At 44.1% G+C, this 144,179-nt stretch overlaps 1 protein-coding gene across 2 annotated transcripts; it reads left to right on the forward strand.

Annotated features, from left to right (window-relative positions):
• Positions 1 to 30,601: 30,601 nt before the first annotated feature.
• On the forward strand, positions 30,602 to 79,411 carry LOC147631715 (protein DETOXIFICATION 16-like). Of its 2 annotated transcripts, none has more exons than XM_086808226.1 (8): positions 30,602 to 31,018; positions 31,621 to 32,165; positions 76,610 to 76,696; positions 76,815 to 76,871; positions 76,999 to 77,237; positions 77,355 to 77,473; positions 77,809 to 77,895; positions 77,999 to 79,411. In XM_086808226.1, the coding sequence occupies exons 1-8, from the start codon at positions 30,779 to 30,781 to the stop codon at positions 78,050 to 78,052; spliced, it is 1,428 nt and encodes a 475-aa protein (XP_086664352.1). In that variant the 5' UTR covers positions 30,602 to 30,778; the 3' UTR covers positions 78,053 to 79,411. The 2 variants fall into 2 exon arrangements, with proteins under 2 accessions (XP_086664352.1, XP_086664353.1); XM_086808227.1 differs by lacking the exon at positions 30,602 to 31,018 and adding an exon at positions 31,026 to 31,518.
• Positions 79,412 to 144,179: the final 64,768 nt, after the last annotated feature.

Genomic DNA, 144,179 nt, shown 5'->3' on the forward strand with positions numbered 1-144,179 from the left:
TTTCATTTGCCCATTTCAGCAATGTCCTCTTCTTCATAGATTAGTAATACACAATATTAAAGGAGAGGATACCACTAAAGGAGCATATAGTAGTCTTCATGATCCCTTACCAGCATATAGAAGCTCCATGCTCCAAAATCAACATTAAAAAAGCTATACAAGAATCACATATTCAAAGCTCTATTGATTGATAGAGAAGTTTAAATGGCTAAGATGCTTTCTAGGTACATGGAAACTCCATAATCTTAAATCTCCTCAACCACGTCATTCGTGTAAGTGTAGTCAAGGATGGCGTCAATGTTGCACATAGCAAGGTACACCATTGTATGAGAAAGTTAACATTGAAGACAACCCATGACTTTCCAAGTAGACATTCCAAGTAGACACTACATTGAGAGAATGAGAATTCACATACTAGCCCATGGCAATTCTTGTTCTTCCTCCTCACCCACATGAGAGGATTTACCACCAAAAGGGATAGTGCATCCTTTTGGTGATCTTGGATCTATCACCACACAAACGGGCTGCCAAGCTCCATGCCTTTTTTAATTAAACCTTGCACCAAGCTGCTTTACAAAAATCATCATAAAAACTTTATAAAAATCATTTCATACAAAAAAATACAAAATCTACCAACAGAAAAACATAGTTTTTTTTAATAGCTTGAGAAAAATAACCGTGTCTAAAATCAATTTCAAGCCTGAAGGAAGAACTAGAGCAGAATAAGTTTAGCAGAATAGACGTGTTTGAAATAAGTTTCGAACCTTTGAGAAGCACTATAGACCGTTTTATTACAATAAAACCCTATGATGCGAACTCGATCCAGACTAGTTATCGGAGACAAGAATACAATCATTTGTATTGCATCAAACCACATCTCCTCAAACCCACCCAACCTTCTGTGTCCCAATAAACATGTATTCCACCTCCATGTGATGTTTCCTTTTGAAAACCACATCGAGCTTGCCAATGAGATTATTCCATGCGTTGAGCAGACCATATGGGCTAAGCTGCCCTCTTTGGCAAAGTAAGGTCCCTGAGCCTTCAAAATGTGCTGCAAAGTAAAGTCCATATCATAAGTACTTTAAAACTTAGAAAAAATAAAGGCACTTTTAGATATAGTTTTATACAAATTTGGAAAAACTCTTACCATGTAGTGGGTGATACTATTATGAACCCAAGCTTCTACCATTGATTTGTAAAAGTTTTTAACAGTGTTCGTGAAATTTAGTGCAACATCTATTGTAATTGTTATCTTTTGCAAAAGAATTATCAAGGTATCTTTTGAATAGGATCCCACTTTGGATCCAAGTAGGCCGTTTTTTCCTTGCGTATTATAAGTTGGTAAACGAGTTAGGGCACCTTCCTTTCCTGTCTTTGCAATCCAATTTTTCTTTCCATCCTTTGACTTTTTTCTAGATTTTATGTAATATAGGCATGGAAATTCTTCCTTGGATCCACATAACACACCAAACATGCACTTTAAAGTTTTCAAATCTCCTGTGAGATGCCATTGTACATTGTATTCACTAAATTGATTTTTTTAAGACTTCTCCCCTTGTCTGATATTCAACCACATTTGGTATACTTGTCAAGTTATATATTTCATGTTCTTCTTTTGGAACTTCAAAAGTAGCAAGCCACCATATGTCATTTTCTGATTGAACACTGAAATAATCTGAATGCTCTTTTGTGATGTGCAGACTACTCTAGGCTCTACTTATTATTAGGGTCAAGATTACCCTCTCTAACTTTTGTGATATCCGAACTCAAGGCTCTATTCATTAGGGTGTAGCCTACCCTCTCTAATTTTTATCCTTTGACAATATCACATTCGTCGAGTTTTAATACAAACTTTAATATACCACCACATTGTCGAACTGTCATGTTGTAGAACTTGACCATTGCACTTTACACCTTACATACTTCTCTAACTTACATTTATGTGTATGGCATAGATGCATAGGCTCACCAAGGAGCTCCAGAACTTTACCATTCAGTAATTTTCGTGCTTCTCCTAAATGATATGGTTTTGGAAGAGGCAAAATCCTTTTTCTTCTTCATAACTCTCTTAAATCCTTTGTTTAATTACTTGTAGATGGTATTATCTGCTCTTGAGGCAATCCAAGCTTTATCACATATGCCTTGAGCATTGTTGGCTGTGAATGTCTTGGTCACCTTATGCATCTCATCTCTTGTTATATTTTCTGACATTGCTTTACACTTCTTGTCTTGGAGTGCAGCTATTACCATGTCCTTTGAGAGCACTCTAGCAATAACTAAGCTATCCATCTCATCATTTTCTATTGTAAGCAGATGTTGGATATCCATGCAAGCCCTGATTTCTCACTTCCAGTGACCACCTCCAGAATGACCAACTTATTCATTGGTTTTAGCTTCTTCAGGAATGCTCTTGGCCTGAATATAGTGTTATTCTCCAACATTATTTGCATCTTCTTATTCGCTTTCTCAAGAACATGCACTCTCTCAATTATTTCGGTATTCTGTACTTCCACAATATGCATTGCACACTATAAATTTTCACATTCTTTCTCTTTCTCAATTAGTGATTTTGAGAGTTGGGTTATCATCACTTCCTTTAAACATAACATGCTTAGTTGGAAAGTCTTCGTAAATAACCTAAGACACCTGCATGACCATCACATACATACTTGATAAAGGAGGTCAATTTTGAAAATATAGGGGGCTGTTTTGATAGAGTATCAATAGAATATAACGACCCCTTTACGCATAAATCCACATGCTTTTTCCTTGCATCTCTATTCTCTTGCATTATTAATTGTTGCACCGAGGTAACCTTAGTTCTCTCAGTGCAAATTTAGCATCAAATTGAAGGTGAATGTCTCTTTTCTTACTTTGTGTATCCTGTAACTCAAATCATCTACATACATAAATAATTCATAACAACATTAACTCAAAATTAGGTATAATTATCAAAACCATTAAACTTTAAGAATATAATGTTTATCTCAAAACATTAATAAAAGCATTAATATTACATATCGTTAAACAAAATATTTTATTAAGTCCTTCAAATAAACAGCATATAAGATTTTAAAAAAAACATTGACCATAGCTTTGATCTTCTCTGAACTTGTAGTGTGACATGAAAGATCAATGAAGAGTAAGATGGTTTTTTTGGTTCCAACTCTGTGGCACTAGAAAACCAACACACACTTCATCTTTATTCCTTTTTTCTCACCCTAATCTCTATCGCAAATGGGATCATCTATCACCATTAATGTGAGAATGGAGAGAGAGAGAGAGAGAGAGAGAGAGAGAGAGAGAGAGAGAGAGAGAGAGAGAGAGAGAGAGAGAGAGAGAGAGAGAGAGAGAGAGAGAGAGAGACCTAAAAAAGAAGAAGGGAAACTAGAAATTCATCCTACAAAGTAGTATTTCAAAACACCAAACAGAAACATCTGATTATTGGAAATAAACCTTACAAAGAATACACATAGATTTCTCAAACTAACAAAAATTCAAAATACTAAGCTAGATTACAAAAGATGTTTAAATCGAGCACATTTAAGATAGTTAGAATGCTAGTAGCATCAAAAGGTAGAATTCACCCTAGACTTGGTCAGAGTACACAATAATAATAAAATATTTGATGAATCCATTAAAAAGTGGTCCCAGAGAGTACAAAAGAGGGAGAGATTCAATATCTTAATATTATATATTGTCTCTCTCTTATCTACATGGAAGAGAGAGAAAGCTCTTAGATGGCCCCATTTTGATGCAAATTTGGCCTAATGCTTAAGAATGTGTATGGGTTAAAAAAAGGCTTATGGAAGTTAAGCAGAGAAAGATTAATGCAACTACTCTTATATGTCAAATACATGAGACCTTAGTAAAAAGAGGGGACTAAAGCAACCCTAGAATTTTGACTAAGCATAGATCTTAAAGATCAGAAATCTGCTAGAACTTCTTGTGGAGAAGATTGAGATCCAGGTATCTAAGTTCAAAAATTGTACTACACCTAATCTAAAACAAGAGAGTATTATTTGAAAGAAGTTGAATTTACTTAACCTTATTAAATTATGAGTTCTATGATTAAAGTTCTCAACCTAAGGTAGGACTATGTGATCTTTAGGTACTCTAGTCTCTTATGTTTTAAGGGAATAAGGGAATAAGACAACAAGGGTTTAGTAATTCTTGACAAATGTTATGGACCTAAACTTGGTTCATGTTATTAATATTGTTTTAATTTTACCTAAATGGGTTGAAAATTGATGAGAGAAGGACATATGACTTTGGTAAAATCTTAAGTGCTCTTTCATATTCTTTGACAAATCATTGGAGTGTTTTTGAACAATTCATGGGATATAAGCCTAAAGAAACTAGAAAGAATATATGCAACGTAATCTCTTGTTGTCTGATTGGGAATAACCTAGTTAACCTTGAAAGATCCTTGAAGAAATTAAGATAATTATAATTAAATTAAATCATGTGGGTCATGGTAGAGACTCACCAACAAGAAGGGATACTGGCAGGGTAGACCCAAGCTTGCAGGTACTTTTCAAATGAAACCAAAATTGTTTAAAAAAAGGGATAAACTAGAACTAGATTTTTAGAACATAGGAAAGTTAGTAGGAATGTGTCGAGGCTGTCATCTTCATAATCGAGGGGAGTAAGACGTTGGTTGAGCCCAGGGGCCACCAAATCACCTTTTACTTGTGAAAATTATGAAGGAGACATGCATCTGGTGGAATCATATGCATTTCCTAGTGTAAGGATTTTCTAGTGCAACTACCAAAAACATGTTGCTAGATAACCAAACGCTACACCATTGTTATATGAGGCCCTTAGGTGAGAACCTCTACCCTCAAGTGAGTCTTTTGCTGTAGTTGTATCTAATAGATATAGAGGGTGGGGTCCTCACATGCCTGTAAGGCACTTGGCCAAACACCATCTTGTCGCCCACTGGCACATTCAAAGCATTGCCTCTGAATCGAGCAAAGCTGTAAGCCCCCTTGATAAGAAGCTAGAGACACTAACACAACTTCACAACCATAAGAAACCAGCCAGTACACTAACACCAACACTGGCAACAAGGTAAGTTGGTAAGAAGGCGAGAGAAGACCATATCTAGTAAGAAGCAACTATGGGGCAAGAGAAGACAAGATCTTCCTTCTTGCTTTGCCTCTAAATTAATCATGAACACACCTCGCCTTGGCTGATGTTTTGGCCACAAAGAAGCCTCATCTCTCAGCATCACGTTGTGAGATTGAGCCCTACTCTCAAGTTATGCCATGGCGATTCGGGGACCACCACCTCCCCATGGCAAATCATTCCATGGTAGTCCTGGTGCTCATTCCACTAATCACAAGGTATGGCTTGCTTCATTCACCAGCAAATCATTCTGTAGTAGTCGTGGTGCTCATTCCACTAATCATAGGGTGTGGCTTGCTTCTACCAACCACCTCATGTTGATAGGTTCACACCACTTCCACAACCAATGAAGGCTTGGCATAAAGAACCTCTACATCTTGCCTTTCACTTTCCATGCCACCTCGATAAGTTGCTTACCACAAAGTTTTTCACTTTGTCCTGCATTTGGCTATAGATTGATCATCCTGAACTGTACCACTTAACCTCGGTTGCCAAATTCATGGCATATCCTCGACCATCCACACTTTCCACCTCAGAAAACAGCTTCACCCACAGACGAGTGATGCAAGGAAACAGTAGGTCAACATGGTTTCACCTCGTCGACCTACTGTAAGGCGCTTTGCCATATTATCTATGCAAAACATATACTTATCCTTTGTAAAATGACACTCAAACATATAAAGCAATAGGGAAAGTCTATGGACTTAGTATACATAGTTTCTTATTAAGACTACTAATAGAGGCCAGACCATTTTTAGGTTTGGCCAACCTAGTGGGAAAACTAGTCATTTGTATAGATAAGTCATTTTTGACCAATCAGCAAATGGAGAATCATTCCCTTGCAATAGCTTACTTGTGAGCTTCCCTCTTCCCTCTTCTTTCTTGCTTATATACCCATTGAATATTTCTTGTTTGATGGATGCATGCTAGATAGGTTTGATTGTAGGTTTTTAGCTTCTTCTTCTTTCCCTGCCTTTTGTGAGAAAGAATCACCATGAAGACGGATCTCTTTTGCCTTCATTTAGGTAGGGTATATTTTTTTGGCGAGCATTTTTGGGTGAATGCTTTTTGGTGTTTAGGCGAGCGGTTTCTCTCTGCACTTCCTTCCCTCTACTGTCTCGCACATTGCGACTCATGGGTGGTGAAAGTAGAGGAGAGGAGTATGAGGAATTGTTGCTTCAAATAATCCCAATCTAGAAAGCAGTGGTAGGGGACTAACTATACCACTTATTTTCCCTTTCTTCCAAGGTGTTGGGAAAAAGAATGAGATAAGAATCGTCTCTATTCAAGCCCCCTTGGGGCACACATAGTGAGAAATGACTAAACATGGTCTTTGCATTTTCAATGGTTGTACCCTTACAAGTCATCAACATTTACTTGGCCAAGAATGGTAGCCAATGGCACTGGCTCATTACCTACCATCACAACACTTGGGGAAGTGGGATTTGACAAGAGAAAGGAAGTGTGGATGAACCCTAGGCTCATAATTGAATTATAGTGGAGAGAGAAGAATGAACCCTAGGCTCGTAATTGAGTTATAGTGGAGAGAGAAGAGGAGATTTTTCTTTTGTTGATCTAGTATGAGGCATGCACTAAATTAGACTCACAAACACATGACTAAGACCAATATTCTAATTGCTCCTTGAAAATGGTGAGTTTCCCATCATGATCACCAAAGGTTTATGTTAGCTATGGGTGATTGACTTGGACCCTTACAAGAACCACCACGCTAAGTGGGGAAATGGATTACACTTTAGGAAGTATAGCCATCAAGGATTTCACCCTCATCCTCATAGACACTAACTACAAGCCTCATTGCTCTGGCCAACTTCGTGCCATTGAGCTACAAGTGGAAAACATACCAGTCTCACCAGAATCAATCCTCTCTCCAGCTCTCTCTTAGGATGTTGTACAAGACCGTAGCTCTCACACCCAATGTACACAAGATCAAATACATAGAGACACTTAGATAGAGTTGGTTGGGGACCAAGATCAAGACTCTCTTCAATTTCCAAGAAGCTACCTACAACATTCCCCTTGACCACCTTATGTTTGGTAGGTCTCAGACTAGGGTGCCACACATCCAAGAAGAGAACTCACTCCCTAGACTTGGAGGGCCGTTACCATAGGTCAAGTCCAAGTTTACAAGCAGAGGCACAATCATCATACAAGAAAGAGAATTAAGATGGACACTTAGTTATGTATAGAAAGGTTCCAAGCAATGTGAGGTGGTCATGCACAAAGTGCAAGGTGGCCATGCATGACACAATCTTTGGTAGAGTGGGGCTTGGTGGATACATAGAAAGGTTCCAAGCAATGTGAGGTGGTCATGCACAAAGTGCAAGGTGGCCATGCATGACACAATCCTCGATGAAACGAGGCTTGGCCATGCATGCCACAATCTTTGGTAGAGTGGCGCTTGGTGGATACATATTAATTTGATGGAGACGGAGTAGCGAAGGGTGTCAATGAGACATCTATAGGTTGCCTAGCACTACTCTATTCACCATCCCAATGAAGCCATTTACAGGTTGCCCACACAGCTACTCTATTCATCATCCCAGTGAACGCTACAAGAAGGGACTCAAAGTTGAGGAAGAGAGGAAACCCTCTCGGCAATGCGATGCTAGGCATGTGATCATTTGTCACATGATCATATGAGCATCCTCATCCTAGGAAAATAAGTAATACATCATAGCCATGATAACTATGCTAGGCATGTGATCATTTGTCACATGATTGTCTGAGCATCCTCATCCTAGGAAAAGAAGTAGTACATCGTAGCTATGATAACTACGACCTAAATCAAAACCACTATAGACATCAATGGCAAATTGATGAAAAACATAACATACTAAACATCTTACCTTGAAGTAGGTGTACATCTTAATACATCATAACATGCTAGGCATGTGATCATTTTCCACATGATCATCTATACATCCTCATCCTAGGAAAAGAAGCAGTACATCACCCTATTGGTTGTAATTAGTGGGAGTCCTCTATGCATGACACATGGCATAAAGGATAGCCTCTCATTTTTATATACTGAGAGCATGGGAGAGGAGAACTCATTTCCCTCTAGCCCTTGTTGTGGAATCCACTCATGTGCTCGTGTGAGTCTTGAGTGTGTATAGTTTAAGATAGCCACAGGTACAAACATAATCAGGGCCTAGATAGATCAAGTGTCAAGGTAGCACCAAAATTGGTTTGGAGGAAGAAAACCAATCAACCAAGTAAACAAGAGAGTGCAAAACCTCCAATGTCACCCCAAAAAAAGATCAAGCATAGCCAAGTTTTGGACAAGGGTAACACAAAAGTAGACCTACATGCACAAGATAAACAATAGGTTCACGAGGATTCGGTAGATGTTCTCTTCCACTGGATGGAAGGAAAACTAAGGCATTCTCACTCAAGAATAAAGCATCTACAACAACACATACCCACTGAAAACGGAATCGTTCTCTAGGATAGCTTGTGGAACACTTGAGAAATTCAACACATAAATTCAACCATGCAAACACATGCTTTGCAGGTTTCAACAAAATCAAATAAATTGAACAAAAACATAGCAAATATAATACTTAGCTCCAAGACAAACATGCTGGGTGCAATCTTTCCCCCCCTTGTGCGTGGCCTTCTCCCCACACAAGAGTATTTTTATTAGCTTTCCACCAAAAATAGGCCATAGCCCCCAAAAATATACAAAGTGTGCTTTTAGAGAGCACGACACTCTTCTTCCACAACAAAAATAGAGTGTCCCAAAAATTGGGGCTAGGGTAAAGCCTTTAGGCTTTAATAAATTCAACATTATAAATGTATTTTTCCCAATGTATCAAAATGGAAAAATCAACTACTAAGGTTACAAGCTACGCTTGTAAAAATAAATATGATGCACATAAGAAACATTCTCCTCGACATTATTTATCAATCCTCGTAATCTTCTTCACCTAAAAATATAAGCCCAATTAATAATTAAATTAATCCCACAGATATTAAACAGGCACAAACCATTACCAACTCATGACTACCAGGCGTAAGTACCCCAGGAATCACCCTGCCATACAAACCTAACTGAAATAATCATAGACGGCCCCAAGCATACGTCATATACCGCACGTATTAATATTTATAGTGGTGTCACCCGCGATATTAACCTAGCCGGCATGACGCAAGAGTAACTTGGGCATCCCCAAATTACTCGAGGGAAAAATAATATTCTTAAAGAGGACTTAAAATATATTCTCATGACATCCCTCTTGCTTGAGTTTGCAATTGCCCTCAATTGCAGGTTTGCTGGGTTTGAAAAGAACGAAGGATCTCAGGATAAGCTCGGAAACATTTCTCGAGCATCCATTTTGCATCTTCTTATTGAGGATGGTTTTTGAATGTCAAAAGATATTTGATGTATTGGTTCCCAGTTCTTGTTGTTGTCGTCTCTTGATCAATAATAGCATCAGGAACTAAGACTTCTTCCTCAGGCTTCAACAAGAGGTGGTTCCTCATAAATTGGGTGAGAAGGAAGTGTTCCTCGAAAGGGTTTCAAGAGATGAATATGGAAAGAGTTGTGGATATTCCAATTAGATGGCAACTCTAGTCTATAGGCCACATCGTTAATCTTTTCAATAATTTTAAATGGTCCATAGTATCTAGGTGCAAGTTTAACTGCAGGGAATTTTTCCACACTCTTCAATCGTCTCTTCTCAATTCTCAAAAGTACATAATCACCTTCTTGGAATGAGAAATCTTTACGCTTCTTATTTGCTTGAAATGTATACTTCTCTTGAGCTCTTGCAATACAATCACGCACTTCAAATAAAATGCGATCAAAGTCTCGAGTATATTGGTCAGCAGCTTCAATCTTATGGGAGAGTCTAGTAGCCGGAATAGGCAAAGCTCTACCATAGATAATCTCAAATGGTGCTCGACCAGTAGCAAAATGAGGAGTATTATTATAAGCAAATTGGAGTAGATGTATATACTTATCCCACGAACTAGGTTGCTGGGAAACATAGGCTCTAAGCATATCCAAGATAGTGCTATTGGTGACTTCGGTCTGTCCATTTGATTCTGGATGAAAAGCCGTAGAAAAATCTAACTTAGTGCCTAAGTTTGAGAAAAGAGCAATCCAAAAGTGACTACAAAATTTGAAATCTCTATCAGAAACTATCACTTTGGGTAGACCATGATGAACAAAGATTTGCTTGACAAATATGGTCGCAGCTTGCTGAGAAGTCAGTGTCTTTTTATATGGAATGAAATAGGCTTGCTTACTAAACCTGTCCACTATTGTCCAAATCATGTCATGATGACTGGGCATGATGTTGCAGCTTGTAGATATTTATCTAGGCAAATTCAAGTTTCAAATTCCATGAGAAGTTGGAGGATTGAAGGATGGTTTATATTCTTCACAGATCTTAGAAGTTTTTTTTGTTTTGTTCCCATGGTCATATGCTAGAGGAACATCAGGAAAGCCTATGTCAGAGAGAGGTATGATATTCCCTAGGTATGAGGATTACTAGATCTTGAAAAGGATGGGCATGATGTTGCAGCTTGTAGATATTTATCTAGGCGAATTCAAGTTTCAAAAAGGATGGGCATGATGTTGCAGCTTGTAGATATTTATCTAGGCGAATTCAAGTTTCAAATTCCATGAGAAGTTGGAGGATTGAAGGATGGTTTATATTCTTCACAGATCTTAGAAGGTTTTTTTTGTTTTGTTCCCATGGTCATATGCTAGAGGAACATCAGTTTTAGTTGAGCTAGTTCTATCATGTGCAAGACATGCGCACTGGCTTAGCTTAGAGCTAATCCTAAGGAGAGCAACCAGATAAAGATAGATCAAGACCAGAGATTAGGAGCATGTGTTGCCTCATGGATGCTGTCGCCTCGCGGTGTCGGCTGAAGCACATGAAGGGGATTATTGTCCTGGACTTGGCCGACTAGCAGCCTGCGGGCAACCAGTCCATGGGGACCTTTCCAGCCTATAAAAGGCAGATTTTCTCATCAATGTGGACCATTTAGTCCAGCAATGCACTGGATCTAGACTTAGGCTTAGAATCAGGGTTTTATACCTTTTCACGGAAGGCGGCCAAGGGCTGCAAGACTGATGTACTTTTTGTATTGTACTTTATGATATATTGAATACTTAGCTATCTCTCTGGCTAGGGTTGATTGGCATGGTGGATCTCAGGCATTCTTGCCAAGGGTCCTTGTGGCCAGCATCATTGGTGATATGGGACGCGGGTTGCCGTGGACATAGTGGATCATAGGTAGTCTTGTCAAGGGTCCTTGGGGCCAAGCAGCACTGGTGGTATGGGATACTAGGGTTGACTGGCATGGACTCCTAGGAGTGGTACCTTGGCTTGGGGGAGGTTTGGGACATGAATGGTGGTGAGCTTGCTTGCATCTCTTTTATTTGGTTTCTCTAATCTTGTTTATGCATGTGTATTTGGTGATTCGCCTTCACAGCATGTTTATAGGAAACTCTTGTTTACCTAAAGCAGCATCAAGCAATGAGATATAGAGTGTAGACATGTTAGAGTATGTAACATATTTGGTATGTGGAATTCCTTTCTTTGGAGCATCTACTTCTTTTATAGTAGGGGAAATAAAGGTTACAAGTGCTCGTGCATTGAATTTTCTCAATGCACACTCAATTAACTCAATTAGGCTTAAAGGCTTGTGAATGTTGAATGAGAACTCAATCAAGATGTTGGACTTTTTTACAAGGTTGAGAAGATGTTGTAGGACTGCCTTGCAAATTATGGTTTCTTTTAAACAAGTCTTCTGGGAAAGAGATTTCTTAACTGAAGTAGGCTCTTGATACAAGACATCAATGCATAGTTTACCTCTAAATGCTTCTTTGATTGACTTTTGTCACATGAACTCTATGTGATCTTCGAGGTCCATCCTCCGTGGTCCACTCGAAGGGATGTAATATCACACTAGACCCTTGAATCATATCCAACAACCACTTTGGTACCAAAATAGAACGCGGAGCCACCTACCTCTGCTTTGTGGCAAATCTCCAATCTCAGGATCAACCTCTCCTACTCAATCACTGAGGCTTACTTATTGCAACAATGGTCCAAGACTCATCCTCATACTCATCTGGCTCTCTAAGAAGTGGTGGCTTATTAAGAGTGGAAGCTGGAACATGCTCATCACTCCGCTTTGGGTCATATCACGTGCAACCTTTGGAAAGAGAGTTATATCCCATAAAAACAAGCTTTTGGGACTTGGAGTCAAGCTTCCCCCTCTGCTTCTTTGGAATGTTAACATAGGCATCACTCCCAAAAACACAAAAACCTCTGCCTTGTGGAGGCTTTAAAAATCACTCCTCCTCCTTGTCCAAGACCATCGGCACAAGCTCCTCCCAAGTACTGGTGTTGAGCCTCTCACTGATGAACAAAGATGAATAAAAAGCTAAGTATTGAGAGGAAAGATGATACAGTAGGGTGATGGCCATGTCCTCTAATGATATCTCCTTCCCAGTTTGAAGAACCTCCTGCTGAAGAGCATGGCATTTGTTGATGTGCTCCCGCATCATTTTCTCAGTCACATCTGCACTTCCAAGGAAACTCTCTTCATGGGTGATACCCGATTGCACTACAAAGAGACTGAGTGCTATACCAAATCCCTTAAGCCAGTGTCATCTATTTGATATGATTGATCACGTGGGGTGTGTAGTTGAAGAAGAGGTCAGCCGCACCACCTTGTAAGATGTCATCAGCAAAACTCTAACAAGATGTTAGCCGCATTGTCCTCTATCGAACAAAACTCTAGCAAGATGTTATTAGTGAAAAACTTCTCACAAACAAGTGACTCTGGATGACCGTGGCATCCTCCTATGGAAACCCAATCTTGCCAAGAACCTCTACAACTGCACCACCTTGCAAGCAGTACCACAAGAAGCTCGGTACTCTGCCTCTATAGATGATAAGGCAATAGTTGGCTACCTCTTGCTGCTCCATGAAACACTGAGATAAGGGTAAAACAATAGCCTCCTGATGTAAATCTCCTCGTATCTAGATCTCCTCCCCAATCTGAGTCACTCCAACCTTGGAGTTAGACTCCATTTGTCATTCCCCCTCTAGCATCATAGAAGAGTCCAAGATCCTTTGTACTCTGCAGATACCACAAGATCTGCAATCCTACATCCCAATGAGTCTTCAAAGGCATCTGCATAAATGAGCTCAACAACCCCATCGGGAAGCTCAAGTCCAATCTAGTGTTTAGCAGCCAAATTAATGAACCAAATCACTTCCAATAGAAGGAGGCATCAACCTGCTCATCACTAGGATCATCAACTGTAACTTTGGTATGCCAAGTCCTGGGAGCCTGCTGAAGACCATTCAAGGCTTTTCGAAACCTGTAAACCATCCCCTCTCAACTTGGAACCTCAAAGCCTAGAGGCTGCTCAACATTCACCTCCACCTGCAAGTCAACATCTGCCACCTGCTTGGCTATCCTACAAGTCCCCTGGGAAAGAGCTTCCTCAATTGTAGGAGGCTCTTTGTCCGGAATGATACAAGACATCAAAGCTTAGTTTACTTGTAAAGGCTCCTCTGACTAAAAAATGCAAAGAACTGGAATGTTCCTGCTTGCTGCTATCATCTAGCAAGCCATCCACCATCTGGTCCTGGAAAGCCTCCCGCCCTGTAGCATATCCACATTCAAGTGGTCATGACAAAACTATCACACATCACCTAATTGTGCTCCACTTAGGACATTTTCTCCAATAATGGCCTTTCTCGCGACAATTGTTACAGGTCCTCTTTGCCTTCAAGGTGTCACAATCCAAGTCGGGCTCCTGGTTAGAATACTTCTCTTGTGAAGACTTCCCTTTGCTCTTACTACAGCCTTGCGACCGCCGCAAGCCAGCTAAGGCCTCAGAACCTTCGCCCCGTGGAGGGTTCGTAAAATAATCTTTCTGGTCCAAGACCATAGGCACAAGCTTCTCTCATGTGATGGTGCTAAGCCTACACTGGTTATCAAAGAGGACTTTATCATCACTTTCCAAATGCCATAGTTGTTCCCATCCAACTGTCGGTGGTATGGGAACGTCGAGAGGGTGGGGATCTTCACAGGTTATCTGCCATCTCCAAAAAATCTACCATCTCTCGAGGGCTCACATGGTCTTGTGAAGGGAGCGTGGGTGGGAAAAAAATGAAGAAGAGGCTGCACTTTCTTGCAAGGTGGCTGTCCAGCAGGGTGCCCACCTTCTGTGAGGGCAAAAGGATGAAAGAACCAGATGTACTAGAGATCAGAGCAAAACAACATAGTAAGAAATATGTGAGTGAGTCTATATATAATCGTGAGTGAACATATGTACAAGACCCCTCTGATGTGAGGTGACTCTGAGTACAAAGACGAGTGTAGAAGCAGAGATGAAGTTGGAACTAAAGCACGGTCGATGACAAAGGCTCATCGTCGATGTGAGGAAAAGCACTCCGAGAGGTGGTCGATGTCGAAGGCTCGTGTAGGTGGATGCAAAGGCACTCCAAGGTGGTAGTGGCAACAAAATATAAGGTGATGGAGGCTCTGGCGACAAGGGTGCTACTATAACTAAGGTGGTAGATGAAGATCAGAGAGGGCTACCGTCCCAAGTGGTGGTGGTGGTGTAAGATCTATTGACAAGGTGCTGCAAAACCTGAAGTGTGCAAGCTCTAGTGACAAGGGTGTTGCGTCCTTGAAGGGTGCAAGCTCTGGTGACAAGGGTGCTGCATACTTGAAGGGTGCAAGCTCTGGAGGAGTGTTCTATGTATAGCAAAGCGGGTTGCTATCCCATGAGCTAGGGAGAAACCGTTGATGATATGCTGATGTAAGCACTGATGTAAGCGTTGATGATACGTTGATGTAAGACCTAATGTAAGCGATGATGATAGGCTGATGTAAACCTTGATGTTAGGGCTAAAGATAGGCTGATGTAAACCCTGATGTAACCGCTGAAGATAGGCTGATGTAAACCCTGATGTAAGCGCTGAAGATAGGGTGATATGTAAGCGCTGAAGATGGGGTGATATGTAAGCCCTGATGTAAGCGATGATGATGTAATGATGAAGTTCTAATGTACGCACTGATGTAAAATGATAATGTAAGCACTGAATGTAGCAGAGAGGGCTACTGTCCCACGGTGTGGTGTGTAGCAGACAGTGGGCTGTTGTCCCGTGATGTGGCCATAAGAGAAAATGCTGATGTGTTGAATGCCAGGTGAGGATGATGAATCAATGTTGTGTAGAGCCTGACAGAAGTAGCAATGAATCAATTTTGTGTAGAGCCCGACAGAAGTAGCAAAGCATCACCAACATATGGTACCGGATATGTGCAATGAAGTGGTACCCTCAAGTGAATGATGAGGCAATGCTATATATACTAAGAGGGAGTGCTGCTCGGCCAGCCTGAAGACTATCGACCAGCAACAAAGATAAAAATCCCTAAATAAAATCGAAAATACCCAAAAACATTCTCTTTTTAGGACTTGAAAAAATATTGTTTTCACACACCTTCTACCCACTTCTCCACATCTCATTCGGCCTGATCACTCTCCAATCAGCACCAAATATAGCAGCCCCACAAGCTCTCACCGTCTCTAAAGCTTCAAGCAACCTTGAGCTCTGATACCATGTTAGAATGTGCAGTAGAAATGAGACAAAAAACTGAGAGCAGAAAACGCAGGAACGTTGGAGAAGAGACGCGTGTGCTGAAAACTCTGGTATGTACACACTATATCTAGTAAAATCTGCCCCCCTATACATATAGGCTGGGGTAGCCAGTCAGCCTAAGCAAGTCAGCCTGTATAAACAAGGCTGACTACCCCAACATGGGTCCCTATAATACTTTTTCTCACTGTGTGCATCACATCTTGTTCATTCAAATGTTAAATGTTATTGTTATTGTCTCTTGTTTGAACATCATACAATATGGTTAGATGTGCTTTCTACATCATGGATGATAGTATCTTTCTTTTTTCAAGTAGGATCATTTATCTTATAGCTTTTCTAGATTACCATGTTGCCTAAGGGGAAGAGAATTTCTTCTTTGAAATGCAAGAAATCCCTCTTCAACTTTTTTTCAGTAGAGGATGCTAGTTGTGTTGCTCATTGTTGAGATATCGAGCTCATCTAGTGAGGCGGTGGACACTGATGACGCCTGGGGGATAGGCCCCACATTTCTACCACTGGCATGGTTGGTGAGATCTTGGGTGGGTGATATGCAGTGGGATGACAGGCTGTATGACAGCCATTCTAGAGACTGGCATAGTTATAGTGCCAACTCATTTAGAGACTGGCATAGTTATAGCGCCAGCTCATTTAGTTGGGTTCACACTATAGAGAACCCTTATATGTATTTGGTTGAGTACCTTTCATATTGTATGTACTCTTATCTTTGTATATGGTGTGTTGAGTGAAGAAGAAGAAGATTTTTAGCCTCTCATCTTGTGTGTTCTCTATTAGGGTTTTGTGAGTGTGTGTGTGTGCTTGCAAGAGCTCAAGCTCTCTTCCCCCCTACATCTTTTCATGGTATCAGAGCCTCGTTCATGCTAAGGGCTGAGCTGTAAACAAGAGAACCACAGGAAGCGGTACGAGGGTAAGAGCTTCAACTACTCTTCCCTATTTGTGTTGGTGACTACACCTTTGTCGGGAGCTCTACGGGAGGCACCGGCAAACGATCTCTGATTGAGGAGCTTTCTTCAGGGGAGTAAAGCTATAGGGCAACTATATTGTCCTATCAGATGGAATTTTCTAGGCCGAAAACACGTTTCGGGCGCGTCTGGACCTCCGTTTTTCAGAAAGCAGGCGATTTCGAGCACTGCGGGTAAGTCATCGATTCTCTGCAGAACTTTGTTTTAAGAACTGCAGGAAGACAGATTGGCTGTGCAAACACTGTGGGTGCTGCAAAGAGGTCAACAGTTGCCATTAGGTGTATGTATGCATATTAAAGTCACTGGTTATGACATTTGAGAGTACTACAGTACCGCTGCAAAGAGGTTAACAGTTGCCATTGGGTGTATGTATGCATATTGAAGTCACTGGTTATGACATTTGAGAGTACTACAATACCGCTGCAGAAAATACAGCAGTTTGTGCAGGACAAACTAGAGTGCTATTTCTGGTAAATTTGTCTGTTTGGCAAGATGTCAAATAACCCAGATTGTGGCTGAGAAGCTTGATAAGAACAACTTCCATGCTTAGAGGTTCAGGTTGACGAATTTCCTGATGGGAAAGGGCTATTAGGACTACATAGAAGGTGAGCATGAAGAGGCACCAGAGATACCAGACATAAATTCGACTGCTACATATGTGAAAGAGTTTAAAGACTGGAACCAAGGAGCCAGGAAAGTTATGTATTGGCTCTCCATTAGTATACAGGACACCATGATTGGGCACATTCAGGATGCCAAGTCCCCCAAGGAGGCGTGGGACACCTTGGTAAAACTCTATGAAACAAATACCAACAGTATGAAGAATGAACTTCATACTGTGGAGAAAAAGAGCATGTCTGTGAATGACTATGCATTGAAGATAAAGGGTATTGTGGAATCTATTGGTGTGTCAGTATAGATGATGAATGATAAGGTGGAAGTCTGTTTACGTGGTCTCGGGCCACAAAAGAAGGCGTTCAAGACGTCTATTCAGACTCGGGAAAACATTCCCAACTTTACATATTTGGTGTCTATGCTGATTATAGAAGAGAAGAGCTTGGGTGAAGACCAACAGTCTTCACAAAACAAAAATAGTTCAGAGCAACAGGCCTTCTATATTGGTTACTTAGATTATGATTGGGTAGGGTGTATTGATACTAGGCGTTCCATGTCAGGCTATTGTTTTATGCTTGGTAAAGGACTTGTTTCTTGGAAATGTCAAAAGCAGCAAATTACTTCTTCTTCATCGACAGAAGCAGAGAACAAGTCATATCTTGATGCCACTTCCGAAGAAGCACTTTGGCTTCAGCAAATTCTGAATCACCTTGGATGTTCATCTACTCCGACACTCATCTACTCAGATTCACAATGTGCTATTGCTTTAGCCAAAAATCCAGTTATTCGAGGACGATCCAAACACATTGATGTTCATTTTCATTTTGTTCGTGATTGGATTTCTGAAGGTCGCATTCAACTTGAGTATTGTCCTACCAAAGATAATGTCGCTGATTTGTTTACTAAGCCTCTTCCTCGACCTACCTTGGATTATCTTCTTCAGCTCGTTGGCATTGGTCCTCCCATCTGGACGTGAAAAGGATGTGTTGGATAGGTGTCATCTCCAGATGGTGTCACGCTAGTGGCACACTCTTTAGCCTCTAGGCATTTTTAGGATTTATTATTGACACATGTACACACCAACACATTACAATCGCACATGAGATATTAATAAAAGTCACTTCCATATATGAGACATTGAATATAGAGTCCATGGAAAATATTAATGTCTTTTTGGCAACCAATGACATGGCCATCTCCATGACTCGTGTTCCATGTGGGGAACCAACACTAGTTAAAGTTACATGATCTTGTTGATTAGGGTTGGGCTATGGAGGTCCCGCCAATTCGTTCTGTTGTGCACTCCGTAGAGGATGGTTATCTGTCCCCCTAAAATGAGTGGCACACTTCTCTTTTAGGTGAAGTGTCTCACTCAAAAGTCAGTGAAGTGTGAAAACCTAGAGTCTATAGCTAACACATCATTTCCATTCACTCTCATATATGTTGGAGGTCGGATGCTTGGCGAGTTCAAAAAAAAACACCCCAATAATCAACATTATTACTTGGTGGAGGTCAGATGCTTGGTGGGTGCTAAACAAACACCCCCAATAATCAACATTATTACCTTCATGAATGCTCATAACATGTTGTTTTAAAACATGCATGCTAACTCCCAAAAAAAAAAACATCGCTTGTAAAGTCTTACTTGATACATATAACATCATGAAAAATGTTCAATTTTTAGTTTTGAATAATAATTTCAAAATTATCCCTTTTTTAGGGTACTTTTAAGGATTTTTTAAAATAAAACCATTTTAATTACCCATTCAGTTTGTAATAGCATTTGCTACATTTGCCCTCCATCTCACCAAACTCCTAACAATTAAAGTAATATTTCCATTCTTTTAGCCTTGCTTTGGTTTCATCATCTACTTTACATATTCTATCAAATTTAAATTTTTTAAATTTGATAGATGTACCCTTAATAATTATTTTTTAAATAAATTTGAAAATAATTATTAAGGCTACATCTATTGGATTTCCTTTTTCCTTGCTTCTCCTCCTTCCACCAAGATTGCTTGGTGGAGGTATTTTTGGCAAAATAATTTTCCAACAAGTCAAAGTAAGGAGATGTCTTGGTCTTGGCCTTTATAAAATATACACGTCATTGAACTTTATGAATTTAAAAATCAAAATAAGCTACAAATTATTATTCATTTGCAATGGCATTGTGTCACTTTTATCATTCATTGACATAATTGTTACACTTGCATGATTTTTGCAAGCACTCTTTTCCACCTCATTGACGATACTTTCTTTTTTAAAAACAAAAAATGGGGGATACCATGGGCCCTAAATATAATGATCAAGGGATTTACTATAATAATGATCATTTTAGAAATGATGAAATATGATACAAATCTTATCTTTTGGGTTCTTTAGAATTCACCAATGAGGTGGCCTTCTTCTTGCACAAAGCTCTTTAGGGTTCTTGAACCATGAATAGCATGCCATGCCATCTTGGTAGCTCGTTGCTCGTGTGGAGCGCATGTTGATCCCGTGGTGGTGTGATCTGTTGTGGTTTCTCTTGGCACTTGCAATGATTCCTGCAATGATTCCTGCATGGGTCTCTTTTTATCTCCCTAGCTTATCCTAGAGACAGAGAGAGACGATTAGTTTGGCACGTGCGGGCTGCTATGCATGCTTTGACGGCTACCTGCTGCGTGCTTTGTGCATAGCCGAGAGAGAGAGAGTGAGAGAGAGAGAGAAAAGCCTCCTCTTGTTCACGGTGAGCTCCGGTGTGGGCGCGTCTCAAGTTTGCGATAGCCTCTTTGACCACTCGTGACCGAGCTTGCGCTTCTGGTCGATGGAGAGCCGGTCAACCTCTGGACGTCCGAGGCCGGGGTCTGGCGCCTAGCGTTGCATGGGTCTGGTGCGCCCACCCAACGCTTGTAGTGCCCAGCGCTTCTGCGGGTGTGTGAACATAAGAAAGACACTTCTGTCGCCTCTTACTTCTGTATGCGCCAGCTGTTGTCCAATGCAATAGTGTAGAGAAGAGAAGCGCTTCTTGCTTCCAATACCCAGAGAAAACAAAACAACCCCCATCTTGGTAGCTCGTTGCTCGTGTGGAGCGCATGTTGATGATCATGCTCTGATGTGTCCATGCTCAACTCTTTGGCATACGAGATGATGCTGACGTGGTAGTTAACTGCCACGCCATATTACCAAGCATCGGCACTATGACGTGGCAGTTAACTGTGTCCATGCTCAACTCTTTGGCGTACGAGACGATGCTGAGGTGGCTGTTAACTGCCATGCCATATTACCAAGCATCGGCAATATGATGTGGCAATTAATGGCGTACGAGATGATGCTGATGTGCCAGTTAACTGCCACATCACCTCTGCCACTTGGCATACATAATTGCCACATCACCTGCCAAACATGTGCAACAAACACACACACCTCAGCTCTCTCTCTCTCTCTCTCTTTCTATCAATCTCTCTCTCACATACACCCCTCACCTCTCTCTCTCTCTCTCTTTCTCTCAAACATGTCCTGGAGTTGGAGCTGATGAGGTGATTGTTGCCTAGGCCTCTTCCTACTTGAGCTTTATAGACACATGGACACCTTCTTGAGAGATCTTTGGCCCCAGTCACCCCCCCTCCCTCTCCAGCCAACCATCACGAGTTTCTTCCAGACCTAGGCAGACCTAGGAGGTAATATAGTGAATCTTGTGGACCCTCCAAGAGCTGCTCCGGACCTACCTCACTCAAGTGGAGTTACCTCGGACCAAGCCTCCGCACTCTAGCGTGCCCAATGCCCCCGGCTCCCCAGTCGTCGGCCACGATCACCTCATCAGCTCCAGGTCCACTTAATATATCGTTCTTTTCCTTCTTTCTTTCTCACACACAAACAATGTGATGAGAGAGAGAGAGAGAGAGAGAGAGAGAGAGAGAGAGAGAGAGAGAGAGAGAGGGGGGGGGGGGGAGGAGATACACGTATATATAAATGCTACAAGGTAATGTATTGGTGAAATGCATTATGTTGGTGAAATGCATTGTGTAATTGTTCATGAAATTAGTGCAAGATTGTTTTCCGATGCCATACTTTTATTCTGCTTTTGATTGAAAAGAATAATGAACATACTCTTAACACACACACACACACACACACACACACAGTGGAGGGGAGAGAGATGCCTAGAGAGAGTGACAGATAGGGATCCTAGTAAAAGCATAAAGAAAGAGAGGTAGTCACACACATGCAGCTGAAAAAAATCCCCCCATTATTTTAAAATTGTTCGCTAAAAATTGCTCACCAAAAAAAATCCCCCATGCTTAATAAGCAGCCTACTTCTCACATAGCCATGCTTAGAGCTAAATCTTGAGCTAATCTCACAGAACTCCACTGAAATTGAGTAAATAAGAGCTTAAATTAAATCTAAGACTAAATAATTGCAATGGAATTCACAAATCATTGAGGGCAAAGCAAAGCATGAAGGATGAGAAGTTAGTTCATAGTTTCATATAATGCAATGTGTGTTCATCAAAGAAATAGACTTACATATGAAATGAAGGATAAGAAGTTAGTTCATAGTTTCATATAATGCAATGCATGTCCATCGGAGAAATAGACTTATATACTGTGTATAAGAAATTAGTTTAAAAATAAAATACCCATAATAAGATAAATTATCAGGGACTCGCAACTCATGGAAACATGGGCATAAGTCTAAGATGGAGTTTAATGAAGTCTTACTTGATATAATATCCCAATTATGGGGGCAAATTCAAGTTCCATAAGAAATGACGCTCTAAATTTTCTAGATTTAATCTGGAATTTGCAACAAGTGGACACCAAGGAGATGAAATAAGGGCAAGATAATAGATGGGGGAAAAAACAATGCTTGGAAACAAAAAAATGGGCAAGGTCCATAAATTCCCTACTACAGCACTAGGGTATGCCTGATAAAGTGTTGTAGGCGTATTTTAAATCTTGTAGAGCTTAGAGTAGAGAATTAGATTAAGGTATAAGCGAGTTGTAGGCACTTTGGACAAGTATGAATTTATCTTTTCCACATGTATATAAGTCAATTTCTCTTTCTAATAGCCCACACATTGATGTCTTTACTACTTCCTTTTGATTTAGTTGGATCACCTGAGGCACCCACTTTTTTTTTGAACTACTACATCATTGATTTCTTTACTACTTCCTTTTTATTTAGTTGGAATCACCCGAAGCACCCACATTTTTTTTGAACTACAAGATCATTGATTAATATTGTACTTTTTGATCTACCTACTTGATTGGGTTATTTAATACCAACATTTGGCCCCAATATATTGAATTGAGGGTGGTCCTTGGCAAGCTTTCCTCATAGGCATCACCTAACATTAGAAAGGTTTTGACTCTATCATTAGACCATTTGAGTGAGTATATGCCAAGTGAGTGCGAATATCACACGAGGAACATAGTAAGTCTTTGAGCGAGTATGAGCTAAGTGAGTGTGAATATCACAACGAGGGACATAGCAAGCCTCTGAGTGAGTATGAGGTAAGTGAGTGTGAATATCACACGAGGGACATAGCAAGACTCACAACCTTCTTATCCTTGAAAGTCCAAGTCTTGATAAGTTCTCTTTTACAAGGAAATTCTCAATTTTGGAGAGATGAGACTTATCCGACTGAATCTAAGAGTCTACAAACTTGAAACAGACAAGGAGAAGGATGAGCCATGCCACATTGAGTGCTCTTCTTTCATAGCCAAAACAAATGGATAGCCAAAAGCTCCCATGAATAAGCTTAGACACTACTTCAAAAACCATGAAATGAATGCCTTGTTACTTGTTATATAAAATGAATGCCTTATTACTTGTTACTTATTGGTTATAAAGGCATGACGATCTACCTACTCATACTACTCCTACTTCTACTACCCCAATGCTAGGTTATGGATTGGTGATAACACCATGATCTTATACCTACTCTTACTACTAATTCACACTTGGATGGTGACCTGTTCTTCCTCCTCCTCCTAATGACTCGTTCCTCCCTTTGCTCTAGTAGTTGTCATCTAGAAGAGCTAGTGCCAAGTTATGGATTGGTGATAACACCACGATGCTAGTGCTAGAGGTTACAACTTGGTGATAACACATGATGCTACCCACTCCTACTACTACTAATTCACACCATCTTCTCTTCCCATAATGATGCATGTGTTTTCACCCTAGGAGAATTATGGGACAGCTGCTCACTTTAATATGTTCAAGGGGTGGATTAACTCAAAGTTTACAGTCTAGTGTGAGCATCATGTGTCATTGTCTCGTGCAAGCGCTACATGGCATTGGCTCATGTGAGTGTCATTAGAACCTCACAAACTAGTAAATCACCCCCAATAAGTTATGTAGCAGTAGTTCTTGTATCGTATTGGGATTGGAGTAATTCTATCATTGGCATTAGCTTTAAGCTCAACGTCTAACTCTATTTCAATACTTTATTTTAACCATCTTTATCATATCAATTTTTCTAAATGCATATTACAATGCTACTTCACCCCATTAATTAGATAATGCTCGTGTACCCAAGGCCTCACTTTTAAGAAACTCTTTAGAAAACCTCCAAATCAATTCCTATATTCAAAGGAGGGTACTAAAAAATAGGTTTGTATACATGGTTTTTAGGAAAGTGCATATTGTTTCTTGTATACGTTTTTTTCATATGAATATTTCACATACTACTTACCATATATAATGGTTGGGTTGTTAAACATGGTATGCAAAGCTAGGTTTGTTTTGGATAATTTTGAGTTCTTCTTATCTCTCACGTTTTTGCATGAAGCTAGCTTTTCAAAGAGCTAGGTTGCCTTGCATGGAGGCCCGACAGCTCAAAGGGGGAATGTAATTAAGGTATTATGAATCCCTCATGTAACTAATACACATGCATGCATGAGTTACATGCAAATGCATATTGTTAGTCACTAAACCAGTAATTGTATGTAAGTAAACCACCAGTAATTAAGGTATTATGAATCCCTCATGCAACTAATGCACATGCATGCATGAGTTACATGCAAATGCATATTGTTAGTCACTAAACTAGTAATTGTATGTAACTTGTCCCCATGATGATAGATGCCTGGTGTATCACTGCCAATTGTTGATGCATCTAATTGATGTGCTCATCTCTATGGATGTCTTCATTACTACTTCAGGAGCTTTCTTTGGTCCTTTTTATGGTGTATGAAGCTGCATCAAAATCTCCAAGAGCCACTCCCTTGTGTGCGGACCACTTTTGATTTCCCACTCTTTATTTTCCAATCCTACCAAGTTTCTACCCCAATCATGTATCGCCATTGTTGTTTTGAGCCATGGTCTTCCCACCAACATTGCACCAAAAAAACAGAGGAAAATTGAGACTTAAGAAAAACTACAAACATGATTGTTAGCAACTCAAGATATATTTGGTTATTGCAAGAAGATAACGGGTGGAATGGGTGCCTATTGTGGGTTTGTAAACATGCCCCTTAAATAAGCTCCATTAGCACTAGACAATGGTTTTTGAAATTGTACCTAAGGATGTTGTGTCCTATGCTGGTGTCCTTCTTGCCCCATACATGCACTTTTGAATTTTGTGGTTTTACACTCTATCACAGATTCTTCTTGATCTAGAGCGAGGACACTCATTGGTGGTATGGTTTCCACTGCTTATTAAAACACCACAATGAATCATGCTTGGTAGCTTTGGTGTATTAAAAGCACTTTCCTATAAAAGCAATATTAAATACCACAATGAATCATGCTGAGGCTATAGCTGTGGTGTATTAAAAGCACTTTTCTTTAAAAGCAATATTAAATACCACAATGAATCATGATGGTGTATTAAAAGTATTTTCCTTTAACTGCTCCTACAAAAATGTCCCTATGTCTTTAAGTGCCTTTTCCACTACATCTTCTTTTGTATCCTCCTTGTGTAAAGTTTTAGACGAGCCTTTGGTGTCTTTATCATCATAGTCAAGCCTATCCTTAACTGTCGTGGCTCTTTGGAAATACTCATCAAGAGAGGCTAAGACTTCGACCTCCTCCATTCTTTGTACTTCCCTCCTAATTCTTTGATTTAGGCCAACTATGAATTGCTTCCTTGGTATTAGCTTTAATCTCAACGTTAATCTCAACAATCAACCTTATTTTAATACCTTGCTTTAATAGAGTTTATTACATCATTAAAAAAAAAGCATGTGCGAGCATGTGATATGAAACATTTTTTTAAGTGAGAACCCAAGTCGTGTGCTCCTTGTGGTGTATTAAAAGCACTTTTCTTTAAAAGCAATATTAAATACCACAATGAATCATGATGGTGTATTAAAAGTATTTTCCTTTAACTGCTCCTACAAAAATGTCCCTATGTCTTTAAGTGCCTTTTCCACTACATCTTCTTTTGTATCCTCCTTGTGTAAAGTTTTAGATGAGCCTTTGGTGTCTCTATCATCATAGTCAAGCCTATCCTTAACTGTCGTGGCTCTTTGGAAATACTCATCAAGAGAGGCTAAGACTTCGACCTCCTCCATTCTTTGTACTTCCCTCCTGATTCTTTGATTTAGGCCAACTATGAATTGCTTCCTTGGTATTAGCTTTAATCTCAACGTTAATCTCAACAATCAACCCTATTTTAATACCTTGCTTTAATAGAGTTTATTACATCATTAAAAAAAAAGCATGTGCGAGCATGCGATATCAAACATTTTTTTAAGTGAGAACCCAAGTCGTGTGCTCCCTATGTGCTCATCATTCCTTTTGGTAAAGCTTTGAATCTTGCATAGATCAATCTCATAGCTAGTGGTGTGCTCCCTGTGTGCTCATCATTCCTTTTCTCTTCCTTTTGCTAAAGCTTTGAATCTTGCATAAATCAATCTCATAGCTAGTCGTGTGCTCCTTGTGTGCTCATCATTCCTTTTTGTAAAGCTTTGAATCTTGCATAATGTTGAAAATACAAGTGAATAGGGTGTGTGTGGGAACAAGCTCTTGGATAGAGGTTGTAAAAGAGAAGATGTAATTGTGAAAGAACCTGTGAAAAGGTGAGAAGAATCTACTGGGAGAGAATAATGGGTAGCATGAGAGAATTTAGGAGTGTGGAGATATTCTGGGAGATATTCAGGGAAAAGAGAAGAGGTGGAGAGTATCAGGCAAGAGGTGGAGATATTCTGGGAGTGAATCATGGAGAAATCAATGGGATTTGATGCTTGATGTAAACTCTATAAATTGAGGCATAGCCCTAATGAGAATTTGCTAGTTTTTGAGTATCCATGCCTACATTAATCTATTTGCTAATTATTCACTAATTACGTCTTAATCATTTGCTAATCACTTTGTTAATGATGTTGATTCTAGTGTTTGATCCACCATAGCTCATCATTATGCTCAAATTTCAACATGGTATCAGAGCCATGCCTAGAATCAATTAGGTTTATGAGCCTATTAGTTAATTAATTAGGATTAGTAGATAATTAGCAAAAAATCAAATTTTTAGTGAGTTTTCACTTCTCCCCTTCACCCCCAGCCAGTGGAGGATCTGTAGCACCTTGCACACATAGAATTAGGGCATAAGCTTCTAGAGTATGGTAGCTAACATCCTTGGCTTCATGCTCAGCAAGAAGGCACAGCAAACCGCGTAGAAACGAAGGAGAAATCGACGATGAAGTTAGCGCATTTTTTTTTGAGTAAAATGCAGATTTCTCCTTTCTCAAATCAATTTGCTTCAATTCCTCCTAGCCCAAGGGGTAATCAAGCATGCTCTACAAGCTGGTGAAGACAGAATTCAATTTCATAAAGTCTACATTGAGATTAAAGCTCTTCATCAAATCTGCAGGTGACTTTGGTAAAACAGAGATTAAGCTTTCATTATTTGGTCAAATCTTATGTTTCTTGGCTTAATCCTCTACTAGACTCATTGCTATTGATGCCTTTGAAAGCATTTGAGTTCATTTGAAGTGGAAGGCACCAGATCTGGGCTCCCCGCATACTCTGTTTTCTGCACACAAACCAGAGCATTAATTTGCTAATCAGTGATTAATCAGTGCTAATCACTGTATTTTGGTACAATTGAGGGTTCAAATTAAGCATTAGGTATCTGATACAGATCCCTAAAGCTTCAGATTACAAATCGGAGTTGGTTTGATACTCCAACCATCCCGTACAAATTGGTTACTCGTAATTTAATGTAATTTTTGGTGATTTTATGCTGATAAAATTGTTGTAATCATCTATAAAACACCAGATTGAGTTGTAAAAGGGTAGACACTGCCCTTGAATCTTGAAATTGGATCAAGAGGTAAGACCCCCTTCACATCACCATGAGTTCAGCACAGGAAATAGCCAAATTTAATGGGGAACAGTTTTATACATGGCAGACAAAAACCATGTATTTGCTGATGAGGAAAAATCTGTGGGGATTAGTTGAAGGGAGAGATGAATGCCCAGAGAGAGGAGAAAATGAGTGGAAGAGTAGGAATGAAAAAGCATTGGGACTTATTGCACTTAGTTTAAATGATGAAATCATTCATCATATCAAAGGGATACAGTGGGCAAAAGATGCATGGGATGAACTCAATAAGTTATTTGGTACACAAGCAAAAAATTCAAAGATAAATTTGTTAATGCAATTCTACAAATTGGACATGAAGGAAAGTGAACCTTTAATCACACACTTGAACAAATATAAAAGCATTAAGCAACAGCTGGCAGCTATTGGCAAAAAGGTAGAAGATGATGAAGCATTAGCTGTACTTCTGAAGAGTGTGGACAAAGGAGATTATGAAAACATTGTAGCAACACTAAAGAATGTACTTGAATTGAAGATACATGAGATAGAAGCAGCTCTACTGGAGCAAGAGAGCAGAGGCAAAGAGAAGAAAGGGCTCGACTCAACAGCAGGAGAGGAAAAAGCATTCTTCACCCGAGGAGGATTCTCTCGAGGACGAGGACGAGGAAGAGGCAGAGTAGGAGGGAGAACCTTCACTTGCCACAAATGTGGAAAGCCAGGACACATGGCGAGAGACTGCTACAGCAAACCCAGTGAAGAAGGAATGATATCGGCAAACTTCATGGAGGCTCCAAGGGAAGTGGAGTCAGATCATCTTTTCTGAGAGAGAGAGAGAGAGAGAGAGAGAGAGAGAGAGAGAGAGAGAGAGAGAGAGAGAGACCCCACAACCCAATGTAACCTGCCCCAATAAAGTAAAACCACCTCTGAGCCACCGATGATGTAGGCCAAGTGGTAGATGTATGTGTGAGCACTTTAGTCAAGGTCGTGGGCACTTACAGTACCCTTGGACACATAGAGAGAGAGAGAGAGTGTCAAGGACTATGGAGTTTAGGGACTTGAGGCACTGGTCGCGGGCTATCAAGTAAGAGGGAAACTTGATACAGGGTCCAGGTGTGCTAGGATTATTCACTTGAGGGGAGGTGTTGAAAATACAAGTGAATAGGGTGTGTGTGGGAACAAGCTCTTGGATAGAGGCTGTAAAAGAGAAGATGTAATTGTGAAAGAACCTGTGAAAAGGTGAGAAGAATCTATTGGGAGAGAATAATGGGTAGCATGAGAGAATTTAGGAGTGTGGAGATAAACTGGGAGATATTCAAGGAAAAGAGAAGAGGTGGAGAGAATCAGGCAAGAGGTGGAGATATTCTGGGAGTGAATCATGGAGAAATCAATGGGATTTGATGCTTGATGTAAACTCTATAAATTGAGGCATAGCCCTAATGAGAATTTGCTGGTTTTTGAGTATCCATGCCTACATTAATCTATTTGCTAATTATTCACTAATTACGTCTTAATCATTTACTAATCACTTTGTTAATGATGTTGATTCTAGTGTTTGATCCACCATAGCTCATCATTATGCTCAAATTTCAACACATAAATCAATCTCATAGCTAGTCCTTGTATCCTTGGCATCACCATCATCCACTTTCCTTTTTGATCTTTGATTATTTGACTCCCATTGACTCGATCAAAGTGTTAAGTGGGCTAACACCGATCCATTCTCAACACCCCCTTCGTAACCCAAACTTATGCATTGTGTAGCCACTTGTGCCACTTCACTTCCCTTATCGCCATTGTCCTTAAATGCATGGTTTCTTGCCTCCACAAGAAGACTTGAAATTTAATAGTCAACTGACTTTCCCATAGTAGCTTCCATCTTTTTTTCCAACAACTAGAGCTCTAGCTTACCCTCCAGATCCTATTACAACACTCCACATTGTTTTCCCCTTTTCTTAGCTCAATGTACAGGTTTCTAGTTTTTCCCTTTGCCAGTTTAGCTCCATTGAACTAGGCCCAATCCTCAATCCAGCAAGATTCATCAAATGTAGTGGAAAACCACCCAAGTTGGATATGAAGCACCTGAGCCATTATGTACCTCTCCATAGTAGACAATTGGAATTCCAATGTCGGCTGATCCAACTCCTTCCACCCCAGAGAGCTGTCCAATCCCAACAATCATGCAGCCTCTTTACCCTTTATTATTCAGCTTCCTTGCCGAGTAAGTATCAAGAAGACATATGGGGGGGTTAAATTTATGAGACCACCAGAGCCCCAAGCTGAGCATAGAGTTGCCAGAAGCTCTGTATCCCCCATCCCAAGCCATAAGACTCAAGCCTTCCTTCCACCTATTAGTCAGCATCCTGCATACAAAAGAGCCTGTCATCTTCAAAGGGGCATAGGAAAACAATTTGTCCTTCCAACCCAACCCCTGCCAATTACCTTTAGCTTGAACCATTGATATCTCCACCAACTCTCCACCATCACTACCATGTTTCTTCTTGATGAAGACACTTGGGAAGAAGCAAAGCACCCCTTGCTAGCTAGGGTTTGGGTTGGTAAATGCAAAATTCCAATACCCCCTTCCCCCTTGAGAACAGACAACTTGTCCCCAACAAGCCAGGCTGGAACTCTTCTGGTAGATCTGCCATTTCTCTAGTGTTTAGTTGCAACCCCCAATTTCTCTAGTGTGTTTAGTTGCACTCGGGTGGAACACTTTACATGTAGAACGAGACATATTTAGGTAAGCTTTAGTTGAATATTGACCAATATGCAACTTGTGAAAGGAGTGGCTGTGCTTTGAGGTTAAAAATAATCAACTCCAAGCCTAGGCTGTGCTTCGTGACCAAATCCTTTAGTTGTAGATGGTTGTGCGTTTTTAAGTAAGTGGGCCGGGCTCGTAAAGTTTGCTCGGCCGAGGCCTGCCGTCCATGCAGATATGGATGTGGATTGGTCTGCGGCCCATCACCGCTGAAAATCAATGCATGAGCGCGAAAGGAGTGACTACTGTGACTTCGCAGTACCTCCCATGGCACCGTGCGAAGTTGGCAACAAGCTACGTACTTCCTTAGGCTACCTGGCTTGTGTTTCGACGGATTCATGTCCATACTAATAATTGGGCGGCATCAACATGGCGGAGAATGGCGGCGGCGAGCGGCCAATAGAATGCGACGCGGCGGCGGCGGTCCATGGTTGGCGTAGGGAGCTGAAGCAGCTGGTGCGTGTGGCAGGGCCCATGATATTCGTCAACCTCTCCGTCTCCGCCATCCAGCTCATCTCCATCATGTTTGTGGGCCACCTCGGCGAGCTGGCGCTGTCCAGGTCCACAATTGCAACCTCCTTCTCCAACGTCGTCGGCATCAGCGTTGTGGTAAGCCATCTAGGGTTTCCATTGTTCTGGTGAAGGATAGTGTGACTACTTATAGGGTTTACTTTATTGTCTGTTATATGTATCTCCTTGGGTCTCCTGCAAGTGCCTGTTCAGGGTCTGTTTGGGGTTTCCTGGTATAATCCAGGGTCTCAGTGGGTCTTCTGGTATAGGTTTAGGGCATCTTGTAATATAGGCTCATTGTTTCTTGTGACTGATATGTTATTTGCATAGCTCACGGTTCTCCAGTGCTCGGATTTACTTTGGTACAGGTTAAGGGTTTGTTTTATAGGTTAAGGGTCTACTGGCATAGGTTTATTTATAGTCTACTGCATAGATTTAGGGTTTTTGGTAAAAGTTAGTGGTACAGGTTTAGGTCACACATCTATGGTACAGTTTTGGGGTTCCTTTCAAGGTTGTCTAGTGACTAAGTTAGTAGCACAGGTGAAGGTTGTTTTACGTCTACGCCTTATGCTTGGATATGTAGACTCATGTCTGAATAGGTCAGTCCCCATCAAGTCTTTATGCTAGGCACTAGGGGTTTCGATTGGCTAAAGCATCTCATTCGGAGAAAACCTAACAAGGTTGTGCATTCCTGTGTGCAGGTAGGTATGTCCACTGCCTTGGATACACTCTGTGGCCAAGCTTACGGAGCAAAGAAGTATCGGCTGGTAGGGCTCTACCTGCAACGGAGCCTCATTGTGCTGAATCTATCTGCCATCCCTTTTGTCTTCATCTTTGCCTATGTGGGCAACATATTGCAATGGTTAAGGCAAGACCCCGAAATAGCCATTGGAGCAGGGGACTACACACGTTGTCTCATTCCAGCCCTCTTTGGCCTTGCCACCTCACAGTCTTACATTAGATTCTTGCTTGCCCAAAGCCTTGTTGTTCCAACTTTTTTTTGTACATTTGCTACTCTCGCCTGCCACATACCTCTCTGTTGGGTGTTGGTTTACAGAACTAGCCTTGGATTTCTAGGAGCTGCAGTTGCCACTAGTATCTCTAATTGGATCAATGCTCTTTTACTGACATCCTATGTCAGATTCTCAAAGGCCTGTGAAAAAACTCGAACTTCTTGGACATGGGAAGCTTTCCATGACCTTAAATACTTCTTTCAACTTGCCATACCATCGGCTGGAATGATTTGGTATTCTTCAATCACGAACTTGATTCTATCCTAATATGAGATATTGTTGGTCATTCCTACTTGCACCGAGAGAGAGAGAGAGAGAGAGAGAGAGAGAGAGAGAGAGAGATGCCAACAATGACCTATACTACCACTTTTAGAAGTCTAGGCCTTGAAATATACCTTTTTGAAATATGAGACCAAAAGTTTTACAATGTGTCCATGAAGTGACAAAATCATGGGAAAAACATGATTAAAAAAACTGAGAGAGAGAGAGAGAGAGAGAGAGAGAGAGAGAGAGAGCAAACAAGAAATGCCAATTATGACCTATACTACCACTTCTAGAAGTGTAAGCCTTGAGATATACCTTTTTGAAACATGAGAGTGTAAGATGTGGAAGCTTACAGATAGGATCATACGTTAGATATCCAATATTCAGCACCTTTGTTCTTGGCGATTGCACAGTGTAGCGGAAGTAAGAGTGCAAGAGAGAGGGGGAGAGAGAGAGAGAGAGAAGAATCACAATAAAGACACGATACATGCGATTGGGTCCCAAATACCGGTGCATTTGTTGTTGGCATTATCATCTCCAGATTGGGCATATATGTGCATATTTCATGCTGTATCTAGCCAGATTTATGAGGCCATGTATTCATCTTATTTTAGATATTTTTTTTGCTATTTTTGTCTATTTTTTAGACATTATTCTAGTATTTTTTGCATAGTTGGCTAGCCCACTATTTTTATGCTGGCCGACCAGCTCTTGTCCAACCTATAAATAGGTGGCTTGGGTTAGCATCATTAGCACTTCATTATTCAACCATTGTTGTTGGTTGTATGCACCTACGGGCAGCCCTCGTGCTCTACTTCAGCAGATAACAAGTTTTCTACTTTAGTTCTTTTGTACGTGTGTTTCTTTGCAAGATCTATTTGTTGTTTTTCTGATTTACAGCCATTCTTTCATGGTATCTGAGCCCAGTGTTGTAAAGGGACCTGCATTTTCTACATCTATTTCTGTAGGCAAAGATCCACCACATCTGCATCTACAAAGGAGCTGCGTTTTCTGCTGTGGAGCTGCGTTTTCCAATTGTGGACTTGCGTTTTCCACAGATGTGCTGTGTTTTTCCACAAAGGTGCTGCGTTTTCCACAAAGGTGTTTCGTTTTTCCACACAGGTGCTGCGTTTTCCACACAGGTGCTGCGTTTTCAACCTGAGATCTGCGTTTTCAGATCTTATCCCCATATTTTGGTGCTACAACAGGGTTTTAACGCAGGGGAGTCATTTCTTACCTCTCCTTTTGGTTTCCCACCCTCCCATCCCTTCTTCTCCTTCCTTTCTCTTGGCTGCACTCAGCTTTCGAGGAGGAGTTTGCTGATTTTCTGATCAGTTTTGTTGAAGAGGAGGATTTTGTTGCGTTATCGGAGATATGGCTTGAAGCTTCTGGCCATAGTCATTCTTCTCACTCGGGGATTCTCTTTTCTTCTCCCCGATCCCAAGCCCCAAATTCACTGGGATCTTCTTCCCAGCTTCCTGTTTCTCTACCTTATTCTCAGATTCTTGCTTCTTTTCCTTCGATATTCCCCACCACCACCACTTCTCTTGTTTCTCCCCTCCCTCAATCCCTCATCCCAACCCCTTCCCATGTGCCATCCTATTCACCCCCTCAAGTGATTCCGTAAAGCTGACTGCAACCAACTACCATACTTGGTCGTTTTATACGCAATTGCTTCTTGAAGGAGCAAGTGTGTGGCCCTCTGTCACCACTCCTTACTTGGTGGATCCCGCATTTCGTGGAGTTCTGGATGCACGGGCCCGTCTCATCATCATCCATTGTATGACACCATCTATCCAGGCACAATTCATATCTTCCCGGAGTGATGCCAGCCAGATGTGGAATGAGATTCAGAGAAGGTTCGGGAGAGTATCTTCCGTGAAGATTGCTAAGTTGTAGGCGGATCTTGAGAAGATTACCATCAGTGACTCAGATAATATCATTGATAAGATTGGGGAATTCACAAGGATCAAGAGGCAGCTTGAGGAGTATGGAAGCTTGATCAACAACCCGATCCATAAACTGCTTGGTAAGCTGCCATCATCCTTTGACTCTTTCAAAGATCACATCTACTGCCGTGAGCCTCTACCCTCTTTTGAGGAATTTGTGACTTACTTACATGACAAATGTTTATTGAGAGGCAAAGGGAAGACAGATTCTGCTTTTGTTGCCCAAAGTAAGGGCAAGTTCAAAGGAGGTAGCAACAACAAAAGCGAGAAGGGCAAAAGCAAGGGTTCTAAGGAATCCAAAGGCTCCAAAGAAGAGGAGTGTGTCTATTGTGGCAGGCCTGGCCATTCGGAGGCTCGGTGTTTTACAAAGCGTAATGATTCCAAAGCCGCCAAAGCCAAGTACAAAGCCAAGGACACCTCCAAAAATGCTGACAAAGATTCCAAGGACAAAGGCAAGGATAAGGTTCCAGAGGAGGGCAATGCTAAAGTGGCATACATGGTAGTTTCAGATTCTCCCGTTTCTTCACAAGATTCCTTCCTTGTGGTCACAGAGATCACTTCTGATGCAGAGGTGAGTGCCACACATGAAGAAATTGAGTGGATTGGTGATAGCGGTGCTTCGGCACATATGACCAAATATTCTCACATTATGGAGGATTACAAGCCACTTTCTTCTTCTGTTCGCATTGGAGATGAATCTTCCTTACCTGTCCATGGAGTTGGTAACATTTCTTTTGGTTCCTCTGCTACGTTACATGATGTTTTACATGTGCCACGTATTTCGAAGAATTTGTTTTCAATGAACATGGCTGCTCTGAAGGGACTTGGCATTTATTTCGATGATGAGGTGATTGAGGTGATTGATCGAAGGACTCTTACGGTTGTGGCTAATGGTGTTCATGATGAAGGCCTCTACAAGATCACCAACTTCTCTTCTCAGATTTCTTCCTCGGAATCTCATCTTCATCTGCTTTTCTCTTCCTCCCACGCCTTAGTTTCTATTGTAGATACTTCTTTGTGGCATTCACGTTTTGGTCATGTGCCTATTGCCGCTCTGCAAAAGCTTCATTCCAAGCAACTTGTTAGTGGACTTCCAGAGTTGAGAGCTCTCCCACACATTTGTTCCTTTTGCATGATGGGGAAACATCACCGGGAGTCCTTTCCAGAAGAGGCTACACATACAGCTACTCAGAGACTTGAGTTGATCCATGCAGACTTGGCTGGACCTATGGAGGTTGAGTCCCTTGGTGGGGCCCGTTATTATATGCTCTTGGTGGATGACTTCACACGGAAGGTATGGGTGTGTTTCTTGGCACGCAAATCTAATGCATTTGCCAATTTCAGGTCTTGGCTTCCAATGGTTGAGAACCAATCTCAAAGCAAAGTTTCATTCTTACGAACTGACAATGGTGGTGAGTTTGAACCCGTTGATGAGTTTTTTTACTTCTAAAGGCATTCAGCGGCAGACGACTGTTCCTTATACTCCTCTCCAAAATGGAGTAGTGGAGCGGAAGAACCGAACAATGAAGGAGATGGCTTGATCCCTCTTGCATCATGCGAGTTTTCCTCCCTCTTTCTGGGGTGAAGCTGTGGTTACCTCAGTTTATCTCATCAATCGCTCTCTCACAAAGGCGGTCGATGGGAAGACACCAGAGGAGACGTTTTTTGGACATAAGCCCTCCGTCTCACACTTACGAGTTTTCGGTTGTGTTGCGTTTGTACATGTGCCAGGTCAAAAGAGGACTACACTTTCCTCGAAGTCAAAGAGGATGATCTTTACGGGATATAGTTCGAAGTCGAAAGGATACCGCTTTTGGGATCCTGCGTTGGAGGACATCATCATATCTCGTGATGCTTGCTTTGATGAGACCCTCTTTGGATTTGATTCCTCTTCACCCATGCAGTTTTTTGAGGATATTGATCCATTTCCGCCCGATATCGGTGAATTTTATTTGCTCCCATCAGGCACTTCATCACCCCCTGTGCCTCCGGTGACTTCGGCAGCTATTCAGCCCGCTGTTGCTATTGTTTCAGCCCCTGTTTCTGCTGATTCCAGCCCCATACAAAGTGCTGGACCGTCTTCCGGAACTTCTCAGCTAGTCTGGACAGCCTCTACATCATCTCCCACACGCTCGGACGTCCCTTCTTCATCCCCGGCTGCCCCGGGTGCGTCCATTACAGCTGCGGATACTTCCTCTTCCACATTTGTGAGGAAGGCTGGTCCACCCCGTTGGGTCTAGCAATTACTTCGAGATTTTGGCCTTTCTGACAGTCAGTTGCATGACCAAGTCTCTACTTCTTCATCTGGTCTGAGGAGATCTTCTCGGGTTCCCACTCCCACAGTGAATTATGCTCTTATGAGTACTTTGCAGACAATGGTTGACCCCGAATCTCCAGAGGAGGCCCTTGCCCAACCACAGTGGCGACAGGCGATGGAAGCCGAGTTTTCCTCTATTGAGAGGAATCATACATGGGATTTAGTACCACGGCCTTTACATCGACAAGTCATCGGTGTCAAATGGATCTTCAAAGTCAAGTTTCATGCAGATGGTACTTTGGATAAGTACAAGGCCCGTCTTGTTGCTCGTGGATATGCTCAAAAGGCCGGCGAGGACTTTGATGAGACATTTGCTGCTACTGCCAGGTTTACTTCCATTCGTATTGTTTTGGCTCTGGTTGCTCGTTTCAGATGGTGTGTGTTCCAGATGGATGTTAAATCTGCCTTTCTGAACGGTGATTTAGAGGAGGAAGTTTATGTGGAGTAGCCTCCTGGTTTTGTGATTCAAGGACATGAGGACCATATTTACTTGTTGAAGAAAGCTCTTTATGGTCTCAAACAAGCGCCTCGTGCTTGGTATCAAAAGATTGATGCTTTCTTGTTATCTCTTAGTTTTGAGAGGTCATATGCAGATCCAAACCTCTATGTGCTTCTTTCTGATGGGGATATATGCATCATTGTGCTTTATGTTGATGACCTCATTCTTGTAGGCTCACAGATTGAGTTGGTCACTCAGGTTCAGTCTCAACTTTCCCTCACGTTTGAGATGACGGACCTTGGCTTACTTCATTATTTTCTTGGTCTGGAGGTTTGGCAGAGAAATGATTGCATCTTCATTTCCTAGGAGAAGTATGTGAAGAAGTTAATTGCAACTTATGGTTTGACAGATTGCTCTCCTCTCTCTTGTCCTATGGATCCCAATGCGAAATTGTCTGAGGAGGATGATACACCTTTGGTGGATTCCACAGAATACCGGCAGTTAGTTGGCTCCTTGCTTTATCTTGTCAACACTCGACCGGATCTCTGTTATGCTATGAGCGTACTCAGCCAGTTCTCTTCAGCAGTTCTCTTCAGCAGCTCGGAGATCTCATTGGCAGGCAGCTTGGAGAGTGCTTCGGTATCTTCGTGGCACATCAGATTATGGCATCACTTATTCTGGTGGTTCTTCTTTGGTGGGCTTTACGGATGCTGATTGGGCTGGTTGCATTGATACTCGGAGATCTACTACGGGATATTGTTTCATGCTTGGTACAGGATTGGTCTCTTGGAAATTTCAGAAGCAGAGGACAGTTGCTGCTTCTTCTACCGAGGCTGAGTACAAATCCTATCTTCTCTCCGCAGCTGAGGCATTATGGATACATCAAATTTTGGAGCATTTATGTTGTGCGGATGATTCCCTTGTTATCATCTTCTCGGATTCTCAGAGTGCCATTGCTTTAGCTCAGAATCTTGTGATACGTGGCCGCTCCAAACACATTGAGGTTCACTATCATTTTGTTCGGGAGTGGATTGAGCTTGGTCTTCTTCGACTTGAGTATTGTTCCACTCATGACAATCTTGCTGACCTCTTTACCAAACCGCCCCTCGAGCTTCTTTGGAGATCTTTCTTCAGCGTGTTAGAGTTGGTCCGCCCATCTGGCGCTGAAGAGGAGGTGTTGGCATTATCATCTCCAGATTGGGCATATATGTGCATATTTCATGCTGTATCTGGCCAGATTTATGAGGCCATGCATTCATCTTACTTTAGATATTTTTTTTGCTATTTTTGTCTATTTTTTAGACATTATTCTAGTATTTTTTGCATAGTCGGCCAGCCCACTGTTTTTATGCTGGCCGACCAGCTCTTGTCCCAACCTATAAATAGGTGGCTTGGGTTAGCATCATTAGCACTTCATTATTCAGCCATTGCTGTTGGTTGTATGCACGTACGGGCAGCCCTCGTGCTCTACTTCAGCAGATAACAAGTTTTCTACTTCAGTTCTTTTGCACGTGTGTTTCTTTGCAAGATCTATTTGCTGTTTTTTTGATTTACAACCATTGTTTCATTTGCTTTATATAATGATGAGAAAAAGACTGAATTCTGGAGATCTTCCCTTGGATGTAAACCTTTAGCGTGAAGATGACCTAGTTCTTGACCTTCAAGTTCACCGTTGCGGTAGGCTCCCTTTGGCTGCCCTGGCCCTTGGACTTTGGAGTTCTTCAACACTTTGTGAATTATGAGATGATTAAAGACTTTGCCAAGCCTTGGCTTTTATAGGCAAGTAGGGTTGTTCGTCGGTTTGCTTAGAGGGGTCGGCCTGCTTTAATATGCTCCACAACTTGTTTATCATGCTCATTAAATAGGTGCCTTACTTCCATTATGTGGGCCTCCTTTGATCCTGCTGTCTAGGCTGCCTAGCTATGCTCGATTGCCCTCCGTGTAAAAAACAAAAGGAATTGTGTAGATAAAAGGATCTTGTCACACAAAGTCTCACACCACGTTCTATATCCTGAGTTTCATGAGCCTTTAGCAATCCACTTTATCACCTCAAACTTTAAGAGAAGTAGAGAGAGCGATAGAGATCTGTACACAGTATTGGGTCCCAATCATCCACTGAATGGTACCCTCTTATTGCTAGGAGTATTTGCTTTATTTCTTTGAAGAGAATGACTACAAGACTAACTTTGAGACTATCGATGGCCCAAACGCACGACCTTCAGAAGACCAAGAGTAGGGCTGATTGCACACTACTATAGAAGCACCAATGATGACCAATCTCGATGCCAATGCACTCTTCCGAGGGACTGTAGGAGGACTGCAATCTGTGGTTGAGAGAAGGGCTGAATTGGGGACTGTTTCTATGGTTGTGAGGGATTGTAGATGCATGCAATTGATGGCTGAATATGCAAGCTGATGATGATGCGTTTTCTGCAAGAGAAGGGATGAGGGTAGAAGCTGTGCTTTCTGCAAGAGATAAGCAGAGAATAGATGCGCTTTAGCCTTGATGATGATCGCTGGATGGATTGATTGCTTGAATGCATGAATGAATAAGCGATAGGTATTTATATGCATGAGAGGAGGCTGGTTGCTTTGCTTAAGCAAGTCGGCTGGCTTCCTAATGCTACAAACTTGATAATGGATTCCTAAGAGCACGTTACACCCCAAAAGAGGTGAGACAATGAAATCTCGCTAGAATGAGGCCTTTTGAACTTGGAAAGGAAATTGTTGTGCCTTTTGAGATATGTGGGTGGTGCAGAGACTAGGTGTAAATCTGTCCACATCCAAATGATAGGGCACTAAGGTACAACTCATTATGGTAGCCAACTAGGGAGAGAGGAACTAAAGCTTGAACTCCTGTCCTTCTTAGTGTCTTTAGACGACGGAGTACCCTTCCCTGGTTGTGAAGAAGACTGTTGTTGCTGGGGTTTGGTACTAGATTGCGGTTGTTTTGACTTGCCTTTGGTCATCTTCATTTCTTCATGTTGAGCGAGAGTCAAAGTCCTATCATAGGTGCTGGTTTCAAAGTTACGAACTGTGATCCGATTGTTATCCATCTTGGTCCGCTCAGATAACCCTAACTGTTGTGCTGAAGTGATTACCTTATTAGAAAATTGAAGCACGGGCGATCGGTTCTGTTTGAGTCCATAAACTGATCAGCCATGTTCGTCAAATACTGGGAAGGGAGAAATCTAGTCTTCAGGTCATGGACAAAGGTATCCCAATGAAAAGCTATGACACCTGTGGTCAGGTTTGTATGTAAACTAGACCAATGCTGCCACCAAGTGATTGCCTCGCCTGTAAGATGGGGAGCCACTACGTGGACTTTTTCTTGCAGATCTATGAGCTTAGCCAATGGAAAATAGGCATTAAACTGATGAATAAATTGATTGACAGCTGAATGATCACACTTACTACCATACTAAAGTTTGGCTAAGTTCGGATGACAGTCATTGATGTTGCGGGAGGTTGGCCGGTGGCACCAATGGGCAGAGAGAATGAAGAGAGGGTATGTTGGAACTACAGATGCATGGCCTCTCTTTCCCGCTTGTGTTTGAGTAACATTTGCTCATGATTGAGCTCTCATTGGGGCTCCTGAGCTGTGAGGTCAGCCTGATGTCAGCCTTCTTCAAGCCTGCATTGGGCTTCCTCATAATCCTGTCGGTCTGCTTTTTCTTGTTTTCTTGCTTCTGCTTCAGCTTTCTCATCCTGCCGTTTGGCCTCATCTTCTCATCTTTGTTGTTCCATCTGAAAGGAAAGAGAGATGAAGTCGGGGGTACCTGGTGTAGTTGGTTTTGCTGCGGTGGCCTCCAAGAATTGGAGACACTCCATGAGAAGTTGGTTCTGAGCCTTAGTAGAGCTACTTCGAAGGAGACGTTTGTACTCTCCTGTGTAGACATGTTGCTGAAGTCGGTGGTCGTGCCGGAGTGAAGTTGAACCATCCAAGGATGCTCTCACGCTAGGATGCTTAGTGCTATGTGTGGAGACAAGCTGAATCGGATACCAATTTAACATGCAACGGAATTATGCATAGATGAAAGGATCGTGTCACACAAAGTCTCACACCACCTTTTGTATCCTGAGTTTCGTGAGTCTCTAGTAATCCACTTTATCACTTCAAACTTTAAAGAGAGAGAGAGAGAGAGAGAGAGAGAGAGAGAGATCTGTACATAGTATTGGGTCCCAATTACCCACTAAAGGCCCCCCTCCTATTGCTAGGAGTATTTGCTTTATTTCTTTGAAGATAACGACTACAAGACTAACTTTGAGATTGTAGATGACCCAAACGCAAGACCTTCAGGAGACCAAGAGTAGGGCTGATTGCACACTGCTGTAGAAGCACCAATGATGACCAATCTTGATGCCAATGCACTAGGGGCTGTAGGAGGACTGCAATCTGTGGCTGAGAGAAGGGCTGAATTGGGGACTGTTTCTATGGTTGTGAGGGACTGTAGATGCATGCGATTGATGGCTGAATATGCAGCCTGATGATGATGCGTTTCTGCAAGAGAAGGGATGAGGGTAGAAGCTGCGTTTTTTGCAAGAGATGAGCAGAGAATGGATGCGCTTCAGCCTTGATGATGATCATTTGATGGATTGATTGCTTGAATGCATGAATGAATAAGCGATAGGTATTTATATGCATGAGAGGAGGCTGGTCGGTTTGCTAAAGAAAGTCGTCTGGCTTCCTAATCCTACATGACTTGATAAATATGCTATACATGCTGATTCTAATGCTTTAATGCTGCCAATTGGTCATAAAGTTGCCGACTGGGCCTTGATGGTCCAAGGTGGCTACATGACTAGACTAGCAATGGTTATAATGCTAAGCAAAGGGTAGAAAGGCTAATGAAAGGTTCACATGCACATGAAATGAATGCAATGCAGACCATGACCTAATGCAAACCCTATGGATTCTACAGACTGCTACATGCATGAATGATTCTCTTCAAGTTGGTAAGAGGACTTTGACTGACTCACTCACTTGAATGACACTCCATGGTTGAGGAAAGACCTACGTAGCTCGTGCATGCAATGTCCTAGATTGGGGCTTACAATGGGGCCATGACACACTCACAATGGGATTCTACAGACTGCTACATGCATGAATGATTCTCTTCAAGTTGGTAAGAGGACTTTGACTGACTCACTAACTTGAATGACACTCCATGGTTGAGGAAAGACCTATGTAGCTCGTGCATGCAATGTCCTAGATTGGGGCTTACAATGGGGCCATGACACATGACAAAATCATATCCTAAAGGGTCCTACTAATGTACAATGATGCATTGATGAGCCAGCTTGTCACCGTGCACTACAGTGCAGAGTGCATGTGACACTCCATGGCTGGCCGACTTGGTCCCTAGCCCATCTAGGCCTGGTTGCCTTGCTACCAAGACCTTCCAAGCCTGGCCGATAGCATGCCCAGCCATACCAATGCTTTTGGGCTTGGCCATGGGCCTCCTTGGACCCTAGGGTGGCCCACAAGGGCTACCCCCTTTGTAGGCAAGGGCCTTAAATCCTTTTGGGGTGGCCCACAGGGCTGCCCCTTCTACCTACATGCCCACATACCCTAAACCAAGTATGCTACAAGACCTAAAACTATGACTAGTGTCCTAGGCAGTGCCTGGTATACCTCTAAATCATTCCAGAGGAGGGTGACTCACAATACGAATTGGCATTGCCTCATGTGTGGGACTTGCACACCTGATCAAGACCATGTAGGGGACTCGTACAATGATGCACCAATGATGAGCTAGCTTGTAAGTTGTCACCATGCACTACAATGCAGAGTGCATGTGACACTCCATGGCTGGCCGGCTTGGCCCCTAGCCCATCTAGGCTTGGTTGCCTTGCTGCCTAGACATTCCAAGCCTAGCCGACAGCATGCCTAGCCATACCACGGCTGTTGGGCTTGGCCATGGGCCTCTTTGGCCCCTAGGGTGGCCCACAAAGGCTACCCCCTTTGTAGGCAAGGGCCTTAAATCCTTTTGGGGTGGCCCATAGGGCTTCCCCTTCTACCTACTGTCGTGCACTTTAGCCAACCTGTCTTTTTATAGACTCCAAAATCTCATGGTAAGACTCCGTCAATCTGTTAGCTTTAGGCACTGAGGACGACATCCTGGTCAAAAAAGACTAGAATGGTATTCCAAATGATGCCTCATATGGACTCTTGCCAATAGCTGAAGAAAAAGAGTCATTCAACATAGCTTGAACTAAAGGCAAAAATTGTTCCCACTTACCTTGCCTGGTCGTGAACATAATACTTCAGCACATCGAACACCAACTGATTGTAAATCTCCATCTGGTCATCCGTCTGTGGGTGGAATGTATTGGAAAAATTCATCTTATTTTCAAAGTTATCAAATAATGCCCTCCAAAAATGACTGGCAAACTTGGGATCTCAATCTGACACAAGGTCCTAGGTATGCCACCTATGGGGTACTAATGCGTGATAAACAACCTAGCAACATCTTCAGCAGGCACGTTAGCCCTACAAGCAATAAGCATAACAAATTTGCTAAAACGATCAACGAATTATCAAACATTGCGTATTACGCTTACTTGGATTGGGAGGTAGGTCTGGCACAAAAGGTTTATCCTCTTCGTTTGAAGAGTGATACTTTCTCAGTGTTTGAGAAGTTTGTTGCTCTTGTGAGAATCAAACTGGCAAAACACTGAAGGCTTTGCGTTCCGACAATGGTGGAGAGTATATGTCCAAACAGTTTCAGGACTTTTGTGATGCTAAAGGCATCAAGAGGGAGCTCTCTACTCCTTATGATCCTCCACAAAACGGGATAGCAGAGAGGATGAACAGGACCATTTAGGAGAAGGTCCGTTCTATGTTGTCACATGCTGCATTACCTCATGGTTTTTGGGCTGAAGCTGTTATGACAGCCGTTCATCTTATAAACAGGTCACCTAACACGAGGCTTGGTGGGAAAGTGCCAGAGGAAGTATGGACAGGGAAGCCTCCGTCATACAAGCACTGGAGAGTGTTTGGTTGCGTTGCGTACGTGCACATACGCAGGGAAATGCGCACCAAACTTGATCCTAAGTCTCACAAATGCATATTCCTAGGATATGGTGACAGAGGTGAAATGGGGTATAGACTTTGGGATCTAGTGAATAGAAAGATTATACGCAGCAATGATGTCATTTTTGATGAACATGCATGTATAAGGAGCCTGCAAGGCAACAGGAGCCTGGCAGAGTCATCTTTGATGATGATGGACATCATGGACAACAACAAAGGGCTGTAAATCAGCCATTACAGCAGTAAAACCAGCCCTTAAATGGTGCTGAAAATGGTCCAAATGGATAGCCAGATATGGCAGAAGATATCCCTATGGATATACCACAGTTAGAGGAGATACCGGGCATGATTTTTCAGCCTTATGGCATGGAACAGGAGCCACCAATAGGTGATATGCAGGCTGGACAGCAACCTGCAAATGGTCATTGGGTACGGAGGTCCACTAGACCCTCCAGAGCCCCAGACCCTCCAAAGCCCCTGACAGGTTTGTTCCAGGGATTGACTACTTGATGCTCACTGACTGTGGGGAGCCCTCATGTTATAAGGAGGCTTTACAGAGGGTAGACAAAGCTCTATGGGAGCGTGCTATGAAGTCAGAGATGGATTCTCTGCACAAAAATGGAACATGGAAGTTGGTGCATTTGCCTACAGGCAAGAAGGTTTTGCCTTGCAAGTGGGTTTACAGGCTCAAAGTTGCACCAGATGCAAAGCCAAGATACAAAGCCAGGTTAGTGGCTAAGGGCTTCAAGCAGGAATATGGTGTGGACTTTGATGAGATCTTCTCTTCAGTGGTCAAAATGACCACACTTAAAGCTGTATTACCTTTGGTTGCTCATGATGATCTGGACTTGATTCAGATGGATGTGAAGACTGCTTTTCTTCACGGTGATCTCCATGAGGAGATATATATGCAGCAGCCAGAGGGTTATGCAGTGAGTGGAAAGGAGAAGCTTGTATGCAAGCTGAAAAAGAGTCTTTATGGGCTCAAACAGGCACCAAGGGAATGGTATCATAAATTTGATACATTCATGAAATCCCAGAATTTCAGGAGAAGTGACATAGATCATTGCTTATACACCAAGAAAGCTTTGGATGGCAGTCTATTGATCCTCATCTGTATGTTGATGACATGTTGATTGCCGGGAAATCTCGTAAAGAGATGGATGCCTTGAAGAAGAGGCTGCATCAAACCTTTGATATGAAGGATTTGGGTGATGCAAATCACATTTTGGGTATGCGGATACTTCGGGACAGAAATCAGCATGTGTTGTATTTGTCTCAGAAGGAATACATTGGCAAAGTTTTGCAGAGGTTCAATATGGACGGGGGGAAGAAGACTAGTACTCCTTTGCCTCCATATGTGAAACTCAGTGCTATGGACAGCCCACAGTCAGATAGTGGCAGGGCTGATATGGCCAAGATTCCGTATGCTTCAGCTTGTGGCAGTCTCATGTATGCCATGGTTGCTACTAGGCCGGACATTGCATTTGCAGTGGGAGTGGTTTCTAGATACGTGGCCAACCCTGGCAAGAAGCATTGGGAAGCAGTGAAAGGTGTCATGAGATACCTGAAGGGCACACAGGATATGTGCATTTGCTTTGGCAAACAGGATGCATTAGTGCATGGTTACACGGATTCGGATTATGCCGGTCATCCAGATAACCGGAAGTCTACTACCGGTTATGTGTTTACATTCACAGGAGGTGCTGTGTCATGGATATCCAGGATGCAGAAGTGCACTGCCTTATCTACTACAGAGGCCGAGTATATTGCAGCCCACAGAGGCTTGCAAGGAGGCATTATGGCTATTTTGGTTAGTGGTTGATTTGGGTTATAGAGGGGATATTCCATTGTTGCATTGTGACAGTCAAAGTGCCATCCAGTTGGCAAAGAATCCTGTCTTTCATGCAAAGACGAAGCATGTGGATGTGAAGTATCACTTCATCAGAGAGGTGATAGAGAACAAGCAAATTCAGCTTGTTAAGATTCATACGGATGACAACCCGACTGATCTGTTGACAAAGAGTTTGCCTTCGGAGCGGTTTGCTCATTGCAGACACTTGATGGGCATTGGATGAGGCCAGTTTCAGCCTTGATATGGCCTTGTATATTATCATGCACATGTTGATTTTTCTTTTCCTTCATTTAAGGGCACTTTGCCTTTAAGTGGGAGGTTGTTGGGGACCGGGGTAAAGGCATTATGCCCACCCTTATAGTGTGTACAAGCCCATAAGTTATAGTACATAGTACACTTAGTACTTTTAATGTACTAAGTGCACTATGTGTACTAGTGCAATATACATGTGTGATAGGGGAGTCACACACTCATCACTTGGTGAGTTGACTTATCCCCACAACTCTCTCTCTCTCTCTCTCTCCCTTGTTTCTCTGTGTATGTCTCCCACATGAAACCTAACCCTAATTAACTCTCCCATTCAGCCAAGGCCCAAGGCCCAAGGCCCAAGCCTCAGAGGCTCAAGGACTCCCCAAACGGCCAAACCAAACAGCTAGAAATTGCCAAAATACGCAGCGGAGATGATAACCAATTCTGAGACCACAAGAGCAAGTATAGTGCAGAAAATAGACAGCACAAGAGAAGGGGAGAGATAGGCGTGTAACTCTTCTCTATACACAAGACCCCGAATACTAAACAAAGATACAATGATGTGGGGGCCATGGTGTAGGCATATGCTCACTTATGGTAGTGCTATGTGTGAAGAGGGCTTAACCAAGGGCACTTTTTCCCATGTGGTTTTTTCCCTTGGACATCAAGTGTGAAAGGACATATAATATTTTGTACTTCTATATTATATGGATGTGGCACACATGCAAGGGTTGACTTGCATTTTGTGGATACCACACTTTTGGCTCTCTCTCTCTCTCTCTCTCTCTCTCTCATTTCTGTGTGTGAGCTTCTCTACCCTGCACCTAACCCTAATGTGCAGGTTTGTGTGTGTGAGTGTGTGAGTCCAACACCCAACATTTGGTATCAGAGCTGGGAGTTGGCCTTGGAAAACTGCAGCTGAAAAAAAACCCCTACGAAATTCCGTCGAAAATAGGCGTTCCGTCCGTTGCCTGTGTTTTTCCGTCGACGTTGTGCTTTTTCCGTCGACGTCCGTCCGACAGGTCCGTCGCTGCTCCACCGTCTGGCCGCCAGAAACGGGTGGCACTAGTGGGGAGCCCACCACCACCGCCCAGCTCGCCGGCAGCTCTTCCGTCTCCAGCCGGCACCTGGTCCTGCCGCCGCCCAGGCCCGCCTGCCCTCCGTCACAGCAGCTGTCGACGGCTCCCGTCGCTCCTGCCGGCGCGGCGTCTCCGTTTAGGCCATCTCGACCCGCCGACCCCGTTGCGCGTTGCCCCTCCGTTCCGTTCGGGTGGCCGTCGACGATGCTGCCCGCCCGCCGGCCATCTCTGCTCCGTCTCGACCTGTACCCGTTGACTCCACGCCGCGCTGGTCCAAGCCCGCCGGCGCACCCTGCCCGACTCCAGGCGCCCTCTGTTCGCTCCCAGCGCTAGCCCACGACTGCCTCATGGCCTTTGTTCGCCGCCTTCGCCTACCTCATCGCTAGCGACTCTAGCTCGCCTAGCCGGCTCTAGCACGCCTGCTCACCTAGCCAGCGCCCGTCTGCTATTCTCCCGCCTACGACTGGCCCGTCGGCTGCCCACAGCCATCTGCTCGCCCGACACTAGTGAACAGCGCCCGTTTCTGCTGGTGCGCCTCTGTTGGTCCGCCACCGCCCAGAGCACGCATCCGTCCTCTGCAACGACTCCCTGCTACACCCAACACTGCAACGACTCCCTCCAACATTTGTTCTGCAACGACTTGGCCAGCCTGCCGGCTCCCTCTATTCGACTGTCTGCTCCAACCCTGCTGCCCTTGCAGGAAGGTATTTCTCTGTACACATTTTGGGTCAAATACAAATACAAGATTCTGGAGCTATTGCAGTGCAGGTCATATGCAAATTTTGCAGGCACTTCAATGCAAGTCAGATTGAAAGAAAAATTGCAGGTCCAATTTGGGGGATTTATAAATTTCAGGACAAATTGAAAAAATTGGGCATTTTGCTTTGCCTGCAATTTGGGGGTTTCTGAAATTGAGGTCAAAATCAGCAAATTGGACCTCTCTTATTTGCAGAAATTTGGGGGTTTTCAAAATTGAGGTCAAAATCAGCAAATTGAGCCTCTTTCACTTGCAGAAATTTGGGGCTTTTGTGAAAATTGGCCTATTAGATGCACATTGAAGCGATTGGAGTGCATAAAAATTGGGGATTTTCTGATTGGAGCATGTAATTGGGCATTACAGCTGCGATTTGTCGCGTATGTATACACATTGAGTGTAATTGGACAATTTGGTGCAGGTTTACACTTGCTTTGGTTTGCAGGCATACATTTGCACAGGACATTTGGTTGCCTGGCAGTGCACATTGGTGCTTGGTTTGCTTGCAGTTATACTTTGTTGACATGGCACAGAATGCTACAGATGTATTTGGTGTGCTCACCCAGGAGGACAAGCTGGATGGATCTAACTACTCCCTCTGGAGTTTTATGATCCGTAATTTGCTGGTAGCCAAAGGGCTTTGGGGCATCGTGTGTGGTGATGACACACGCCCTCATACCATTCAGCCAGCCACGCCTCAAAGGGGAGGTGCTCAAAGAGCTCCTGATGTAGATCCTGCTCCCACACAAGAGCAGAAGAGATGGGACTCTAGAGATGCACAGGCCATGTCATTGATAGCCCTTTCAGTGAAAAGGACTATTATTCCGCACATTCGTTCGTGCAAGACATCGAAGCTTGCATGGGACACATTGGAAGCAATGTATCAGGTACGCAACGAGGCAAGAGTTGCCTACTTGAAGAGGCAATTGGATCTTCTTTCTATGGATGAGGGTGACTCCATGGCAGATCATCTCACCAAAGTGAAAGATTTGCAGGAACAATTGCTCAACATTGATGAGGTTATCCCAGACAGACAGATGGTTACCAACACTCTTCATTCTTTACCGCCTTCCTACTTGGGCTTTCACACCTCTCTCAACCTCTCAATGAGAGGAGGTGGTGATCCCGTCACCTTTGAAGAGCTCGTGGGTTTACTCTTGCAGGAAGAGCAAACAAGAGCAAACTTATCGAGCAACCGTGGTGGAGAAAAGGCATTTACAGCCAAGGATAAGGGTAAAGCAAAGAGCTTTAGGCATGGGGGACAACAGTCTAGCAAGGCTGGTCATGGACAGCCCTCTTCTAGTGGTGAAAAGTCTGACAAAGGGGATGCAAACAAGCTCAAAAAGAAGGGAAAATGTCACTACTGCCATAAGCCTGGACACTACATCAGTGAATGTAGGAAAAGGATTGCAAAAGAGAAAAAGAAAGAAGCAGGCAATGTAGTAGCAGACTCTTCGGATGACAAAGCACAGCAATCAGCTAATGTAATCCAGGAAGAGTACACTTTTTTAGTCACATGCACTAGTGACAAACCAAGTGCTTCAGACACGGATATGTCTTGCATTGCATCTGACAGAGAGAATGCATCATGGTATTTTGATAGTGGTGCTTCGAGCCACATCACTTCATGCAAAGATATTTCAGCACTTGGTTTATGCTTCAAATGGCCGCAGTGTATCATGTGCAGATCATACCACATATCCAGTAAAGGGAATTGGTAATGTCATACTTATTGCAGCCAATGGTGCCAATATATGTATGAAAAATATATTGTGTGTTCCAGGGATAAAGAAAAATCTGCTCTCCGTCTTAGCCATAAAGGACCAAGGTTTAAAGGTTGAATTTGAAGATGGGAAGTGTTTGGTAAAAGACCCATCAAAGGGTTATGAAATAGTCACTTCTGGAACACGATACAAAGGCTTGTATAAGCTGGATAGCTATGACAAGCGCGTGTAAATACAGTGGTTGCCCACACTCCTGCTATGCATGATGCAGAGCTATGGCATGCTCGTTTTGAGCATGTAAATTTTCAGAGTTTGATGCTTTTGCAGAAGCATCATATGGTTGATAATATGCCGCCTCTTGAATCTCCGCCAAGACATGTATGTGAGGGGTGTATTTTGGGAAAGATGCAACGGAAACCATTCCCCAAAGATGGAGCTGTTAGAGCTGAAAGTAAATTACAGCTCATACATAGTGATGTATGTGGTCCAATGCGGACACCATCCATAGGGGGGCATCTTTACTTCGTCACATTCATTGATGACTACTCCAGGTTTGCTTGGGCTTACCCTTTGAAAGCGAAAGCAGATGTGTTTACATGCTTTCGACACTTTGTAGCAATGGCTGAAAATATGTGTGGATGTAAAGTCCAAACACTCCGCTCAGATAGAGGTGGAGAATACATGCCAAATGCATTCAAGGATTATATGCTTCAAAAAGGCATCAAACACCAATGTACTGTGCCTTATACACGCAGCAGAATGGTGTAGCTGAAAGGAAAAATAGATCTCTCATGGAGATAGCAAGATGCATGGTGAAAGCACAAAAGTTGCCTCACAAATTTTGGATGGAAGCTATAATGTGTGCATCTCATGTGTTGAACAGGTGTCCAACAAAAGCTTTGAAAACCATAACACCATTTGAGGCTTGGTATAGCCGAAAGCCAACAGTGGATTATATGCGTATATTTGGGTGTTTGGCATATGCACATGTGCTAGAACAACTCCGAACAAAGCTAGATGACAAAGCAATTAAATGCATTTTTGTGGGCTACAGCAATGAAAGCAAAGGATACCGTCTTTATAATCCAACTACACGAAGGATTTTTGTGAGTAGAGATGTGGTATTTGCTGAAAATTCCGAACAGCCCATGGTCAGCTTGTATAAAAGCAATGATACAGGCATACAGGAGATGTTTGATGGACTTTTACCCATTGCAATTAGGGGGGATTCAGATCAGCCAGCCCCTACACAAGAAAATCCACATGTAGAACATGTGGACCAGCCAGCCATTCAGCCCCCTTCTATGGAAGAAGTGGAAGATCTTGTCAGGGAAGAGCAAACAGCCATAGACATAGCCAAGTCAATGCCAAGATGGTTGCTGAAAACTTTGCAAGAAAGCAAACTTGCAGCTCCTCTCGCAGGTGGAACAAGGGCTAGTTCCAGCCATGCTTTGAATGTACATCGTGGGAAGTCTGCATTCGCAATGGGTGGTCTCTTTGATTCAGAAGAGCCTTCTTCTTATGAAGAAGCACATGAGAATGAGCATTGGTTGCAAGCTATGCAAGCTGAAATTTCTTCTATCATGAAGAACAATACATGGGATCTTGTGGAATTGCCTAAAGGCAAGCATGTAATTGGAACAAAGTGGGTGTACAAAGTCAAAAGAAAGTCTGATGGTACTATTGACAGGTACAAAGCAAGACTTGTGGCTAAAGGCTACTCCCAGAAAAAGGGAATAGATTATGAAGAGACTTTTGCTCCTACTTCGAGAATGACCACAATAAGATCTGTGATTGCATTGGCTGCTCATAAAGGATGGAAAGTGCATCAATTGGACATCAAAACTGCATTCTTAAATGGGGATTTACAGGAGGAAGTATATGTAAATCAGCCCATTGGTTTTGTAGTTCCTGGTGAGGAACATAAAGTATGCAGGTTGCACAAAGCATTGTATGGGTTAAAGCAAGCTCCAAGAGCTTGGTATGATAAGATACATGCTCATCTAACCAGCCAAGGTTATGAGAATAGTCCAGCTGAAAGCACATTATATGTGAAGAAAACCAATGCCGATATTCTCATAGTCATCTTGTATGTAGATGACATGCTCATTACAGGTACAAGCAAAGCACAAATTTCAGATTTCAAAGCTGATTTGAAAGCTGAATTTGATATGTCAGATTTGGGGCCTTTACACTACTATCTCGGCATACAGTTTATGCATACGATGATGGCATTGTTATGCAGCAAACTAGTACATAAAAAGTTTGCTAAAAAGGTTTCACATGGATGAATGTAAGCCCATTTCTACTCCTGTAGAACCAGGTGTACGGCTTACTATGCATGATATTGGAGAGCCTTTTGAGGCTGGCATTTACAGCCAGGCAGTGGGATGTCTCATTTACTTGTGTAATACGAGGCCAGACATATCTTTTGGGGTGTCTTTGTTGAGCAAATTCATGCACAGCCCAGGCACAAAGCATTGGCAAGCAGTCAAACGCATTTTTCGTTATCTTAAGGGTACCCTGGATCTTGGTTTATTCTATCCTAGGGGGGGCAGCTTGCAGCTTTATGCATACAGTGATTCAGATTGGGCTGGTGATTATGATACCAGGCAATCCACCAGTGGGAATTGTTTTTTTCTTGGCAGTTCATGTATATCTTGGTTGAGTAAAAAGCAACCCACTGTTGCTACATCTACTTGTGAGGCTGAGTTGTACAGGGCAGTCTTTACAGCTACAGTAGATTGTGTATGGTTGAGGAGACTATTGGCTGATCTTTGTGAGTGTCAGCAGACACCCACCACCATTCTCACTGATAGCCAGAGTGCTATGGCCGTGGCACGAAATCCAGTATTTCATGCACATACCAAGCACATAGAGATTCATTATCACTATGTCAGAGAGAGGCTACATGCAGGGGAGATCAGTTTATCTTATTGCCCTACACAGGATAATGTTGCAGATCTATTCACAAAGGCTTTACCTCTAGAAAAGTTAAAGCTTTCCGCAAAGCTTTGGGCTTACTCTCATACAGAGAGTGATCTGCTACCCTTGTACAGGTTCACACTTCCACTACAGGGGGATTTGTAGGCATATGCTCACTTATGGTAGTGCTATGTGTGAACAGGGCTTAACCAAGGGCACTTTTTCCCATGTGGTTTTTCCCCTTGGACATCAAGTGTGAAAGGACACTCTAACATATAATATTTTGTACTTCTATATTATATGGATGTGGCACACATCCAAGGGTTGACTTGCATTTTGTGGATACCACACTTTTGGCTCTCTCTCTCTCTCTCTCATTTCTGTGTGTGAGCTTCTCTACCCTGCACCTAACCCTAATGTGCAGGTTTGTGTGTGTGAGTGTGTGAGTCCAGGGCTTAACCAAGGGTACTCATGTGGTTTTTCCCCTTGGACATCAAGTGTGAAAGGACACTCTAACATATAATATTTTGTACTTCTATATTATATGGATGTGGCACACATGCAAGGGTTGACTTGCATTTTGTGGATACCACACTTTTGGCTCTCTCTCTCTCTCTCTCTCTCTCTCTCTCTCTCTCTCTCTCTCTCTCTCATTTCTGTGTGTGAGCTTCTCTACCCTGCACCTAACCCTAATGTGCAGGTTTGTGTGTGTGAGTGTGTGAGTCCAACACCCAACACATGGGGCCATTTTATATGGCCCCATACATGCAGTCGGCCTGTGCAAAAGCAGCCGACTGGGCCTACATGTCCACGACCAGCCCACTCCAGCAGTCGGCCAGCAGGAGAGGTCGGGGACCACACAGGGAAGTCGGCCAGTATCTAGATCATTTGACCAGTAGTCGGTCAACATCTGGATCAGTTGGGGTGCAGAAAACTGCCTCCCACACCATGGGAAAAATAGGGAGAAATGGGGAACAAAATACGGGGAGTGAGGAAAAATGAGAAAACACCTATACAGGGCGGGCACACCCACAACAGAGGCCCTGGTGTCTGATAAAGACAGGAGATGACTTCCAACACTCCCTCTCAGCTCCTGGCTGTTGTGAGATCAACCCAAGGGAGCTGGAGTGCCGCCTGAGCGTAGCCTGAGGTAGAGACTTCGTGAAGAGGTCCGCCGCATTGTCCTCCGTCGAACAATAAAGTAGCAAGATGTCACCAGCCAAGATCTTCTCACGTACAAAGTGATTTTGTATCTCTATGTGCTTGGTCCGGGCATGGAAGACCGGGTTCCGAGCAATAGCTATACAACTCTGGTTATCACAGTGGATGACTGTGGGCTCCTTCTGTGGAAACCTAATCTCACCTAGCAGCCTCCACAACCACACAACCTCGCAAGCAGCACCACAAGCAGCTCGGTACTCTGCCTCTGTCGAAGATAGGGCAATAGTTGGCTGCCTCTTACTGCTCCAAGAAACTGCTCCTGAGCCGAAGGTAAAACTGTAACCTGAAGTAGATCTCCTCGTGTCTGGATCTCCTCCCCAATCTGAGTCACTCCAACCTTGGAGTTTGACTCCATCCCCTCCTGTGTAAAAGAGTCCTAGATCCTTCGTACTCTGCAGATACCGCAAGATCCGCAATCCTGTGTCCCAATGAGACTTCAATGGCGTCTGCATAAAAAAGCTCAATAGCCCTACGGAGAAGCTCAAGTCCAATCTAGTGTTCAGCAACCAGATTAATGAACCAACCAACTTCCAATATTGCGAGGCATCAATTGGTTCACAAGGATCATTAACAGTTAACTTTGTATTTGGGTCCATTGGTGAAGTAATAGGCTTGTAGTTCTCCATCCCAAAGGCCTCAAGCAACTCATGAACATACCGCTGCTGAGAGACAAAAAACCCCCTCTGGGTCTGCCAGATCTCCAATCCCAAAAAGAAGTGGAGTAAGCCTAGGTTGGTCATCTCAAACTCCTTTGACAAGGCAGCCTTCGTCACGTCAATGTGCTCCACATGACCGCCGGTGAGAATGAGATCATCCACATAAAGGATGATAATCGTAACCATGCCGCGTTCCCGAAAGAGATACAGGTTGGGATTTGCAACCGATCTCTAAAAACCAGTTCGAACAAAGAAGTAATCAATCTTCTGATTCCAAGCCCTGGGAGCCTGCTTAAGACCATACAAGGCCTTACGTAACCTGTAAACCATCCCTTCTGATCCTGGAACAACAAAGCCTGGAGGCTGCTCAAAATACACCTCCTCCTGCAGGTCACCATTAAGGAACGCAGATTTTACATCCATTTGATACACTGGCCACCTCTGAGAAGAAGCAAGGGCAAGAACGGTCCGAATCGTGATCATCCGTGGTGTCGGTGCAAAGGTATCCTTGTAGTCGATGCCTGGCCGCTGAGCATAACCTTTAGCCACAAGTCTGGCTTTGTGTTTGTCCACCGACCCATCAGACGCATATTTGGTCTTAAAGACCCATTTGACACCAATGACTGACCGTTTCGACGGCCTTGGTACCAACTCCCATGTTTTGTTCTTCTCGATGGCATCAAGTTCCACCTGCATGGCTTTCTTCCAAGTATCCTGTGAAAGGGCTTTCTTAACGGAAGTGGGCTCCTTGTCCCGCATAATACGAGACATCAAAGCATAGTTTACCTGAAGAAGCTCCGCTGTATTGCTTTTGTCGCCGACTCTGTGCAATCTATGAGGGCCGTCCTCTGTGGTCCACTCGGAGGGTAGCTCCATGACACCTGACTCCCAAAGGGTGTGTCCAACAACCACCTGGGTACTCGAACAGATCGTGGAGCCTCCTGCCGTTGCAGGGGCTCTACTCCAGCTGTGGGCTCAACCTCCTGTACTGATTGAGGTTGATCAACTGGAACAGTAGTCTGGGAATCATCATCAGACTCTTCTGGATCTCCAAGAAGTGGCGGCTCCTCGACAGTGGATACTGGAACATGCTCATCAAAGACTACATCCTGGTTGACAACAATCTCATTCCTCTCTGGATCATACAATCTCAGGTTTCCTACCAAAGTATGCCTCAAACGGAGTCATATTAGGTACTGAAGTCGTTGGAGATCGGTTGAGGGTATGGACAGCCGTTGCCATAGCCTCTCCCCAAAGTGGGCGAGGAAGATCACGATGCTCCAGCATGGTCCTCGCCATCTCCACCACAGTGCTGTTTTTGCGTTCTACAACTCCATTTTCTGAAGGCGATCTTGTATTGCCCAGTTCCCTCTTGATGCCATGATCTGCACAAAATCTGAGAAATACATTCGAGGAGAATTCACCCCCTTTGTCAGCCCTGAGAGTCTTTACCTGCAATCCAGACTCTTTTTCCACCATCACGTACCCATCCTTGAACCGTGCAAAAGCTTGGTTCTTCTGTGAAAGTAAGTAGACCCACATGAATCTGGTACAATCATCAACAAGCAACATAAAATAGAGAGATCCTCCTAATGATGGTGTCTGCTGAGGTCCACACAAGTCAGTGCGAATCAACTCCAATGGTTTTGAAGCCCACCTGGAAGCCTGCTTCGGAAAGGATTCCCTGTGCTGCTTACCACGTATGCAAGAACTGCAACGTCCTTGCCTGCTGCCAACATCTGGCAAGCCAACCACCAGCTGGTCCCGGAAAGCTCGCTGCAGTGCATCCACATTTAAGTGGCCAAAACGAAAGTGCCATAGATCTCCGACCTGAGAACCTGTCAATGAGGAGAGTGCAGAGAGCTTGTAGATACCATTCTCCACACTGCCTTCCCAAACAACCTGGCCAGTCTCACGGTCTCCATGGTCCCGTAGAGCAATTGAATGCTCCTCAAATTCCACCCGAAAGCCAGTCTTGCATACTTCATGCACTAACAGAAGATGAAAATCAAGAGTAGGGACGTAACGAACACGGGACTTGCCCCCCTTGCTGTCGGGAATAATCTCCATCCGGCCCTCACTGTGTATCGGAATGGAGGAGTTGTCGCCAATGAAAATGCGACTTGACTGCTGTTTAGATCCGAAAAGAAGTCACAGGACGGAGTCATGTGCCTGGAAGCACCACTGTCAAGAATTGTCATGTGCATCACAGATGCCATGGACATTCTCAGGGCTAGATCCAGAAGAGGCATCTAGATAAAGAGTAGAACCAGGATGATAGAGCACAGATCACCTTTGGCAGTGAAGACTGGAGACAGACGTGGAGAGCAAACTGAAGACCAGATGGCTGTCGGCTGCAGGAAAAGGTTGCTGGCTGCACACTGGAGTGGTCGGCTGTACCAGAAGACAAGGCGACTGGAAAGCGCATGCATTAACTCCAGTCGGGCTGCGTTAAAAAGGACAATAATAAAGTTATGACTGGCCGACTAGCGGCCAGTTCCCCATGGATTTCAAGGGGCTATAAATAGCCCAAGTGCTCATCATTGTACTCATTCACTCCCTTATGGAGTGGGTCATCTAGTTAGGACTGTTTTGGTGTATTCCACCTTTTCAAGAAGGCAACCTAGGGCTGCAGACAAGTACCCTTTTTGTACCATAGAATATACTGAATTTCCAGCACTTCTCTCTCTCTCTACTCTCTCTCTATATCTGCGTTTTGCATTAGATGGTTTCCCAGAGTGTTTAGGGCTGAAAGAAGACTCCCAGAGCTTCCGCGTGTTACACTGGTATCAGAGCATCAGGCTCAGCCAGGCTAAATGTTGATTCAGTCCCATATGATGGTGTACAGGTCCAAGGTACAGGAAAGTACACGGATTCAAAGCCCAAGGCAAGGAACACAGATCGGGAAGAACTCCCAGGAGGTTTGTTGGTGGTGTTCCACAGTGCCAGATGGGGATGGCAGTTCCGTGAGCCAGATAGGTTCTTAGGCAACGGTCCCAAGGGAGGTTTGTCCTCCAAGGGTGATGTGAGAGTGCTAGACTCAGTTCCAGGAATGAAGACCAAGACGGTGTCCCGAGTCAAGGCAGGAATGGATTGTGGACTAGAGGGAAAACAGATGCATAGATCTTCATCAGAGACAGAGTGGTTTGGAGAACAGGCCGGATGTTCAGAGAAAAGGGGTTGCCAGGGATGGATGATGACAGGGATGGATGATGACAAAGGGACTTCGGGACAGGATTGGGATGATGACAGTCATCCAAGAGTAGGTTGGAATCCCGTCATCAAGTTTAGCAGAGGGGGATGTCATGTGTATCACAGATGCCATGGACATTCTCAGGGCTAGATCCAAAAGAGGCAGCCAGATAAAGAGTAGAACCAGGATGATAGAGCACAGATCACCTTTGGCAGTGAAGACTAGAGACAGACGTGGAGAGCAAACTGAAGACCAGATGGCTGTCGGTGCTGCAGGAAAAGGTTGCTGGCTGCACACAAGGTGGTCGGCTGCACACTGGAGTGGTCGGTTGTACCAGAAGACAAGGCGACTGTAAAGCGCATGCATTAACTCGAGTCAGGCTGCGTTAAAAAGGACAATAATAAAGTTATGACTGGCCGACCAGCACTCGGCCAGTTCCCCATGGATTTCAAGGGGCTATAATAGCCTAAGTGCTCATCATTGTACTCATTCACTCCCTTATATGGAGTGGGTTATCTAGTTAGGACTGTTTTGGTGTATTCCACCTTTTCAAGAAGGCAACCTAGGGCTGCAAACAAGTACCCTTTTTGTACCATAGAATATACTGAATTTCCAGCACTTCTCTCTCTCTCTACTCTCTCTCTATATCTGCGTTTTGCATCAGATGGTTTCCCAGAGTGTTTAGGGCTGAAAGAAGACTCCCAGAGCTCCCACGTGTTACAAGAATCCATTCCCGGGTATCCTATGCGGTGAAGCCAACTGCCTCCTCGCTTGAAGACGATGAAGCATCGGAGTCCATCATCTCTAAGTGCACAAATGCAGGAGTCTTTGCAGCTGAGGCTGAAGAATCAGCACTCTTCCCATTCCGCTTAGGACACTTCCTCCAATAGTGGCCTTTCTCACCACAATCATTGCAGGACCGCTCGGCCTTCAGTTTCTCTCGTTTTGTGTTAGGCTTCTTCTCAGAAGACTTCTCCGGTGAAGCCTTCCCTTTGCCCTTGTTGTTATTCTGGCCTTTCGACCGTTGGCCAGTTAAGGCCTCCGAACCTCCGCTGTGAGGAGGGTTCGTGAATCGTTCCTCTTGGCCCAAGACCATGGGCACAAGCTCCTCCCAGGTAATGATGCTGAGCCTGCCCACTAGTAATCAAAGAGGAGTAGAAAGCGGAATATTGAGCAGGCAAATGGGACAGCAAAGTAATGGTGGCCATATCTTCTGATGATATCTCCTTCCCAGCCTGGAGGACTGTTAATGTGCTCTCGCATCGTCGACGACTTTGCAGGGTTCATAACCCGCATCTGCACTTCCAAGGAAATCCTCTTCATGGGCGATACCCTGTTATAAAGAGAAGCCAAGTGCTGCCAAATGCCTCTGGCCAGCATCATATGCTTTACGTGATTGATTACTTGTGGTGTGCAGTTGAGGAAGATAAATGACCGGACCTTGGCGTTGACACGATTCTACATCTGTGCCTGTGCCTCGCGGTCCTTCTTCGTTGACAGTAACTCTCCTTCCTCTGTTTCCGGCCGTGGAACCCCGATAACGATGAAATCAGCAAGGTCATATGACTCTAGCATAGACTCCATTATAACCTTCCAGATGCCGTAATTGTTCCCGTCCAACTGACGGTCCACTGGGAACGTGGGGAGAGTTGGGATCTTCACATGCTTCTCAGCCAGCTCTAACAAATCTGCCATCGCGGGGATGTAACTGAAAAGGGTGGGTGGGTGCATAGTTGCCACACGTTTTTTGAAACGCGTTTTTGAAACGTGTTTGAAACGTTTCAAAAACGTTTCAAACAAATTTCCAAAAGTTTTTTAAAAGTTTTTTTCAAATTTTTTTTCAGGTGTTTTTTCCAGGTTTTTTTTAGGGGGGTGTCCATAAATTTATGTTTGGTACAGTTTAATGCTAAAATCTACATTCAACTTTCATATACATGAATCATGATACATCATGAATGATGAATCCATGATTCAAATTTCATACTGAATCCTGATTCTTAATACATCATACATGATTACAATTTACATCATACTAAAGAGGTCGGCAATCCACCCAATTTTGGCCACATCCTCTATCAAGAGGTCCAAGCTGTGTGATGCACATGGAGTCCACACTATCTTTGGAAACTCATCCTCTAACATCCTGCCCATAGATACACAATTTGACCCATTATCTGTAACTACCTGCACTATGTTCTCTGGGCCAATCTCTAGCACTGCCTCACGCAAATGTCTCCATATGAATGCTCCAGTAACAACTGTACCTGGAACCGAGGCATCAATGGCACGCAAAAACATTGTGCCCTTACAACAGGACACCAAAATGTTATATACATTTCTCTTTCTCATGTCTGTCCAGCCATCACAAAGCAATGTGCATCCATATTTCTGCCAGGTTGCCTTCAAAGGCTCCATCTCAAGCTCCACTGCCTTCTTCTCCTTCCTTAAGTGGGTTTTGCGAAGGGACTCATAAGATGGACCCTCCCACTCATACCCAATGCGGCTGATAGCTTTAATGGCCTTCTTCCAACGAGGAGTACGCACGACGTGAAATGACAAAGCGCATTGTATAAACAACTTTGTCAATTCACGTGTGGCCTCCTTGACAGCTTGCTTTTGTATGCCTGCTTTAATGCCTGCCCTCTTTAGAGAAGGCACGGTGGGCAATGAAGATCTGTGGGCTACAGGAATGGAGCTAGACCCACCTGCTTGACTCTGCAAATCATCCTCTGTCCTAGCTCTTTTGGACACATCACCTACAGAATCTGTATCCTGTACATCATCATCAATAGGCTGAATTCCCTTTGCTGCTTCATGTTCTCTCTTCCATTGCTGAAGAGACGCTACAACCTCTCTTGGTACTTGACTGCAAGGGCCAATGCCTTCCCCTCTTACTCCTGTAAAATGGGCCTTTACCCTAATAATAGACCCACCTGACACTTTGGCACAAAAATTGCATTTCCACCTTTCTGTGCCTGAACCCCCATATCTGCTCACAGGAGTTACGTGGTTCCACATGGCATCCTTAGCCCGAGGCATGATGAATGAATGAAGAAATTTGGGCAACCTGGCAAGAAATGCCCAAATTTCAAATCTGAAATTTGGTCCAAAATCAGAAAAAATCAGCATTTAGGGTTATTAAAAACCTGAGAAGCAGGGTGCGTAGGGGCCGGAGGAGTAGGCTTGGTGCGTAGGCAAGGTGTGCATGCACCAATGTAGGCAACCTGGCAAAAAATGCCCAAATTTCAAATCTGAAATTTGGTCCAAAATCAGAAAAAATCAGGATTTAGGGTTAGTACAAACCTGTTACCTACGGTGCGTAGGGGCCGGGGGAGAAGGACTGGTGCGTAGGTAGGGGTGCAAGCAAACCTGGAAGACTTCAAAGGCTGGAAACGTCTCTTTCAAGCGTCACTTTCAAAACTGAAATGCCAGGAGATACTGCATCGTACGTTTTCTATCATAAAAAAAAACTGGCCCAGCAAAAAAACGCGTTTCAAACGTTTGAAACGTTTGCACGTTTCAAACGAGTAGCCTAAAGTTTGAAACGCGTTTTTTTGCAACTATGGGTGGGTGGGGAAAAAAAACTTTAAACCTACAAGTGGCTGTCGAGCAACTTAGCCCGCCTTCCTCTTGCTACTTCTCTTCCCGAACAGTCCCTAACAGTCCACCAATCAGCAACGCAACAATCCCCCTCTTGCGAAACTCCCAAGATCTTTCAAGAGCCTAGGGCTCTGATACCATGTCAAAATACGCAGCGGAGATGATAACCAAATCTGAGACCACAACAGCAAGTATAGTGCAGAAAATAGACAGCACAAGAGAAGGAGAGAGATAGGTGTGTAACTCTTCTCTATACACAAGATCCCGAACACTAAACAAAGATACAATGATGTGGGGGCCATGGGGCCATTTTATATGGCCCCATACATGCAGTCGGCCTGTGCAAAAGCAACCGACTGGGCCTACATGTCCACGACCAGCCCACTCCAGCAGTCGGCCAGCATGCAGGAGAGGTCGGGGACCACATAGGGAAGTCGGCCAGCATCCAGATCATCTGACCAACAGTCGGCCAACATCTGGATCAGCCGGGGTGCAGAAAACTGCCTCCCACACCATGGGAAAAATAGGGAGAAAGCTACTCACAATATTGTTTCGAAAAAATTGGGCATCTTTAGGCTAACACACTCACTCCTAGAGAAATGAATAGATAAGTTTAAATGATGAAAGAGGAATTTCCACCATATTGGAATTCAAATATTTAATGAGAAAAGTGGAATTTTTAGCTTCATGGAATTAATGGATATTTTTATGTAATTTTTAAGAAGAATTTTAAATAGATTGAATTTATGGTAAAAGAGGAATTCCCATGATAATCGGGAGTGAGGAAAAATGAGAAAACACCTATACAGGGCGGGCACACCCACAACAGAGGCCCTGGTGTTTGATAAAGACAGGAGATGAGCCAAGCCAAACGGCTAGAAACGGGCGAAAGAAACCAGTCTGACTGTCCCTCAAACAACATTCCATGACTTAATACCGAGGATTCGGTTCGGTGAAGCTTCCGCTCCCCCCCCCCCCCGCTCGCGCTGCTGCCTGCACGCCCTCTTTCCTTCCCGCCCTCGAGTCTGTTCCCCCCCCGCCTGCCCTGTGTTGCTGCCGCCCTCGCATTTGCTCCCCCCCCCCGCCTGGTTCTCTTGCGCCCCCTGCCCCAGCGCGCTGTTGCGCCCGTCGCCCCCTGATCCTCTCCTTCGCGCCCCCCTCCCTTCTTCAGCGCCTCGCCCTCCCTCTGCCAGCCTCCGCCCTCTCTTCCCCCCCACCCCGCTTCCGCCCCCCCTGGTTTTTTTTCTTCGCCGCCGCCTTACCCCCCCCCCCCCCCCCCCCTTTCTGCTTTTTTCCGTCCCTTGTTTTTTTTTTTTGCCTTCCGCCTTCCCCTTTCGCCCTTTGTGTGCAGCTTGGTTCTTGCAGGACTCTCCGCATTCGCTCCGCCTTCGACTTAGCTTCAGACTCTGATGGAGGCTCCTCCCGCCCCACCTCAGAGGGACTCTTCCGCAGCCCCCTCGCCCGCCCATGAGGATACCCCCATCAGGCTTTCTCTTTCGCCAGAAGAGGAAACGAGCCTCGCGGCCCGCAGAGGTGGAACGCCTCCAGGCACATTCCACCATCTGCCGTATAGTCGGCACTCGGCCCAGCAGAGGGGAGATCCGGGATCTTCTCCAGGCCTGCCTTCTTGCAGATGTGGGCAAGATCTTGGACGTTCAGTTACTGGGCCGTGGACACTACTGGATTGAGTTCGAGACAGCCCAGAGCGTGGCCTAGGTCCTAGCCATGAGTCCCCTTGACATAAGGGGCGCTCGGGCATTCTTCAGACCTTGGCAGCATGGCTTTGACCCAGCAGCGGCCGAGTAGGGAGAGCGCCTATTTCATGCTACAGTTTGCTTCCCTGGACTCCGCCGTGAGTACCTTTCGCTCCTTTCTAGGCTAGGAGCATTGGTGGGCTCGGTGCTTGAGACTGGCCCCACAGCAGCTTCAGTGGTGGCTAGAGCAGCTGTGGGTTACCTTCGGTCAGAGTTTTGGTTCCTGACATCTCCCTTCTGAAGGTCATTCAGCTACCTAGGATAGGGGGGGGATGGATTGATCAGAGAGTGGAGTTTTCGGGGCTCCTGAACCATTGTTTTATCTGCAGACAGGTCGGCCACATGGCCAAGGCGCCCTCGCTGGAGACCCCGACCTTCACCGCAGCAGCAGGCCCCCGATGGCCCACCCACAGATGTGGCTCGGTAGGCTGCCTCTGGGACACCTGCTCAACCCACCGAGACCTCGGAGTGGTAGCCTGGACAGGGGCGCCGACGAGGGAGACAGCCACAGCAGCACGCCTAGAGACCGATGCAGCAGCAGCCACAGTCTCAGCATCATTGGGTTCCCGTGAGGAACAGCTTTGCTCCCCTCCAGGAGGAGATCCCAGCGTCGACTGAGGACCAGGAAGTGCCAGCATCCCCTCCTTTGCCCCCACCCCCCCCCTCCCCCTCCCCCCTCCCCCGTTCCCCCCTCCCGCCTTGCTTCCACCTTCGCCTCCTCCCGTTCCTGCTCCGGTTTTGGCAACGGCTCCTTCTCCCCCCCCTCCTCTCCCCCCGCTCGCCTCAGCTCCCCGGGGCCCTGGAAGTTCCCTGGCGCTCACCTGCAGTCCGGCAGACACTGAGCACCGACCTTGCTCGAGCACCGCAGAGGAGACTTACCATGCCGATTCGGGCTTCACGGATATCCTCTATCCGCAGTCGGCTGAGTCGTCTCGACACTAGACAGCGCTCGGAGGCTTTTGATTACTCCTTCACACGGCTTTTTGGAGCGGAGGGCCCCCATGAGCTAGCACCCATCAGAGTTCATGTAGTGATACCTCCGGCCCGAGGAGAGGAGGCACTTGATTCAACGGTGGTCTTCTCATTCCCTCTCTGTAGCCCTAGCGACCGGGAGTGGACTATGGATCTCGCTCTTAGCATTTTTAAGACTCAGGCAGTTGAGTTTTCTCACCATGTGAGCGATCTGGAGGTGACAGACGTGATAGGCCGACTATGGGAGTTGGCCCATTTTTTCTTTGATACCGGGAGTGTGGATGCCTTCGGGATTCGACATTTGGTGGTTCGCATAGTGGCAGACCTAGCACACGACCCTGGATATGTATGCATACACGAGGTTGCTCTGTCTGAGCGGGAGGCAGTTGCCATGGGGCACAGCCGTTGGCTCCTGATCCGAGATTCTTGCAACACACCGGGTGGGCAGTTTCGTAGCCGCTCGGATGGGGACTATTCTCCATCCAAGCCGCTTGCGAAGGCCCGCCGTACGGCTGAGACAGCCTCCACCTCAGCAGGTCATCCATGAGGATCATCTCATGGAATGTACAGGGCCTTGGCGGCGCACACTATATACGTTATCGTGGTTGCCTGAGGCAGGAGCTTCAGAGATGCCTGGTTGGGGGCAGTATTGATATTCTGATGATGCAGGAGCACCATTTGGGTGAGTAGGATCTGGAGATACGGTTCGGTGATGCCTGATAGATGGGACACATTTTGGTCTGCAGGGTTTGGCCCCTTGGGTGGGCAGGGAGGAGTGTGCATGGTCATTGCGGATGTATGGAGGCAAGCCATTGTGGATCGCGGGATCATTGTGCCTGGTAGAGCACAGTATGTCATTGTGAGGATGCATGATGAGCTCTTTGGCGTGCTCAATGTCTATGCGCCCAACCATGCTAGTGCCAGAGTAGAGTTCTGGACCCAGGTTACGGATGCATTGCCAGAGGCCGCACATTGGTGTGTCGGGGGAGACTTCAACATACTTGAGGACCCGGCCGATAGGGTGGGAGGCAGTCATGTTACAGTGCACGGCACGGAGCTTGCAGCTTGGGAGCGATTTTGCATGACACTGAGGATCACTGATGCATGGCAGCATGAGGCTTTCTCCCGCTCTCAGGACAGTCTTAGTTTCTCTCGGTCCGGATCGCCGGCAGGGAGGGACTAATCTATCACGGATTGATCGCTTCTATGTGGGCGACAGGTCAGGGGAGCGTGGGGGCTCCGTTGGCATTCTCGCTGGCACCTCTTTTTCAGACCATGCGCCAGTTATTTTGACACTTGAGGAGAGGACACGGGAGACCAGATTGCAGTTGAGGATTCCAGAGAGGGTACTTACAGATCCTAGTCTCGCTGAGGACATTGAGAGGATATGGCATGATAGCCAGAGCTCTGACCAGGATGCAGCAGGCCAGTGTGCCCAGGGACTCATTGAGCTCAGCTCTTTTTTGCACGCTGCAGCCTTGACATGGCTGGGAGAGACTCGCGAGCGGGAGCGTCGGTTGAGACGTAGCCTTGCTTCGCTTCAGCGCCTTCAGGAGCAGTAGCCTACATGTGAGTGGGTGGCGTCCCAGCTGAGCCAGGCATGCCAGGAGGTTAGAGAGGCAGAGGAGCAGAGACATGAGTTCTACTATCGTCGCCAGGCCTCTCAGTGGACGCAGCTTGGTGTAGAGTGACTGGGGAGTTTTTTGAGATTACTGGACCCCGCCATGCTCAAGCAGGAGTTCGCCAGCTCAGGAGGCAGGATGGATCGGTAGCCACTGAGCCCGGGGAGATCAGAGCCATTGCCACTGAGTTCTATAGAGACCTGCTTTCAGCGATGCCAGCCACTGAGGCTCGAGATGCTTGCAGGCAGACTGTGTGGGCCCATGTGCAGAGGAGGGTCACAGATCGTATGCGCACAGTTCTGGGTGAGCCTCTTTCAGAGGTTGAGCTTGCTGAGGCCTTGAGGATCCTTCCGCGCCATAGTTGCCCCGGGGGAGGACGGATTGACGCCTGCCTTTTTTATGGGCTATTGGGACCTTTTGGGGCCAGGCCTCCGCAGGGGCTTTCAGTATGTTTTGGACACTGGGGTGATGCCACAGAGCTTTTCAGAGGGCTTGATCTTTCTTATCCCCAAGGGGGAGGGAGTATCAGATGATATTCGGCATTGGAGACCTATTACGATCCTCAATACTGTCTACAAGGTCTTAGCAAAGGCCTTGAGTTTGAGGATCCAGCCCTTCCTGGGGGAGTTGATTCATGATACCCAGACAGGATTCGTCAAGGAGCGTAGTATCCTTGACAACATTTTCACCTTCTGGGAGGCGATGGCCCGAGCTAGATTTCTCGGTGAGGACCTGGTCGTGATGCTTCTCGATTTTGAGAAGGCATACGATAGAGTCGATTGGGGTTTCTTAGAGGGCACTATGCTTCGGCTGGGCTTTGAGCTAGTTTGGATTCAAGGAGTGGCGGCTCTATATTCCACAGCTCGTAGCCAGGTGCTGATGGCAGGAGGATGGGGGACCGAGTTTTGAGTTGACCAGATCAGTCCGTCAAGGGTGTCCTCTCGTCCCTTTTTTTTTTCTCTTCTTTGCTGAGGCTATGAGCATGTATCTGACGACAGAGGAGGTGGGTTTGAGAGGACTCCAGCGCCCAGTCCGGGGGGAGGACCTGCTCGATGCTGAGTTTGCTGATGACACGGGCTTATTTTTGCATGGCCAGGAGGCCAATCTTCAGCGGGCAGAGCAGTCGCTTCATGTTCTTAGTGCAGCTTCGGGAGCATTGATCAATTGGCGCAAGACAGTGGCCTTTTGGATGAGTAGCGCTTCCACTCCGGCATGGAGCCCAGACCCGGGTTTTAGATGGATTCCTCCTGGCACAACAGTGCGGTATTTGGGATGCCAGATTGGACTTGATTTGTCACCTGAGTAGCAGATTGCCCCGCTTCTTCTGAGCATTCGGAAGAAGCTTTTGTATTGGAGTACAGCTCGACTATCCTTGGCTGGGAGGGTGGTGGTGGCAAATCAGGTGCTTTTAGCAACCATGTGGTACATCACGTCTTGCTAGATCTTCTCGAGTTCTTGCATCAGCCAAGTACAGAGGCTGATCAAGAACTTTCTTTGGTTTGGGCGGGATGGTCAGCCAACCCGGGTCAAGGTTGCTTGGGCAGTTATTACAATCCGCTGGCCCAGGGGGGCTTGGGCATTATAGATCCAGTTGATCAGAGTAGAGCCTTATTGGGGAAGCTTATTGTTCGGGGGGCGTTGCTTCCAGGTTCAGCGGCTGTAGGCTAGGGCTCCCCCAGCAGGGGGCACTTGGGCACCAGAGATACGATGGATCTTCATAGAGATGAGGAGGATAGGCCTCAGTAGAGGATGGGAGGACAGATTTGCCTTGAGCATCTGCGAGCTTGGGAGTTGCTGAGACCGGGACTCTCTTAGAGACCTCCTTCTTGTGATGAGGAGCGGGCCAGACAGCCGCTCATCTGGAGCCCAATGGTATGCACAGAGTAGGGTCAATATGGTGGGTTCTCGGCCTCGTCTAGCCTGGGGACCATTGGCGGCAGGCCCAGCACGTAGTTTTGGAGACTGGCAGGCCTTCTGTAGTCTCCCAGAGGAGATCTAGGTGGAGAGGCTGAGTCACTTCAGAGGGGGCTGATTATGAGGGATGACATTCAGGAGGCACTCACAGAGGAGTGGTTCACGCCTCTCGAGCCAGTGGCCCCACGGTGGATGGGAGCCTTTACACAATTGGAGATCCTGATTGTTGTCAGAGCTTGCACTGAGGATCGTAGATGCCTCTACTATGAGCTCCAGGATGAGGGCAGACTTCAGAGAGTGGAGGCGGAGTCGCCTTTGGTTGGAGAGTGCATCTTTCAGAGGATACGGGTAGTGGCCGCCGCTTCCCGGAAGTGGCATATTGATCCAGACCCTGCAGATGTGGACTCTGATTGGCGCATATGGGCATATGCAGCGCGCCCCTTGGCCCGGCTCCGGACCCTGGCGAGTACGAGTGGCATGATCCTTATGCATCCCCCGAGGCCACAGAGATCACCTTTTTCCAGTACACTGTTCGGTTGGGGAGACATATTTTGACGGCGAGGAGGATGGTCTCTCCAGCTGCATCGGAGCATTGGCGGCTACAGGGACTCTCACAGGAGTTCCTGGAGGATTTTTGGACCAGACTCTGGGCTAGTCGACAGGCACGCAGGATCTCGACTTCCAGTGGTGGCTGGTCGCCCATAGGGGCTCTGTAGTTGGCACCTGGCTTGTCTACAGTGGTCTTTCGGCAGCCTGCGTCCGATGCGGCCACCCGTTGGAGACACAGAGACATTGCCTATGGGACTGTCTTCAGGCGCAACAGATTTGGCTGCGGATGTTGCGCATTCTGGCCCCCCTCTCTCTAGAGGGCATGTATATGTGGGGTGCTGCTGCTTGGTCGACTTCGTCAGGGCTTGCTATGGGCTATGAGACGGAGCAAGACAGCCAGGCCATCAGATTCATTAGGGGCCAGCCTCGCCTTGTTCCTTCACCGGATTTCTCGTCCGCCGGCTAGACACAGGAGAGGGATCTACGATGGGAGCTCCTCAGCCTCACCATCTGGTTCACCTGGAGAGCCCGGTTTTTCAGGGCCTTTGAGGGGAGACTGGAGCCACCAACAGAGACTGTTTGGGGGATTTGGCAGGAGTTGATACACACCCTGCGAGGACAGTATGACCACATCTGGGGCGACTCGGATGAGGCGATCTTGCGGCGCCAGGCCTTTCACACTACTTGGCACAGCAGCCCCTTCTATACCCTACACGCGGGTTCCCCCCGCTGGCACTACAGGCCACCTGTTTGGCTTTTCCTCCCTCCTATTGTATATATAGCCCCTCATTTCTTTGTATTGATATTTATACTTTTTTGCACCTAGGGAGAGTCTCCCTAACTGCCTTGCTTGGATCTCTGCTCTGTTTTCTTATGAGCAGGAGAGGGTCTTTTGTGTTGGGGTAAAGGCGTTATGCCCACCCTTATAGTGTGTACAAGCCCATAAGTTATAGTACATAGTACACTTAGTACTTTTAATGTACTAAGTGCACTATGTGTACTAGTGCAATATACATGTGTGATAGGGGAGTCACACACTCATGCCTCATGAGTTGACTTATCCCCACAACTCTCTCTCTCTCTCTCTCTCTCTCTCTCTCTCTCTCTCCCTTGTGCTTCTCTGTGTATGTCTCCCACATGACCTAACCCTAATTCTCCCACACAACTGGTATCAGAGCCAGTCACTCCTGGAGCTACCCATACGGCACTGGCAGTCTGAACGGAAGTGCAGCCAGCAGCTTGAAGGCGCCCTGTAGGCAGAACCACCTCTGTGCTGGTCTTCGCTAGAAGCTTGCTTTCACGATTGCTGGCTCGACTGTGTGCTACAGTAGAAGGCTGCGTACAACAACGTGTAGCGAAGCGCCGTCATCAGTAGCGGCGCCCTCAAGTGACCACGTTATTAACCAGGCGGACATAATAGGCGTAGAGCGTGAGTCGGCGGCAGCTAGGCGATTCGGCTGGCGAAAACGCGTCAACAAAACCCGCCTGCAAATCAGAGAAAAATCAGAAAATTACAAGGTATTTTCCTCAATTTTTTTTGGGAATTTGCAATTGAGCAAGTACAATCAACAATTGAGCAGATACAGGTGTCGAATTGCTCAATTTTGAGCAAAATTGGCAAAATTGGGTGACATTGGTCACAATCAGGATCAATTTGCAGGACATTGGTCACAATCAGGATCAATTTGCAAGAAATTGGATGTCAAAATTTGGGGATTTTGATGTAATTGTGCAATTAAGCACTCATACATGCTGTATGATGTGAAAAATCGCACATTTGGGCAAAATTGCAGCAAATTGCAGTGCAAATCAAGGGGCTTTTGTGCCGATTTGGTTGATTTGCATGCTGGCGATCGCATTTGATGCTGTGGATAATGTGCTGATGCCTTACAAGCACTCAATGTGCCTGTAAATCAAGGGGGTTTCATGTATTTGATGTATATGTGGCCAGGGGGAAGCATCGTGAACACTCTGGATGCCTTCATGTGCGTCAATGTACCATGTATGATCAGAAATTGATCTTAAATCAAAGGGCTTTTCAAGTTCGTATGCTTGCTGAGCTTGGCAAAGCAGCAAGCAAGACATTTATGCCTTGAATCCTCAAAAATCAGCTTGCAGTCAAGGGGCTTTTGCCCAATTTCTGTTCGGAACTGTTGTATGCAGTGTACAGGACTGTAAAAGTCTGATTTTCACTCATTTGGACAGCCAGGAGAGCATTTATTGCTATTGTACCTGCTGGTACAGATTTGGCACAGCTTTGTGCAAGTTTTGGCATGGCTGTACACTGTTTTGAGTGACCAAAAGGTTCAATTTCAGCTGCTGTACTTGCCGGTACAGGTTTGGTACATCATTGGTGAGCACTTGGTACTGCTGTACAGTACTTTGGAAGGGCAATAGAGCACATTTAAGGTGCTGTCCAAAATCTGCAGCAACCAGATTTTGGTGATTTCATCACATAAAGTGGGAGAAAAGTTGCATTTGTGCTTCCGCAGTGGGAGATAAAGCTTGGGAGAAAAACTGTGAGCACTTTGTGTGCTTTTGGTGCAGTGTTTGCACATTTTGCAGGGAGTCAGGCATTGACAGGTTGCATATTGCTATGGCAACCACAGGTGAGAGCTCTTCATTGCTTCACATCAAGAAGCTTGAAGGCTCGCATAATTATGATATTTGGCAAACCCAGTGCTACAATGTGTTGCTTCAGAAAAAGCAGCACAAGCCTATCAAAGAAAGGGGTGTAATGCCCGCTTCTCTTACTGCTGAAGAGTGGGAAGATATGGATGAGCTGGCAAGATCTACTATCATGTTGTCTGTGTCAGACTCATTACTTTTCAGCATACATGAAGAGAAGACAGCTTGGGGAATGTGGCAGAGATTGCAGGACTTGTATGCCCAACAAAGTGCCTCAAGCAAAGTGTATTGGTTGAAGAAACTCATAGGTCTTCAGATGAAGGAAGGGGCGTCTATGACAGCCCATTTAAATGAGTTTAATGGTATTGTCAGCCAGGTCATTAATCAAAAGTTGGCAATGGACGATGAGTTCAAAGCCACTTTTCTGTTATGCACTTTGCCAGAGAGTTGGGACACATTCAGGACAGCCACTAGCAATTCGCATGCTATGCTGTCATATGCAGACGTTGAGGGTGCTCTTCTTCAAGAAGAGATGAACAGGAAAAACAACTCTGTTGGAAAGTCCAATGCAATGAATGCACGTGGGAGATCCCAGCAAAGGGGGAAAAGCCAAGAAAGGGGAAGGAGCAAGTCTCGCTCCAAAAAGGATTTGGAATGCCATTATTGTGGCAAGAAGGGACACATTAAAAAGCAATGCTACAAATGGAAAAATGATCAAAAAGAAAAGGGAAAAGGCAAAGACAAAGACAAGGATGAAGCCAAAGATGTAAAGCCAAAGGGCAAAAGTGGAGTCAAGATTGAAGAAATCAATGTGTCACATGCAGGTGGCAGTGAGGATGAGGTCCTATTTACTTCTTCACTTGATGCCCATTCACTTCTTACAGGTGGTCATGGTATGCACTCATGGATCATTGATTCGGGTGCCTCCTTTCATGTCACAGGTTGCAGAGACTTGTTTGTCAGGTATACTGCTGGCAATGAAGGAGTGGTTTATTTGGGTGATAACCATGCATGCAAGATTCTTGGCAGAGGTGATGTGAGGCTTGTGTTTTCAGATGCCTCACAGCTTATGCTCCATGATGTCAGGCATGTGCCTGAGATCAAGAAGAACCTGCTTTCTACTGGACAGCTTGATGATGCTGATTATGTTACCACATTTGGTAGTGGAAAGTGGAAAATTAGTAAGGGCTCACTGGTTGTTGCCAGAGGCTCTAAGGTGGACACTCTTTACTTCATGCATGCAGGTGTTTGTCACCATGCTAATGTAAATGCAACCGAGCTGCCGGAAATTTCTATGTGGCATAGCTGGTTGGGACACATGAGTGTCAAGGGAATGGAGCAATTGTCTCGTTTGGGTTACTTGCCTTCTCTAAAGTTTTCAAGTTTTCAGTTTTGTGAGCATTGTATATATGGTAGGCAACTACAGTGCCCCCACAAGAAAGCTCTTGGACAGAAAGATGCTCAGTTAGAGCTTGTGCATACAGATGTATGTGAGATGCCTCAGCTTTCTTTGGGAGGGGCAAAATACTTTGTGTCTTTTATTGATGATGCCACACGCAAGGTGTGGGTCTATCCTCTTCGTTTGAAGAGTGATACATTCTCAGTGTTTGAGAAGTTTGTTGCTCTTGTTGAGAATCAAATTGGCAAAACACTGAAAGCTTTGCGTTCCGACAATGGTGGAGAGTACATGTCCAAACAGTTTCAGGACTTTTGTGATGCTAAAGGCATCAAGAGGGAGCTCTCTACTCCTTATGATCCTCCACAAAACGGGACAGCAGAGAGGATGAACAGGACCATTCAGGAGAAGGTCCGTTCTATGTTGTCACATGCTGCATTACCTCATGGTTTTTGGGCTGAAGCTGTTATGACAGCCGTTCACCTTATAAATAGGTCACCTAACACGAGGCTTGGTGGGAAAGTGCCAGAGGAAGTATGGACAGGGAAGCCTCCGTCATACAAGCACTTGAGAGTGTTTGGTTGCGTTGCGTACGTGCACATACGCAGGGAAATGCGCACCAAACTTGATCCTAAGTCTCACAAATGCATATTCCTAGGATATGGTGACAGAGGTGAAATGGGGTATAGACTTTGGGATCCCATGAATAGAAAGATCATACGCAGCAATGATGTCATTTTTGATGAAACATGCATGTATAAGGAGCCTGCAAGGCAACAGGAGCCTGGCAGAGTCATCTTTGATGATGATGGACATCATGGACAACAACAAAGGGCTGTAAATCAGCCATTACAGCAGGAAAACCAGCCCTTAAATGGTGCTAAAAATGGTCCAAATGGACAGCGAGACATGGCAGAAGATATCCCTATGGATATACCACAGTTGGAGGAGATACCGGGCATGATTTTTCAGCCTTATGGCATGGAACAGGAGCCACCAATGGGTGATATGCAGGCTGGACAGCAACCTGCAAATGATGGTCATTGGGTACGGAGGTCCACTAGACCCTCCAGAGCCCCTGACAGGTTTGTTCCAGGGGTTGACTACTTGATGCTCACTGACTGTGGGGAGCCCTCATGTTATAAGGAGGCTTTACAGAGGGCAGACAAGGCTCTTTGGGAGCTTGCCATGAAGTCAGAGATGGATTCTCTGCACAAAAATGGAACATGGAAGTTGGTGCATTTGCCTGCAGGAAAGAAGGTTTTGCCATGCAAGTGGGTTTACAGGCTCAAAGTTGCACCAGATGCAAAGCCAAGATACAAAGCCAGGTTAGTGGCTAAGGGCTTCAAGCAGGAATATGGTGTGGACTTTGATGAGATCTTCTCTCCAGTGGTCAAAATGACCACACTTAGAGCTGTGTTAGCTTTGGTTGCACATGATGATCTGGACTTGATTCAGATGGATGTGAAGACTGCTTTTCTTCACGATGATCTCCATGAGGAGATATATATGCAGCAGCCAGAGGGTTATGCAGTGAGTGGAAAGGAGAAGCTTGTATGCAAGCTGAAAAAGAGTCTTTATGGGCTCAAACTGGCACCAAGAGAATGGTATCATAAATTTGATACATTCATGAAATCATAGAAATTCAGGAGAAGTGACATAGATCACTGCTTGTACACCAAGAAAGCTTTGGATGGCAGTCTATTGATCCTCATCTTGTATGTTGATGATATGTTGATTGCCGGGAAATCTCGTAAGGAGATGAATACCTTGAAGCAAAGACTGCATCAGACCTTTGATATGAAGGATTTGGGTGATGCAAATCACATTTTGGGTATGCGGATACTTCGGGACAGAAATCAGCATGTGTTGTATTTGTCTTAGAAGGAATATATTGGCAAAGTTTTGCAGAGGTTCAATATGGACGGGGGGAAGAAAGCTAGTACTCCTCTGCCTCCATATGTGAAACTCAGTGCTATGGACAGCCCACAGTCAGATAGAGACAGGGCTGATATGGCCAAGATTCCGTATGCTTCAGCTTGTGGCAGTCTCATGTATGCCATGGTTGCTACTAGGCCGGACATTGCATTTGCAGTGGGAGTGGTTTCTAGATACATGGCCAACCTTGGCAAGAAGCATTGGGAAGTAGTGAAAAGTGTCATGAGATACCTGAAGGGCACACAGGATTTGTGCATTTGCTTTGGCAAACAGGATGCATTAGTGCATGGTTACATGGATTCGGATTATGCCGGTCATCCAGATAACCGGAAGTCTACTACCGGTTATGTGTTTACATTCACAGGAGGTGCTGTGTCATGGATATCCAGGATGCAGAAGTGCACTGCCTTATCTACTACAGAGGCCGAGTATATTGCAGCCACAGAGGCTTGCAAGGAGGCATTATGGCTATCTCGGTTAGTGGTTGATTTGGGTTATACAGGGGATATTCCATTGTTGCATTGTGACAGTCAGAGTGCCATTCAGTTGGCAAAGAACCCTGTTTTTCATGCAAAGCCGAAGCATGTGGATGTGAAGCATCACTTCATCAGAGAGGTGATAGAGAACAAGCAAATTCAGCTTGTTAAGATTCATACGGATGACAACCCGGCTGATCTGTTGACAAAAAGTTTGCCTCCGGAGCGGTTTGCTCATTGCAGACACTTGATGGGCATTGGATGAGGCCAGTTTCAGCCTTGATATGGCCTTGTATATTATCATGTACATGCTGATTTTTTCTTTTCCTTTACTTAAGGGCACTTTGCCTTTAAGTGGGAGGTTGTTGGGGTAAAGGCGTTATGCCCACCCTTATAGTGTGTACAAGCCCATAAGTTATAGTACATAGTACACTTAGTACTTTTAATGTACTAAGTGCACTATGTGTACTAGTGCAATATACATGTGTGATAGAGGAGTCACACACTCATGCCTCATGAGTTGACTTATCCCCACAACTCTCTCTCTCTCTCTCCCTTGTGCTTCTCTGTGTTTGTCTCCCACATGACCTAACCCTAATTCTCCCACACATTTTGTAGCCCTACTGGCGTTTTTTATATAACTAATGAAAGGATCTTTTCTCGGGGAAAAGAAAAGAAACCAGTCTGACTGCGCAGAATGGCTCCCTACCGTCCCCCCACAGCCGTCCCCATTCCTACTGCCGTCCCCTTCACTGTCCCTTGTGAGGGACGCCTCACTGTCCCTTGTGAGGGACGCTTCTAGGGGGACGTCCGACCGTCCCCTGCCATCCCCGTTCCTGAACCGTCCCGACTCGGCGTCCCTCTGTTCCAACAGTCCGTCCCTTTCGTCCCCTGTGACTATGGGAAAAACTAGCCTTTTCAACAAGGCATAACATCATTTTTCATTTTAAAGAAAACAAAAATTAGAAAACCATTAAATGGAATAAAGAAAAAGTAGGATTTCTAGCTTACATGAATTTTTGTGAGCTTTCCTTTGGCTTGATGGTTTAAGGGATCTACTCTTGTTTGCAACAAGAGTGGCCACCAATTCTTTTGAAGAGGAAATGGTCAAAAACAAATGAATTATCAATAAATTCACTGTTTTTGGCTCTGGGGAGGAGTAGAGTAACAGTGCATAAAACACTATTAAGGTTTTACAAAGGGGTAGGCTTCTATTTATAGGAAAAAGTGAGCCTCTAACCAAGCAAACTGATTCTAGAATTTTCTAGATCAGTTTGGTCACTTTTTGACCATTTTTAGGTCAGTTTAGCTTACTTTTTGGTTCTAGTTGAAACAGGAGAGAGGAGAGATGAAATATCTTATTATTTGAGAGTTTAAAACTCCACCACACATGTGAAATAGGCGCCTCCTTCATGAGGGGATTTCCCCCACACTGAGGTGTCAAAAATGCATCATTTTCTCTAAATATCTCTTCTTTTTTAACTAATAACCTTGTCCTTAGTTAACTCTTCATCTTATGTGAGTATTTACTCTGAGCAAAGCTCCTAGGCGGGCACACCCACAACAAAGGCCCTCTGTGAGCACTATGGTATAGAAAGGAGATGACTGCTAACACTTCTGGCATCCAATGCTGAAGTCCATGGAATCTGTGTACTTGTGATTAATTTCATCTAGTAGCAAATTCCATGCGTGTGGATTGGTGGATGTGGGACATGGTTACTTTCCTGCTCAAAGCGTTGGCCACTGGGTTGGCCTTGCCTGGAAGATACTTGATCATGCCACCAAATTGCTGGAAAATCTGTCTCAATGGTGTTGACGGTTACTCCAATTCGTGCTTGGCATCGTCTGAAGCCAAGGCAAAGCTTGGTGATGTGTGTGAATCTCAAAGTCGCGCCCATAAAGAAATGTTTCCAATGCTTTATCACCGCAAGGCCTGGTCATAAACTGAGTAGTTCTTCTCTACAGGGATCAGCTTATGGGACAAGTAAGCTACTGGATGCCCATTCTTGCAAGACCACTTCGATAGCGATGTTACTGGCACCGGTGAACCTCTGTATAGAAAAGACATGCTAGCTTGTTTGGAGAGAGAGAGAGAGAGAGAGAGAGAGAGAGAGCTTACTTCCTTCTCTATGCTAGTGTGTTTGATTGAATATTTTCAATGGTGCAGTCTAGAATGGTGGTGCTATGAACTTCTTGTTCTTATCGCTGGTTTACTGCCAAATCCAGTGCTTCAAGCCTCCACGTTGTCAATATGGTAGGTCATATGTAAAGTTAAACCTGTGTGATCTCCTGTACTACATGCGGTTTGTCTTCATGCATGTTGGTGAGAGAATGAGAAAGGCTTACATCCCAATTCTTTCTTACTCACACAGCATGAACACGGCAGCAACACACTTTCAAATACCTTTTGGCATTGGGGCAGGAGTCAGGTCAGTACAAGCATACAGAAGACATGGGGTTTCAAACTTGCATCTAAGGTTGCTTCAATGGTAGGAAGTAGTAAAAATTCAAACTTTGGGTATTAACTGGAGTCCTTGTGACAATGTCCATAATCAGTACGAGAGTATCAAATGAGCTTGGAGCTGGACGTGCTCAAACAGCCCGAACTGCTGTCAAAGTGGCCCTTTTTGTGGCATTATCAGAAGCCATAATGATCTCGACCATCCTGATTAGCATACACAATCTGGTCGGGCGCATTTACAGCAATGACGAAGATGTCATTTCTTATGTATCTAGGATCATTCCGATGCTCTCAATCTCTGTCTTCTTTGACAGCACTCAGGCAACTCTATCAGGTAAGATCCTTGATGGTTTGACCAACTGTTTCCATTTTCTTATGGTCATTGCAGATTGTCATGCACATGGTCTTTTCTACCTTTGGTCTTATCATTCCTATTTCTTGTATTTTGAAGGAGCTGCTCGAGGATGTGGGTTTCAGAAGTTTGGGGCTTGCATCAATTTGGGAGCATATTATTTTGTGGGTTTGCCTATAGGATGTGTATTGGCATTTAAGACCTCTCTCGAGGGTCAGGTATGCTGTTGGATGCTATGGAAATCTCAATATCATTGTGTGTGAAGGGTAATAAGACATAGGTTGGATATATATATCAAATCATAGAACGATACATAGTATATAGATGGATATTTAACGGTAATTAAAACATATTAGAAGCTAATAAACATATTATATAGATGGATATTTAACGGTAATTAAAACATATTAGAAGCTAATAAACAACTCTTATAAATCTAAAGACTGTAGGTAGACCTAATGAAAAGACCACCTCCTGGGCAGAGGTGATATCATACATTTTGTTCAGTGATCCTCCCAAGAACTACAATTGAAAATCATATCGTTTTTTACAGGGATTATGGGTAGCAGTACTCTGTGCTCCTTTTGTTCAATCAACTTGTCTTGCGATCTTAGTAGGCACTATCAACTGGGATAAACAAGTATGTTTACACGAAAAGCTGATTGTTTATATGTACCTTCTGCTATGCCATTTCTCATTGGGTTGCATCATATGATTGACTTAACAGAATTATTATTTAACAGGTGCTTGAAGCTGCAGCTCGAATTGATGCTTCAACAGAACCTTTACTTGCCTGATTTCCATAAGCATTTGATCTAGGACAATGCAGCATATTTTACCATGGAAGTGAAAATGCTGCTGAGAGATTAGCGTACCTTTTTGTGCTAACAAATAACTCTTTATCTTCATCGTCCTTTTAACGAAGCGCCTTCATCTCATTAAGTTATTTATTTACTCGTTTGAATGCTCAATTTTTGTGTTTGTGTATATATGTAGGTACCTATGAATGACCATCTGTTTTTTTGAGAATAGGTCCTATTAGCCAACACCACTCATTGATTTTTTGGGTCTTATCCTTCCTGCTTTCACGCTAGTGATTGGATCTTGGCTGCACTCTCCACAGAGCTTGCCTCACTTTATTGATGCCTGCTTGCTTGGAAGGGGCTTCTTCCAAAAGCAGATTTCGATTCATCAGAGGCAACCTCAGACTCTTGAGAGCAGCCGGTTTCCTCTTCGCCTGAGGAAATAATTCTTCTTCCGATACCGCTGAAACTTCGATCCGGTGCTAGAGGACCGTAATGTTCGTCTGCTCTTCCTCAGGATCCCCACTGCCCAGGCAGGCTCCTACGGATCTATTGCACGTTTTTGGCTTCCATAGGGTCAACCTTTGGACAGGTTCTGGAAGTCCCTTCTAGAGACATTTTCCATGGCTGCAACAGCTGCACGACCAATGTTGACAGGGTACTACGAGTCATGACACTCGTAAGATGATCATGTGATGCTGCCTGGACCAGATGGCTCTCTATTCAAACAACAGATGGAGACTGCCGGTAGACATGTGCCGCATGTCTGCTGACAACACGACCACATTGCCTTACACTGTCCTAGAGCCAGGGGTTGCGCTACGAGACGACACAAACCTGCCCCGCCCTCCCCACCCCCCCTGCGCATTGCCCCCAAAACCTTGGCTTGTTTGCGTTTATAGATGGACAGACATGCACCCACTCATGATCCACTTGATCATCACGTGAGATCCCATTGTAGTGGGACAACTACGGATGTTGACGCGTCACCTTCGCAGCATGATGTATAGCATGGGGATTTCTTGTATTGCATCACCTTTGCAGCAGTATGTATAACATCGGGATTTATTACATGAGGATGTGTTGCATGGTGATGTACTGCACAGAGATGAGCTAGGCGTACACTCCTTGCAACATCTTGGTGATGATGTCCATGCTGATGATGTTTTATGCTCCTTGATTACCATAGACCTAGGAGAGACATCAAACTAGATTTGGCTTGTTCTTAGCCTCTTTACCATGAGAGTGTTGGCATTATCATCTCCAGATTGGGCATATATGTGCATATTTCATGCTGTATTTGGCCAGATTTATGAGGCCATGCATTCATCTTATTTTAGATATTTTTTTGCTATTTTTGTCTTTTTTAGACATTATTTTAGTATTTTTTGCATAGTCGGCCAGCCCACTGTTTTTATACTGGCCGACTAGCTCTTGTCCAACCTATAAATAGGTGGCTTGGGTTAGCATCATTAGCACATCATTATTCAGCTATTGCAGTTGGTTGTATGCACCTAGGGGCAGCCCTTGTGCTCTACTTCAGGAGATAACAAGTTTTCTACTTCATTTCTTTTGCACGTGTGTTTCTTTGCAAGATCTATTTCCTGTTTTTCTGATTTACAGCCATTCTTTCATGGTATCTGAGCCCAGTGTTACAAAGGGACCTGCGTTTTCTACATCTACTGCTGCATGCAAAGATCCACCGCATCTACATCTACAAAGGAGCTGCGTTTTCTGTTGTGGACCTGCGTTTTCCATTGAGGAGCTGCGTTTTCCACTGAGGAGCTGCATTTTCTGTTGAGGACCTGCGTTTCCACAGAGGTGCTGCGTTTTCACCCTGAGATCTGCGTTTTCAGATCTCAGCCCCGTATTTTGGTGCTACAACAGGGTTTTAACCCAGGGGAGTCATTTCTTACCTCTCCTTTTGGTTTCCCACCCTCCCATCCCTTCTTCTCCTTCCTTTCTCTTGGCTGCACTCAGCTTTCGAGGAGGAGTTTGCTGATTTTCTGATCAGTTTTGTTGAAGAGGAGGATTTTGTTGCGTTATCGGAGATATGGCTTCTGGTCATAGTCATTCTTCTCACTCGGGGATTCTCTTTTCTTCTCCCCGATCCCAAGCCCCAAATTCACTGGGATCTTCTTCCCAGCTTCCTGTTTCTCTACCTTATTCCCAGATTCTTGCTTCTTTTCCTTCCATATTCCCCACCACCACCACTTCTCTTGTTTCTCCCCTCCCTCAAACCCTCATCCCAACCCCTTCCCATGTGCCATCCTATTCACCCCCTCAAGTGAGTGATTCCATGAAGCTGACTACTACCAACTACCATACTTGGTCATTTTATACGCAATTGCTTCTTGAAGGAGCAGGTGTGTGGCCCTCTGTCACCACTCCTCACTTGGTGGATCCCGCGTTTCGTGGAGTTCTAGATGCACGGGCCCGTCTCATCATCATCCATTGTATGACACCATCTATCTAGGCACAATTTATATCTTCCTGGAGTGATGCCAGTCAGATGTGGAATGAGATTCAGAGGAGGTTCGGGAGAGTATCTTCCATGAAGATTGCTAAGTTGGAGGCGGATCTTGAGAAGATTACCATCAGTGACTCAGATAATATCATTGATAAGATTGGGGAATTCACGAGGATCAAGAGGCAGCTTGAGGAGTATGGGAGCTCAATCAACAACCCGATCCATAAACTGCTTGGTAAGCTGCCATCATCCTTTGACTCTTTCAAAGATCACATCTACTTCCGTGAGCCTCTCCCCTTGTTTGAGGAAGTCGTGAGTTATCTCCACGACAAGTGCATGCTTCGCGGAAAAGGCAAGTCAGTGTCTGCTTTTGTTGTCTCTAACAAGGGCAAGGACAAAGGCAAGGGTGGAAAAGGGAACTCCAACAACAACAAACAGAAAGTCACCACAAAGTCATCTTCTGACGACGATGATTCTGACAGCAACAAGGGTTCCAGGATGAAGGAATCTTGTGAGTTTTGTGGCCGACTTGGTCTTTCTGAGGCCAAATGTTTTGCCAGACAGGCTGCTTCCGGCAAAGCTAAAGCCAAAGCTAAAGCAAAACAAGAGTCCCCATCCGATGGCTCAGACACTTCACCCACGACAGATGGTTCAGATACTTCGCCAACGACAGAGGAGGGTACGAAGTCTCATGCTAAGATGGCTTTTCTTGTTGTCTATGATCCCCCTATTCTTTCATCTTCACAAGAGCAGGATGAGTCCATCCTGGTGGTCACAGAGTATAATATGCGGAAGCTTCGGAGAAGGATCAGGAGCTTCAATACTCAGAATTTAGCACTCTTTTCGTGACGGAAATTAACGCACAAATTGAAAGGAGATGTGTAGAAAATAGAAAGAGAGGGAGATGTGGAGAGGACACAGTATTGGGTCCCAATTACTCTCTGTAGGGCCCCCACCACGGATGGTGTATTTGCTTTATTAGAATGATGAGAAATCTGAAAGAAAATACAGCAATCTTGGACCTTTTCTTGGCTGGGAATACCCTGTCCTTGACCTGAATCCTTCACCCCTTTGCTTAGCACCCTCTTGGCTTTGTCTAGCCTCTTATGCTTGAGCTCTTGGTGGAGAATTAGATGAATGATTGGGATTATGGGCAATTCTATTTATACTACCCCATCAGGAGCAGTTGACCAGCATAGAACCAGGCGGCCAGCATTTAATGTCCCACGACTGAATATTCAGCAATAAATGCTGAATAAAATCCCATAAAATGCTGCGTTTTTTTTCCTAAAAGGCTGGGCATGATGTGCCTGCTTCCAGAGGGCTGGGCACAGCTTTTGCCCACAATCCAAGGGTTGGGTAGCCTGTATGGGCTGCCCCATACATGCCCTACAGCCATATAAAGGCTGTAAACTCCTGAAAATTGCCTTATATTTGCCCTAGGGCTGTCCTACAGCCCCTCCATGGCTGGTGGGTTCAGCTTGGGCCTTCCTGGCCCTCATGGGGGTGATTCATACATGCCCTACAGCCATATAAAGGCTGTAAACTCCTGGAAATTGCCTTATCTTTGTCCTAGGGCTGTCCTACAGCCCCTCCATGGCTGGTGGGTTCAGCTTGGGCCTTCCTGGCCCTCATGGGGGTGATTCCACGCCATTCCCATGCCCACACTAAGATCCGGGGTAGCCCTATGGGCTGGCCCCTTGTCCTAACCACTATCTACTTAGTGATCTGGCATCCGGTACCATACCAGATACACAGAGCCACTGACATCATTCTAGAGGGACACTCACAGCGCAGACTGGCACTGTTTCATGTGTAGGACAGTGCACACCTGACCTTAGACTCCTGTGCAGGACAATGCACACCTGACCTTGGACATCTGAGATAAATCCCTGGCTGACTCGTCCCGGACTGGGCTCACATGGGACCAGTTCACCATCCCAAGTCCTGCATATTAAGAGACTAAGGTTTTGTAAAAGGGGAGGAGAAGGGTGTGTGTGTGAGTGGACTTATGGTCACTAGCTCACCTATTTAAAGGTGGAGCTAGAAGGCATTTTTGTATGGAGCAAGAAGCCTAGTTGTATTTTGAGCAACTTAATAAGCAAGATATTTTCTTGTATTTTGTGAGTCTCTCTCCTCCACATAATGATCTAGCATGAGCACCACGAAATTCTGACATAGTATCTAGAGCCTTGGTTGCTTAGGTCACTTTTGTGGTGTAGAATAGGTCAACACTATTATTTTTTTCTCTGTGGCCTCCTGCTAGTGGAGCAGCTCCAGCAACTCGTAACAACTCGGGGAGCTCTCAACTAAGAACTTGAAGAGGATGTCTGGGCGCTCAGGGTCGTATTGCTCATTAGACGAATTAACTCTCTGTCGCGGCATTGCCGTCTGAGCAGGCCGACGCCATTTTCTGCATTGCTGGATGTCGTACAGTAATATGCCGTGTGTAGGCGATTGTAGGCTGTGTGGGCTTAGGGCTTTTGAAGCCCATAGCCTCAAGAGTCTACAGTTCAAATCTTAGCCCTAATGGCTGCTCCAAGCGCTCGCAATAAGAGAAAAACCAGGCTGCTCTTCTATCAAGCCATTGAAGCTTCCATTAAAGCTTCAAAATCAAGCTTCTTTTTGCTCTAATCCTCTCCTCTTTGCTCTAATCACTTAAGTGCTCTTGTGAGGGCTTGTTGCAGATCCCATTTTTGAGTTTGAAGTGGTTGGCATACACCATGAGGTATTCATGAGCCTCATTCTCATCAAGCTCCATCAACAATATCTTCAAGTGCACAAAGCTCTTTCAAAGTGTGCTTATAAGCACTAATAGTGTTGATTAACACTAATGAGGCTTCTAATCCAGCAAAGAGGAGTCATTCCAAAGTGTTGCCAAATACTAAGAGTGTTCTTAAACACTAATGGTGAATCTAATCACCAATGCGAGTGTCATTAGATGCTAGAGATGTGCTCTTAAGCACTAATCGTGTTTTTAAACACTAATGGTGATCTTAATCACCAAACAAAGTGTTCTTTGACACTAATGAAGCTAATCTCCATCAGAATTAGTGGTTGGGCACAAACCCTAAGTGCTAAACCATAAAATTTACTATCTTAATCTCCTTTTTATGCAACATCCTTGGCTTGATTAAGGGTTGTTGCACTCTCATAAGCCTTTCTCTTTCTACTTAAGCCAAAATATAAAAAATTTCTGGTTTTTTCTTCTTCATAAATCAGTCCATTACTCTCTAGTAATCTCCTTCAATACCCAATGTCAAAGGACAACACTCAAATTAAGTAGTTCTCAGGAGAGGGCTTCCACACTTGGCAAGTCTTTGTCAAGTACAAGATGATGTCCAAAGGTTTTTGGCCATTCATCCCCGGCACTAAGGTTATCGATCGAACTAAGGCTGAAGATATTGAAGATGATGAGAGGGAACAAGCCATCATCATGCTCCATCTTGATGAGGCTCTCATTCACCATGTGGACCAGCTTCCGACTGCAAAGGAGAAATGGGATGAGCTTGATAAGCTCTATGGAGCTCGTGGTAAGAATTCCAAGATCTCACTTAAAATTGAATTTTTCAGCTTGGAACTCAAAGAGGGAGACGGCATTGGAGCCTTCATCTCTCACTTGAAGGGCCTTATGGCTCAACTTGCATCAGTGAATGCGAGAATGGACGAAGATGATGCAGTGGGACTGTTTTGCTAAAAGCAGTCAAGAAGGTGTACCCCACCTTAGTCACCACCTTGAAGAACATACCTAATCCCACCCTTGAAGGAGTCATTCAATCTTGTCTTGATGAAGAAAAGAGGCCAAAGGGATAGAAATCGGGCTCGCTAAAGCTCCCGCCGTCACCCCCCTGCTCGCGTTGCTCGCCCCTCGCCTCACCTTACTCGTGCCCTGTCCCCTGCCTACCAGCGCATTTGCGCCCCCCCCCTCTTCTCGCCATCGCGCCCCCCCCTTCTCCTCGCTTTCTCTCCCTCGCTCGCGCTGAAGCGCCCCCCTCCCCCCCCCTTCAGTTCGCCTTCGCTCCCCCCCTTCTGTTCGCCTTCGCTCCCCCCACTTCATTTCGCCTGCGCTCCCCCCCCCCCCACTTCATTTCGCCTACGCTCCCCCTCCCCCCCCCTTCAGTTCGCCTTCGCTCCCCCCCACTTCATTGCACCTACGCTCCCCCCCCTTCAGTTCGCCTTCACGCCCCCTCCCCTCGTCAGCGCCCCGTCCCCCCCCCCCTCCGCCAGCCCTCTCTCCCCCCCACCACCTCTCCTTTCGCGTTGCTCCTGCCCCCCCTGTTTCTTCGTCGCCTTATCCCCCCCCCCGCTCTTTTTTTTTTCTTTTTTTTTTCTTTTTTTTTCTTTTTTTTCTTTTTTTCTTTCTTTCTTCTTTTTTTTTCTTTTTTTTTTTCTTCTTCTTAAAAAAAAAATCCTCCCGCCTTCCCTCTCCGCCCTTCGCGTGCAGCTCGGTTCTTGCAGGTTTCGTATTCGCTCCGCCTTCGCCACAGCTTCAGACTCTGATGGAGGCTCCTCCCGCCCCACCTCAGAGGGACTCTTCTGCAGCCCCCTCGACCGCCCCTGAGGATACCCCCATCAGGCTTTCTCTTTTGTCAGAAGAGGAAGCGAGCCTCGCCGCAGAGGTGGAACGCCTCCAGGCACATTCCACCATCTTCCGTATAGTCGGCACTCGCCCCAGCAGATGGGAGATCCGGGATCTTCTTCAGGCCCGCCTTCTTGCAGATGTGGGCAAGATCCTGGATGTACAGCTATTGGGCCGTGGACATTATCAGATCGAGTTCGAGGCCGCCCAAAGTGTTGCCAAGGTCCTTGCCATGAGTCCCCTTGACATCAGGGGTGCTCGGGCTTTCTTCAGACCTTGGCAGCATGGATTTGACCCAGCAGCGGGGCGGAACAGGGAGAGCGGCTTTTTCATGTTACAGTTTGCTTCTCTGGACTCCGCCGGGAGTATCTTCCACTCCTCCCCAGGCTCGGAGCATTGGTGGGCTCGGTACTAGAGACTGGCCCCTCAGTTGCTTCAGTGGTGGCCAGAGCAGCTGGGCTACCTTCGGTCAGAGTGTTGGTATCTGACATCTCCTCCCTTCCTAAGGTCATTCAGCTACCTAGGATAGGGGGGGGATGGATAGATCAGAGAGTGGAGTTCTCGGGGCTCCCGAATCAGTGCTTCATTTGCAGACAGGTCGGCCATCTGGCCAAGGCCTGCCCTCGCAGGAGACCCCGACCCTCACCACAGCAAGCTACTGATGGCCCGCCCACAGATTCGGCTCGGCAGGCTGCCTCCGGGACACCTGCTCAGGCCACAGAGGCCTCGGAGTGGCAGCCTGGACAGGGACGCCGCCGAGGGAGACAGCCACAGCAGCACGTCCAGAGACCGCTGCAGCAGCAGCCATAGTCTCAACCTCACTGGGTTCCCGTGAGGAACAGCTTTTCTCCCCTCCAGGAGGAGACCCCCGCGGCGACGACTGAGGACCAGGAGATGCGAGCACCCCCTCCTTCACCCCCCCCACCCCCGTCCCCCCCCACCGCCTCGCTTCCACCATCGCCTCCTCCCGCCTCCGCTCCCCCTCCTCCCCCTCTGCCCGCCTCACCTTCCCGGGAGGCCCTGGCAGTTCCCTGGCGTTCACCTGCAGTCCGGAGAGCGCTGAGCACTGACCTCGCTTGAGCATCACAGAGGAGACCTATGCCGATTAGGGCTTCACGGATTTCATCTATCCGCAGTCGGCTGAGTCGCCTTGGCATTAGACAGCGCTCGGAGGCTTTTGATTATACCTTCACACGTCTTTTTGGAGCAGAGGGCCCCCATGAGCCAGCACCCATCTGAGTTCATGTAGTGATACCTCCGGCCCGTGGGGAGGAGGCACTAGACTCAGCGGTGGCCTTCTCGTTCCCTCTATGTGGCCTTTGCGACCGGGAGTGGACTCTAGAGCTCGCTCTCAGCACTTTGAAGACTCAGGCAGTTGAGTTTTCTCATCACATGAGCGATCTGGAGGTGACAGATGTGATAGGCCGACTTTGGGAGTTGGCTCATTTTTTCTTGGATCCCGGGAGTGTGGATACCTCAGGGATTCGGCATTTGGTCATTCGCATAGTGGCAGACTTAGCACGCGACCCTGGATGTGTGTGTATACACGAGGTTGCTTTGTCAGAGCGGGAGGCAGTCGCCATGGGCCACAGCCACTGGCGCCTGATCCGGGATTCTTGCAGCACACCGGGTGGGCAGATTCGCAGCCGCTCGGATGGGGACTACTCTCCATCCAAGCCGCTTGCGAAGGCCCGCCATACGGCTGAGACAGCATCCACCTCAGCAGGGCATCCATGAGGATCATCTCATGGAATGTACAGGGCCTCGGCGGAGCACATTTTATACGCTATCGTGGTTGCTTGAGGCAGAAGCTTCAGAGATGCGTGGTTGGTGGCAGCATTGATATTTTGATGATGCAGGAGCACCACTTGGGTGAGAGCAGGATCCGGAGATATGGTTCGGTGATGCCTGGTAGATGGGACACTTTTTGGTCTGCAGGGTTTGGTCCTTTGGGTGGACAGGGAGGAGTATGCATGGTCATTGCAGATGTATGGCGGCAGGCCATTGTGGATCGAGGGATCATTGTGCCTGGTAGAGCACAGTATGTCATTCTGAGGATGCATGATGGGCTATTGGGCGTGCTCAACGTCTATGCGCCCAATCATGCTAGTGCCAGAGCATAGTTCTGGACCCAGGTTACGGATGCATTGCCAGAGGCCGCACATTGGTGTGTCGGGGGAGACTTCAACATGCTTGAGGACCCGGCAGATAGGGTGGGAGGCAGTCATGTTACAGTGCATGGCACGGAGCTTGCAGCTTGGGACCGGTTGTGCATGTCACTGAGGATCACTGATGCATGGCAGCATGGGGCTTTCTCCCGGTCTCAGGACAGTCTTAGTTTCTCCCGGTCGGATCGCCGGCAGGGAGGGACTAATCTATCACGGATTGATCGCTTTTATGTGGGCGACTGGTTAGGGGAGCGAGGGGGCTCCGTCGGCATTCTCGCTGGCACCTCATTTTCAGATCATGCGCCAGTTATCTTGACATTGGAGGAGAGGACACGGGAGCCCAGCTTGCAGTTGAGGATCCCAGAGAGGGTACTTACAGATCCCAGTCTCGCTGAGGACATTGAGAGGATCTAGCATGATAGTCAGTGCTCTGACCAGGATGCAGCGGGCCAGTGTGCCCAGGACTCATCGATCTTAGCTCTTTTTTGCATGCTGCAGCTTTGACACGGTTGGGAGAGATTCGCGAGCGGGAGCATCGGCTGAGACGCAGCCTTGCTTCGCTACAACGCCTTCAGGAGCAGTAGCCTGCATGTGAGTGGGTGGCGTCCCAGCTGAGCCAGGCACGCCAGGAGGTTCGAGAGATAGAGGAGCAGAGACATGAGTTTTACTATCGTCGTCAGGCCTCTCAGTGGACGCAGCTTGGCGATAGAGTGACTGGAGAGTTTTTTGAGATCACTGGGCCCCGTCATGCGCGAGCAAGAGTCCGCCAGCTTAGTAGACCGGATGGATCGGTAGCTACTGAGCTCGGGGAGATCAGAGCCATTGCCACTGCATTCTATAGAGACCTGCTTTCAGCGGAACCTGCCACTGAGGATCGAGATGTTTGCAGACAGACTGTGTGGGCCCATGTGCAGAGGAGGGTCACAGACCGTATGCGTACAGTTCTAGGTGCGCCTCTGTCAGAGATTGAGCTTGCCGAGGCCTTGAGGGTCCTGCCGCGACATAGTTGCCCAGGGGAGGACGGACTGACGCCGGCCTTTTTTATGCGCTATTGGGACCTTTTGGAGCCAGGCCTCCGCAGGGGCTTTCAGCATGTTTTGGACACTGGGGTGATGCCGCAGAGCTTTTCAGAGGGCTTGATCTATCTTATCCCCAAGGGGGAGGGAGTATCAGATGATATTAGGCATTGGAGGCCTATTACGATCCTCAATACTGTCTACAAGGTCTTAGCAAAGGCCTTGAGTTTGAGGATCCAGCCGTTCCTGGGAGAGTTGATTCACGCTACTCAGACAGGATTTGTCAAGGAGCGCAGTATCCTTGACAACATCTTTACTTTCTGGGAGGCGACGGCCCGAGCTAGATTTCTTGGCGAGGACTTGGTCGTGATGCTTCTCGATTTTGAGAAGGCATACGATAGAGTTGATTGGGGCTCTTAGAGGGCACTATGCTTCGCCTGGGCTTTGAGCCAGGATGGATCAGAGGGGTGGCGGCTCTGTATTCCACAGCTCGCAGCCAGGTGTTGATTGCAGGAGGACGGGGGCCGAGTTTTGAGCTGACCAGATCAGTCCGTCAGGGGTGTCCCCTCACGCCTTTTCTTTTTCTCTTCTTTGCGGAGGCTATGAGCATGTATTTGACAGCAGAGGAGGTCCGTTTGAGAGGACTTCAGCTCCCAGTCCGGGGGGAGGACCTGCTTGATGCTGAGTTTGCAGACGACACGGGCTTATTTTTGCATGGCCAAGAGGCCAATCTTCTTCGGGCAGAGCAGTCGCTCTAGGTTTTTAGTGCAGCTTCGGGAGCATTGATCAATTGGCGCAAGACAGCGGCCTTTTAAATCATTAGTGCTCCCACTCCGGCATGGAGCCCGGACCCCGATTTTAGATGGATTCCTCTAGGCACAGCAGTGCGGTATTTGGGATGCCTGATTGGCCTAGATTTGTCACCTGAGCAGCAGATTGCCCCGCTTCTTTTGAGCATTCGGAAGAAGCTTTTGTATTGGAGTACAGCTCGACTATCCTTGGCTGGGAGGGTGGTGGTGGCAAATCAGGTGCTGTTAGCGACCATGTGGTACATTACGTCTTGCTGGATCTTCTCAAGCTCTTGCATCAGCCAGGTACAGAGGCTGATCAGAAACTTTTTGTGGTCTGGGCGGGACGGTCAGCCAGCTCGGGCAAAGGTTGCATGGGCAGTTATTACACTTCCGCTGGCTCAGGGAGGTTTGGGCATTATAGATCCAGTCGATCAGAGTAGAGCTTTATTGGGGAAGCTCATCGTTGGGGGGTTGCTTCCAGGCGCTGGGCCTTGGAAAGAGCTCCTCTTGCAGCGGCTGCAGGCTCGGGCGCCCCCAGCAGGGGGCACTTGGGCACCAGAGATTCGCTGGATCTTTATAGAGATGAGGAGGACAGGCCTCAGTAGAGGATGGGAGGACAGATTTGCTTTGAGTATCCTGAGAGCTTGGGAGCTGCTGAGACCGGGGCTCTCTCAGCGACCTCCTTCTTGTGTTGAGGAGCGGGCCAGACATCTGCTCATCTGGAGCCCAGCGGTTCGCACAGAGCAGGGTCATATGCTGGGTTCTCGGCCTCGGCTAGCCTGGGGGCCTTTAGCGGCAGGCCCAGCTCGTAGTTTTGGAGACTGGCAGGCCTTCTGTAGTCTACCAGAGGAGACCCAGGTGGAGAGGCTGAGTCACTTCAGAGGAGGGTTGATTATGAGGGATGATATTCAGGAGGCACTCACAGAGGAGTGGTTCACGCCTCTCGAGTCAGTGGCCCCACGGTGGATGGGAGCCTTTACACAGTTGGAGATCCTGATTGCTGTCAGAGCTTGCACTGAGGATGGCAGTTGCCTCTACTATGAGATTCAGGATGAGGGTAGACTCCAGAGAGTGGAGGTGGAGTCGCCTTTGGTTGCAGAGTGCACCTTGCAGAGGATTCGAGTAGTGGCCGCCGCTTCTCGGAAGTGGCATATTGATCCCGACCCTGCTGATGTGCTCCCGGATTGGCGCATATGGGCATATGCAGCGCGCCCCTTGGCCCGGCTACAGTGGGACCCCGGGGAGTACGAGTGGCATGATCCTTATGCATCCCTTGAGGCCACAGAGATCACCTTTTTCCAGTATACTTTTCGGCTGGGGCGACATATTTTGACGGCGAGGAGGACGGTCTCTCCAGCGGCAGCGGGGTATTGGCGACTACAGGGACTCTCACAGGAGTTCCTGGAGGATTTTTGGGCTCGGCTCTGGGCTAGTCGACAGGCCCGCAGGATCTCGACTTTTCAGTGGCTGGTCGCCCACCACAGGGGCTCAGCAGTTGGTACTTGGCTTGTTTACAGCGGTCTTCCGGCGGCCTGCGTCCGATGCGGCCACCCTATGGAGACACAGAGACATTGCCTTTGGGATTGCCCTCAGGCGCAGCAGATTTGGTTGCGGATGCTGCGTATTCTGGCCCCCCTCTCTCTAGAGGATATGTTTACGTGGGGTGCCGCTGCTTGGTCGACTTTGTCAGGGCCTCCTATGGGCTATCAGATGGAGCAGGGCAGTCAGGCCATCAGATTTATTAGGGGCCAGTCTCGCCTGGTTCCGGCACCGGATTTCTCGTCCGCCAGCTGGACACAGGAGAGGGATTTACGATGGGAGCTTCTCAGCAGTCTCACCATCTGGTTCACCTGGAGGGCCCGGTGCTTTACGGCCTTTGAGGGGAGATTGGAGCCACCGGCAGAGACTGTACGGGGGATTTGGCAGGAGTTGATCCACACCCTGCGAGGACAGTACGACCGCATCCGGGGAGACTCGGATGAGGCGATCTTACGGCGCCAGGCCTTTCACACCACTTGGCGCTGTGGCCCTTTCTACACCTTACACACGGGATCCCCCCGTTGGCACTACAGGCCACCTGTTTGGCTCTTTCCCCCCCCTATTGTATGATTTAGCCTCTCAGTTCTTTGTACTGATGCTTATATTTTGCAGCACCTAGGGAGAGTCTCCCGGGCTGCCATGCTGTATTCACTGCTCTGTCTCTCTTATGAGCAGGCGAGATCTTTTGTAGCCCTACGCGCGTTTTTTATATAACTAATGAAAGGATCTTTTCTCTAAAAGAAAAGAAAAGAGGCCAAAGGGAGGAGCTGAATCTTCAAATGCAACAACTTCATCGAATATCGAACAAGCTTTGTCACATCAAGTGATCAAAGTAAGATGTGTCCATTGCAAAAAGGTGGGTCATTTGGCAAATAATTGTTGGATCAAATATCCCAACAAAATGAAATGTAACAAGTGTAAACAAATGGGACATATCACTTCTAAATGTTCTAACAAAGAGTCAGAGGCTAACTTTGTATCAACCTCTAACTCCACAGAGAAATTGTTTTAAATCTTAATGTAACCACACCTATATTCCTAACCTTGTACGCCTAATGTTATAAAGGTAACCTATGTCCAATACCACCTATTCCAATTTTCTTTCATAGTTGGTATTGAGGGGGAGTATTAAGAGACTAAGGTTTTGTAAAAGGGGAGGAGAAAGGTGTGTGTGTGAATGGACTTATGGTCCACTAGCTCACCTATTTAAAGGTGGAGCTAGAAGGCATTTTTGTATGGAGCAAGAAGCCTAGTTGTATTTTGAGCAACTTAATAAGAAAGATATTTTCTTGTATTTTGTGAGTCTCTCTCCTCCACATAATGATCTAGCATGAGCACCACGAAATTCTAACACTGCACCTTCTGTACAGAAATGTGTACGTGGCATCCAAGTGCGGGATGCACGTGACATCCCCTTCTGCTTAACTTGACGGAAGCTGCATAGCCTTCAAATAATCCGTCAATAATGCCGGATAGTCTTCAAAAATTTCTTTGTCGAGCCATACCGCTTCATGAGTTCCTCGGTCCTGAAACTTCGTGAGGAACTGTCCTAGTCTTCGGCCTGAGCCATGCTTGAAATGGTGTAGAAGGATCTGTTCTAGAACCATAACTTCTGCTTCATCCACAATGTTTGGTTCCGCTTCGTCTTTGATCTCTGAAGGGGGTGGACTTGCATATGGCTTTAACCAACTGACATGAAATACATCGTGCATAGTCCAACTTGGAGGTAGCTTTAACTGCATAGACACCTCATTAATCTTTTTCCGGATGGGAAAAGGTCCGAAGCTCCTGAAAGACAACTTTGCGCCCACTTGCTTCAATCTTTGCTTCATAATCCGAAGATAAACCCAATCCCCTTCCGAAAACTTCATATCCCTTCGGTCTTTATTGGCCTGTCGAGTGTAGGCCTCTTGCGCTTTAGCCAATCTGTCCTTTACTGACTCTAAAATCTCCTGGTAAGACTCCGTCACTCTGTTCGCCTCCGGTACTAAAGACGAAGTCCTGGTTAACGACTGGAAAGGTCTTCCAAACGTTGCCTCATATAGAGTCCTGCTAATAGCCAAAGAAAAAGAGTCATTCAAAACAGCTTGAACTAAAGGCAAATACGATTCCCACTTACCTTGCTGATCGTGGACATAACACTTCAGCACATCAAAGGCCAACTGGCTGAATATCTCTGTCTGGCCGTCTGTCTGTGGGTGGAATGCACTGGAAAAATTCAACTTAGTATCAAAATTATCAAACAATGCCCTCCAAAAATGACTGGTAAACTTGGCATCTCGGTCTGACACTATGGTTCTAGGAATCCCGCCAATCGGGTACCAATGCCGAATGAATAACTGGGCAACATCCTCGCCCTGCAAGGAATAAGCATAACAAATTTGCTAAACCTATCAACAATAGTTAAGCACTGCGTATTACGCTTACTCGGACTGGGAGACAGATTCGTGAACAAAGTCCATGGAAATGTCTTGGAAAGGACCCTCAGGAATTGGCAAGGGCTGTAACAACTCTATCTTCTTTCCACGAGGAGCTTTCACCTTTTGACAAATGTCGCAGCGGTGTACATATGTAAACACATCACGCCTCATCTTTGGCCAATAGTATTGTCGTTCTAGTTTCTCCAGAGTCGAATTCATGCCCCTATGACCACCGGTAATGGCGTCATGGGCATCATGGGGAAGAGCTGCTCTGAATGACTTCATGACACGTAGTCGGCCTTTGTATAAAAGCCAACCATCGCGTATCAGAAAATGGCATGGTCCTGTGGCTTCCAATGCCTGTTCCCACTGTGTACCGAATTAATTCCTCGGAATCCGCGTACGTGTGCTTCATGTCCTCTAGTCCTGTACCAACAAGGTCAAGTCTAGTCGTCTGAATTGTAGACACTTGTCCCTTCTTGCTCAAAGCGTCGGCCACTGGATTGGCCTTTCCTGGAAGGTACTCAATCATACCACCGAACTGCTGGAATATCTGACTCCAGTGGTGTTGTCGATCACTCCACTGTGCACTTGGCATCGTCTGAATCCAGTGTAATGCCTGATGGTCAGTGTGAACCTCGAAGTCACGGCCATACAGGAAATGTTTCCAATGTTTCAAGGCCTGTATCACTGCTAGGAGTTCACGATCATAAACTGAGTAGTTCTTCTCGGCGGGCAGTAACTTACGAGACATGTAAGCTACTGGATGACCATTCCGTTGCAATACACCTCCAATTGCGATGTTACTTGCATCGGTGATCACTTGAAATGGTTCGTCCCACGAGGCAAGTGCCAAACAAGGCGCTTCTGATAAAGCCACCTTGATGTTCTGGAATGCCTCCAACGCTCATGGAGTCATTCGAATCTTTTGCCTTCTTGTTTTCACTCCCTTTAGCAAATCGGTGAGATTTGCCGAGAGGTCAGAAAACTTGTCGATGTGGGTGGAATATGCCTGGCATATACCCACAAATGATCTGATGTCATAGGCTATCTGAGGTACTTCCTAGTTGACAATCTCGGCCACTTTAGCCGGATCAAGTCGAATGCCTTTAGCACTAATTATATATCCCAAGTAATGCACGTGGAACAGATACAATTTTGACTTCTTTTCATTGACGTAGAGTTCGTTGCTTTCCAGCAACTTAAGGACTTTCTCCACATCAATGTCATGCTGCTCCACTGTAGGTGAAAATATGAGTATGTCGTCTAGAAATATGAACACACACTTTCCAATCAAATCCCTAAAAACACGCATCATCATGCGGTTAAATGTAGCTGGGGCATTCGTCAAGCCAAATGGCATGACCACAAATTCATAGTGGGCCTGTTCTGTACATAAGGATGTCTTGGGGATGTCCCCCTCCACAATCCGCACCTGGTGGTACCCACTCTTTAAATCCAGTTTTGAGAACACCTTTGCTCCATTCAACCTCTCGAGAATATAGTCAATTCGAGGCATCGAGAATCTGCTCCTGATAGTCAGCTTGTTGAGTGCACGATAGTCAACACACAAACGGGAAGACCCATCTTTCTTCTTGACAAACAAGATCGGTGCTGCAAATGGTGACACGTTGGGGCGGATGAAGCCAGCTTGCAACAATTCTTGGAGTTGGCGGTCCAACTCCGATTCCATTGCCTTAGAAAGGCGATATGGAAACTTGCTCTGGGGTTTCGAGCGTGGGAGGAGGTCAATCTTGTGGTCCTCCGGTTTGGCCGGGGTAGATGGGGAGGGAGACTGTCCCGAAGAAAAATCTTCTGGAACTTTTCATGGGGGGAAGAACCGAGTACTTCTCAAAAGCATTGGCCACCGTCTGGGCTGTTTGGATGTAAATCATCGCACACTGTGTGCCTTTCCGGACTGTTTGCTTAGCCTGCAAGTGGCTTATGAGAGGAAAGTTCGGAATTCTTGGCTTACACTTAATGGTCACCGGGGCGTTTCACACATTCTGATTGATCTGGACCATGTGCTTGTCCCACTTGACATCAGGAAGAAACTTGTGAAACCACTGAATACCCAAAATTATGTCTGCTCCTACAAGAGGGGCAACCATAAAATTACGCACAAACTCTATGCCCTGAATCACTAACTTAGCACCTAGAGCTTCATACTTGATGCTCGTTGTCATGCCTGTGCTAAAACCCTCAACCTGTTTGTCCACCGAAGTCAGCTCGAAACGGGCACGCCTAGCGGCCTGTTCCGTGACCACATCCTCCGTGCTGCCGTTGTCAAACAAGACAACGACTCTTTGGCCACCTATGTAGCCAAAGGACTTGAGCAATTCGTTGCGCTCATACTCCTGGTCATGGGCGCCCTTCTGCTTATCTTCGAGCTCCCGGCTAATAATTTCTCCAACTGAAGCACCGGGGTTTGAAGAACTAGGGGTAGCCGCTAGGGTCTGTGTGGGAGCTGAGCTCACCACGGAAGCTATGGAGGTGGCGGAGGGCTTTGGAGGCTTCTTAGGACAATCCCGAGAAGTATGTCCTTTTGTATGACAAAAGAAACATCTACCCTCCTTGTACTGAGAAAGTTTCTCAGCACTTAACTTGCCACCTGTCTTGCCTGCCTTCGCTTTCTGGTCTGGAGTAAGCTTAGACGCATTGTTCTAGTTCTTGAAGCCAGAGGCTCCCAGGCTCTGTCCTAGGGAAGACCCCGTCTGGTTCTGGCTTTTGCTCCCCGAGGCGGTAGCCTTGGGAGAAGCCGGCTGGGAAGTCTTGGGCTTGCCACCATTGTGTTTCATTTCTTCACTCTGCGCAAGCGAGAGTGCGTCTTCAAAGGTGGCTGGCCTAAACATACGCACCTCCCATTGGATTTGCGTGTCCAGGCCATACAAAAACTGCCCTTTCTTGTCCGTATCAGATAAGCCTAATTGTAGACATAAGGTCGAAATTTTATTGGCAAACTGAAGGACTGGTTGCGCGTTCTGACGCGCTCCCCTGAGCTTGTCTTCGAGTCGCTCAAGGTAGTGGGGCGGTTGAAACCGCTGCTTAAGGTCGCGGACAAACTCGTCCCACACATAAGCTGCCATACCTTCTCTGGTGTGGGCATGAGCCCACTGAGTCCATCAAGGAATGGCCTCACCTTCCAAGTACCAACCGACTAAGATCACTCTGTCAGTATTTGTTTTTCTAACTGCGGCAAAGTAAGCTTCAAATTGATGTAACCATGCATAAAGAGTTGTGGGATCGAGTTTACCACTATACTTACTGAAGTTCATTTTCTCGGGAAAATGATTCGAGGGCGCCGCCGGTGTCAATCTGGCGTCCAATGCTCTGAGGTAACGCTTCTGTTCCACACGTCGCATGGCGTCGTCCACTGTAATATGCAGAAGCTTCGGAGAAGGATCGGTAGCTTCAATACGTAGAATTCAGCACTCTTTTCGCGACGGAAATTAACGCACAAACTGAAAGGAGATGTGCAGAAAATAGAGAGAGAGGGAGAGGTGGAGAGGACACAGTATTGGGTCCCAATTACACTCTGTAGGACCCCCACCACGGATGGTGTATTTGCTTTATTAGAATGATGAGAACTCTGAAAGAAAATACAGCAATCTTGGACCTTTTCTTGGCTGGGAATACCCTGCCCTTGACCTGAATCCTTCACCCCTTTGCTTAGCACCCTCTTGTGTCTAGCCTCTTATGCTTGAGCTCTTGGTGGAGAATTAGATGAATGATTGGGATTGTGGGCAATTCTATTTATACTACCCCATCAGGAGCAGTCGGCCAGCATTTAATGTCCCATGACTGTGAATATTCAGCTATAAATGCTGAATAAAATCCCATAAAATGCTGAATAAAATCCCATAAAATGCTGCGTTTTTTTCCTAAAAGGTTGGGCATGATGTGCCTGCTTCCAGAGGGCTGGGCATGATGTGCCTGCTTCTAGAGGGCTGGGCACAGCTTTTGCCCACAATCCAAGGGCTGGACAGCCTGTATGGGCTGCCCCATACATGCCCTACAGCCATATAAAGGCTGTAAACTCTTGGAAATTGCCTTATCTTTGCCCTAGGGCTGTCCTACAGCCCCTCCATGGCTGGTGGGTTCAGCTTGGGCCTTCCTGGCCCTCATGGGGGTGATTTCCCATGCCCACACCAAGATCCGGGGTAGCCCTATGGGCTGGCCCCTTGTCCTAACCACTATCTACTCAGTGATCTGGCATCCGGTACCATACCAGATACACAAAACCACTGACATCATTCTAGAGGGAGACTCACAGCGCGGACTGGCATTGTTTCATGTGCAGGACAGTGCACACCTGACCTTAGACTCATGTGCAGGACAATGCACACCTGACCTTGGACATCTGAGATGGATCCCTGGCTGACTCGTCTCGGACTGGGCTCACATCTGAGATGGATCCCTGGCTGACTCGTCGTCCCAGACTGGGCTCACATGGGACCAGTTCACCATCCCAGGTCTTGCACCTTCTGTACAGAAATGTCTACGTGGCATCCAAGTGCAGGATGCACGTGACACATAGGAGACTTTTGATTCAGAAGTCAGTGCCCTATCCGCAACAGAGGATTATTTACAGGAGTTTCTGATAGAGACCTTATCAGTTCCTCTAATTCCTTTGGATGAGTATCTCCCTTCCCTTGTGCTGTTTCATGCTGATGCTATTATTGAAGATTTTCTCTCGTCTCTTTCAAAGAAGGATAGTGGTTCTTCTACTGGGCAAGTGGATGATTTTGCCGAGATATCCTCACATATTCTCGAGCTTCCTACTTTGGTAGTTGCTTCTCCTTATGTTTCAGAGGAGGCATCTTCCACTATCTTGGAGCCTGTCCCTACTTTGAACCTGACAACTTCTACTATCACTGATGATCCGTTTGTTCCAATGGTTGTTTCATTTCCTTCTTCTTTACAGAAGTCTACTTCGCTCCCGATACTTGTTGCAGATGCAGAGGAGGTACCGTCTATGGTTCCATCTCCTGAGGACTTCTCTCTTCAGATTGATCCTATTGTTTCGTCTTCGATATCTTCTCGATCTTCTCGTGGCTTCTTTCGAAGACCTTCTCGGTATTCAAATGTACCATATCTTCGCAAGCTTGTGCCTTTTATGAGGAGGTTGTTCCTTCAGACTCTTTGGAGGTCTTTCTTCAGCGTGCTGGAGTTGGTCCGCCGAGGTGTTGGCATTATCATCTCCAGATTGGGCATATATGTGCATATTTCATGCTGTATCTGGCCAGATTTATGAGGCCATGCATTCATCTTATTTTAGATATTTTTTTTGCTATTTTTGCCTATTTTTTAGACATTATTTTAGTATTTTTTGCATAGTCAGCCAGCCCACTGTTTTTATACTGGCCGACCAGCTCTTGTCCAACCTATAAATAGGTGGCTTGGGTTAGCATCATTAACACATCAGTATTCAGCTATTGCTGTTGGTTGTATGCACCTACGGGTAGCCCTCGTGCTCTACTTCAACAGATTACAAGTTTTCTACTTCAGTTCTTTTGCACGTGTGTTTCTTTGCAAGATCTATTTGCTGTTTTTTTTTGATTTACAGCCATTCTTTCAGAGAGTTGTTCGATGGAATGTGCAGGGTCTTGGTGGCGTCTTTCCTCGTCACCAGTAGCAGGTCATCTGTAGTTACGGATGGTCCCATGGATATTCTGCTCATGCAGGAGCATAAGCTTGATACCAGCCAATGCAATAGATCTGGTAAGCTTTTATCCAGGTACACCTTTTGGTCCACTACTGTAGATGGAACTTTAGGTGGAGTATGTATTTTAGTGACAGCTGCATTTGTGCCTTATATATGATCGATCATGGAGTTATTATCCCTGTCAAAAACAAAGCACAATGGATTAAGGTTAAGTAGGGTGGATTGAAAAATAGTGTGCTGAATGTGTATGCTGTTAATCTCAGAGGAGAAAGAATTCTTCCTGAGGCAGATCATTGGATCATTGGATCATTGGAGGTGACTTCAACATGGTTGAGAAACCGCGGATGGGGGGGCATGAAGGCATCGCATTTTCCTTTCATGGTAGGGACTGTTAGTTAGAAAATGACTTCCATAGGAAGTCATCCTCTAACCATATGAGCCATAGGAGGATGACTTCCATAGGAAATCAGATTGTGATTCAAGCTCTACCACATGGTAAGTGTCCTAGGGATGATGGCGTCTTGCGCATTTTTCATGAGTTTTTAGGATGACATGGGGGATGAGATCACTGTGGCATTATAGGGTATGTGGAACATGGATTCTATGCCTCCTTTTCTTACCAAGGGTCTTATCCACCTCATCCATAAGGGTGGTGATAAGACTAACATTGTGATTGCATACAAAATTCTTGCTATGGCAGTGAGCATGAGATTGCAGCCAGTGTTACAGATGGTCACATTCATTACACACAGAATGGATTCCTCTAAGGAAGAAGCATTTTTGATAACATCTTTTTCTTTTGGGAGGTAGTAGAGTGGGCCAAGGCAAGTAATGAGTCCTTGGCCATATTGCTACTTGATTTTTAGAAAGCCTATGACATAGTGGATTTGGACTTCTTGAGGGTACTCTTGCTTGGCTCTCATTTGGATTAGAGATGTCTCTTGCCGAGGATGAACACACTCCGAGCGACCAAAACCGAACAAAAACCATCTCTGAGTGAGTGCAAAAAGTCCCGTTATCGGATTTTCCAATGATAATATTAGAACGTACATTTTCTGTGTTAAAATCAAGAAAAGCCAACGGAGCACAACTTTCTCATCAAGCTAGCATAAAAAAATCATCTTTTTGGCTTCATTGTCACCCTTGACCTATGCAAGCTACAAATATATCTCAGGCACAAGAAAGAGAGGTGAAGTAGGTCAGCAAACAGAACACTAAACCATCAAACAAACAAACCTAGATCCAACACTATTGTACAACTCTTATTTGTCTTCATATGCCTCCCAAATCCCCATAGAAGCAATTTTTAAAAGCTCCAAAATAGCTAAAGAGTCATTGCAAAAATCATAAATTCACTTTTGTGGATCATCACAAAACAAGGCACCTTTGTCCTTGGTACACTCTTCGCATAAGTAGTCTATGATAGTTTCAAATGACCACAAGCAACGGACAAACAGCCCAAACCTAAAACTTACTTCCATCCAACACCACAAAACAAGACTCATTTGTTCTAATTATCCTTTTCTATAGGGGATTATGATGTCCAATCTAGCATCATGACATATTATCAAGGCGTAGTGTGAGATTTGCGTCGTGATAGGCCCAGAATAGTTCCACCTTAGATAGAGCAGCTTGATGCATGAATGAATGAGTATGTATCCAAGTTGAGCACTTACAGGAACACACAGTACATGTGTTTACAAGGCACATAAGTAAGGTGTTTGCTCTCCCGCTTTTGAAAGTCCTCACATGTGTAATGAGGGAGCTTCGAAATTGTGGCCGAATAGTTCACACCCTTGGGCGTGATCCCTTCGTGCCGACATAAAATAAGTGCGGTTCATTGCGTAAGATGATTGCTTCCCGAACCACTTTAGTTGGGAGTTTTTTTCCCTTCTCAAATTTTTCATTGAAATCTTTGGTCAACCTCTGCCTCCATCAAACTACCTTGCCGTCTCTATATTTAGGGCGTACACCGTTGATTGTCCTTGCAGTGATGTGGTGATCTCTTTGGTTATTGGAGGTTAAGGTACCTCTTTCCAAAACAAAACCACTTGCTCGAAGATCTTCAATCTCAATGTTGGTGAGACTTGTCCCAATGGCACTTGACCACAAGTCGGGAGCGGGACCTGGTGGCCCAAGACTTGGGACGTATCACAGCCCATGAGTGTGTATTGGTAGAGTTGTAGAACCATATAAAACTCTCCACTGTATGACCGAGGGGATAAGGATGACGGCCCCAAGAACTAGGTGCAAGAACACCCTTATCTGTCAACTTCCCTAAAGGGTTGATCAATTTCCCACACCTCATCTTGCTCTCCGGCAATTATTCAAAACACATGACCATGCTATACGGTTCCGTTCTCCGAATAGGCCACAAGGTCTTGTTGACATCTGCCTCCACAACTTCCATACTGAATTGTCTTTGTGGCACACATGGGCCCACTTGTTGATTCACTATTACGGTCACGTACTCCGGCCTGTGACTATCATTCTCAAGAACAACACCGGGAGTGTTCAACATTGGGCGCTTACGTCACACGTTACATTGTTTCCTGTGAACATGACACATCTCAGAGAAGAGTTTATGCATGCCTCTTTCATTGTGAATAACTCAAATCAGCAAGCTTTTTAGTAGAGGTTGCGACAACTTTCCCACTGCAGAACTTGTCTCATTTGGCCTCAAGTTGCAGACCAGTTTCCAAGTGCTTTCATGTAAGGAATGCATTGTAGTTTGAGCTTTGCAAAACTGCCAAGAACACGTCTGCACCATCAACCTCATATAAGGAAATGTGATTTTTAAATCCCACACTTGCTCTCATGCTGCTTGAAGAAGATACTGCTTGAAGTTGAAGTGCTGATTCAAACTAGTTGGGGTTATTGAAGGGTTGATTCAAACTATGCAGATACCACACAACAACAATCTCAAGCTAGCCAAAGCAAAGAATGGTTGGGTTAACTCATGCTCTTCCTACTTGTAATGCATGCTTAAATATATTTTGGATGTGCTCAATCAATGTCTTTTTGGCTATCGAGGATATGGTGGCCAAGCACTTGTTTTGATGGCATTTTGATTTTTTCTTCCTAGCCCCCTGACATTGAGATTTTCCATTTTCACAAAAGATATGATTTTTTTGTTCTAAAAATCATAACAAAATAATAAATATTCAGATTGATCATTAATTAATGAGCATAAATGGAATATTAATTATTGCACTTTGTGGGATTTAAAAAGCCCATGTATTGGAGTAAAGCTGATTTCTGCTAGGATTTAATTGTCTTGACAATTAGAACAAAAAAATCAAATATTCAGTATGACCGTTAATGGATAAGCATAAATGAAATATCAATTATTGCCTTTAAAGTCCATGAACTGAAGTAAAGTGGAAGCATTATCTTTACTATTAATAATTAACATAGTTTATTATGGTGATTGAAAATTAACAAAAGATCTCTTGAGTTTTAATATTATATTTTGCAAGTGATTTCTTGTTGTTCTTACTACATACTAAAGGATTTTGAATGACTAGGCATATAACTATTTACAACTATGTGCCTAGAAAAAAGCTTGTAGTTATGAATGAGGCAAGATATTGTCATCTAAAGTTTGCTAATATTCTTTTGCACTTTGAGTTGGTGGGATGATATGTCACACTTTGGCCATTGTCTTTGGGTAGTGAGAAGATGAAGATTGAAATTACTACACTTGCAAATGGAGAAGATGGTTTCATTCTTGATGTAGATATTCATTCTGAAAAGTGTTTGTTGACTAGGGCACAAGGATAGCTACAACTATTCTTGATGATGGTTGTGTTTTTGTAGAACATGCACAAAATACTATTGTTCAAAGTGCCTTAGTTTTGATAGGACTGTTGAATAGTAGCTTGCATGTTGCATTGTGTAGTGTAAAAAAATCTTGCAACAAGCGGAAGAGTTTCCCATTGCATATGATGGATATATTGCCTCGGTGTGGAGCAAGTTCTATAATGATTGGTATGGATCAAAAGCATGATGGGCATGTTTGGACATAATACATTACTTGCACATCTGATTGTTTTGTTGGTACCATTAGGATTAGCAAGTGTGGTGGTCGTTGTTGTGATACTTGAATCTTGATTGTCCATACTTACTAAGATTGACGACGCTAACGTGAAACAATGGAAAGGAAGACTTAAAAGAACATGCTCAATAGGAATTGTTCATACTAAACATGGAAGTCTTGCGTGGAAACATTGTGGTTAAATGCCAGAGTGGGACTTGTCCAGCTGTTATCTCTACTACTGCATACTTAGTGACTACAAGATGTGCTATCCATTTAGGTTTTCATGAACACCCTTGTGGAAGAGGGTTCATCTAGGGAAAAAAAAGCGTGGAGGAGAAGATTGCAATGTATGCACAATTTAATCCTTTCGCTACTCCAAAACAATTAGGGGTTATTGTGGCCTAGGATATTGTTATGCAAATGCTGTTAGGTGATGGGGTTACAAGTAATGTAGAGTTTGGGACAGAGACCTTAAAGATCTCCTAGATGTAATGACTCCACTTTTTGATAAAAGGAGGATTCAAAAGTGTGTAGAGGATGCAAAGACGGAAAGTTCGGTTTGTGCAAAGGGATTGGATGCAATGTTGGATCTAAAACATAGATGTAGATATCCATTTATTCACAAAATTTTATTTCCTAATCAACTAGACACCACACACCAATCACATGTATTTAAAATCTCCATTATTAGACTAGGGAGTGACTTGGACCTTGTCAATAGAATGCACCCTAGTGGCAATCTACAAGAGATGTGGATTCACGTTGTCGTGACGTGTGCGGTATAGCCAGGAAAGTACGAGACTTCTAGCTGTGAGAGAAGGTACCAAATCTAACAAGGAAACTCACAAACAAATTTTCCAAGGAGTATAGGACATCTCCATTTTTTAATGACATATACATGTGTCAATTCACCTCAATACATCCTTGAACTCATCCTGATGATTGCACAAAATTGTGTACCAAGTGCTTGTCCATTTTCAAGCATAGATTCACTGGCTCCTTTTTCCAAATCCCTCGAACCAATCACATGTAGGCATAACATAACCTTCAATTTTTTCCAACATACATGTGTCCATTTACATTCTATACATCCAGTGCCATCAAATCCATCATTTCAAGATGTCCTTTATCACCTGAAAGCCTGCTTTTAAATTCTAACATCTCACGAACAAAAGATAGCATACGGCATAACTATAACATGCTCATGAATTCCAAAATTGGATCGAGTAGAAGTGAAACCAACTTCCCACGGCTTGAAAGTATTTTTGATACCTTTTTCCCACAATTCTCCAAGTTCCAAAACCTTTAATTTTTTCTCCAAAGCATTTTACTCATTTCCAAAACCCTTTAGGATATAAGAGATATACGATTTTTCTAAATCGTATAAAGTGATAGTATATTTAAAAAAATTAAAAAAAACAAACCACTTATCTGAAGCGAAGGCGGATTCCACATTTTTTTTGTAAGATTCCAAACAGCGCTTCGCTGTAGCCCGTGAGAAGCAGAAAATATGTATTTATTAAAAATCTTATCACTAGGTAGCACACGATTTACTCATCATTTCTAGCTCCTACAAGCGCTGAACAGTTGCCGCCATTTAGGAATTTTTGCCTCTGGTCAAGCACGAACTGGTTATCACCATTTCTCTGCAGACTTTTTTCTGATAAGCGCACCTCTCCCTTTCTCTGGTTTTTCTACACTTTCCCGCAAGGGAATCGGCGCCCCCACGCCTTTTGCAGCTATCTTCACGCATTTTCCTTCTTCCAAAATATTCATGCGCCACCTTTCCATTTCCAATACTTTCGATTATTTTTCTTTTTAATGCCACGCAAGCTGCCCCCTTAATATCCCTTATTATAGTCTTCATTCAATAAGGTGTGTGATGCTCCTAGCCTTGGCATTAAGGCAAGCTTCCCAATACAAAGTAGATCATCCAATTGTATCTCCCGCATTCAATAAAGACTTCGGCACTCTAATGCCCCATTAAATCTCCATTGCTCTTGATGCCTCCATAGTTTATAATGTCATCATATCGACCATGTGATTTATAGAATCCCCCAATTGTTCACTCAAATATATCTCCATGTCTTCATAAATGCATTCCTTTGTGCATTGGCATGCCCTCATGTTTACATTCCATAAGAGGTTTTCACTAATTTGACCCATCGATACCATAAAGAAGCTACTACACATTATGCACATGGGAAGCCATTAACATCATTAACTTAATCCTTTTGCGAGCCACTCATACCATCATATATAACTGGATGTTTCTATCTTACCCATGAGCTCTGAGTAACAGCAGAACCATCACCCACCACACTCATATACAAAAACTCCTAGATCTGGTTCAGCCTCAGCTCGTCTTATTGAACCTCATTTACAATATGAACATATGTACACGGCATCATATAATGACTCGTCATGGCACTTAACCCATGCATCTGGATTTGCATTTGATGGCCTCACAAGCATGGTTTCACACCATAGACGTGCCATGGCACGACAGCTGTCGTGACGTGGGCGGTGTCGCTGGGGAAGTGCGAGACTTCTGGCTGTGAGAGTAGCTTTCAAATCCAGCAAGGAAACCAAACAGATAGCTCTTCAAGGAGCACCACCAAAACAGAAGCTGGTACCATCAAAGATCAAGTACCCAACTATACATGTGCATCCTCAAAGCCAATATTGGACACATGATACATATAAAAACTGACATTAACATGGCTTGTCTCATCTCATATGGCTTTGCACTCCAGAAAATCACCTCATGGTATTCACATGAAAGATACACATGGCTATCATGGAGCATCAGAGGCTCAACATCCAACAAAACTATAAAATCAAAGCCAACATAGACACCTCATATACATGACCAAACCAACCTTCTTATGGTTCCAAAACCCAAGAAAAACCATAACATTGTGACCTCATGATCAGCAGCAGCTACATAATCATTCCAGATAGCACACATCTTGAAGACGTGAAAAGCATCCACGAGCAATATTCCAAGATGGGCTTGAAGAGATTCCAAACCAAGAAATCTCCAATTTGCTTCTGTCACACCGAGACAGGCCACTCTATATGCATTTTCATAGTCTCCATTGTCAACGTAATGCTTCATACTCCAAGAGAGTGGAAGATCTAGTGTCTGCATAGAGTACTCATGGAGGAAAAACAATCTAGACCCTTGGAACCCAACCACATATCCATGAAAGTTTGGTGATGCACGGGAAAACCGGCAATTCTGATATTTAGTGTGCCACTTCCTTCATATCATAAACAATCACATTTCCACCTTCATCCATTGCAGCCAATTTAGACTGTTCTGTTGATAGATCTAGGCACCGTATGGCACTTAACCTGAGAGACATAATCAGAGTATGCTACAAAATGGAATAGTAAGAGCATGATACCACTTTGTTTTCCATGGACAGAAAAACATAGAATAGAATCCGTCTGATGTAATCAGAAGCACCGTAGTCCTGCGAGTGCGCTAGAGAGCCTTCCCTTATGCTGCGCTTTTGTGCGCCTTATGCCCAGCAGCAAAGTGATCAGCTTCTCTCCCCGACTGTCACAAGGTTCCAGCCAGCTCTACACCTCCACCAGTATTACCAGCCCTGCCTTCTTCTTCAGACTGGTTATCTGCAGCGCCCCCAGGCTTCTCACCTAGGCTTCTCACCTACGAGGCGGATTTCTGTCCAAGGTTATGCACGTCCAAGCTGCTCTTTTTCAGGCGGCTTCCTTTTTCTATCTCTTCCTCTGCAGCTAGCGCCCGGCTTCACAGCGTCCAAGAGCCCCCGCCTTTTCACGACCGCCACCGCCTGCAGAACCACCCTTTTCTTTTGTAGTTGCAGCTGTACACACCTTCTCACCACTCCTCACAATTGACCAGTGCTTCCCTTCACTCCTGGCTGCTCTTCACCAAAGAGGCCCTACTACCACTTGCGCTCCCCGCTTCTACGTCAGCTGCGCCGCTTCACGTGCATCGCCAGCTTCCAGAGGATTCGCTGGCAGCAGCATGAACTTCCACGTATCTCTGCCTTCTCATGGCCACGTTTATCTTATATTTTTATTTTACTTCTAAGGCCTAAGAGATGGCCACCCCCAAGGCTTTCACACTCATGTAAAGGCTACCTTGGCCACATCAATGATTGCTTCCCACGCTTTCCATACACATTCCAAATACAGCCTTTAATTGCCCAATTACACATACTTTTCAATTGCAACTTTCCAATGCCACTCATACTTGGACGCGCACACAAATTCAGGCTACCAAGCAGCTGATCTCACCTCTAGCGAACCTTACTCCAGACAGGCTTGTAACAAGATCAACACCAAACCATTTCACCTGTACACCTAGCGACGCCCTCAAAAGCAAAACCCTCCACACGTCATACATCCCATATGTACACAGGCACTTAATCCCATGCATCTGGATTTGCATTTAATGGCCTCACATGCATGGTTTCACACCATAGACGTGCTGTGGCACGACATCCACCCCCTCTAAACCTGCACATCTTCTGGTATGTGCCACACAGGTCCTGGAATTCAGTGTCTATGCATTATTTGCACACCAACATTGGTATATGTACAAGCATTCAACTAGGCATCTTAAACCCTGTCAAACCTGACCCAGTTGGTATCACCCTAGTAAACATGAAGCAGTAGAAGAATATACATAGTGCCACTCACAAGGGGTTATCCTTTGTTGAAACAGAGCATGACATCTTAACCTACCCCCCTAGCCTGCAAGATATTTATATCTTAGCAATCACATCTGAATGGTTCTGCTTTCCCACCTGGATCAAATACCAATCGCTTTTGGCATATGTGCCATATCCTTTGCTCATATGAAGCCCTATCCTCACTTAGATTCCCTGCATATGCATAATTACCCTCATCATTCAAAGTGGGATGCTCTTCAAAATGATTTGCTTCAAAATTTTCCTCAGGCCATGTTTGAAGCCTTTGCACCACATATTGTATGGCCACACCAAGTAACAACTGCATTAACAGCATGGAATAGACACTTGGTAACATCCCATCCAAATCTACCGTGCCCGGATCCAGCTCACCCACTGACAAACATTCATTCTTCTCATCCAAAGACGGAAAAGCATGGTCTTCATTGGCTTCCTCTATGCTATTATATACCTCTTCTTTAGACCGTTGCAAAGTATGCAAAGCATCCACACCATCAACACGTACAAAGTCTAACAAGGCATCATCGAGAATAGCCTTCAGATCTGAATCAATCTTATCACAATCATTTGGCTTACATAACACCTGCACATCCTCACTTGCAACCGACAGTTGACTAGCATCAAGCATAGAAGAACCCAAAGCTGATGGGGATCTATTATATATCATGAAATCATCCAATGCATCATCTAGGATAGCATCCAATTCAAGATCAATCGCATTGAAGCCATTATCATCTTGCAATCCCACATGTTGATTATCATAAACATTCATACCCCCATAGCTATATCCATTTGGTTGCTCATATGCAGCCTCATGAGGTTCTCTCACCACACTTTGCATATCCTGCATGTTATCTCCCAGTATTTCTTGATACCTGTCTGCAGATGGGCTTAGAATTATGGGTCCCTCACCTGAGTACCCTTGAATCTGTATGTCATTGAACCCTGTATGATCCAAAAAGACAGATTCAATTTCCCTCTCCAAATCATCATCATAAACAGGCTTCCAAGCTCGAGATTGTTGCTCACAAATGTGGTTGCAAGGTAACCCTGACACTGATGACATAGCATCACCCTGTTTATTGTTGGAACACCCAGTTAGCATTCCAGGATAACCCAAATCCAAAGAACCTTGGCAACCAGCTTCAGAAGCAACATCATTGTTGGAATCACCCATATCACTCACCCCCTCTAAATCAATCACACATACTTGTGGCCCATCTTGTAATATTTTATTTTCCTCGCATGCATATTCATGTACATCATCCTGCTTATAAGCATCATAACCAAATAAGAATGCAGTAATGATAGCATCTTCTTCTTGTCTTAGATCTTCAAACTCTGCAATCATGCTTTCAGCAAGAAGCATTGGTTCCTGTTGTTCTTCACACATATGATACGACACCTGAGGAATACCCTTCGAAGGAGCACTTTCATCATGAGAATCCTCAAGTTTACACAGCTTACATGCTTCACAGCCCAAGAGGAAACTATTAGCAATGTCCTCTTCCTCGTGTACTGGGTCTTGAGCACCTGTCCTGAAGCTCTCTGAGTCAAGTGTCTCCTCAAGCATAGGCATACACACATCATGTGGTATGATTATAGGACCCTGTATGTCTGCACCCTCAAACAAGGAAGATAGATTATACTTGCACAGTTCACCCATTGCATCTTTATGAGGCTGTAGCAAAGCATCGCTTCTGGCACTGTGAAGGCCTTGTTGCTCACTAATGGCTTTTTGTAGTCCCAATTTAGCATAAACAGCCTCCACAATCTTTGTATCAGCCTTAAATAGCAATTGATTGTCCTCCATAAGACATGCATCGACAACCGCTTCTAAATTGGCTCGGATCGTTGCTGGAACACTATCACAGCTCACATTATACCTGGAACTCGCATAAATAAGTGCATCTGCAAAATCACTCCATCGTTTGGAGTGATACTCTGCTAGTTCCAGCACTTCATCTTTTAAATCAGGACTTATAAGGTATGCAAAAGATGCAATCATCATATTTTCTGGAACCCCTTGATTCTTCATCTCTGTCTCGTAACACCTTAGATAGCTTTCTAGATCGAAACCATCAAATATATTGACCCTGTTATATACCAATTGCACCGCAATTTCCACCGCTTCCTGAATTCGCTTTTCTTCTTCAATCTTCCTGAACCGCTCTTCAAGCTCTTTCATCTCTGCATATAAATGCTCCATTTTGCTAGCCATCTCTACGTACTCTCACCCCAGCGGTTTCACGCCGGGTTCACCAAAGCTGTCGTGACGTGAGCGGTGTCGCTGGGGAAGTGCGAGACTTCTGGCTGTGAGAGTAGCTTTCAAATCCAGCAAGGAAACCAAACAGATAGCTCTTCAAGGAGCACCACCAACAGAAGCTGGTACCATCAAAGATCAAGTACCCAACTATACATGTGCATCCTCAAAGCCAATATTGGACACATGATACATATAAAAACTGACATTAACATGGCTTGTCTCATCTCATATGGCTTTGCACTCCAGAAAATCACCTCATGGTATTCACATGAAAGATACACATGGCTATCATGGAGCATCAGAGGCTCAACATCCAACAAAACTATAAAATCAAAGCCAACATAGACACCTCATATACATGACCAAACCAACCTTCTTATGGTTCCAAAACCCAAGAAAAACCATAACATTGTGACCTCATGATCAGCAGCAGCTGCATAATCATTCCAGATAGCACACATCTTGAAGACGTGAAAAGCATCCATGAGCAATATTCCAAGATTGGGCTTGAAGAGATTCCAAACCAAGAAATCTCCAATTTGCTTCTGTCACACCGAGACAGGCCACTCTATATGCATTTTCATAGTCTCCATTGTCAACGTAATGCTTCATACTCCAAGAGAGTGGAAGATCTAGTGTCTGCATAGAGTACTCATGGAGGAAAAACAATCTAGACCCTTGGAACCCAACCACATATCCATGAAAGTTTGGTGATGCACGGGAAAACCGGCAATTCTGATATTTAGTGTGCCACTTCCTTCATATCATAAACAATCACATTTCCACCTTCATCCATTGCAGCCAATTTAGACTGTTCTGTTGATAGATCTAGGCACCGTATGGCACTTAACCTGAGAGACATAATCAGAGTATGCTACAAAATGGAATAGTAAGAGCATGATACCACTTTGTTTTCCATGGACAGAAAAACATAGAATAGAATCCGTCTGATGTAATCAGAAGCACCGTAGTCCTGCGAGTGCGCTAGAGAGCCTTCCCTTATGCTGCACTTCTGTGTGCCTTATGCCCAGCAGCAAAGTGATCAGCTTCTCTCCCCGACTGTCACAAGGTTCCAGCCAGCTCTACACCTCCACCAGTATTACCAGTCCTGCCTTCTTCTTCAGACTGGTTATCTGCAGCGCCCCCAGGCTTCTCACCTACGAGGCGGCTTTCTGTCCAAGGTTATGCACGTCCAAGCTGCTCTTTATCAGGCGGCTTCCTTTTTCTATCTCTTCCTCTGCAGCTAGCGCCCGGCTTCACAGCGTCCAAGAGCCCCCGCCTTTTCACGACCGCCATCGCCTGCAGAACCACCCTTTTCTTTTGTAGTTGAAGCTGTACACACCTTCTCACCACTCCTCACAATTGACCAGTGCTTCCCTTCACTCCTGGCTGCTCTTCACCAAAGAGGCCCTACTACCACTTGCGCTCCCCGCTTCTACGTCAGCTGCGCCGCTTCACGTGCATCGCCAGCTTCCAGAGGATTCGCTGGCAGTAGCATGAACTTCCACGTATCTCTGCCTTCTCATGGCCACATTTATCTTATATTTTTATTTTACTTCTAAGGCCTAAGAGATGGCCACCCCCAAGGCTTTCACACTCATGTAAAGGCTACCTTGGCCACATCAATGGTTGCTTCCCACGCTTTCCATACACATTCCAAATACAGCCTTTAATTGCCCAATTACACATACTTTTCAATTGCAACTTTCCAATGCCACTCATACTTGGACGCGCACACAAATTCAGGCTACCAAGCAGCTGATCTCACCTCCAGCGAACCTTACTCCAAACAGGCTTGTAACAAGCTCAACACCAAACCATTTCACCTGTACACCTGGCGACGCCCTCAAAAGCAAAAGCCTCCACACGCCATACATCCCATATGTACACAGGCACTTAATCCCATGCATCTGGATTTGCATTTAATGGCCTCACATGCATGGTTTCACACCATAGACGTGCTGTGGCACGACAACGTTGACCATGTGCATCGAGTTCAAGGCTAGTATACAATGGGTGCCCATGTGTATGACCCTTTCAAGGGCTATTAACAATAGCCACATGTGAGTTATTAACAATAGCCACATGTGAGTTCAAGGTCGAGGATAGGTAAATTTTTCCAGCATATTTACCCCATAGCCACCTTCTGATACCTAGAAAGACATGTTTCTTTTCCTTTCCTTGGGAAGTTTAGAGGAAACTATAGAGCCCTTAGCAATAAGAAAAGTGGGAGGTGTTTGGAGAGTATAGCCTGACACTAGTTTCACCACTATAATTAGATGTGCATTCATTATGGCACACCTGAAAATGAAATGCATGTGCTTAACACATGCATGCACTTAAAATTCCATGCACATGTAGCATACACAGACATACATCACATGTACAAGGAGCATACACACATGAAAATCCTCAGTAAAAGCAGTAGTTTTAACGTGTATCCAAGGGTTGTACAGAAAGGTATACCCGTATAGCCAGAGGTATAAATCAATGCATGATTGTCTAATATGTATGTTATAAAAATCAATGGCTTGATATTTTTGTTCTCTATGTATGATTTTTTAATATGTACTCCATGCATGATTGTTCAATATGTATGTTATATAAATCAATGGCTTGATATTTTTTTGTTGTGTTCATAAAATGGAGAGCAAAACTATAGACTTCGTGGTGAGGACATCATAAGGAGGACAAAGATTATAAGCTCTACAGTCTGCCCACCTATCCCTTTATGCCGCTTGATTCCACATGCCAAAGTCTGTGGACTTTGAGATGATGTTTCTTCTCTTAAGGAAGACTTTTAGTATGAGGGTTACATGGAGGAGAAGGGGGTTTTTATAGTTTCCTTGTGTACTTCACATGGGGAGTAGAGCATGTCACTGAAGATATCACGAACAGAGTTGGGACGATTAGTAGAGGGATGTAAATGTGGAGTTTGAAAATGACATAGCTCAAAGCAACGAGCTGAAAATCTTGGCCGGACACATGTTTTATGTCTGGAAGGGTAACCACAGATGGTGGCATGGTCATCAATAATTGTAGAGACATTCTCTGACGTAAGAACCATGTCTGTTATGGTCTATCTTTGGTAGATGCTTCTCTTTTCGACAATGGTTGGTTGGTGGTTATGTCTTCCATGGGCAAGTTAGGGCCTTCCTTGAACTCTATTTTTTGATCATTAACTAATTGTTGTAAGTTCCAACTTGGTCATGGAGTTTGTGTTTTTATTTGGTTCATGGCTCTCACATGTGTTGATAGATTATCAAGATGAATCAATGCTTGTGAACCACATGGTTGTAGGGTGGTGAGGCACCATTGATTGTTTTGTCTATTTTTGTAATCATTTCAGTGCTCAGAGTATGTTGCGTGATTCACCTTTTATGATTGCATGTTGAATTGAGAACTCTATAATGACAATACGTGTTAATATATTTAGAAGCTATAACAAGACGTTTTTGCACTCGCTTAAGTTAGGGGCTTGTTCAGTTATGTTCACTCGGTGTCTTATAACACTCCTCTTGCCTTTATCATGAGGCTCACATCATTGTGCTTGCTTAGAAGGTTGAGGTGAGTGCTTGTAGAGATTTCTTGCTCTTTTACGACAGTATTTCCCCTTAGCATCCCTGCTGTATCTCATTATTGCAGAAACTATGAGCATTTTCTTTCACTCTAGTGCTAGAGTATCTGGATTGAGATTACCTTTGGGCATAGAGGAGGAACTTCTAAACTCTAAGTTGATTGATGATACAAGAATGTTTCTTGATACATCCTAACCATGTCTTTGCGCATTTCATACTACCTTGGAACAGCTTTGTCTAGCATCAAGTTATTTATAAGCATAAGATTCAACAGTGACATTGAGTATCTGTGAGATCTTCACGTCTACACAATGTGTTGTTTACTTATAGGTTACCTTGTTTCTATTTTCTTCTTGACTTTTTAAATTTATCATTATAGACTCATTTCAAAATCAGCTTATGTAATAGGCAAGTGGCTTCTAAATCTTATGAGCATGGGGTCACTTGAGAGTGTGCCTCCACTTGCAACCATATGGGCTTGTAATAGCACACCCTCATATATGTATGAAGACTTAGAGTTGGGAAAAGTAAGTGTGTGACCTTGGAGTTCTTATGATACCATAGTCTGCTATTTATTCTTATGCTTGTTAAGTCTATGTTCAGGATATTTCTAGTATTAAGAAGGATCATTGCCCATGGTGGTTGGACATGGAAAAAAATTAGCTCCAGATGAAGAGATGGACCTTTATCAACAACATAAGTCTGTATTACTTCTACAAGCACAACCTGAGATTAATGATGAGGTAAGTAAGAGACAATAATCTTTCATGAGTTTAATATAATAAATGATGTAACATGTGTTTCATATGTGTGTCATTTGTTTAGAATACTCCCATTGCATCCCATGCCCAGTCTACTATATCCACAGCCACACTACTCACGCCACTTGTGAACCTAAGGTAATAACTTGTAGAACAAGATTTGCAAGCAAGCAATAGGTAAGCGACATAAGCAGAGAGTAGTAGCATCAGTGGAGAAGAGACTGAGAACATTGGAGATCTTATTATAGACATTTTGTAACCAAAAGGTGAGTAGACTCTCCACATATATCACAATGGATATTCCCACAAGATGAAGCCATCTTATTTAAAATTGTGACAGGAACTATATTTGCCTTTAATGTAAGCATTTTAGATTTTGCATCTGGATGTTTAGGGTTAGAAACAACCGTCTACCATCAAGAGTGGAGTTATGGAAACTTTAAACATAATTTGTACTAAAGGCAAGGTAAAAGAGAAGATGGTGAATTGTTGTGTTGAGATGATTTTTGGTGACTTCCCATATGACATTATAGTGGAGCGTTGTTCCATAAATAAGATTCCATATTGGAATAAAGTTAATGATAATCTATATGCCTTGGTCTTTAAATTTGCCAAAATTTTTCTCTCCAATTTTGGCTTCTTTACATGCCTATATAGGATGGAGGCTACAAAGGTTTAGTACTATAACTCAATTCAGGGTTTTGTGGTGCATCATTGCCAAGTTGTAGAGTGTACATCACCGGTTGGAAAGGAAAAAGAGACTTATGTCAACAAAGGTAACCTTTTTCCAAAAAATCTTATTATATATAATGGTAATAAAACTTTATTTTCATTATCTTGACAAATGTGTACCATAGGTGACATGTATTATCTTAACTACATTTGTACACTCTTCTTCATCAAAAAATGTATTCTCAATTCATAGTGATCAAGTTAAATAGTTGAACCTTGGAGAGGAACTTGACGTGGAGCATTAATTTATTGATGATATGTATGTATTTACTTTCAATTAACTTTATATTCATCAAGTTATCATTATCTTTATGTCTATCGTGTAGTTTGATTTTAAATGATATTTTTTTGAATCTTGAGCTCAGAGTTTCCCCTAAAGAATTGGTTTAAAAAGGGGGTGGTGTTTCCAAAGAGGCTCGAAGTTATGTAAGTATGTTATTTCATTATTCAGCAAACTCGAAGATATTATTGTGGATTTGTTTTGTTGGGACTAGGACACTTGGTCTTGCAGCAGTGTATATGGATCATCACAATGTGATATTGTTAGAGAAGGGTGAGCGCATTTATGAACGCTTACTCAAACCCTACTCTACCAAGGTCATAAGTATTTTCAAGCTTAAGTAACTACCACTAATGTGCATCCAAATACATTTTTCTCTTTAACATATATATTTTTATTTATGTGTTTCTTTAACAGATTTATAACAAAGTCAACAACCTCAAATGCCAATGATACCTTCTTGTTTGGAAAATTATTACATGCTTTGGTTTTTGTATTTATTTATTTATATTTAGGAGCTACTTTTACACTTAAAGCATTGAATATCATGGATATTATTTGTGTTTCATTATTGTAGACATTTGCTACGCTTACTCTTGGCGGTAGAGCTTCAAACCTTATAGCATTATCTCAAATTTTCTAATACAGAGTATCAAAAGGGTGTTTCCTATGTATGCTAGTTCTATTACTAAAATAACTTTAAATAAATCGATGCCAATGTAGATTTGCACTCTTGAACTTCTTTTATTGTAAAGATATTATTAATATTGTTATTTTCTATAACTTCATTTAATCAATTGCTATCCATGGTTTATAATCAATTTAAAGAATTTACAATTAATTAAAATTTTGGTGAGCATGTCAGCACGTAGAGTTTGCCTCATCAGAGCCTAGAATCAACCAGACATCGTACCACTCTCATGCCTGCTGTGCACTTCTATGCTGCTCCTCTCATTAAGCCAAGGTAGGAGCTGGCATAGATTGCTAAGTGTAACAGGTTTGTAGCCCTATAAGAGAATTAATGAAAATATAGGAGAGCTGAGAGATTGCCATGAAAAGCTCTTTCATCTGTTGATGTGTCGATAACATGAAGATCCTACCATGCATATTAGAAGTATACTTTGGAAATCCCCAAAGGATGAGTTCAACATTTAAGTAATGTTCTTTATGTCAACAATTGGACAGATGTGGGTAACAATGAATCCAGATGGGTGTGTTATGCAAGATCAAAAGAAGCAAAGAATAAAACTTAGGATCTTACACCATACAAAGATGACATGAAGGTCATTCAATATGCAAATGGGTTTATAGGATCAAATACAACTCAGATGGAAGTGTAAACACGTTCAAGGCAAGACTTGTTATACTAAAGGATATGCACAAACTTATGGAGTAGACTATAAAGAAACTTTATCACCCATTTCAAAGAAGGCAATGGTGAGAACCATCATTGCTTTAGGGGCAAATCAAGGTTGGCTATTTCATTAAATGGATGTTGTGAAATATGGCTTTCTTAATGGTTACTTGGAAGGAATAGGATATGAATACCTAAGTCATCTAGCACATGTATACAAGTTAAATAAAGATTTATATGTATTAAAGCAAGCACCTCGAGCATGGTTTGAGAGATTCTCATATTATTTGAGAAATATTGGCTTCAACAACTATTATGCATATCCTTCACTCTTTTTGTAAAGATAGGAGGAGGAGGCAACATTATAATTTTGATACTTCATGTGGATGATCTTAATAGGGAATCATGAAGAAGAGAATGCATATCCTTCACTCTTTGTAAAGATAGAAGGAGACCCGTAACATTATAATTTTGGTACTTTATATGGATGATCTTATCTTAACAGGAAATAATGAAGAAGAGAATGCAAAAGAAAAAGCACAACTTTATGAAGAATTCAACATGAAGGACTTGGGAGAGCTAATCCTTGGAAAGTAAATAATCAAAAGAGAAAAAACATATGCACCTTCATAATGAAAATATGTCATGGTGGACATGTTGAAATAATATAGTTTGAAAAGTTACAAACCTATAGCTACACCTTTGAAAGTAAATGTGAAACTTGAAGGAAACAAAGGATTAAGACCGTATTAGGTATTATGGGAAAAATCCCGCATTATGGGAATTTTGAAATTGAGAGGTTTCATGTATTATGGGAATTTCCCACTTAATGTGGAACTTAATGTGGGAAAAGTTATTGTGAAATTTCTTAATATAGAACGGAGGAAGGTAGTGTTGAGATAATCACTGTTCGAACCAAAAAAGTGATATAATTAGTATTTGTGCATAAACATATTTTGAAAGGAGTTTGATAATCATGTAGGAAGGTGGTGTTGATAAACACCATTAATAAGAAAGTGGTATTTGTTTCTTTGCAACAAGGACCTGCACCAATTGAGTTGTACACTGCACAAAATTTATGAAACAATTGAACAAATAAGATAGAAACATTATTATATTAAAAAAATGTAGGAGGCACAAAGAAAAATTTCATTCAATAAGTGAAAATAAAAAATAAAGAAGATAGTACAAATGTACATCTCTTTTGGATATTAGAGTTATAACCTAAAAATCCACATTGTCAATATTGCATCTACAAATGCTACTCGTCATGTTGAAGGAACCATCAATATGAGCTTCATCCTCACAAGCCAAGCCTAAGCATGCTTTTGGATAGTACATCTCTTTTGGATATTAGAGTTATAACCTAAAAATCCACATTGTCAATATTGCATCTACAAATGCTACTCGTCATGTTGAAGGAACCATCAATATGAGCTTCATCCTCACAAGCCAAGCCTAAGCATGCTTTTGCTTTACGAGCTTCCTTTTCTGGTATCTTGATTCTTTTGTATGGTGGTGGATTCCTTGGTCTCCACGACCAAAGAATTGCATCAGCATTTTCCCATACTTGTTGTTCTGCCTCATTAATTTGCCAATATCCCTTCCAACAATCAGCATAAGCTTGAGTATCTGTCAAACCTTTCTTCCTTGCACAAGGTCCCCAATATTGAATCAAGAGTTTCTTGTAATTTGGTGATGTAGGCTCATCATCAATATCCGATTCAGCCATAGCAAGCCAAACTGGATAGATGTTTGTGTCATCTGGGTGCAGCATAACAAAGTGTCCCTGCTGAACATGTAGCATAGGGTTAAATGCCTCCCTTGGTTTATCTCGTGCAGGCCCACAATAATGATCATTATGTTCTTCAATACCTAAGAATCTTTGTGCCTGCAATTGTTCAACATTCATATCATCTAATTGATGGGACCCTTCAGATTTTGGCCAAAAATCTGTGTACTTTCTTGTCTCTGATTGTATTGGTTTTCCAAGCTCTTCGATTACATTACTCCAATAATCTATGACGGGCCTATAATATCTTGGCACAAATGAACCATTACTTAGATTCTGCCAAAATTTTATGTAACCCTTCAATCCTGATATTACTTCTGCATGCATCTTTATATGCTCGGCCATTGGTAGTAGAGGTGGATCTCCTTTTGGTAACCTTGGTTTACCTTCACTGTCTGTCTTCCAAAAACGGATACTTCCACTCCAATTACGAATAGCTACATGTGCCTTAAATTGCATTACCGGTGTGTCTCCTTCCATGAAGAACCTGAATAGAAGTGGTTTGGAGTGACCTATAAGTGCTTCTTGCCCATCACAAATGTAGCCATCACAATATGCCTTGAAGTCAGGGACCTCTGTAAGCAAGAAGGGAAGTGGAGAAGAAGTTGAGCTGGTTCTTAAAGTATCCATCAAATGTGGTAAAGTAAAGGTTTGCCCCACTCTTAATTTCTTTGAAAACCTGCTAAACATGGCATCTATATCCTCATGTGTATGTCCGACCATTAGAAATCCCAACTGTACAGTTTTTTGAAAGCACCCCGTGCAACAAGCAATGACAAATAGGCAAATAAGTACCGATTTTTATTTTCTCCAGCACAATTATCTAGTTGTAGCAACAAGTTTTCTGGCAACTTGCGAAACGAGGAAACCCAATTCATTGTGTCTCCCTGATTTATACATGGTTCAACAATGGGATCTTTACCATCACTCATATTGTGGTTGTCTAAAGCTGTCCTTGAATTTAAAGCATGTAGAAGTGAAACATTGCTCCTTGGAAGCCCATTTGTTACTAGATCACCAAGAGGATGCTTATCCATCCTCTCTAAGTTATGTAAACAACTTGCAATTGAGCCAATTGTTAGATTAGGATCAGATGGCCATAAACCATTCAAAATAAAGTGTCCATAATGACCTTCTGCATGGCCATGAGTGATCGTACCAATCAATGCAATTGGTAAATTATATCCCGAATCCACACCCTTAGGAAGGACCCGTAGTCTGGGAATGGCTGTTTTCTTTTGATCCATCTTGTCACAGATGATGCATACATACTTTTGTGGTTGGGTTTCCGAAAATATGCGCCATGCATAGTATAAGCTCCTGCAACTTTGTTGTTGTCGCATGTGAATATCTCTTTCATTGAGGAGCCTTGCTCTTTCTTCTAGACTAGGTTTGGCTTCTAGTTTTGCCTTGAGACCACTACACAAGGTGCACTTGGAGAACTCACTTGCCTTTGTTAGGGACACTTGTGGGTACTCTTTATTCCAAATTCTACTAAACGATGACTTTGATAGCCTCTTCTCATGTCCCAACTGCTCAAGTGTTACGTTGATTTCATTTAAAATGTCAACTTGCTTGAATATTGATGGAATCGACAACCTGGTTTCCCTTGAGCCATCTAGCACATTGTTCTACTTTTGTGTGGTGCAGGCTCGGAGTTCATGTTCACAAATTCATCAAGTAGTGCTCTTGCCTCACTAGCATGTTGTAGGCCTCTCCTCAATACCCCTGTGTTTCCATGCAGATATTGACACACACCGGACTCAAACTGTTATTTTTCTTCTCTAAATATATTAAGGCTCATGCATGGGTGGTTCCCACATTGCTTGTGTCCGGCACACCAAGTTTGAGCATAGGTATTATCCTGCGAGACCCAATGCAAATCCCAAGAGTACCCTTTTCTGAGACATTTTCAGGGCAATATCTTCTAGCTTTGCATATATACATTTGCTTTGTGCATGTTTTGGATCACCTCCAACCTACCTTATTATTTGGATCAATCCATGAGCTACACCCTGGAAGCTTCCATACTTTGTTCCATATTCTCCTGGGTTCAATGTCTTTGGCCTTATCTCCCATGCCTGCTGTTGCTTAAATATTTGCCATGAAAACAAAAGCTGGTCCATTACTTTTATCCAGCTTGCTTGCCTGTTCAAAGGCCCATCTCCACACATTTTCAACTGCCCATTTCCTATGACCCAAGAGGAGTATACCAATTTTTGGAACAGTTTGATGATAGCATATCCGATCGAGTCTCACTGCCTTCTCTATATGCTCTGTATACCCCAAAACAAGTCAACCATGCTAGTGTATCACTTTATACTTGAAATCACACTATATTTGAACTCATATTTACAGAGTACTAGCATATCAAGCCCATGTACAGTTTATACATCACTGTTTGCATGTCCTTGTCTCTGAATTCATGTGAATTGATCACAGAGAAGATTTTTCCTACATGGACGTGCCACAGCACGACATCCGCCCCCTCTAAACCTGCACATCCTCCGGTATGTGCCAAGTCATCATCAAGATCCACATATATCTGAATGTCATCTTCATACATTGATCAGCAAAAAGAACCTGTCATCTGGCCAACCCCCATGTTTGGAACACTTTAAAGTGTTTCAAACCAAGCTTTGGTATCCATAAATATCAAACAAGTAAAAAAAACAAAGCCTTCTTGATTATCCACCATTGTTCTGCATTCAACCCCCAAATACATTTGTCATAGTTGCCAACAATCCATATACCATGATCAAATACCCATTTGCATTCCACATAAGCCTGCTCCATTGACTCATAACATATCCTTGGTTCAAATACACATAATGGCATCATAGCAAGCCATTCATCACATTGTGCTCTTTTGCATATTACCTCCTCATCTATCTTCACCACCAATATGCTGTCAAAACCTTTACATTCTTCACATGCATCTATGCAAACTGGTGCAAGAAAATCAAGGTGTGATGCTACATCAAAATGTCCCGGTCCATCAATAGCATAAACGTCAAAAGCATCATCTTTGTCATGTAAACAAAACACATCTCTAGCATCATCAAGAGTGCAATGAAAAGATGCAGGGGGGAGGAGAGCTTGAGCTCTTGCAAGCACACACACACACTCACAAAACCCTAATAGAGAACACACAAGGTGAGAGGCTGAAAATCTTCTTCTTCTCTACTCAACACTCAACACACCATATACAGAGTACACACAATATGAAAGGTACTCAACCAATACATACACGGGTTCTCTATAGTGTGAACCCGACTAAATGAGCTGGCGCTATAACTATGCCAGTCTCTAGAATGGCTGTCACACAGCCTGTCATCCCACTGGCCGCATATCTCCCATGATCTCACCAACCATGCCAGTGGTGTAAGTGTGGGGCCTATCCCCCAGGCGGGTCATCAGTGTCCACCGCCTCACTAGAGCTCGATATCTCAACACTCCCCCTCGAGCTCAACTCCATCTCATGTACACCAAGCGAAGCCCTGAATCTGCGGAGCTTCTCTGTACCCAATGCTTTGGTGAAGATGTCAGCTACCTGATCCTCTGTGCTGACATAAACAAGGTCAAGGTGTCCTGCCAAGACCTTCTCTTTGACGAAGTGGTAGTGGACCTCTATGTGCTTCGTACGAGCATGAAAGACTGGGTTCCTGGCCAACTGTATACTACTAATGTTGTCACAGAAAATGACAACTTGTCTATCCACTGATAGACCCAAATCTACAAGTAGCTTTCTCAACCAAGCTACCTCACATGCTGCCATAGCAGCTCCTCTATACTCGGCCTCTGTATACTCGATAGAGCAACCGTAGGCTGCTTCTTGCTGCTCCAAGTCACAGCAGCACTCCCCAAAGAAAACATGAATCCACAGGTAGATCTTCTGTCTGAGATACTACCAGCCCAATCAGCATCTGTGTACCCATGTACACATATCTCTGTCCCAGTCTCATAGAATAGTCCACAATGCAAAGTAGACTTCACATACCTCAGTATGCGTCTCACTGCATCCAAATGCGGTTTCCGTGGAACCTGCATAAACTGACTCACCAACCCAACAGCATAGCTCAAATCTGGTCTGGTGATCATCATGTAGATCAAACTTCCTACTATGCGTCTGTACATAGTAGGATCCTCCAAGATCTCTCCTGAATCTGCACTCAATTTGCCATTCTGATCCAATGGCACAGAAATAGGCTTACAGCCTGTCATACCATACTTGGACAACATGTCCAAGCCATACTGTCTCTGCAGTAATCCAGTACCATGTGGTGACCTAATCACCTCAATGCCCAAGAAATATCTGAGCTCCCCCAGATCCTTCATCTCAAACTTCTGTCTAAGCAAGATCTTTACATCAAAGATCTCTGCATCATGGTCCCCCGTAATGATCAAGTCATCTACATAGATGACAACAAGCACAACTCCTCTATCACCATGTCTCACATACAATGAGAAATCTGCATTGGCTACATGAAAGCCAATAGTGACAAGATATTCAGAAATCTTGTCAGACCATGCTCTTGGTGCTTGCTTTAAGCCATACAAGGCTTTCTTCAACCTGCAAACATGCTCAGGGTGACCCACATCCTCATAACCAGGTGGCTGCAACATATACACTTCTTCTTGCAAATCCCCATGCAAGAATGCATTCTTTACATCCATCTGATGTAAAGACCATTGCTTTGACGCAGCCACTGCTATCACAACTCTCACCGTTGCCATCTTGGCAACTGGGCTGAAAGTTTCCTCATAATCAATCCCATATGTCTGCGCATATCCTTTGGCTACCAATCTAGCCTTGTACCTGTTTATGCTTCCATCACTGTTATGTTTAACTTTGTACACCCACTTGCATCCAATGGCTTTCTTTCCTTCAGGCAATTGCACTAAATCCCAAGTCTCATTTCCATATAGTGCATCCATCTCCTCATCCATAGCTTTCTCCCAACACACATTTCCAACAGCCTCATCAATGCATGTGGGTTCTACAACCTGCACAACTTTTGCCATATATGCATAGTGATGTGCCATATAACCATCATATGTAAATCTCTGCACAGGGTTCTTCACTCTCCCTGATCTTCGCAGCTTTTCATTCATGGCCTCCATAGCCTTCTTTACACCAGGTGTTCTCATAGCTGGGATCCCAAGCTCCTCATCAACAAGGCTCATATCTGAGCCACTAGACTCTCCATCAACATGAGAATGCCTTGCAAAAATGTCAGGCATACCAAGGGGCTCAACCACTTTCTCTTTTCCTTTTACGTGATGTACTAATCACATTTGCAGGACTGGTATTATGACGCAACCTACCACTCCATGGTCTATCAACAGACCCACTAGATGAGGACTCTCCTGGTCCACTCAAAGACTGTGATTGCTGACCTGCATTCTGTGCAACCACACTTCCACTCAAATCAGCCCCAACAGATTCTTTTTCAGCAGCATACCAGCTGCTCATCTCATCAAATACAACATCCCTGCTTACCCTCAACTCACGTGTAGCAGGGTTATAACACCTGTATCCCTTTTGCTCAAGGGAATATCCAATAAACACAGATTTTTCAGCTTTTGGATCCAGCTTAGTTCTCAGCTCATCTGGCACATGCACATATGCAATGCATCCAAAAACTCTCAGATGAGATAAATCTGGTTTTCTGCCAGTAAACCTCTCCTCTGGAGTTACATCATGTATGGCTGCAGTTGGAGTCCTGTTCATGATGTATACTGCTGTAGAAATAGCCTCAGCCCAATAGCAATGCGGCATATTCTTCTCTTCCATCAATGCTCGCGCAATCTCAGCAATGTGCCTGTTTTTCCGCTCAGCAACTCCATTTTGCTGCGGAGTGTATCTGCATGTATACTGTCTCCGAATACCATTCTTCTTCAAATATTCAGAGAACTCATTGGAGAAGTACTCTCCCCCTCCATCTGACCTTAGGCACTTTACATATTTCCCTGTTTGCTTTTCAACCAAAACTCTGAAATTCTGAAAGTGAGTGAACACCTCACTCTTCTCCTTCATGAAATATACCCACACTTTTCTTGTGTGGTCATCAATGAAAGTGACATAGTACCTACAGCCTCCCATATACACGGTCTTCGTAGGACCCCATACATCTGAATGCACAACATCTAGTGCATTTTTGCTCACATATCTGTTACGTGGAAACACATGCTTTGTTTGCTTCCCAAATTGGCATGCTTCACAGATTTTATGCATACCTTCCACTTTAAATTTTGGCAGCCCTGTCACAATTCCTTTTGTCTGCATAGACTTCAATCTCTGCACATTTACATGTCCAATTCTTTTATGCCATATGTCTGTGTCTGCAACAACTCCTGAACCATTTGCAAACATCGCAGCACTCATTTCAGGCATGTCTACATCCAACGTAAACATTCTGCCCACTCTGTTGCCTTTTGCAACCAACCTGCACTTGTCTTTAAAATCTTCAACATAACACCCATCAGGGTTAAACCAAACCTGCAAACCTTGCTCAATCATCTGGCCAACTGAAACCAGATTCTTTGTTATGTTCGGTACATGAAGTACATCTGCAAGGTACTTCACTTTGCCATCCTGCATAGACAATGGCACATCTCCAATGTGGGCAATTGGATGAGCAGTGTCATCCCCTGTTTCCACAAAACCTGGTCTTTCCGGGTTTTTCATCTCCTTGAACCACTCCCCATGACTCGTCATGTGGTTCGAAGCGCCTGAATCCACATACCATACATTATCCTTTTGTGCTGCATCAACATTTTCAAACATGGCATTCACGACATGCTGCATAACAAACAACCTTTCATTATCCTCATTATTTTTGCTTGAGGATGCATAGTTGTTTTGCTGCACTTTCCCATTTTGCATGTCAGCCTGCTTCTTATAACATTCTGACTGCACATGTCCAGGCTTACCACAATAATAGCATTCACGTGCATCATTATATTGCCTTTGCCAATTTCCACGGCCTCTTTGACTCCCCCTGCCTCTGAATTTGCCTCTTCCACCTGCGTGTTGTTGTTGTTGTTGATTCTGGGACTGTTGTTGTTGTTGCTGCTGCTGCTGGCCATAATTCTGATTACCTGTTCGGCCACCTCCTTGACTCGTCCACGGCCTCCTCTACCTCGTCCTCTTCCTGAACTCGTGTAGAAGGCCTGTTGCTCTGAACTGTTTTTGCTTTGTGAAGACTGTTGGTCTTCACCCAAGTTCTTCTCTTTGATAATCAGCATAGACACCAAATCTGTAAAGTTGGGAATGTTTTCCCGAGTCTGAATAGACGTCTTAAACGCCTTGTATTGTGGCCCGAGACCACGTAGACAGACTTCCACCTTGTCATCATCATCTACTGACACACCAATAGATGTAAGGGATTCCACAATGCCCTTTATCTTCAACGCATAGTCATTCACAGACATGCTCTTTTTCTCCACAGTATGAAGTTCATTCTTCAACTGTATCTTACGTGCCTTGGTATTTGTTTCATAAAGCTTTACCAAGGTGTCCCACGCCTCCTTGGGGGACTTGGCATCCTGAATGTGCCCAATCATGGTGTCCTGTATACTAATGGATAGCCAATACATAACCTTCCTGGCTCCTTGGTTCCAGTCTTTAAACTCTTTCACATCTGTAGCAGTCGGATATCTCTGGTGCCTCTTCATGCTCACCTTCTATGTAGTCCCAATAGCCTTTTCCCATCAGGAAATTCGTCAACCTGAACCTCCAAGCATGGAAGTTATTCTTGTCAAGCTTCTCAGCCACAATCTGTGTTATGCCATCATTAGACATCTTGCCAAACACACAATTTTACCAGAACCTGCACTCTGGTTTTTCCTGCACAAATGCTGTATTTTCTGCACAGCGGTACTGTAGTACTCTCAAATTCACAACTAGTGACTTCAATGCACATACATACACCCAATGGCAACTGTAGACCTCTTTGCAGCACCCACAGTGTCTGCACAGTCAATCTGTCTTCCTGCAGTTCTTAAAACAGAGTTCTGCAGAGAATCGATGACTTACCCGCAGTGCCCGAAATCGCCTGCTTTCTGAAAAACGGAGGTCCAGACGCACCCGAAACGCGTTTTCGGCCTGGAAATAACAGTCTGTAGGACTATATAGTTGCCCTATAGCTTCACTCTCGCGAAGAAAGCTCCTCAATCGGAGATCGTTTGCCGGTGCCTCCCGTAGAGCTCCCGACAAGGGTGTAGTCACCAACACAAATAGGGAAGAGTAGTTGAAGCTCTAACCCTCATACCGCTTCCTGTGGTTCTCTTGCTTGCAGCTCAGCCCTTAGCACGAACCAGGCTCTGATACCATGAAAAGATGCAGGGGGGAGGAGAGCTTGAGCTCTTGCAAGCACACACACACACTCACAAAACCCTAATAGAGAACACACAAGGTGAGAGGCTGAAAATCTTCTTCTTCTCTACTCAACACTCAACACACCATATACAAGAATAAGAGTACACACAATATGAAAGGTACTCAACCAATACATACACGGGTTCTCTATAGTGTGAACCCGACTAAATGAGCTGGCGCTATAACTATGCCAGTCTCTAGAATGGCTGTGACACAATCTGTCATCCCACTGGCCGCATATCTCCCATGATCTCACCAACCATGCCAGTGGTGTAAGTGTGGGGCCTATCCCCCAGGCGGGTCATCAGTGTCCACCGCCTCACTAGAGCTCGATATCTCAACATGCAAGAAGCCTCATTCATAGATTGTTGGTTACCGATGTTTGCAAATAGAAACTCATCATCATCAAACAGCTGAGCCATCCCAAGATCCTCATTGTCTTGAGCAATAGACTCATCCACATAAACATTAACTTCACTAAACTGATCCTCTAACAAAACCTGCTTGTCTTGAAAGAGAAACTCCAAACAAAAACCACCATCTGCAAAGCAAACATCCTCTGAAACATCATTCGTATGACTTCCGATCACATATGCACTATCCTCCATAACATCATTAGCAACATGCATATCATCAACACCTTGAACACTATCAAACAAACATGGCAAAGCATTCATAGAAGCATCATGACCATCATCCATGGCATCTCCTTTGTCATTTTCCCTCTTACGCTTTTCCTCTACCTGTGCCTCATTATTCTGGCATTTTGCAATGTAGGAATGAACAGATTGAGAATCCACAGGTTCTTCCTAGCCAGTCTCAAGACGTATACAGTCTTCTGCCTCGGAATCCTCCATGAAATAATCATCCTTCAAAGCAAGCTTGAACTCCTCCCAATTTCTGCCACCATGTGCTGTCTGTAATCTTCTTATGCGCTCTCTTATTTCGGGAACACATACCAGCTCAAAACTTCAAACCATATCCTCCTCAGTCACCCTGTTTAGCTCCATTTCCTTTGTGTAATTGCGCAGGTACTTTGTAATGTCTTTACCATCAAATTGATCCACCTTTTTCACGATTGACTTCAGTGCTTTAGTCGTGGAAATTTGCTCCCTCTCAGCCGCTTGCTGCCTGCTGTTTCATATACATAGTAAACATATGAAACATTTGCATAACCCCAGGGTCAAAATGAACCCCCTGCTGACCCTCAGGATTCTCAGCCATAGCTTCCCTGTGTATTTCACCATACTCTCACCCTAGCAGTTTCACGTCGGGTTCACCAAAGATGTCGTGACGTGGGAGGTATCGCTGGGGAAGTGGGAGACTTCTAGCTGTGAGAGTGATGACAAAATAACACCATACACCAGGAAAAAAAATGACACAAAGTCACTATTCTGACAAGGTTAGCATATTACTTTTCTTCACAAGTATGTTGGGTTCTATGGAGTGGTAGAATATTGAGAAAAATAAGTGTTCCCTCTCTTAAATTAACACACTTCAAAAACCTTAAGATAGGCCCACCTTAATTTGATTGTTGCACCTTCATCTGCTAGCTTAGAAGAGCCCCTACCACAGTATGTATCTCATCAATGAAAAGGATAATGTGTCCATCTGAATCTGTAACTTCTTTCAGCACAGCTTTCAGCCTGTCCTCAAATTCTCCACGATACTTTGCACCAGCAATAAGAGCTCCCATGTCCAGGGATATAAGCTTTGTCAGGAAGAAACGAATCACTGATGACGATCTGCAAGCAATGCTGCCTCAACTAATGCACTATCTGAAATTCGAACCCCATGGTGTAATTCATACCGCTCCCGCAGACCTCTAAGTATGGAAACTGTGTCTTCCACCGATGGGCTAGTCTACATAAACTTGTTAAAAGCGGCGCTCTAGTGCTGGATCCTTCTCTATGTATTTTCTGTACTCATCAAGAGTTGTTGCTCCAATACATCTCAGCTCCCCTCGACCAAGCATAGGCTTCAGCAGATTTCCTGCATCCATGGCTCCATTTGTTGCACCTGCCCCTACCACTTGTGGCTGCCGCTCGTGGTGAAGCTTCTTCCCTCTCTACCCGACGGCCCACTCTCCACGCCTCTGCACTCTGTGCTTCTAGACGACCCCCCCCCCTTCTTTTTTTTTGCTCATCAACCCCCCCAGTATTATCAGCCCGACCTTCTTCTTCAGAGCGCCGTCCTTCTACACACGGCTGCGCCCTATATCCAATTGCAGCCCGTCACCAAGTTGACCAAGGCGGCCCGCTTGTCTTCCCCGCCTACTTGCTCCACCCCGTACTCTCCAAAAACCAGATAGCTCCCAGCTTTGCTTCCCTTGGCACTGTCTTTTTGCTGCGCCAGAGAGCTCCCGCTGAATTCCCCCTTTCTTTAAACAAGGCGACTCCTCTTTACCTCTGCAGCAGCAGCAGCTGCAGACAGCGCCCATTCCTAGAACCCCCTTCTTCTCACGAACCGCCCCTCCATGTATACCTGCCGCCGCTGCGCACGGTTTGACAGCCTTCGAGAAGCCCCTCCCGCCAGCTCTCATTCAGCACGTGAATTTCTTTTTATGTTATTTTTCTTCTCTAAATATATTAAGGCTCATGCATGGGGTGGTTCCCACATTGCTTGTGTCCGGCACACCAAGTTTGAGCATAGGTATTATCCTGCGAGACCCAATGCAAATCCCAAGAGTCCCTTTTCTGGGACATTTTCAGGGCAATATCTTCTAGCTTTGCATATATACATTTGCTTTGTGCATGTTTTGGATCACCTCCAACCCACCTTATTATTCGGATCAATCCATGAGCTACACCCTGGAAGCTTCCATACTTTGTTCCATATTCTCCTGGGTTCAATGTCTTTGGCCTTATCTCCCATGCCTGCTGTTGCTTAAATATTTGCCATGAAAACAAAAGCTGGTCCATTACTTTTATCCAGCTTGCTTGCCCGTTCAAAGGCCCATCTCCACACATTTTCAACTACCCATTTCCTACGACCCAAGAGGAGTATACCAATTTTTGGAACAGTTTGATGATAGCATATCCGATCGAGTCTCACTGCCTTCTCTATATGCTCTGTATACCCCAAAACAAGTCAACCATGCTAGTGTATCACTTTATACTTGAAATCACACTATATTTGAACTCATATTTACAGAGTACTAGCATATCAAGCCCATGTACAGTTTATACATCACTGTTTGCATGTCCTTGTCTCTGAATTCATGTGAATTGATCACAGAGAAGATTTTCCCTACATGGACGTGCCACAGCACGACAGCGTGGGCTCCATAAGTTTAGCAATGGACATGGTTGGAATCTTTCCATGAGCAATAGGGTGTGCCTGGAGAGGCAACGGTTGGGATGGCAAGCTCGGGAGAAGAGGAAGGTAATGTTACAAATGAGCTTTGGGTTGTTATTGGCATGGTGCCCAATTGCGTGGAATATCTTTCTCGCATGTTGTCATCGAGAAAGATCGCCGATTTGCAAGCCTAATCAAAGATGGAGGGGTCCATGACCAACAGGTGGTCGTCGTGAACCCTTGGATTGTGCAAACCCAAGAGGAAACGGTCCATTAATTGCTTATCACTCAAATTTTCCCTCTCTTCACAACATGAATCAAGGTACTTGATATGTGCAATGTAGTCACGTAATGTTTTCTCTGGTTTTTGTTTGAATTGGAAAAGTTGGATGACGGGGCTCCATTTGGGCTCGTAGAGTGCAAATCTGAGAATGAAGGCCTCTCTCACCACTTTGAAAGTGCTTTTGTGCCGAGGGTCCAAGGATTGGAACCATTGCATGGCTTTGCCTGAATCAAGGTTGAGTCCAAGGAGATGGACTTTGGTTGCCTTCAAGGTTGAGTCCAAGGAGATGGACTTTGGTTGCATTGTCGAAAATTTCAAATGCCTGACATATTTGATTAAAGACCTCGATTTGGTATACGGGGTCTCCAACTTCGTGGAATTTTGGCAGAAGTTTGAAAATTTTCACCCACATAGGTTTTGTATGTGATGTTTGTGGGTGCAAGTGTTGTGACACTCCCCTTCCTAGAGCTTGTGCGAAGCTCAGAATGGCAAGTTGTGGCGCAAGGGGAGGTGGTGCAAGGGTGGGGGGGTAGGAATAGATCCGTGGTGCATAGAGAAGAGGGTACGTGAATGTACTTGGGGCATCTATCCATGCCAGGGTGCATGTATGGAGGGCCCCCACTAGATGAGGACTCTTCAACGATCGTTTTGTCCTCCTGACCAAGCATGTGTGGCATGGCAACCACATGTGAATGAGCAATTGAGGCTGGGGTGCTGCCGAATGGAATGGAGGCATTGAGGGCATGCAACCATGACCAAAAGGTGTCCATTGTGTGCGGGGAAGCTTAAAAAGGCTTCAACAATGTGCACGCGGGCCTGAAATAGGAGTTTTAGCTCACTTTTGCCTTGCGTGTGAACGTACCCTTAAGGTTAAAAAATGTCTTTTTGAGGCATTTATGCATGTAAAAATGACCCTAGTGAGTCGGGGAGGTAGACCAAAAGCACCTCTAAAAATTTAAAAATTTTATTTTATTTTTTAGGAAAAAAAAGTTTTTATTTGGGTTTGGTACGGCCGTACGCTTACAAACGTACACCCATGGCTTTAGTATGGAACGGCCGTGACAAGTGTGGAACGGCCATTTGGATTTTTTTTTGAAAAAAAGTTTTCTTTCTGGGTTTGGTACGGCCGTACACTTATAAGCATAAGCCATACGCATACAAGTGGACGCCCGTGGCTTTAGGATGGAATGATCGTTTGGATTTTTTTTTATTTTTAAAAAGGTTTTTTTTGGGTTTGGTACGGTCGCACGCTTATAAGCATATGCCCGTGGCTTTAGCATGGAATGGCCGCGGCAAGTGTGAAATGACCGTTCGAATTTTTTTCTTTTTTTGGAAAAAAAGTTTTTTTTTGGGTTTGGTATGGCCGTACGCTTACAAGCGTATGCTCGTGAGTTTAGTATGGAATGGCCAACGGCAAGTGTAGAATTGGCTACTGGAAATTTTTTTAAAGTTTTTTTTTGGGGGTTTGGTATGGCCGTATGCTTATAAAAGTACGCTCGTGGATTTAGTATGGAACGATCGTTGTTGCAAGTGTGGAACGGCCACTCGGATATTTTTTAAATTTTTTTGAAAAAAATGTTTTTTTTTGGGTTTGGTACGGTCGTACGCTTACAAGCGTACTCTCGTGGCTTTAGTATGGAATAGCCGTTCGGTTTCTTTTTTTTGAGAAAAAGAGTTTTTTTTAAAAGTTTACCGTATGCTTACAAGTTTACTCCCATGGCTTTACTATGGAGCAGCTGTGGTGGCAAAGTGTGGAAGGGCCAATCGGTTTTTTTTGAAATTTTTTTTGGGGTTGGTATGGTCGTATGTTTACAAGCGTATGCTCGTGGCTTTAGTATGGAACAACCACGTCAAGTGGAACGGTTGCTCGATTTTTTTTTTGAAAAGTTTTGGTACGGCCATATGCTTAGAAGTGTACACTCGTGGCTTTAGTATGGAACGGTCGTGTTGCAAGTATGGAACAACCGTTTGGATTTTTTTAATTTTTTATTTCTTTTAAGATGAATCATCGATGGTTCAATTTCCCTTTTAATTTCTTTTTCCCATTAACTTTGATATGGATGCATTGAATCTTCATTCTCAAATTTATTCCTAAAGAGCTTGTCAAAGACATACTTCTCCTCATAGCTCTTAACATTCTTGAGAGTACCCAATGTGATGTTCAACATGAACAATGGCACTAAAAGACCCCTTAATGTGTTTATTGAAACTTTTCTAAAAGCATGTGAAGACCTTAGAGTTTCACATGTGGCAAGGCAAATTTTGCCAGTGTAGTTTGACAACACAGTTTGACAGTTTTTCTGATTTGTAGATTGAATTTGCTTTGCAGCCAGAAGGTAACTTTTTATGGTAAATTTTTCAAAGAGAAATCATAATATTATCAATTTAAAATATTTCAATCAATTTTAAGCAACCAATTAAATGAACTTTGTGGATCCTGGTATAGCATCCGTGGCTCTCCGTTTAGCAAATTTAATGGGTCTCGGATTGGTGTGGTGCATCTTTCTTGAGGGCTGAATATGATTGTTGTATTTTAATTATGTGAGTGTGTCATGGGGGGTAAGAAGAAGAAGAAAAAATGTGAGGTTTGCATGAGTCGGAAGCATGAGGTGGATGATTGTCCATGTGCAATTGATGAGTGCTCAAATAAAGATGCATGTAGGAAATGGTGTATGGCTGACCTATGCACAAAGTTTCATAAAATCATCCATAAAGTGCATAAGGCATCATCTTGGGAGGAAATGGAGACTGCATTTGAAAGGTTGGCGGATTTTGAGGATGACTTAGAGAAGTCAATATTAGATAAAATGGAAAAAATCCCGCAAAATGGGAATGTATTTAAAAATTTTGTTTTGGCCATAACTTGAACATGCAAACTCCAAATTTGTCGGACAAAGTAGATCTAGATTCTACTTTTCAAGCTCTTTCCAATGATATGTCACAGAATATGTTTTGACAAACTTTTGGATGAGTTTACCATATCCCCACTTTTGTCATGGAAATGGGATTTTTTTCACTTTATCTAATATTGACTTAGAGAATGCATATGAATGGTTAGCTGATCACAAAGGAGATAGGTGAAGGTCATATTCAAGTAGGAAAAGCATTGGGAAGTTACAAAGAGATGTGAGAAGTTAAGGGATGCACATGAGGATGAGTTCAACGGGGAGTCAAGTGATGATGATGACATTTGGATTGGCATGGAGTTTGAAATCCATCAAGTGGGGATACCAAAGATGGAGGAGAAGGAGGTGCAAAAGGAGGTTGGCCAAGAGGAATATGGCGGAACAAGAGCAAAATCCGTTCATGTACATCGAAGCATGGTTGTTGCAGATAATTGTTATGGTCACATTTCAGATGCTGCAGGAATATCAGAGGAGTTTCCAGATGCTAATTTTGATAGTTGGCGAATTCAAGCGGATTTTTCGACTAATATAAGTGATATTGTGGATGATCAGGGAAATCAAAATTTTGACTCTGAATGTTTTGAAGGACATTTTGATGTCACAGGTTGATATTCAGCAAGGAGATGTTTCAGTTGTTGCAAAGAATTTGAACAAGTGGATTGATTTTTGGTTTGAGTCAAATACAAGTCTTATGGATCAAATTGAGCAAGAGGATTGTCAAGAGCAAGTTGTTAAAGAGTACAAAGCAGGTTTGACACATTTGGGGGATCAGCATATGATGCTTGAAATACGGGCTAATGAAATTTTAAGCTTAAGTTTGATGGATGTGCATTCTAAAATGGATGTGGGAAAAGTTGTTGTCAATTCAAATATATTTTTCTTGAATGATGTGTGCTTTCAAGTTGATGACAGAATGGAGGTGAATTTGTGCAAAATGGATTGTCAGATGTGGATGACAAATTCTAAAATACAGATGATGATGGCACATTGTTAAAATTCAGATATTCATGTTTTGGAGTTGCAAATTGGTCAAAGAAGATTGCATTACAGGGTGCATAATGATCAATTTCTATGGTTTGTAGATCAGGCTGCATCTAAACAGGTTCAGCGGATCCTAGCGGATTATATGTGGACTATTTTCTTGATTTTTTTAGAATTTTCAGATTTCAGAGCAAACTTGGTTTGTATACATCTCAGTAGGTTTCTTGCATATTGGTGTCACATTTTCATAGCAGATGGCCAAATAAACCTACACATAGCAGATGGCCAAATAAACCTACACAAGTTGATTGAGACTGATTTTGATTGCTGGAGGATTCAAACGGAATGTCAAACTCTTATGAGGGAAGTTGCAAAAGTTGTCAAGGGTAAAAGTTTTGGTTTTGAAGTATCTGAATCTCTGATGTTGATGAGAAATGTTCAGTCTAACTTTCAAAATGTTTTCATTGTGAAGAAAGTTGGTGATCAAGTTGACTATTTGGCAGATTTGGGTTCAGATTTATTTGACAAAGGTTGTTTTGATAGTATTCAACTTGGAGGATATCAAGTGCAGATATTTGATGGATGTGAAGCAAGTTTTACAAATATGACTATGTCACAACAGGTGTGGAGGATTAGATTAGATTCAAGGCAGAATTATGATGCAGAATTTTTAAGTATTCTGGAAGTGTTATCTGATTTGACAATCAGGTTTCTTTCATTCTGTTTGACAAGGGAGTATGGTCCAATTTTCAAAATGTGGAGGAAGCATGTTTTCAGTGTCAAGGTAGGGAGTCTGATCAGCAAAAATGCAGGAGTGCAACAGATTAGTCAGAAATTATGTTGCAAATGGAAAGTCAGTAGATATGCAAGATTTCAAAGAGGAGGATGTTCTGATGACATTTATGCTGATTTTGTTTTATCTTTGCAAGATTCTTTGCCTATCTAGTTTACGGATCAAGGGATTGTGGGTCTAAAGTCATTTTTCTTTGAAAAATCAGGCCACCGGGCTATGCCAGTGTTAGGGCTCTACTTACAGTACCATAGATTACTTTACTTAGTTTTAGTTTTCAAGTTTAGCAATTCCTTTTTTTAAGTCCTTTTGCAAAATACCTTAGTCGGACTTTCATTATATCTTGGGGACATTCCGATGAAGGAATGCGGTTATAACTAATTATAACTGATGCGGGCTTTTAATTAGCCGCACTACTTGTAAAACTGATGCGATTATAATTACTTGTAACTGATGCGGGCCTTTAATCAGTCACACTATTGTGTTTTGGATATGATGAATTAAGGAGTTCCGTCTACATTCTGTAATGGCATTCAGACTCATTTCTGTCATCCACATGTGTATTTCTGATTTCAGTCTTACTTCCATGTAGTGAAAGTCTAATTTGAGTCAAGAATATACATTCACACATGGGTTCTGTGGTATCAGGAACTGAATGTGCATCTCATTTTGGGCAATCTGCAACCTTGTGTGTCTGCATTGTTTGTCTGGCTGCCTCCGTCTCAGCTTCTATCCCTTGTTTTGTTTCTATTTGAGTCAAGGAGATTAGATGTGTGTATGAGTTTCGTGTCAAAACCTATCTACCACCATCACCATAATGGAGTCATATCCCCCTTGCATAAAAGGAAGGCTTGTGACAAAATCCATACCGGTACATTCCTACTTCATTTGAGGAATGTCTAGTGGGTGCAGCTTGCCTGGCATCTTTACCCTTTCAGCCTAGTTCCTCTGACAAGCTAAGCATTGTGTGGTATACCTGAGTACATCCTTCTTCAATTTCCAGCCAAAAGAATCTCCTTTCTCTACAACATTCAGTATCTTTACATATCCTGGATATCTAGCTAATGGTTCATATCATGAACGTCATGTAGGATTTGATCCTTTAACTCTTTAATGTTTGGTATGCACATCCTTAGTTGATAGAATAAGCATCCACCATCACTAAGAGTATAGTCTTTGATTATCCTTTTCTCTTTCTTAGAGTGAGTTTTTTCCCGAGTGTGAGACCCTGTCCCGTGCAAGAAGTGCTACTTCCGCTGCTAGAACCCCTGAACTCGTTGCGTGGTGGGGATAGGGACCTCACACATTGGACAAACCTTATGCCTCCAACTCTGGCACCAAGTTTCAAACACTTGGAGACTGGTCCTATGCCAAATACAACAATTGGTCTGATTTTCTTGTAAATGCTCAGAGTTGGTGCCCAATAGACCACACAACTCCTAGATGTCCAAACTCTAGCAATATTGAACAATATAGGAAGGGAGGCTGCACCACAAGGATTACATGGTGCTTTAACTAAAGAAAGATCTAGACATGACACAAAGGAGTTAGATAGAGTCATGTCCATAGAAATTTCCAAGCTCATGGGTAAATGTGATGGATCTACCGATCATGTTCAATTCATACAAAGCATTGAATTCATGGGTAAATGTGATAGATTCTACCAATCCTTCATGTTTAATTAGTGATGTGAAGCATTCAAAATTCGGATTACCCTACCAAGGTACATGCATTAAATCTATACTTATTAGGCAAGGCCAGTAGATGGGTCATCACATCGATGCCTATAATTAAGGTAAATTGTAAAAATCTAAAGATTGTCTTTATCTATAGATTCTTTAAACAAGGTTATAGGTGGAGACTCTAAAAACTAGAGAGAAGACCTGAGGAAATTGTATGGGATTATATCTTATGCCTGAAAACCCTGAACTCATAATAATATGAGGACTGGGAGAAACTCAATTATGCACAAATAAAGTTATGTTTCCTGCTAGGATTAAAGAAACAAACTTCACATAATCTAATCATATCTAAACTCTAGATTCTTCTAATTAATGTTGTGAAGGTTACAAAGAGGAAATCCATTATTTAGACAATAAATATGATGGAAGATACCATTGATAACGAACTCTTCCTTGTCTAAACTAGTGAAAGTAGGTAGCAATGAGACATTGACCTTTGATATGTCCATTGTAGAATTATATAATGCCTTGCTTGAAAGGTTGATAAGTCCATACAAGAAAGGGGGTGCACTAGACTAACAGCAACCCTTACGACCCCTTTCTTTTGTAGACTTATTATGTTGTGCACATTTCAGGCACTGCCATTCCAATTCACATTACATATACCCTAAGCCAATTGTTTTATATTACCATCAGTACAAGGATTTCGGTCATGATATTATGTAATGTATGTATTCACATGCAATAAGTGCACAACAATCACCTCAAAACCAAGGAGCCTTATGCACACATCTAATCTCCTTGACTCAAAGTGACGAGCGAGTCTCACTCTGCTTTCTCGGGTTGTAGCGGAGTTGATGAGTTTTTTGAAGGCAAAGGCGATCATATCCATCGATTCTTCCAAAACCAAACCCGGAAAAACTTTCCTTGCCTGCCCGGAAAGCACGGGCGATTCCTCTAGGATAACTTTTCTCTAACGTAGTCAAAAGCCTTATCTAACTGAACTGATCTGCCTGAACCCGGAAAGCATGGGCGATTCCTCCAGGATAACTTTTCTCTAACGTAGTCAGATCAGTCAGATAACTGATCTGACAGAACCCGTAAGTCCCATAGTCAGATCAGGGAAAGGATTGTACTTGGATCATAGAGACCAACGCTTTTTTCCTCATTGAGAGACACATCCATTGATTCTTTTCCATAGAAAATTTTTTGTCCAGGATCTACTTCATCTATCAAACCAGAATAGAATTGAGTCTCAATTTAGGGATCCATGAGTCCAACCTAACCCTGGGTTAGCCAACTACCCAACCACTGTAGTGATAGGATCCAATTAAGAATTTGGTTAGGTTGTCCCGAGTACCAGGGAAAAGAGTTCCCAGGGCCCCTAGCCGGATATTCATGCAAACTTAAAACTAGTCACACCACTTACACACCCAATATGAAATTGCCTTTTTCACAGATTCAACAGTCTTTAAAACAATCATTTAATGAAACCATAGTGTCACTGATCATAATCCTCTAATTGTCCAGTTGAATCCTTATTTCCAAACATTCCTTCATTGGTGTACTCATGGCATCATTGGCAACCAGAATGCTCACCCCCTGTCCACTGAAGGGCCTTTTCGATAGTTCCTAGCTCATAGTAACCGGCAAATATTCACTTTAACAAAAATGGAGTCTCCGTTGAAGATCAGCAAGATCAACCAACAGATCCATATAAAAGAGCCATGGACTCATCCGTTGAGGACCAGCAAGGTCAATCAACCAGATCCATGCCTGAATTCAGAAAACAACTCTTACTCCTTGTTCTAATATCTTCCCCCTGACGTACGTGTGGGTATCTTCGGTGACCCAGAGCTCAAGCACTGTATGGTCAGCACCCTCTAGGATCCTTCGCAGGTCACCTAGCGCTTCACCCATAGGCCACTTCCTTGGTCCCTCATCCACTGTACCGAAAGCTCACCATTTAAATCAAACCGAGGCTGGCCGACCTTGCTACGCGAGACGTCCTCCTTTGACTCTCCGTCCAGCAGCTGCAACTTTAACAGATAGGTCTCCACGACCTCATTCACAAGACGGTCAAAATGCTTCCCCAGCATTCTTGACATAAAACAGTCATTTAAAAACAGATTTCACATACAAATACAGTTCCAACAATATTTCCATCTTTTCTATCACTCCACATCCTTTCACATTAGTCCCCATCTTTTCTCATTTTCCCACAATTGTTTTTTTCTTCATCGATCCCTATCACATCACATCATTCCCACATCAAATCACTTCCAATTGCATCATCCACACATCAATCCACATCATCCATACATCCATCCACATCATCCATACATCCATCCACATCATCCACATCAATCCACATTATCCACACATCAATCCACATCATCCATACATCCATCCACATCATCCACATCAATCCACATCATCCATACATCCATTCACATCATCCACATTATCCACACATCAACCCACATCATCCATACATCCATCCACATCATCCACATCATCCACATCAATCCACATCATCCACACGTCCATCCACATCAATCCACATTATCAACACATCCATCCACATCTTCCATACATCCATGCACATCAATCCATATGTCAATCCCATTACTCGCACATTAATCCACATCATCCATACATCCATCCACATCATCCACATTAATCCACATTATCCACACATCAATCCACATCATCCATACATCCATTCACGTCAATCCACATCATCCATACATCCATTCACATCAATCCACATTATCCACACATCAACCCACATCATCCATACATCCATCCACATCATCCACATCAATCCACATCATCCATACATCCATTCACATCAATCCACATTATCCACACATCAACCCACATCATCCATACATCCATCCACATCATCCACATCAAACCACATCACCATACATCCATCCACATCAATCCACATTATCCACACATCCATCCACATCTTTCATACATCCATCCACATCAATCCATATGTCAATCCACATTACCCACACATCAATCCACATCATCCATACATCCATCCACATCATCCACATCAATCCACATTATCCACACATCAATCCACATCATCCATACATCCATTCATGTGTCAATCCACATTATCCACACATCAACCCACATCATCCATACATCCATCCACATCATCCACATCAATCCACATCATCCATACATCCATTCACATCAATCCACATTATCCACACATCAACCCACATCATCCATACATCCATCCACATCATCCTCCATACATCCATCCACATCAATCCACATTATCCACACATCCATCCACATCTTCCATACATCCATCCACATTAATCCATATGTCAATCCACATTACCCACACATCAATCCACATCATCCATACATCCATCCACATCATCCATACATCCATCCACATCAATCCACATTATCCACACATCAATCCACATCATCCATACATCCATTCATGTCAATCCACATCATCCATACATCCATTCATGTCAACCCACATTATCCACACATTAACCCACATCAATCCACATTCATTTCATAAGTATTCCCATTCTCATCTAATCACATCTTTTTCTATCACATCACTTATTTCCTCATTTATCCTCATCAGATCACATCTACTCGCATCTACCCATACATCTCATCACTTCACATACATTAACATCTATCCAGTTTACATCGCATTTATCACATCCATTTCACATCACATCTCATTCATTCACATCCCGATTCACATGCTAACACATTCATTCACGTTCCTTATTGTTCATTCACATCCCGATTCACATGTTAACACATTCATTCATATCCTATATTATTCATTTACATCCTGATTCACATGACATCACATCTCATCTATTCATTCACATTTATCTGATTCGCATCACATATCATCACATCTATTTACCTTTCATTCTCATCACTTCTATTCTCATCACATCCATCCATTCATTCCCATCTATTTGATTCACATCCCATCTCATCACATCTATTTACCTCTCATTCTCATCACTTCTATTCTCATCACATCCATTCATCCGTTCATTCCCATCTATCTGATTCGCATCCCATCTCATATATGCCCACATGGGATAGTTGGTGCCATCTATAATGGACAACATGCCAAACAAATCACTGGTGTTTCCAGACATTTTACATAGTAAAGGAATGTGCAAACTGAAGTATATCTGACACAAGCAGTAGCTTCAAGTGACTTCGAGTACCTCGAATGGCTACTCAATGCATGTACAAACTTACTAAATCAACAATTTGTAGGTCAAAATCTGCAAGCAAAATCGATGGATGTGGGGCAGAATTGGTTGATGTGGAATCAACAGGTCAAAAGCAGATGTGGCATCAGCAGGTTAGAAGCTGACGTGGAATCAACAGGTCAGAAGCTGATGTGGCATCAACAAGTCAGAAGTTGGCATGGCATTAGTAGGTTGGCAGAGGTTGGAAGTTAGAAGTTGATATGGCATCAACAAGTCAGAAGCTGGCATGGCATTAGTAGGTTGGCAGGTTGGAAGCTGGCATTAGCAGGCGGGAAGCTAGCATTAGCAGGTTGGAAGCTTGCATCAGCAGGTTAGAAGCTGGCATTAGCAGGTTGGAAGCTGGCATAGAATCAACAGGTTGGAAGCTAAAGGCAAAGTCATTAAGTCAGAATCAATTGACTGAACGGGACGCGAAACGAGCTAATGGACAGACGTTAAATCACAGTTTGTGGACAAGCATGGACGATAGCAAAATCTGATGGATGCTAAAGTCCGTAATCCGAATGTTAAATGTAGAGGGCCGAAGCGGAAGAGTGAATGCAAAAAGCCTACTCTACTCAATGGGTAAACCCAATCAAGAAATTAAACCTGGCCAATTCAAATCCAACTTCTTGGACATGGAAGCCACAATCAAATGCTGTGAACGTCGATGGTGGCTGAAAGTTGAATGTGAAATCAAATGCAACACCGATGGACTGAAGCCAAGCATGTTGAAAGCTCATTGTTGAAAGCCTAAAGCGGAATGGCTGAATGTGGAAAGCATGAAGCCGAATAGCTGAATGGCTGACTTGGAAAAGCCGACGAACATAGCTAATGGACGTAGAAGTCTGATGCCAAAAGCTAAAATCCAAAGGTTAAATTATTGACTAGGCAATCGACGGATGTAGCTGGATGACTGATTAAGCAAAACTAAAGTTGAATGCTAAATGTATGAATGCTGAAGCTAAATGCTAAATGAAGAAAGCCAAAGGCTGAACTACTAACCAAGAAAATTTGACAAACGTAACTGAATGGCTGACTAAGCATAATCGACAAACTCATAAGTCTAATGCCAAAAGGAATGTTGAATGGCTAACCGGGCAAGATCAAAGGATGTAGAAATCCAATGCCGAAATTTGAAATTAGTTACTCAAACAATATCATAATAATAGGCAAAAACAACAAAACTTGATAGATACTCAAATTCGATGCCAAAAGCTTCTAAAATTTGTGTGGTGCTAGTGTGCAAGGTTTCCCAGAATGTACGGTAGCATAAAGAAACGCTAACCAATTTTCAAAAGGAGGCAAAAACCCTAGATTTGTGGAAAGTGCTAGGTGCAAAAGCTTACCCAGGTTTACGGATGAAAATGAATGGATGTATGGCAGCGAAAATGAATAACACCAGCAGTGTACACCTTGCTTCACCGCTTCAGAGACTAATGGGCGAGGAGCTATTGGCTCTATAGCCAAGCTCTAAAACCAGGCTCTTAAAAGAACAATAGGAGACCACGCATCAAGGCTAAAGCGAGAAGTAGTAAGATCCAATACCAACAAAGAAAAGGCGTCAAGGCCAACACCAAGATGTTAAAGAGACATCAGATGTGAGCGTTTGGTGGTGGATGCCAACAATCAAATGTGAATGTTGGTTGTGAAACCAAGACTCTAAATTAAGGCTCTGATATGATGCTCTGCACACACACACACACAATTGTACACGAGCTTAAAGAGAGAGAGACTAGAAGGTGATAACTGGAAGTACTCAATGATAATGATAACGAATGTGTGGAGTACAAAGCACTAATAGCCCTAGCCCTAGGGATGACATGGTTGACACATGCTAACACATTAGAATATGTTCACACGAGGAAAAAACCCTTGCCCAACATAGGGTAAAAAGTGCCCGTCTCTATAGGGCTGAGCCATAGTGCAATAAAGAGGAGCAAGAGACCTCGTCAAAATGGCACCAAGCCACCTCTTCAATGTTTCCATTACAAGGGCCCACACCATGTTGCTGAGTGTCCTCATAGAGCCGTGTTGCACCAAGTACCCCAACTCCATCCTCTTATCCAGTGCCAAACCCAAATTTCATTCCATATCAAGTCACATGTTACAAGTGTGTATTTAAAAATGCCTTCAAGGATTGTCCCAATTAGAGTGACAATCACCCTATTATTTCCAGCCCTCTTTGGCCTTGGCACCTCACAGTCTTACATTAGATTCTTGCTCGCCCAAAGCCTTGTTGTTCCAACTTTTTTTTGTACATTTTCTACTCTTGCCTGCCACATACCCCTCTGTTGGGTGTTGGTTTACAGAACTAGCCTTGGATTTCTAGGAGCTACAAGCCACTAGTATCTCTAATTGGATCAATGCTCTTTTACTGACATCCTATGTCAGATTCTCAAAGGCGTGTGAAAAAACTCAAACTTCTTGAACATGGGAATCTTTCCATGACCTTAAATACTTCTTTCAACTTGCTATACCATTGGCTGGAATGATTTGGTATTCTTCAATCACGAACTTGATTCTAGAGAAGCTGGTACAACTGATACAATGGGTGGTACAACAAGTACAAGGACTGCTACTACAGCCAGTACAATGACTGGTACAGTAGGTACAAAGGCTGGTACAACAAGTAAAATGGCTAGAAATCATAATAAATGATTAAATACCCTTGCGATGGAAGCCTCCAAAACAGTCCCCAATAGCCGATATTCTTCATGGGCAGAGAGAGAGATTTAAGAGAGTAGCCATCATTAGGGCAGCCTGTAACGGTGGTAGAGGCTAGTGTGCAGCAAGAGAGCCTCTATTAAATGAAGAGAGAGGGCTCCAATTTATAGATTTGGGCCTCCCATGAGCTAAAATGGCAAGAGAACAGAGACCTTTCCACCCTGAGGTACCCTGCAAGACTTCTAAGATAGAGCTATACAACTAGAGAATGCTCGCCTCAAGCGCAGTACCTCTTGGTCCCACTTGTCCCTGGCATGTCTTCAGCTCCTCTAACTATTCCTTTAGTCTCGATGGTAGCTTCTACATCCACTTCCATGGATTCCTTTTGCACTTTTTTCCAAGCTGATTAAAACTTTGAATATTTATTACAGTGCCCATTCTACAAGGTTTGAAGATTCATAGAGAACAACAAAGCACAAAGCATTAGAAATCAACAAAACATAGAAAGACCTCGACACGCTTTGTCGTGAGCGACGTCCTTTGACGACTCCCCACCAGCTGTTGCAACAAATCTCTCCTTAGTCTTAAATCACAAGCCAAATGCTTCCGAGGTCCAGTATTCTGGTGTAAAACAGTCCTTAAAAAAAATAGAGTTTCTATGCAAGTAGAATTCCTGGTTTGAGTTTGATTCCACAAAACCCT

The sequence above is a fragment of the Cibotium barometz genome, chromosome 14 (genome assembly GCF_041138505.1).
Source record: "Cibotium barometz isolate CiBa-2024 chromosome 14, ASM4113850v1, whole genome shotgun sequence".
Classification (NCBI taxonomy): domain Eukaryota; kingdom Viridiplantae; phylum Streptophyta; class Polypodiopsida; order Cyatheales; family Cibotiaceae; genus Cibotium; species Cibotium barometz.

Bases quoted from the DNA above. Each gene is read 5' to 3' on its own strand.
- LOC147631715 (XM_086808226.1), top strand. From the start codon at position 30,779: ATGGCGGAGAATGGCGGCGGCGAGCGGCCAATAGAATGCGACGCGGCG. The intron at 32,166-76,609 runs GTATTCTTCAAT...TCAATGGTGCAG, and splicing joins CCATCGGCTGGAATGATTTG to TCTAGAATGGTGGTGCTATG. The intron at 77,238-77,354 runs GTAAGATCCTTG...TGTATTTTGAAG, and splicing joins CACTCAGGCAACTCTATCAG to GAGCTGCTCGAGGATGTGGG.